This window comes from Vanessa atalanta, chromosome 22 (assembly GCF_905147765.1).
Source record: "Vanessa atalanta chromosome 22, ilVanAtal1.2, whole genome shotgun sequence".
Lineage (NCBI taxonomy): Eukaryota > Metazoa > Arthropoda > Insecta > Lepidoptera > Nymphalidae > Vanessa > Vanessa atalanta.
The window spans coordinates 451,134-595,312 of record NC_061892.1 but is presented as its reverse complement, the minus strand read 5'-3'; the positions used below and the strand labels follow the sequence as shown (position 1 = coordinate 595,312).

The 144,179-nt window shown below is 33.2% G+C and overlaps 6 protein-coding genes across 14 annotated transcripts in view; 3 read left to right on the top strand and 3 right to left on the bottom strand.

Moving 5' to 3' along the window:
• LOC125072726 overlaps positions 1–2,599 on the bottom strand; it is a 5,248-nt gene extending 2,649 nt beyond the window's left edge. Inside the window, exon 1 of the mRNA XM_047683404.1 lies at positions 2,304–2,599. Coding sequence (XP_047539360.1) covers positions 2,304–2,570 — 267 coding nt within the window. The 5' untranslated portion in view covers positions 2,571–2,599. The remainder of the gene's footprint in view (positions 1–2,303) is intronic.
• Positions 2,600–27,161: 24,562 nt separating this feature from the next.
• Positions 27,162–77,860, top strand: LOC125072683 (insulin gene enhancer protein ISL-1). 2 transcript variants are annotated; one of them, XM_047683347.1, is made up of 9 exons: positions 27,162–27,581; positions 62,713–62,902; positions 69,701–69,831; positions 70,183–70,250; positions 70,801–70,903; positions 74,779–74,896; positions 75,385–75,547; positions 76,033–76,183; positions 76,767–77,860. In XM_047683347.1, exons 1-9 carry the CDS (start codon positions 27,479–27,481, stop codon positions 76,871–76,873), a joined length of 1,134 nt encoding a protein of 377 aa, XP_047539303.1. In that variant the 5' UTR covers positions 27,162–27,478; the 3' UTR covers positions 76,874–77,860. The 2 variants fall into 2 exon arrangements, with proteins under 2 accessions (XP_047539303.1, XP_047539302.1); XM_047683346.1 differs by having other exon boundaries at positions 76,033–76,230; positions 76,788–77,860.
• Positions 77,861–78,702: 842 nt separating this feature from the next.
• LOC125072662 (endoplasmic reticulum metallopeptidase 1-like) lies at positions 78,703–94,925 on the top strand. Of its 6 annotated transcripts, none has more exons than XM_047683319.1 (19): positions 78,703–78,943; positions 79,778–79,849; positions 81,320–81,436; positions 82,015–82,195; positions 82,640–82,801; positions 84,404–84,531; positions 85,618–85,716; positions 86,140–86,284; positions 87,399–87,550; positions 88,146–88,290; positions 88,527–88,647; positions 88,896–88,998; positions 89,234–89,421; positions 89,539–89,720; positions 90,386–90,513; positions 91,311–91,564; positions 93,089–93,201; positions 93,590–93,771; positions 94,250–94,925. In XM_047683319.1, the coding sequence occupies exons 1-19, from the start codon at positions 78,935–78,937 to the stop codon at positions 94,415–94,417; spliced, it is 2,649 nt and encodes an 882-aa protein (XP_047539275.1). In that variant the 5' UTR covers positions 78,703–78,934; the 3' UTR covers positions 94,418–94,925. The 6 variants fall into 6 exon arrangements, 5 of the variants coding, with proteins under 5 accessions (XP_047539275.1, XP_047539276.1, XP_047539274.1 ...); XM_047683320.1 differs by having other exon boundaries at positions 89,229–89,421; positions 90,386–90,517; positions 91,311–91,549; XM_047683318.1 differs by having other exon boundaries at positions 89,229–89,421; positions 90,386–90,517.
• Positions 94,926–95,254: 329 nt separating this feature from the next.
• On the bottom strand, positions 95,255–118,974 carry LOC125072617 (titin-like). 3 transcript variants are annotated; one of them, XM_047683249.1, is made up of 19 exons: positions 118,913–118,974; positions 118,518–118,710; positions 117,975–118,115; positions 115,430–115,487; positions 115,171–115,221; positions 114,820–114,926; positions 113,912–114,443; positions 112,846–112,917; positions 111,292–111,391; positions 110,784–110,903; positions 110,490–110,565; positions 110,281–110,414; positions 109,866–110,098; positions 108,726–108,924; positions 108,432–108,562; positions 107,988–108,067; positions 107,196–107,267; positions 106,577–106,828; positions 95,255–98,491 (listed from the first exon to the last, which is right to left on the bottom strand). In XM_047683249.1, the coding sequence occupies exons 1-19, from the start codon at positions 118,921–118,923 to the stop codon at positions 98,360–98,362; spliced, it is 2,694 nt and encodes an 897-aa protein (XP_047539205.1). In that variant the 5' UTR covers positions 118,924–118,974; the 3' UTR covers positions 95,255–98,359. The 3 variants fall into 3 exon arrangements, with proteins under 3 accessions (XP_047539205.1, XP_047539207.1, XP_047539206.1); XM_047683251.1 differs by lacking the exon at positions 107,196–107,267; XM_047683250.1 differs by lacking the exon at positions 112,846–112,917.
• Positions 118,975–119,255: 281 nt separating this feature from the next.
• Positions 119,256–123,433, top strand: LOC125072691 (zinc finger protein 652-like). Its single transcript, XM_047683358.1, has 6 exons — positions 119,256–119,999; positions 120,298–120,568; positions 121,260–121,378; positions 121,791–121,918; positions 122,516–122,603; positions 123,325–123,433. The coding sequence occupies exons 1-6, from the start codon at positions 119,417–119,419 to the stop codon at positions 123,369–123,371; spliced, it is 1,236 nt and encodes a 411-aa protein (XP_047539314.1). The 5' UTR covers positions 119,256–119,416; the 3' UTR covers positions 123,372–123,433.
• A 12,034-nt stretch (positions 123,434–135,467) lies between these two features.
• On the bottom strand, positions 135,468–143,251 carry LOC125072685 (ELAV-like protein 2). Its single transcript, XM_047683351.1, has 2 exons — positions 142,149–143,251; positions 135,468–135,933 (listed from the first exon to the last, which is right to left on the bottom strand). Exons 1-2 carry the CDS (start codon positions 143,172–143,174, stop codon positions 135,853–135,855), a joined length of 1,107 nt encoding a protein of 368 aa, XP_047539307.1. The 5' UTR covers positions 143,175–143,251; the 3' UTR covers positions 135,468–135,852.
• Between the last annotated feature and the right edge of the window lie 928 nt (positions 143,252–144,179).

Here is a 144,179-nt window from a genome sequence, read left to right as displayed (position 1 = left end):
ACTTCGGATCATAAATCGCGAGAGTGGGTTCATTAGTTAAATATTCAATAATTTCCTGTCGCGCCTGTTCTTGATCGACTCCCCAGATAAACGGTACATCTTTTTTAGTTATTCTAGCAATGCAAGCTGTTTTCAATGCAAACCCAGGAATGTATTTGCGAAAATAACTAGCTAATCCTAAAAACTGACGTACTTGTTTGACATTTTTTGGAATGGGAGCTTCTACAAGTGCTTGAACCTTCAGAGCGCTCGGTTGTACCTGACCCTGACTAATTGTACGGCCTAAATACTCAATTTTTGTTGATAGAAAGGAACACTTTCGTAAATTTATGGAAAATCCGGCTTGTGTTAAAGTATTCAGTACGTTACATAAAGTGATAAATCCCTCCTTAATTGTGTTACTCAAAATCAAAATATCATCGATATAGACTAAGACTTTACCAGATTCGATGTGATGACGAAGTGTGTTAGAAATTATGCGCTGATATACAATCGGGGCATTGGTTAAACCGAAAGGCATCCTAAGATATTCATAATGTCCTTCCGGTGTTACGAACCCCGTAAATCGAATAGACTGTTCCTCCATCGGGATCTGGTGAAATCCTGTAGCCATGTCCAAACTGGTAAAGTACTTGTGATGACCAAGACGATCAATATGATCATCGATCAAAGGCAAAGGGAATCGTTCCTTGACAGTGAGCTCGTTCAGTTTGCGAAAATCAACGCACATACGATGCGTACCATCTTTTTTTGTTACTAAAAGAATAGGACTCGCATAGTCAGATTGCGATTCCCTTATAATCCCTTTGTCGAGTAAATCCCTGACAATTACCCGCACGCGCAAAACCTCCGCCTGAGAAAGACGGTAAGGTCGATAATTTACTGGCTCCTGACTTTTGAGCTTAATGGACATAGTACCTGTTTTGACAGTTGAAGTTGCAGTTCCCGTTATAAAATATCCAGAAAACTTACGAATAACTTCGTGCAAATGTTGTAAATTCTCATCAATAAGTTCGGTCTTTAAGGGTATATGTCTATCAGACTCAATCGTAAGCACATCAGTCACCTCATTGGAAACATGTTTTAAATATTGACGATCACACGTACGAACGTAGGTTACTCCTTCACGGTTAAGTACATCAGTACCTATAATTACAGGACTGTTCATAAGTTCTGATGAAACTACGAATAATTCTACCTCTAATGCAATTTCATCAAATTCAATCGGTAAAGTGACATATTGAGTGGTTTCTATTTCTTGTCCTCCTATACCTCTTAAAACACGAAAACATGGTTTCCGAACACAATCAAAATGTTTCAGTAAAGACAAGGAAATTAAAGAAATAGTAGAACCGCTGTCAATTAAAATGTCTACTGGTACACCACATATAACTGCTACTACTACATCATTATCGCGTGTATCTTTTTTTTCCTTACAGAAGTTAACATTGTCCCTATTTCGTGTTTCTGACTTCAATTTAGCAAAACAAGTATCAACGCGATGACCAGACTTTTTGCAAAAAGAACAGGGCTCAGTTATCGTAACAGATTTTGAATTAGAACTATTCCCATTAAACGAAGAACCTAGTTGACCTGACCGACCCACTTTGACTTTCTTTTTACAAAAAGCCTGCCTATGTCCTGCATGGCCACAAGAAAAACATCTACCATCAACAAATTGACGTTTTCTATTATTAGTGTTACCACTATTAATTTTAACAAAATCATTTCTATTATGCGACACGGAAGCTACCACATCGCGTTTAGAGAAATCAGGTTTCACATATATAGAAAAGAATTCTACCAAATCATTAGGCATCAATTTCGCGTTAGTCGCTGCAGCGCGTATCTGTGGATCTGTGACACCACGAATAATCACTTAATCCCCGAACGATTCGGAGACGAAGTAACGAACGACGTGCATAATCTGCATAGGTGGGATAATTATTTGAATCCGTATTCATGACATCAAATAAAATATTTGCAGCATCGGGTTTTTTTGGACATAATGGCTTAAATTCTCTCTTAAAATTACTCCAACTACGATCTGTTGTAACCCACTCATTAAGCCATAATCTAGCGTCACCTTTAAGACAATTCCCTATACGAGGGAGGCATTCATTATCACTCCATTTGTTAATAGCTATCGCGCGATCTACCTCACCGCACCAAACATCAATGTCATGAACACTGGGATCAAAGTTAGAAATATAAAATGAATGATTTACCAAAGTATTTATAGAACGAAATGCATCTACAATTCGCTCAGTGGTGGTCATTTCTGCATCAGTGATACCACTCACAGATTGAGTCCTCGAGGAAGACCCTGCGCCTGCCCCTTCCACATTCTTTGTCACCTGCGGCGTCCGTGTGCCAAGGTCCGAAGGTACCCGTGTAGTCGCGGCTTCCGACGTTGGCGATTGTTGCACATTATTACCTTCTAATTTATTTAGACGTTCAAGAATCAAATCCATCTGACGTCTAACATTACTAGAGGACTTGTCACGATGCCGGCCATGTCGACTTCGTCCTCTTTCTCGGCTACGTCTTTCACGCTTTTGGTCAGACATTATTAACAAAATACTAACAACGTTAGTATAACCATATAACATAAAATCTGAAATCAAAAAATCAAAGTAATCATCACGCCTTTAAAGATAAAAAATTTAAAAACGTTAAATTCAAAAAAATTTATGAAGGCTATGAGCGTCCATGCGTGAGAAATATAAGAAAATGTCAGAAGGCGAGTCGGATAGGGCATAAACCCAATCCCACTTCTGATATAATCTATCATTCATCAAAATATTGAAAAAATATACACAAGTACTCGTTAGCTAACAAAGTTATATTTATATTCTAGAAAATGACAAAAACATTAAGGACTATTCAATTCTATCTCTTATGTCAACTAAATATGGCCGCCTCGCCGCCTGCGTGTCATATATTTTCTTATGCCACGTCGTCTGTCCGGTGACGTCACTTCCCAAGCCACGTCACTCAGTATTCGTTCAACAATATTATATTTAACTCTACTATGTACCCCTACCTTAAGGTTGCGTGGAAGAAATCGCTGTTTTAGCGATAAGCCTCTTGTGCTTCTTTCTTAAATATGATTTATGTATGTGTTTATTGGTGTACAATAAAGGCAATTTGGATTTGATTTGAAATTTGAAATAGAGTATAAGTATTTATCATTCTAATATTAATTTGATCGGAACGAAACTGCGACAGTCGTGTCTCTAGACAGTCTGTATTTAACTTAAGGTTATTTAGCTTTCCAAATTATAAACATGCAAGAACAGTAGGTACACATTTTACATTTGACTAAAAGTTTATACATTAACGTGTCAAAGTATAACTAAACAGTCTAAATATCGTATAAACATCAGTAAAACCGCAAAACATCAATCTCTCCGCCGGAACTGGGAGCGGAACGATTTATCATCAAAAAACCGCCTAAAAGCCGTCATTGCGAACACCGGAAGTTCCCGCCATTCCAAAAGCAGTATGGCGGCGCGTGTCGATTTTGTCACGGATCGCAAATAAACTAAAGATGAATAACTAAAAACTTTTATTTAGTCAAGTATCTTAATAGATAAAAATACAAAACGATTAAAATAAAAAAATAATACTTTATATTCGTTAAAGCCTTTTAAGCTGGATTGATATTGGTAACGATTTTTTCTTTTGAATTTAAATTCCGAGCCGGATATACTTCTACTTTAAAGGGAATATGAGACTGGAAAAAAGAGTGAGACTGGGAAAACCTTGTTGTTGTTGGAGTTGTTGATGTATGTGCTTATTCGTATAAAGTATATTAGCTTATTATTTAGATATAGTTGGGACTGTACATTGTAACGAATTTTAAATATAAAGCTACTTATATAGATTGATTATAATCAACGCCAAAATATATATTGATAGGTGGATGTAGCTTTATCAAAAAAATAAGTTACAATGCATACATTTGATAAAGACCAAAGTGAACCATAAACGTCAAAGTCAGCGTGTTAAATCTGTTCATTCTTTTTTAAGAAAAGAGTTCGTGTTCATTCCACTCGGCTGTTTTACGAGTTTATATATATGACCTAAATTATAATTTTTATATTTGCCGTGTGTTACCGCATTTTATTTCTCATATTATATGACAAAAAAAGGAAAAGAGAGCACTAGTGCTTCTTGGACCAAATCATAAAACAGTCAGAGAAAAAGACTTGAATTTAGAGGCCTGGTTGGAATAGCGTCAATTAAGGGAGGCCTTTACATATTTATTTATTTTTATTTGATATATATATCAAGTATAGGTATATAAAAGAAAATATAATCTAATTTAGTATATATATAGATGTATATATCTGAATCTACTATTAAACCTAATTCCCAAAGCTACGTAACTGTTCGCGTTATATCAGCGATTATATCAAACAAAGACAAATTGCTCCAATTATGGACTGCAATTTCAACTTCCGAATGCGTTTCTGTTGACAATATGGATAATTATACAATGGCCACCAATATGTCACTTTTATTATCTTCGATATCCAAAGTGTTATCGAGAGAAATACAAAAATAAACCCTATTCGCCGAGAAATAAGAACGAAATTTCAAATATAAAATCTAAGGACAACCCTTGAAGGCAGAGCGGATACGAATAGACGCCGTCGGACAATTTAAAAAGTTAAACTTTCTACAGACCTCTGTGATAAGCGAAATAATACTCTAATATTAAACAATAGAGTTGTAAATTTGATGCCTTGATATTTACTGTAATCCTACATAATCTATAGTAGAAGAAGCGACTTTATATTCAATGTAATTGAAAAATGAACTCTATATTCTAGACTTTAAGGTATGATACGTATTAATAGAGGTTTTTAGGGTTATTTCGTAAAAGGATGGCAAAGAAAACAATAGTATCCATTTGAAGGCACGCGGCAGCACGCGGCGCGCACACGCCGACATGGCGTCGACTTTTGACAGTCATTACAATGTTTTGTGTTGATTAGATTAATGTGCGGTCTTTCGATTTCCAGGGAAGAATTTTATTTTATAATTATGGAGGTTATTTTTAAATAAAACTCCATGATTTAAATATCAAGCGTTACGAATAAGGTAACGATATAAATATTTGTATGTCAAGGAAATAACATTTTTTTTTTCTTTACTAACTAAACATGCTATCCTTTTTTATCTTTATTAATTTATTTAATTCACGAGTCTCCAACAAAAGATACAAACTAAATACATATTCTTAAAATTAAACAATATAATGTTACAAGTTGTTTGCTCCTTCAATTATAGGAGACCACAGCATGCACCAAATAATAATTTAAATACCATTAAGATAAAAAGTGAAAAATAGTGGAAAAAATATACGTTACAGCAAAAAACAAATATAAATTATTAACTTAAAATTAAGAATAGCATATTCATTAAACTTTCTTTTTCAGTTAGGTTAAAAGTTTAGTTAGACACACTCTGAATTTGGACAAAATGTAACGATGAATATCGTGGTTTAGAAATATAAAAATAATAAACAAGAAATTAGGTCGCACTATAAAAAAAATAGATATCAATGCAGATAAAACTGATTGGTGCAAAACATGTAGTCGATAATTATAAAAAAAATCACAATGTGTCGATATTTAGCTATGCAGTAATGATACAAATGCTTGCTTAGTGTAGTGGCTAGCTTGCATATTTTGTAAAAAAAGTCTCAGTAGCATCAAAATCTCGTGTTGGTTTTACCGTTCAATCGTATCATTAGAGTGAGGGAATAGATTAGACTTGGTGATAGGTATTTGTGCTCGTAGATACCACTCATTCATCAGATATTCTACCGTAGTGTTGTGCTCCAATTTGAAGGGTGAGTGAGTCAGATTGATTACAGGTATATGGTTAATGGTGGTGGTAACCACTTAACATCAGGTGGCCTATTGCACATGAATGCACATTTGAACAGTCCTAGTGCTCACAGTTTCACTTGAGAATGACTCACGTATACGAATTACCCTCTAATTAGAATATTTTATGCGTAATTATAAAATTAAAAATGACCTAATTAACGCAGCTTATTTACGACGACATATTTTAAAATCGTTGAACTTTGATATGTGTCTTGTCTAACCGTCTTTATTTCCCTACGGAGATTGAAGCGAGACAAATTAGATAAGGGATAGAAAAAAAAAATGAAAAAAAAAAATGTGAACCGTAACTCCTGGGCAGCTGTGAAAAATAAATTCTGCGACACGTGCCGAGTGGGATGGCGCCGTTGGGAGTTCGTAACATAATATTTGACTTTCAAGGAAATAAAACAAAAATTTGTTCGAAAGACATTTTTTTTAATAAAATTAGGTTAAAGGAGAATTAGACTAACGTTTAGATTTATCGGTAATTTATCCGGTGGCCCGGTGTTGTGCAAGTCATTCATTCAGTCAGTCAGTCATTCAATTTCAAATTCAAAAACACATATCTTGTATTCTTCTACCAAGTAGCAAAACTTAGTATTCTTGAGTTCCGGTGAGTAAGGCAGTGTAACTACAGGCACAAGGGACTGAGATATTATGCACAGGCATTTCTTATTGGCGATGTAAATAATAGCAAAAAAATCTTAAGGCGCTAATGTCTATTGGCGGTGATGACCGCTTCTCATCTGATGGCTCATTTGCCCATTCGCCTATCCATGCTGTAAAATATATATATATTAATATATATTTGACATTATTTATATAGCTATTACTGTATTGTGATGATATTTTTTTTGGATATAGTTTTATGTTCGATACTTTTAGAAGAAATATCATATTATTACATTGAGAAAATAAATGAGCCCACTCAGTTCACATCGTTGCTTATAAATCGCTCGAACGAAAATATCAATATCCATTTGTCATCGCGGGAAATATTGCTTCCGACCGAGTCAACTCAAACGTATGCATCACAAAAAGTCCGCGACCTAGACATCACCCTTGCGGCACACCCCATCACATTAACGCGAGTTTTAATCAAAAAATCATGGGTGTGAAATCCAAACATGGGGTTCGAAACTTTCCCATATCGATAATGAAGCGACGTGTATAGTTTGGTAAAAAAAAAAAAAACATTTTTTTCTACGCATTGTGCGTTTGCTTTTTAATCAGAAGACAATCAGGGAAAATTTGTGTCAATAATTACACGGGAAGCGTGATTTTCGGACGATACACCGATGACTTTAGCGATTAGTTCGTTGAGGGTGATTTTTTTAATGGAAATGCACACGGCGGCGGCGCAGCGCTTGCATTACCAATGTTTACATTAATCAGGGTTTTATTTGTATTCTCAGATAATTTTTATGGTTGATTTGATAAACATCGAAAATATTTTTATTGTCCCGTCGGCTGTATAGATATATTAACATCTAGTTTCTTATATAGTATATTTGTTTGTAAAAAATAGACGATCTTAAAACATCGAACCATTAGAATTAATAGTTAAAATTTATTAGAAAAAAAAAAACATTTGTTTTCATAGCAACCGTTTGTAATCCGAAGAAAGAATTCATTAAATCATTTTAACAAAAAAGTGTTATACACCATTGGAGTTAATATACACAGGTATGAGGTTGATGCGTTTAAGTAATGTCGAAACTGTCAGAGTAATCAGAGGTTTTGTTGCTAAACAGATTTGATAAGCAACAAATCTACATCCTTATGTCATGGACAGACAGCTCAAGATGGTTCAGCTAGATTTTTGTCAGTAAAAGCTTCTGTATAAGCTGTTGATGCTCCTAGAACGGGTGTCATATACACCGTAAAAATTATCAGATTACTTGAAGTTAATCGTCGCTGTTTAGGACGTTGTGATAATTCGCTGGGACTAGAAGGCTTTCTATAATCTTGGTACTAAGTATTGGAGGGCCCCATAGGCGAATTGACCATCGGGATACTTTGACGTACCCTAAATGTATTCCGGTGCAATTAGCACCGGTCAGTCCCACACAGAAAAAAAGGCATTGTGAAGTTACCTAGTATCCTTTTTTACTATTTTATAGTCGATTATTATAATTGAAACGGAATTTTTTTTTTCTCAATAGACGGGCTATGTAAAGCAATAATATGGCCAACTGGCAATTTTACTCAGACAACGTAAATCTTTTTTCTGAATCGTGTACAGGGTCATTAAGACGTGATCTCTGATGTAGCTCAAAGTAAAATGTGTTATACATAATGAAGTGTAATTTAATAAAGTGCATCAAACGCAACGTCGGGATCAATGAGGCGCGTCAACTTACCCGGGGCTTTTGCACCCCATATGTTCTACCGATTTTAGTATACTTTGATCATGACTTCTTGATACTTTGTCAAGTACCTAAAATATATGGCTTTTTTTAAAGGTTTTATAGAATAAATAAATTTTCTTAACAACAAGATACTAATCTTTTAGATAAATTGAAATCTTTTGAATAAAGCTAGTTGATTAATTAAAGAAAACTATAGCTACAGGAAATATTTAAACATGATTATACTGCACTATAATGGAATATTTTTATAATCTGTAATTTTGTTATATAAGATCAAGTTACTAACATTCAAACTGTCTCAGATAAGTACAATATAAAAATACTTTACCATATATGAAATTGTCGAAGTAGAATAATAAAATAATGTCAAGTACCAAGTGATCTCGGTCCAACTCCACTTCATCAACTAAAACTGAGTGATTTTGATAGACATGTAAAAAAGATTATATTCTATAGCACTGAATAATTATAAAAATGCGCGAATATAATTCTATAAATATGCCTTTTGAATATTGTGCATTTTAATTATTCAATAACGTTTAAATTAGGGGGAGTTTTATTATTATATTCGATAGTATTGTTTAGACATAATAAAATTGAAATCAAGTTTATATTTTTAATATAACAAAAACTAAAATCAAAACATACTTTAATAGAGAAGGCTCATATATAATAATTTTGTAACGTTATTTTAAAGGTTCATGCTCGTTTTTTGCATTAATATACATATAAGGAGACGTCTTATTTCATTGCCTTAATGTGAATAACTATATACACACATTAGCAGCCTGTAAATTTCCCACTGCTGGGCTAAGGCCTCCTCTCCTTTTGAGGAGAAGGTTTGGAGCATATTCCACCACGCTGCCCCAATGCGGGTTGGTGGAATAGGCATATCTAATCGCATGTCTAATAAATTAGACACATGCAGGCTTCCTCACGATGTTTTCCTTCACCGCCGAGCACATTAAGCACGTGAAAATTCAGTGGTGCCTGCCTGGGTTTGAACCTGAATGCACGCGTTCTAACCACGGGGCCATCTCGGCTCGGCAATAAAACTTATACTAAAGTTTTTAACGCATTAACGCATTACGGATTACAATTATAGAATACATGATAAATGTACAAGAAATACATGATCAAGTTGGACAACGTCTGTCGATGCTTTTGTTTGTATTAAGATATAATATCAAATAATACTAATCAAATGGAATACAGTGTATCGCTAAGCATATCTATTAGAGTACCTACTATTGTCTGCATTACTGTTCTACCTAGTCTACTATAATAATAATAATAGTATTAAGTTTCAGTTTAAAGAACGTAAGTATCGTAACTTCATAAGACGAGCTACCAAAATCAAAATATACTTTATCAAGTAGGCTTTCACCGGTTCCGAATTTAGATTCTATCGAGAAGAACCGGCAAGATTCACAGTAGTTACTCTTTTAACACATTTAAAATACAAAATTATGTTTGTTAAATACAATTATGTATGTATATAATATATCCTGCCTGGAAGTCATTTTTTTATCATCTATATAATCTTGTAATCTTTTGTTTTTCTTATTTATTCAACAATTGACAGATTGATCTCCCGAATATTTCTGACATAAATAATAACTCATCGTTGAGTTGATAAACATGAGGTACAAAAAGTGCAAAATCACACGTGAAATATATTCTATTTTAGTTTGTCGGTAAAAAGCAAGTAAAACGTTGATATGAATTGATATAAATGATCTAAAAACCGTTCGTCATTCTTCGAAAGGGTGGGGTCTCATAATAGCAACGCTTTCGTGTATATAATGATATGTTTTTTAATAATATGAATATAAATGATTTTTTATAAATTGTGCTAATGTTTTTTTAATTATATTTATTAAAAGTTTTCTTTAAACATATTTAAAAATATTTAAAAATTACTGATAAATTAAACTAAAATATATTTTATTAACTCAAAGACATTCATGTCTACTTTTATTAACCACATCTACAATTAAAAATTATTATTATTTGAAACAAATTTTATGGTTTCAAATAAAGATACTTATTATATTTATTATTTCATTGAGGTATATATAAAACATATGTCTTAGGAAGATCACAAGATCAAATCTGGACGTGTGAGTGGTCTTCCTACTTGGCCCAATGGTCAAGCTGGGTAAGGGGCTCGAGGTTGCCCTTATCCGGGCAACTCCTCCCCGGTAGCCTCAGCTGCCGCGTCAGTTTGTTTTGACCCGTAGGGTCAGGGCCAATTCGCCCCAGTGGTGGGTCTGTACTGATGTACACGTTAATAAATGTGTTTATTGTTACTTCCGAATACTAGATGGCGTTATATCAAATCGTTGACATGTCTACATCGCGATGGCAAAATTCGCTAGTTGTTTTATATAGCACAATGGAAAGATATAGATAATTGTATTGTCATTAACATTAGTGTTATGCACTATCCTTAGGTTTGAGTGAGCCAGTTGTTCGACTGATGCCGAGAAACGAGAACAAATCACTTACAGTAGAACCTAGATTAAGCGAACTAATTGGGACCGAAGACTAGTTCGGATAATCGAATTGTGGGTGCTCTGGGACAAGATCAAACAAAACCAACTACTTTTCACATAAAAACAGTAGAGTTAAACAAAATTTGACTCGCATTATAAAATATAAAACGTAATATTAAACTATTTTGATATAATTTTTTGTCAATTCTAAATTGATGAACGGCTAGATAAGAACTGCCTACTGACGTAATTCACAAGCTATTAATGTCGTATAGGACTTTATTTATTTAAGTCACAAACGAAATACACACGAATACATGAAACTTGTATATATAGGGTATGCAAATACAGGCTAAGTGGTGTCTCAATTACAGTGAAACGACATTTTATTACAATTCAAGTGACCACAACTCAACACATAAAATGGAAACTATGAATACATAGATTTACAAAAATACGTGTATGTGTAATATACATATTATTATATTATGTTACATTACTAATATGTGAAGTAAAGTAGCTTGTAAATGTCCCACCGCTGGGCTAAAGCTCGAGGAGATAGCTTTTTCCACCACCCTGCCCCAATGCCGACAGAATTTCATTGAAATTAAACACACGGTCTCACGATGTTTTTCTTCATTGCCGAGCACAAGATGAATTATAAAAACAAATTAAACACATGAACATTCAGGGGTGCTTGCTTGAGTTTGAACCCGCAATCATAGGTTATGATGCACTCGTTATAACAACTGAGTCATCTCGGGTCTCCTCTAATATGTGAATGAATTAAATGTGAATCTAGAATACTTATAGCTCCTAATGTGCTTTCTTTAAGAAAATGGAAGGCATTTGGCCAGCAGTGGGGTATTAACTTAATTTTTCTTTCTTTTAAAAGAAGGAAAATCGTCGATGTCCATGAGTTCCTTATAAGTTATACTATTTTCAAATTGTTGGTATATTTTAGTTTTAGTTTGACATATTTTAAATTGACACCGCAATATGAACATGGTTATTTTTATTTCATATATAAAAGTAGTTATTATTACCGATAATAACGGTAATAATTATTAAAAAATAATAATATACAGCTTACGTAAAAAACGATGGATTAACGTCTGTATCGTGAAATCAGTTTTAGTAGTTCTCGGTAGAGTTATTATGAATTATTAAAACACACAATTCCAAGTAACATAAACGGAACTACACGACCACAACGTTACAAGAGAAATAATGAATGTTATTTAATATATAATATGCGTCTTTTTTATGATATAGGTATATAGGTAGGCGGATGAGCAAATGGGCTACCTGGAGGTAAGTGGTCACCAACTCCCATAGACAATAACGCTGTAATTATATTAAACACAAGATGACGTGACTTCGTGAGCGTTTAAATTTAACTAAAAGTTGTTGTTGTAGCCTAAGTTACTCCGTAGTACATCAGCTATCCAGCCAGCCAGCCAGTGAAAGTACCGTCAAAATCGGTCCTGCCGTTCCAGAGATTAGCCGGAACAAAGAGACATACGGACAGACAAAAATTGAAAATAAAAATGTTATTTTGTTACATGTACCGTGTATACATACACTCCAATTTTATTATATGTATAGACTAGCTGTTGCCCGAGGCTTTGCTCGCGTGGAATTTAACTATAAACAATTTTACAGACTAATTTAAATTATTAATTAATTAAGACCTCTTTATACAACACATTTGTGGTTCGACTTTCGTGGGCTAGACCCACCAGATTGCTCGTTGAGCTCACTCTCGAACCGTATTTAGAAAGTCCATGCGAAAGTCTTCTCTTAGGTCTACTCCGGCCATTTATAAGATTACATCGCCAATGCGCCACCAACCTTGGGAACTAAGATGTTATGTCTCTTGTAACAATAAATCACAGTTCAAACCGGAACACGACAATACTGAGTACTGTTTGGAGGTAGAAAACATACTCAGCCAGGCTTGAACAAAGCCTGAATGGGCCACTTGACGGTAAGTGGTTATGCCCATGGTCACTGGTAATGCAAATTTAAACGGATTGCATCATCAGTGCACCACCAACCTTGGGAAAGATAAAACATATATACTTATTGTTTTGTTCCGGTTTGAAGTGAGAGTTAGTGTCTTTACAAGCGCAAGGGACATAACATCTTCGTTCCCAAGGTCGGCGTATTAGTGTTGATATTTCCTTGGCGGTATAGTATGTGATGATTTGATAGTACCTAGTACCTACCCATACGGGCTTTCGCTAAGCCCTACACCAAGTAAAGAATTACATAAAGGATATATAAGCTTCATTGTGTACATTGATGAACAGGAGTAGCTATAGTTTTAGACGGTTCTTATTGATAGAATCTAGGGTGGTAGTTGTAAATATCGTGTAAGATGACGTTTCAAGGAATACATTTTATGACTAGTTCCGTGAAGAATATTTATAAGACAAAATTAAGATTAATGTCTAACGTAAATATATCGCAAATTAAAATTGACTCACCCGACCTCGAATTCACTTACTAACAAGTCGGTGACATCTAAAATACTATCGCAGGTATCCGAAAATAAAAACAGGTATTCAGAGGACAGGACAAAAATTTATATCTGCGATAACAAAGTCGCCACACGGAATGTGGTCCGTCTCTGTATTGAGGTGCCGTTGAATTATACCAATTCAAACAGTTGTTATTAGTGTCGTTATGGCTTAGTGGGTTTTAATAGCGGTCGCAGATTCAAATTCAAAAAAACAAATAAGCTTTTTAACAAAATATTTTATTTATTTTTTATCATAAGGTATAACTGTAATAATTAACTAACGTAATTTTATATTTTTAAATGTTGAAAAAGAGTAACTACTGATATTCTTGCCGGTTCTTCTCGGTAGAATCTGCATTCCGAACCGGTAGTAGCTTCACTAAATATAGTTTGTAAAATGGCGATTTAAAAGTTCTTGTAAAAGCCTTCTTGAATAAATTGCGTTGCACTAGAATTATAAACACAAATTAAACAAAAACTCGACTAATAATAATTGAAAAATTTGTGCGGAAATAGTCGATCTTTTGGAATATATAATACATATAGATATAATAAATACATAATTTATAAGTACACTATTGAATCACCTGAAGCCTATGACTTCAGCCTAGGAGATCAGGTGCAGGGCCTGATGCTGCAAACTGTTAACTTGTCAATTCCAGGTTGCTAATGCAAATCTCTGGTCAGAAGATTCAATGACTTCATTAGACTAACCTGAGGCTTGAACCCAGTCTCTGGGAATCTTGAGATTTGTTATCTAACTACTGGACATACAAGCTATATCGGAAAGTTTATATATATACTCTTTTAGTAAAATAGTAAATGTTTCATGAGGTTTATACTAAGCTGTAGCTAATCTTTTTTTACATAGATTGGCAATGTTGACGTTTAGAATTTTAGTTTGGAAAATCATTATAAAATCGAATGAAAAATCAATTTAATCTTTTTATGATAATTTTAAATTTTACAAAAAATCGATTTCGATAGCAATTTCGAAACAATTAAAAAAAAAAATCTATTTCTTAAACATACGTATAATCACTAGCGTCAATTATTAGGTACAAGTAAATCGAAGGCAACAGCAACAAAGTATTTTAGTACAAACGTTCATTTTAATAAAAAAATAAAATATGTTGGAAACATTTTTTGGAACATTTTGCTAATTTTGCAGACAGATTTTTTTTTATTCATACATGTTTGATCAATTGGCGTTGTTGTCAATTTCGTTCTATGTTTGTTTTATATGTTGTAAACGCAAAAACACCATATGCCCCCCATAAAACAAGCTTTTACGTGTGTTATCTGTTGACATTCGAATTACTGTACGCGATAACACTATCCTACCGACTTACACGGTAATGCTTTGAATTCGATTCAAGTGCTTTTATTGACTGGATATCTATATGTATAATAAAACTATAATCCTGTCTGTATGTTACATAAACTTAGGTTATTTTCTATTAACATTTTTATATACGATAAGTATCTTTATTTGCTTCAGACCCGTCTTGTTGGTGATAATATTGAATAAATAAATGAATATTACTGATAATAAACGTGGATTTGATACTTATTGATTCAAGGCAGGACATACATTTTTTAATTCTACTTTATGGACATAAGCTTTGTAACATGGTAACAAAGAGTTCAGGCCGGTTCTTCTCGATAAAATTTACTTTCTGAACCGATGGTAGGTTTTGGTTACCGAATTGAAGACGAAAGCAACGTAACTATGGTAATAAATTACCAAAAAAAATCAGGAAAGTTCTGTACAACTAATAATACAACGATTGCAATTTAAAATTATGAAGATGTTCATCATATGGGTCTAATAATACTCGTAAAATATGAGTTCCATAAATTGCCAAAATGGCGCTGCTCTAGCTAGAGAATATAACCAACATTAATATTAATTGCGTTTATTAATTGGCGTTTATAAATATGATAAATGATTTTAACGGATGTCAAGCATTCTTTCTAATCCTGTCACTTCGAGTTAGCGCGTTCTTTCAAATTTCATACATTTTGAGGAACACTTTTTATACACGAAGTACGTTCACTTACCGCAATATAAATATAAATGAAATAGTATTTTTTACACCATGAGAGTGTCAATCAGAAATATATTAAGGTATTCATAATAAATGTTTAACGAATTAATTATGATAAAAGAAAAGTGTCCTTAAACTTATTTAAATAAGAACGTTTTCGTAAGAACAAACTCAAAACTCAGCGCAGAAAAAGATTATGATAAGTCAGAAAGTGTCAAGCGACATTGACTATTATATAACAACTAGTTGTCATCCGCGGTTCACTTGTAGGGGTTAGTCGTGAAGTGTTAGGCATAGAAAATTAACAAAATAACTTGGTGGGAGAGTTTTGTGTTAGCCAGTCTAGGTAAGTACCACCCAGTCATCAGATATTCGACCACCAAATAGCAGAAGGTACTAAGTATTATTGTGTGTGATTCGAAGGGTGAGTGAGCCAGTGTAAGTACAGGCACAAGGGACATAACATCTTAGTTTACAACGTTGGTGGCGCATTGGCGATGTAAGGAATGGGTGAACAATATCTATATACCATAAAAAAGTAGCCCATGACCATTTATGGGGCTCTAGTTTGCTTCATACCAAATTGCATCAAAGCTTCAGTATTTTGTGCGTGAAAGAGTAACAGACAGACTTACTTTCACATTTGTAATAGTAGTATAGATAGTAACAGACAAATAAACAAGCATTCTAAATTCAAATTTTAACTAAAAAAAATTAAGTAGCCGACTTTAAGTTAACGGGATGTAGGAAAAAGGACAATTAAAAGGATTTTCCAAATTTTCCAAAACTTCTTTTTTGATCTTGGTTAAAATAGTATATCATCGTAAATCGGTTTTCAACATTTACTGGTGAGATACGAAGTGAAAATATAATAGAATACCTGATAGAATATTTTAACAGTTAAGAATCACTTGGTCTTGCTCAGATTATTCTAATGTAAAGAAAATCAATTCTATCAAATTTCTTTAATGATAATAACCTAATTTATTGTCGTAATTAATAAATAACTCCGTGAGAACGTTTGTATGTCTGTTGCGTTATCTCCTAAACTCGAGATTTCTACAAGGCCTCGTTTGTCCATCTCGAGTGCAAGTTATCGGTGGCAGATGTTTTATAAATATTACATAACAGCTTCCTTATATTAGAGATGGATGGTGCAGTGGGTATGCTTATGAGCATCCATACGGATCGTGGATTCAAATACGACGAAAGATATATTTTTTTATAAATCATTCTTATGTAGTTTATTATTATCGAGTAATATGGATTTTTAGATAAAACGGATCCTGGCTGAAGGTCGTTTATCACAGATCCTATATTTTTTTCAAGTCCCATAAAAACGTATAAGGCCATAAAAAAAGAAAATAGGGGCTGCTTAAAGGCTTGGAGCTTATTCCACCACACTGCTTTAATTTAAGTTGAATAAATATCTAAGCGAATTACATCCGACACATGATTATTTATTTTACCGAATACAACAAAATAAATTATAAACACAATTTAATCACATGAAAATTAATTCATTCACCGTATTTGAACCCGCACCCTTCGGTTATGATCTACAATTTCTATCTACTAAACATCTCGGTTCAACATAGATAATATTTTAAAACACATATATTAAACTTTAATAAAGTTTATAGGTAAAATTTTATTACAAAGTAATAAAAACACATTTAAAAATATTCATTGAACATAATACAGATTAAAAAAAACGCTTTTAAACAACCAATAGACAAAGTAGCATTCCAGAGCAGTCCATTTAACGTAAAAAAAGTTAATCCTTCACACACCAGCGACCTCTGATCCTATTCAGAACACGTACACAATAAGCGTCGAGAACCCCTAATGTTGGCAGATTAGCACATGCCGACAGACGAACCGAGATTTTATATAAAGACTAACAAATAACCGCAGTTATTCCCGTGTATTGCAGTGATTTTATACAGTTATTTTTAGTATATTAATTGTTTCTTAATGCTGTTGCTAAAATACATAGGTATAAATCTGAGAAATTAGATTACCTTCAACTTTGTAAAATGACTTGAAATTTAAAGACCGTAATTTTGAATTACGTTGATATATTGACTTGGTGCAAGTCCACCTGTGTAGACATCACCACTACACTCTACCGCTAAACAGCAATAATTAGTATTGTTATATTCCTGTTTGAAAGTTGAGTGAGCCAGCATAACTACAGGCACAAGGGTCATAACATCTTAGTTCCCATGGTTGGTGGCGTATTGACTATAGGAAAGGAGCGCCAATGTCTATGGGCGGGGGTGACCGCTGATTATTAGGTGGCCAATTTTCTCATTCGCCAACCTACATAAAGAAAAAAAACATAATTGACAAGAACATCACATATGGCATATGCAGGCCCGCAAGAATTACTTTCATGTTATCATATTATTTTATTACAGTTAAGATCGATTTCGCTTCATTTAGATTAAAAAACAAAATCACTTTTTATCGGGCCAAGCGGGGTTTGAACCCTGGACCTCGGGATCTGCGCCCCTATATCTAGCCACAAAGCTAAGAATAAACAAAGGATATGAACCGTTTTTATCTTCATATAAACGCTTACATATGAAAAACCTCAGAGTCCTCACACCAGTCCCGAGTCCTTAGCCTTTTACACAAGAACATTACTACAGTTTTTTTTTAATTTCACAATTAATGTCAATAACAATGTTTACAATAAATTGTCCAAACTGCAAATGGGCATCGCTGTAACACGACACCGTGCCAGGATCGGATTTATTTAATCCCATCACCGTGCACCGTGAAATCCTCTCCGAGGGGATTTCTTTGTGTTTTTTGTCACCGTGGGCTACTGTTTTGAAACTAGCTGCTGTGTATTTTTTTACTTCAAAATGTTTTTACGTCAAATTATATGCAAGTGCCATTTAAAAAAAAGATATTGTTATGTAAACATTATTTTGTCTTAGGAAATTTCATATACCTACCACAAGTGTGATGACATCTTAGTTAAGCTTGGTGGTTACATTGAGGATGTAGCGGATGGTGGTGACCACTTACCATGGAAAATAAGTGCTTGCTGGATTGGATTTGAGTAAGCTAACGTCAGGTAAGATCAGTGTTCTGATCACAAATAAAAAAACTATAATTTTTTTTTATTATAATACGATTTTAATAATATAAAAGTTCGGGCATCCTTTTAAGATTAAGACAGACCAAGCTCTAAAAAAAACGTATTAGTCTATCATATCCACACATCTTAAAACCGATATTGTACAAAGAAACGGCGCCAAGCGGAGTGTTAAACGCGTTCTATTTTGACAAAGGAGGTTTCTGTATAATCTCTGGCCTTTTTTAATCTGTGATTTTTTTTTCAGTGAGTTACTCTGCCTTTTATATAAAAGGCCTCTTTGACAGATACATTTTGTGAATTTTATTTAAAATAAAGATTAATTTTGTCAATTAATTTATTTTACAATTTTGAATTTTTAAAAATTTTGCGCCTTTTTATACCATTATTTTATCTGTTGTGATATGCTATCAATATGAAGTTATCTTTGTATATTTACGTAATAATTATAAAGCGAATGTTATGTCTAAACGATGAATTAAAAAAAATATGTAATAAATTTAATTTATTGCTTTAAAATAAAATGTTTCATAATATTAATTTTCCATTAGTTTTAATTTTCCAGTAAAAATAAGCCAAGTCGGTATTTAGGCCTTTTAAAATTTATGCCAATCTGTTGCTACGTGAATGGAGGAAAAATTAAAATACAAAGTTTTGCATTTATAATTTGAATAAGGAATTAGAATCGAATAGTTTTTTCGTCGAATAATAAATTAAAAAAAAATATATCTGAGGCCTTTATGATGTTGCTTGTTTAGATCAACTATAAACATATCTAGATAGAGTGCAGTACTACAAAATAACTAAACCAAACGGACCAACTTTATGATCTTGGTGTACATGACAGCTACGCTTGACACTCGATAAACGTCATACTTTACTTACTTACTTACTTTACTAGTGTGCGTGTATTTAGTGGCCAACAGTTGCCAAACATTTGGCCACTATTCTATCTAGACAAATAAAAATTATCAAAGGTTCTTCCTTCTTGCGACCGTTTGATTTCAAAATAATAATGTTGACATTATTTTAAGTTATTGTAGAATTTTCACCATTACTATGAAGTCTCGCACCGGCCTCGCACTTGCCCACTGCTGTACAAAGAAATTTTCTCCTCTCAAGAAAATGATCGTGGCTTGTTTCATCATGCTTTTCTAGACATTACTATATTTCCTTTTAATTAGGGGGCGTAAGGAATGATAAAATATCATGGGTCAGGAACAGGAACGAAGCTGGGACTTTTATATCAATCTGCAGTTTCTTAACCAATGGCTTATTAAAACTTGCGTGTTTTAATATCTACACGACAGAAGCGTTAATATGAACGTTCTGAAAAGATTATTTTGTACTTAACACGTCTTTAATATACGTGTGGGTACGAATAGCATTCCATCTCATTCGCACATTAAGCTTGTACATTACGACTGACGTGAGCCGTCTTACCGTCGAAGCTTTGTCGGCGAAGTGTCACAGAGTGAAGTTTTTTCTTTTGACACGAATTTCAGCCATTTTGTTCGTCGCTTTGTTGTATGATTTTGGAAACGTGTCGACTGAAGATTTTTTTCTTCAACAATTGTATGATATTGTATAAGAATACTTTGTTGAACGGGATGCTTAGAGACTTTAGAGTGTTCTTTTTATTTTTTTATAGTGTTTAAGATTTAATAGGTTAGTAGTAGGATCTACGACTGACGTAAATATATTCTATATAGTATATATATATATATATCTATATATATATATATACATTAATCCTGAGTGCTATATAGATCATATTAATAGCATATGTTATGGTATAAATTATATTAACATATATGATATTAAAAATATATATATAAAATAAATAGCACCCGTGTGAAGCTGGGGCCTGTCGTTTGTGTATTATAATCTTTTTGGCTTGTTAAATTAAATTAAAATGTTTAGCTTACTATCGTATCATATCAGTGTATCTCTAGAAAAGTATAAAGCAAGCAAGGATAACGTTTATTTTTTGTATTTATTACAACTGATCGATATTTATAAAAAGACGTATCGTAGTACTTTAATTTGTTTTTTCCAATTTCAGATAAATAATTCCTGAAAATTCCAGCTTCAGATAGGTGAAGTGGGTTATGCAGGAATTTTACTCATTATAACCTCTGCGATAGTCCACGGAAAGTTTTCCACAAACGCAACTGATGCATCTCCCGAACCGTGCGCGTACATTACTCCCACTGACACACCAAACCACACGCAACACACAGCCTTAGAAAAGCTAACTACTAGAACTAGAGCAACAAAGCTGTTATTTAAATGTATACCTATATGAGGCAAAATAGTTAGATATCAAGTAAGTAAATTACATACTTAAGTTTAACGTATAAGTACATAATGCTTAATTGTTTGTGGTCGAATTTCGATCACTGTTTTCAAACATTAGTAATTTTTATAACGTATCAAAACTAATAAGGAATTAATTTTATGTTGACGATTGATGGCTTTTTATGTTGACGGATGGGAAAATTTGCCAATAGATGGTAAATGATCTCCACCGGCCATAGAGGTTGGCTCTGTGAGAAATATTAACCAAACGTTACATCGCCAATGCACCGCCAACCTTGGGAGTTATACATATATTCAATCCGGTAACAATACTATACAAAAGTAGATACTTATGGGTGTCAACTTGAATCCTAACTAATAAAATAAATGTGAAAGTTAGTTTTCTTGTTACGTTGATACGTCTTAAGTACAGAAACAATCATTATGAAATTACAGCACGCTCTACAGTACAGTACATACTTGACACACCGCCCCCCCACCCCTCTCTCACGTAGACTAAGCCGCGGGTGGGAGCTAGTAAAGGATATTTAGATTTCGAGTTCGTATGTCATTATGAATTGTCGTGAGTAAGCACAGTGTTCTTTCCAATGTTCTAATAAAGACCTTTAAAAGCCCAAAACTGTTTGTCCTTACTAATTGACAAGAGTATCACGATCGCTCGCATTTAAACGATACAGATATTTACAGTTAAATTAGAACTTTTACGTAAACTGTACTGCGTTCAGTCCATTTGTTAAACAATGTAAGTAGTTATTGTAAGAAGGTTGTTAGTTAGTACTGTGTTCTCAGAACGAATGTAAGTGAATGATTATTTGAATGGTTTAATTAGCCATTGCTTTTAATCTTATTCTGTGGTAAACAAGAATATACTCATTTTTTTATCTTTATGACGTCACATGAATGAAATAATGAGTAAATGGTTTTAGATATACGGACTTTTTATTTTTTATGTCTACGAACTTAATGTGTCTTGCGTGGTGTATGTGTTTTTGCTTTGTTTTACATTTTCACTCAAGAAATTAAAAACATGATAAGACCGAAAATTGAAAATAAGTACTACTTAGTAAAGAATATATTGGCTTTTAAACAAAAACCTTCTTTATCATTCACACGTTTCTAAACCCACGGCTACACATCGCGGAGTCAATTGTACATGTACAATACATATCTTGAAAGGTTCTAATCAAATTACCTCCATGTTGTTAGGTAACTAGATCGACGAAAGTTTAAACAATAGACGGATAGAGTTATTTCCACAAAAACATACCGACACCAGTGCCTTTAAAAAGTTAATTAATTAGGTAATTATACAAAGTAACATATATACATTTTTTTCAAGATTATAATTGTCTGTTTGTTTAAAATGTACATAGATTCTAAAAAGATAGGAATCATTCGAAAGATACTCCATTAATAATTCAACCATACGTAGGTACTTACATTTGATTTAAAATAGACAAACTCGCAAATAGGCGGTCTGGTGGTAAGTAGTCATCACTTAAATGTTCTACTGTAAATATTCTTACACTGGCTCACGATGGCCCTTTAATCCAGAAAACAATACTACTATTATATTAAGTACCTACTGCTGCTTTTTTATGATTTACTCGTCCACCTACCGAAGGTGGACGAGCAAATGACCTACCTGATAGTAACTGGTCACCGCCGCCAAATATTAACCATTCCTTAAGCACAATTAGTTACACTGGCTCACCCACTGGAACACAACAATACTGAGTACTGCTGTTTGGCGGTAGAATTTCAGATGAGTGGGTCGTACCTACCCAGGCGGGCTTCACAAATCCCTACCACGAAATAACATAGATTTTCTGAAAAAGCAACAAGTGACCTTATAATTACAAGTATGAAAACGTTAAGGTCACACACACACACACGTCGCATAGCTGACTACTTACCGCTAGGCGGTACAATTGCTTTCCCCTATTTTATTTTACATCTAAGCGAAGGAACATACCTAAATAGAATTGTCTCAAATAGATATCGAATTTGGAACTGTTGCAGTTCTGCAACTGAACCAATAGTCATTTATCCTTTACTACTAGGTCAAAACAAATGAGGTAGCCGAATCAATAAGTCGGTTTTATTCCCGGTTTCCGGTCCGGTTCTACCCTCGCTTCCGTCCGGTACTGTCCGGGGGTCATGAGATTAATTCCTTTGTTTTCGAGACAATGGATAGACTGTCTTGTTAATGATTTTATTCCAAGTCATAAATCCAGAGATAATTTCACATACCAGTGTCTGACGAAGGTTCTAGACCTTGCGACATTATTCGGTGCATATATAATTTGAAGTGTTCAGGACAATTATCTGAATATTATATATTTTAATGTTTGTAAGTATGGTTATTTGTATGAAGGTACTTTACGTGCGGTTATAGTATAGTTAAAAAATGACTATAAATTTATAAAACTTAAACACTTTTATCTATCTGTTGATAACTTGTAAAAGTTTATTGTAATATAATTAATTTGTTTTCATTAGAGTATATTAACAAGATATTTAAAAAAATATATATAAGGCAAATCAATAATTATATTTAAAATGAAAATACCACAATATAACCAATTAGGTAGGTATCCTATATACCAGCGCTTTTATACCATTATGATAAACTATTTATAAAAAGCCTTAGGTAGATATTTATCGTATATTTATTAATTTTACAAATATATTACAAAAAAATCTTCTATACAATAATGACACATAATTACCTTCATAAACAACGTACCATTCAAGAATTTATCTCTAACTTTTTACTAAACTTAAGCAACCTAGCGAAAATCCCTATCAGTGACATTCCGACATGTGCGATCTTTTTAAGGGCTCTTACAACTTCCTTCCTAATTAATATCAATCAATTTTAGCTTCTATTGCGTTAAAATAAGAACTATTTTCTACTTTTTTTTTTAATTCATACATCTGCTTAGATAAGTTTATTATCTGTGCGTTATTTTATCTATCGTCTAATGACGTGGCGGGTGACATTTGGCGCCGATTTTTTTCTTTTTTTTTTTGCAAACCTCACACAAAGTTGACAACGTGATCAGAGTTATATTAATGATTCATTCTTTGAAAAGAAAGTAAGTAAAACATCGTACATAACAATAAAAATTCTGTGCAATCTGAAGTCAGTGTTTAGATTTGCGCCTCGGAAAGCACGTAAAGCGGTCGGTCTTTAACTTCATCGTTTTCTGATCGTAATTATGAGAGCAAGGAAAATTGGGCATCGATAGGGGGACGGGCAAATGGGACATCTGATGTTTGGTGATCACCAACATTAACATGATGAAATTTTAATCGTTTTTTACATAACCAATGCGCCACTGACCTTGTTGCTCCCAAGATGTATGTCCCTTGTGCCTGTAGTTAGACTGGCACTCTCATCCTTCAAACTGGAACACAACTATACTAAGAATACTAAAACACAACAATACTATAACTGCTAGGCGCTAGAATATATTTATGACGAGCTTGCACAACGCCCAACCAACTGATAGATGGCGATGAATTTTACTTTTAAAGTATCATTCAAAAAGTGAATAAATGGGGACGTTACTGTCAAATACCCTATTACGCTGAACGTAATATTTTTTTATAGGTATCCAAGTCAATTTAATTACGGAAACAATTTTTACGCTAATGATAACAAAACATTAAAACGTGAAAATCGGCATCATTTTGAGTATAATTAACTAAAATACTTACTGTTAAACTATTGTGTCGGCTGGTGTGAATATCGAAAATGTATCTGGTGTATTTTTAGCATTTAAAAATATGATAATATTTGCGTCAATCAACATTTTGGTTGTATTATATACATAGTAGGTACAAACAACCTTATGTAGGTTACTTACATAAAAGTACCCCTATGTACGTATATGTAGCCAAAAAAAGTAATCTAATTTCTCAACAAAATGTGTAAATTTGTAAAACAAATTACAAAAGCCGAGATGACCCAGTGGTTATAACGAGTGCATTTGTAACGACCACCACAGAATTTACAATTTGTGTTTATAATTAATCTCGTGCTTGACGATGGAGGAAAACAACGTGAGGATATTTGTATGTGTCTAATTCCAATGAATTTCGGCCCCATGTGTAACCACCAACTCGTTTTGGAGCAACATGAGGAGGCTTAAGCCCAACAGTGGGACAATAACAGTCTCTACTACAAAAACTAGTTCATGAAATTCAAAAGTTTTCGCATTAATCGACAAGATACAACTTCTTTCTAAACGGTTTCATAATATTAGCTAAGTACATAAATATATACCTATTAGGTACATATTGATACAAACAGTTAAAAAAAAAACTTTTGCCAACGATTTTTAACCCATACACTACCTACATTTGAAATATTTTTATCCGTTCATGTACCATATTATAAAAAATGTACGATATGATTTCATTTTTATTTGTTTTTCAATACATATAATATAAACGAGTAATAATCCGATACGTTTGTTATATGTAGATATCAAGGCATGTTTTTATTACTATCTGTGTAACTATGCGTAATTATGTTTAATTTTTTTAACGAAAAATTGTAAATAAGGTCTTATTGATTTATTTTCAACTACATTTTTATTGTACCGGTATGTACCGATTTATATATATAGACACTTATTCACTTACGAAGGCGCGCCCCTCCACTATTAATTATGATCGTTGTGCATTAGTACGAGTGAGTGATGCTCGTGTCTACAAGTCTTAGTGTGCGTAACGACTAAGAGTAAGGTCAGCAAAAAAAATACAAATTAAATTCTAGTTTTTTAATTTATTTCGTTTAAAATTAATTTGTTTTATTATTAATGATAAACTTGGGTATAACCATTTTTATTGAAATTGGTATATTTAAAACTAAAAAATACTTTGTACTTACCTACGGAGATGTACCTACGATAAAGTAGGTCAATATATGCACAGAAAATAATCCGTACATACATTTTTTTGTTACGACAGACTAAATTAAATTGATACTAAAAAACAAAATCCACGATAGGTATCTACTAGTACCTATAATTAATTTAAAATCTTATATTTAAGAAGATAGGTACCTACCTAATACAAAATTTTTCGAATTCACTTAATTTTTTTCTTAATATTTTTCAGATGTTTTGTTGTAATAACATCAATTTTAATATTAACGTACAAAACAAGTCGTAATGTTAATAAAAACAAATAACTATCTATTAAATAACTTATTAAAAATAATTCAATATTAAGTAGTAATTGTAAGTAGGTAATAAAATTAGTAAGTACCTACCTTTATAAGCAAGTATATAGGTACAGATTAAAACCACCCATGCCTAAACGAAATTTGGATAAAAATACAACAACGAACCGATTCGACTCAATTTGTTACTTCGTTTTATAATATTTATTCTATTACTAAAATCGTATCTACCCATTGCAAGCGTTAAGACGGTCTTGACGTTATCAATGCCCTTTTTCATAATTTCCCAGAACACATTAATTTTTAAAAAATATAATAATAGGTACTCGTAAGTAGTTAGGTAGGTATATGCCTACATATGTCGTAAGTATTTAAACACGCGACCGTATAGGTAATTAGGTACCTTTGTGTTATTAAGCCCTTTCTTTGTAACTCTATCTCCGAATTTAGCTCTACCAGTTATCAGGTGATCACTTTAAACACGAAAATACTGATAATGTAAATAATTGGTTTCTTTTTTTAATTTTGAATTTTCATCGAGTAACTTGAATTCATCGAGTAAATTGAAGAAAGCATGAATATTCAACGATGCCTGCTATTTAGTTTAAAAATTAAATAAATAAAAAAACAGGCTTTATAACAAGGTGGTTTAAAATTGAACGTTAATATTTCTTTTATTTAAGCATGTATAATAAATTTACTTGCCACGATAACAAATTTATTAAAAAGAAAAAAAAAACGCAAATTTAAATTACGATCACGTTTAATGCGCGTTTTAGATAAATAAACAAATGTACAATTACAAAACATTCATCCACCGAACACGAACAACACGTTTAAAAAAACTCTAAAGATTAACACGACTAGATTAACACGGTAAGAAAAAAGAGACCACGGATCAAAACCATAAATCATGCTCATTATATTCGAACAGGATTATTTTTTACCGAAGAAAATGTTCAAAAAAGCATCAAAAGGCTATAAGGGGGGCGCCATTTTGTGAGGGCACCGTCGATTAGGGCGGGAAAATGGGAAGCTAGCGACGTATCGCGAGCCGACGTTACAAAAGGCGTTCTAAAATTTGACCAATCCCGACGAAGGGCACTCTGCTCATGCGCTTTGGCGTCGATCCATAGAATTATAGATATAATACGGCAGTGTGGGCTTGGCCTCTGCCGTGACGAGATGTGTGTGTGCTGGCACAGACAGTTTTTTTTGTAAAAAAAATTATGCCGAAGTGCCTAATGACCGAGTGCGTTTTTCTTTGACATATTTTAGTGTAATTTTTATTTGTGATAGAACATATGTGTTACGTTTCGAACTGGTTTAGGTGTTGTTAAGAAATCTCTATTTTTAATTAATTTTAACAACAAATAAAATAACAAAACGAAAAAAAAAACTTGCTTCTCAAAACGTCAGTCGATTAACCCTAGAACGCGCACGGCTCGGTCGTGGAGCGTGATACATCACGGGGACAGTGACCATCATCAGTGATGGTGATGGCCAGCGGCGGTGGCGGGCTGGTGCAGTCCCCGCCAGACATGTTGCACCATCACACCATCATGGACACGTCGTCTCACGTCGAAATGATGCCCAGTAAGTTGACTCTATATTTTTTTATCCTGGTCTATAGATACCTTTAGGAAGGTACATATATATGTATATAGGTATGTACTATTTAAAAAAAATCTTCAGGTAGGTAGGGAGATTTATCATGCTTAGGAATACTTAATACCTATTATGATCTTAAATATCAATGACAAAGATGAATGCTATGTAGCAATAGATATAAAAATAACAAGTCATTGTTTCAATGACTTGGTGAATCAATTAAAAAAAAAAAGCAATCTAGAAATTGCTATAATAATGTAAGCGACAAACTTATTACATCTAGAATCATACTACTGAATGAATTAAGTGAATAAAATTTTAATTGGGATATAAACTATTAAAAATTAGTATATTTTTTTTATTTATAATACTTTCAGTCCAATCAAAATATGACATTGTTTCAATAGACTAATAGAAAAACTAAAGAAGAAAAAGAGATACAATGTCACTATATTTTGATTAAGCACATTTAAATCTTTAATTTTCCAGTTTAATTAATAATAAAACCTTCTACAAAAATATACTTTATTCAAATAGGATCTTACAAGCAATTTTAAATCTATATTTTACAAAAAAAATTAAGAATAGAGAAAATCTTAGATATTTTTATGAAAAATCCAATATATTATATTGGTTTTATCTATTTATATTCACTACTATTTTAAATAATAATGTAGATACCTATTTTTAAATATAATGATTAAGTTAATAGGATTTTTAAGTTGTACCATTGAATAATTTCAAATTTGGAACTCTACTTAAAAAAAAATATGTTGGATGGAATAGTAAAATTTCATAAAGTGATTAATTATGATAAAATTGAAACAAGATTACAATATTGATGTATTACTTTATAAAGATGTATTTAGTAATTTAAAAAAAAGTACTAAAGCCTATTTTATAATTAAATACATATATTTGTAAAATATAATAATAATTTCAATATTTTAAATAATACTGCTTTATAGATTAGCGTAAGAATCGCATATTGCGCTTTTGCTCGTGAGATTAAAAAAAAAAAACAATTTTGTCTACATTCGATGACCGACATTATCTACTTATGTTAAAATATAAAGACATTATATTATTTTTGAGATAAACTGTTTCAAGTTTAACAAATGTTGGTTATTCGAGGCGCAAATAAAAAAATATAGTAGATATATTAAATAAATTATTCATTACACAATGTTATTCAACATAATAAGCTATTTATTTTAATCAGTGAAAATAAAATTATAGGATTATTTTTTATTATTTCAAATATATAGTTTTAAATATTTACTTATATACCAACCTAGTTTTTTTATTTTTTTAATAAGTAATATTTTATTTTTCTAAAAATAAGTATATAAAAATGATTATATAAAAAAACCACACACACTCTAGAACATTCTAAACTTATTTTAGTATCTTAATCTTAAATAAAACGTATAATTTAATCATATCATCCAAAATTTAACCAATAAATGCGAAAGGGGAGGTCTTGATTGATTTATAAATCGCGGGGAGGAATCAACCCCGGCGTTATTTTTGCTAATGCAAGCGAGACCGACCATTAGAGGGTTGGGAGATTTATAGTAGTCACTTTGATGTTGGGTTGAAATCGAGCAGACGGGAAATAATCCATTGCTGAACCGTACAGGATTCAAACCACCAGGTACCGCGATATGGGGTTACTTGTTTCCCAAGCCTTGAGCATGTTAAAATTGGGCGAGGTTTTAATCTACGATACTCTTTTAATTGTTGTTGGGAGTACATTGTTGGGATGGTTTCCTTCCGATGTTATATATGTAAAGAACTTGTGTAGATCAACACTTCAATTTGAACCTAGCATTATGTAAGACCTAAATGATTCTTGGTCATCTCAGCATAAACATAAAAAAAAAAAACATACTTAAATTTATTTTTAATCTGTACTCCACAGCACTTTTGAATAAGATTAGTTAAAATTTGAATTTAACAACGGTTCAGAATGAAGATTGTATCGTGAACAACCGAGAATAAACTCAGTAGTTACTCTTTTCCAACAGATTAATTACGTAGGTTATGTTTTCTTGTGTATTCATATATTTTACTGGTAGAACCCTGGCTATGTTTTAAATAGTCATGGCAATCGTCTGAACGGTTAAGAACGTGCGCCATTACCCAAAAATTTATTACATCGTGGGAAGTATTACGCCTTTTTATAAGATATATGTATCGGAATACATTTCTAACAATATAAATATTGATATTTTGAAATTCTTACAAAGATATCTAAGATTCATCTATTTAAAATAACATAAGGAGCTATTAATTAATTTTGTCTATCAACATATTAATATCTCATATTATATTAGTTTTATTATTGATAAAGATTTATTTATAAAGAGAATGACAACATATAAATATAATTTATACCAGTACTAAGGAATAATGTAAATTTCTATCAGTTAAAAAACAATTTAGAAGTAGTTTATTAGTTAATACATGCAAATAAACAAATTTTACCTCTTTACAATATTTGTATAGAATAAAAAACTTCGATTTAGTTTTCGTTGTTTTTACAAGTATCCTTAATAATGTCATTGTATTTAAATGTATCTATGTAATTTAAAAAATAATATAACCGAGTTGTTAGACGATTCTTTTATACCAAAAATATTTAATTAAATAAAACTATAAATAAAATATTTATGAGTTCTTTATATTAATAAATCTTCTTTATTATAATTAATAAATAAAAAGGACATATAAATATATGTCCTTTTTATTTGATGCATGTGTTAAAACTATTATAATTTAATAAACTAGATTCCATTGTGCATAGACACCATATTGTATGTACCAAAAACCAGTTTAAAATTCATTCATATAAATAAGTGAAATTAAATAAGGGTATTGATAAAAGCAACTTACTTGATGGTAGGGCTTTGTGCAAGCCTGGGTAGGTAGCACTCAAGTTAGCAATACTTAGTATTATTGTGTTCCGGTTTGAAGGGTAAGAGAGTGTAGGCACAAGGGATGTAACATTTCAGTTCCCAAGGTTGGTGATGCATTGGTGGTTGTTATGGCCAATGTCCATGGGCAGTGATCACTTACCTACATGTAACGCTCTATTATTTTACAAAAACATGAATCTCATAAAATTTTATATAACAAAGTGTATCTACTTATGTTACAATTATTATATACTAAAACCTTCTTCGTAAAAAGCTGTCTCTTCTAGTATTAGTTTTATGTATATCGGTGTAGCATTTTTTTAGTTGTTATTAAAATTACAAATAAACGTCTTCATTTGTTGGTATAGGTGGAGAGATATGGTAATTCGAAATATGACTTAAAATCTAAAGTTACAAGCCTCAAAGGTATGCTATAACAAAAATGCACAAAGACAAACATACGCTTGCCTTTAGCGAGGTTTATTGTACGCACTAAGTAGCAGGACAAACACACAGCTTAACGGCTATTTTTAGATTTAACTCGTTTGAAGACTTGCATAGTATTGACTCGTGCTTATAGAAAAACTATCTACAGAATGTTTTATTTAATCTGAGCTCATTATTATTCATCTATGCGTATTTATTTTTGGCTGTTTTTTTTTTAATAATACATATTACAATTTTTCCGAATATTATATTCAAATTATGTACAAAATTATAGAAAATAGGTAGACTAGGATAAATATTTTACGCTGTTTTATTTATTCGACTAAAAGTTAAATGAGATATTACAAAAATACAAAAGACTGTATAAAGCAATACATGCGGCACATTAATTTAAAAAAAGCAAACTAAATTTTTTAAAGCTAATCAAGCTTTATTAATTTTAGGCATATTCATTTGATTTTCAATCCGTTCTATGTCTTCTTATCGACTATGTGATAGATTAAAAACCATCCGGATAAAATTGTAGTTTTACTTTTGACTACATTTTTAACTAAATAAATGTCAACCTCTTGTAAATATAATTTAAATAAATAATAAAGAACTAATAAAGTATAACAAGTAATTAAACACAATAATTTGCGGTATTTAAGATTTATAGTGTAACATACAAACAAACAATTCGAACTTCTGTGCTTTATAGATTAAAAATATATCTAGTGAAATCATTTTAAGTAAATACCAAATTATTCATCCTGATTGGTATTTTTTATGGTATAAAAAGGTATCCGTACGTTTATCTGTTCTGCCCTATACCTGGTCCTCATAAAGCGAGACCACCAGGGCAAGTTTTATTGGTGCGAAGTCGGTAGCGTTCGCACCTTCCTCCTAAACATTTGCCTCGGCCGCCGACACAAAAAATACTACGGGAAAATGTATACGTTGTTTGTGATTGAAATTTACTTATTTAAAAAAAATATTTGTAGTTTAATTTCTTAACGTATTATAATATATTTAATTTGAAACAGAGTATTGTATTTATTTAATTTAAATTGTTTATATGTAATGGACTTCTTGATATTAAAAAAAAAAAAAAACAAAAAATCTTGTATAAATATTTCTTTGATAAGTTTGTAAATAAAATGCAAATAATATCAATGCAATATTTATTAGCATATTGTTAAATTATTTACTTCAAAATTAGACCTGGCCAGCCGTCATAGCGTTTCCTGATCTTCTAGTTAAGATTTCGTTACTAAGTTAAAACTATATTGTAATAATTTACATGACAGACATAATTTGACTATTAAATGACATGCTGGTATATGTTTATTTTTTGGGACAAAAAATATCTCATGTGGTAGTCCAGAATATCTATCTGTGTGCCAGATTGCATTTGAATCCGCTTAGCCGTTTTAGCGTGATTAAGAAACAAACATCCATCCATCGAAATTGTCGCAAGTAAAATTTACAAACCTCACTAACGGCGTGTTTCTAGTTTTATTTAGTTAAATTTTTTCTCTCTTTCTGACATTATAGATTTGAAATTCGCAAGAGGGAAACAGATGACTTCTTAAGCTCAATAAATAATATTTAATATTTTATCGAAAAATTTACTTTTTTATCCATAACTTACAGTAAATATTTTCTCTATTATATTTTCAATTGTAATAATAATTAGTTGTTATAAAAGTCAATATATCGGAATGTAAACGTGTCTGTGTTAATGGTAAGTCACGTGTCGGTATCTATGATCAACGCATTACTAATTTACGCCTTTAGCCGGAAATCACTTCGGTCTCCGTCTATGCGGACCCATTTTTTTTTAATAACCAAGGAGTTCGAGATTCGAATAGATTAGAAAAAGTGAATTTTATATTTAGAAGATATGTTTGAGCTACTTGTTTAAATTTATAACTTAAAAATATTTATGCAATATAGAAGCATAACTTATTGTCAAGTGAAAAAATAATCTATCACCGCTTCGTTAAGAAACACCTCAGACCTGAGAAGAATCGGCGAAAGAAACTCAGCGTGTCTTTTTTGTTTCAACGGTTTTATTAATAATGCAATTTTTAATATTTCCGTTTGAAACGGCCTGTAGTCAGACATTTCGTTATACTTTCCAAGGCGTATATTTTCACGTAAGAAATAATTTGTTTTATAATATCCTCTTGTGCGTATATGTGTCAGGATTTCCTTGAAAGAACCGTCAAGAAACTCGGTACCTATTTGCTCACTCTTCTTTATAAGCAATTTAAACAAATAGAAATAAAAATTAAGTTCCATGTTCTATTTATTAATTTATATATTTTTCACAGAATTTTAAGATACATACCTATAATAAGTTATCAGCTTCATTTCATTCTAATATTGTTTTATTTTATTATTATTATTTAGAATGAATAAGTAATCTGTTCCACGAATACATTTAAATATATTGGTAATAAAATATATTATTGTTATAACTTGTAAAAATAATCAAATTAATAATAATGCGTAATTCCTTCATCAAATTTTCAATAATGTTTACTGTCGACAATTGAACAAGACTATTATAAATTGAAATAAAACTAGTTTTTTAACGGATTTAATCGCGTATATTAATTATTTTATTTTAACATCCCGAGTCTGTCTGCCCGTGACCACGAACACTGCAAAGTGCTCGAAACGTCGGGATGTTAAAATAAAATAATTAATATACGCGATTAAATCCGTTAAAAAACTAGTTTTATTTCAATGTGTAATAATCGCGAAAATCTAAGACAACACTATTATAAATTGCCGCAGGTATGGCCGCTACAGATAACTCCAGACAATCACACTGTTTTCAAATCTATCTTGTATCTCAACGAAGACCGTTGCGCGTGACGCAGACTACGTTCAGGGGATTAGGTAACGTTTTAGAATGAAAATCGTTTCATTATTAAAAATTGTAGATAAACCGAGACGACTCAGTGGTAACAGGTAAATTTTAACCGAAGATGACGGGTTCAAACCCGAGGTAACTCCACCGAGTTTTAAATGCATAATTTGTGTTTGTAAATAATTTCGTGTTCAAATTGAAAAACCGTAAGGAAACCTGCATGAGTGGTTGGGCAATGTGTGCTTCAGATTATAATAGCGTGTTATACTCATAAAGTGGGATTATACCGACAGTCACATGTAAATGATTACCTATAATGCACATGTTGTATAAATAAATATATATGTGTATAGACATACACACACAAACATAATATCTTTACAAGCTTCTAAATATAAGCGTGAGTTAAATCTTACAGCTTCCCAAATGTGACACACTCGTAATATTTAGTACCTCTATGAATTTCATAAAATATCTATAATATCATATCGATGTATATCCGTATGTATAGGTAGTATTCATACCAGTGGATGTAAAGTTAATTTGAGTTCTCTAGCTTGGGACTATCCGCGTGCATCGTCAACACGACACACGGGTTCGTGAAAGCAGGACAAACAAACGAACTCATCACTTTCACACTTCTAAACTTGGAAATAATACATGGTGTTCGAAAAATAAACATTTATTTATTTTCATTACTATTTAAAGAGTAACTTTACACTCAGAACATAATAATATAATCTACAAATATTTAAAAGAGCTTAACTGCATATTTTGATTATAATAGTACCTAAATGTTGACGAATGTTGGCTTTCTATGTTGACGGACAGGCAAATGGGGCAACCTGATGGTAATATTAAGCATTACATTGCCAATGCGCCACCAACCTTGAGAGCTAATGTTATGTCCCTTGTGCCTGTAGTCACACCCTTAAAACCGGAATACAATAAAACTAAGTATTGCTGCTTGGCGGTAGAATATATAAGTGTGGTACCCGTCCAGACGGTCTGGCACAAAACCCTACGACCAAAAAATTAGGAACATGCATTTATTATTTAACGTACTTATGTTTTATCTATCTATCTGAAAATCAAGCTAAGAAAGTAGTTTGACTTTAAGGGGGGTTTCTCTCCTTTATTTTGCTTTGTATGAATTTTAAGGCTTCACAACATGAGTAAAATAGATAGCCTTACTATAAATACATTCAGCCTCATTGTACACGATAGGAAGCTACCTACTTACGCTCAATAATTTCGAGTGTGAATCCATTAAAAAATGCTGGTAGGCCATGGGGTATCGAGGGGGGCTAATGCGAACATATGTTTCGGAGATACGTTATCTAGTACAAACATACACTACGGTAGTAAAACGCTAAGTAAACGCGAAATTATCTCAACGCTGTAAAACATACACCTGTAGTCGCTCGCATATGTTGCATATATTTTATTTTCTATTTGTTTTTTGTTCTGATACACATATTGGGGTTCTGCGTACAGTTTTATGAAACGGACACAAAAATATAATATCTATATATACATATAAATATACTTAAATAAATGTTAAGTGTGGATACTTATTAATATTAACGAATTAAAATCTTACATTATTAGTTTCCTTTACTTCTTCTCAAAGGCGAGAGGAAACCTTGGCCCAACAGTGGGAACATTTAGAAGCGGTTTCTTTATTTTATATTATTCGTTTTAATTCAACAATTCTAATAATTATTTACAAAAATATAATTATGCTTTCTTTATGTCTATATAGCACACGTTGTATCTACAAACTTCTCAATTAGTAAGTTCGGATTGCTACAAATAATTTTTAGTAACATTTTAGTAACCATACTCAGGATAAAAGTTTTTCGAAACTGTCCATCGGGATCAAACGTCTTAAAAATTCAAACATCTTACTTAGTAACTTTCGGTGACTACGAATAATTACTTATAACATTTTTAGTAACCAAACCCAGTTTAAGAATCTCTTGAAACTGTGCCAACAGGATCAAAAACCTGAAAAATAACCATGAGACCAATAAAGCAATCAATTAATAATAGTGCACCTAGAACCACCCTTTCTTATTAACTATTCGTTCTTAACCAAATATAATGGAAAGGGTTCTCAGTGACTTTCCCTTTCAATAAAAAAATATATTTAAATAATTAAATTTTACCTTTTTAATATATTTTTAATCTATTTCAACTGCTTCATGCATTGTTGAATGTTATTTCAACTTGAACTTGAGTTAACTTCGGGATAAACAACATTTATTAACCGATTTTAAAATATAAAGGTTCTCTTTTCTGTACCGAAAGTACAAGAGTATTCATTTATTTATTGAGTCTACCTATAATTAGTAATAAATCGTGAGACGTTTTTATATAGGCGCATTAAGCTTATACCAGCAGATATAATACTTTTCAGAGAAGTCTTAAGTATATAACACTATTTTATAAGTAATTATAGTAGTACCTACTTCAAATTTCGACAATTTACCTCACAAGCATAAAAACTAACTTAGGAATAACATTCCGGAATTGAACCTGCAATCATAAATGAAGATCCATGTATTCCATCCACTGATCCGTCTGATCAGTAGTTAATAAAATATCTTAAATAATTTCGATAAAACTAAAGTATTCGTATTCGGTATCATCTTCAAAGCGACTCCAATATTAAAATCTCATTCTATCCACAAACGCCTACGTACATTGTCTTAACACGTGACAATAATAAAAAAAAATATATCAACCGTATCCCATACGACATAAGGATCAATTTATAACAACAAACGACACTGTCCGTCGAACCGGAACTAGTAAGATCTTTATCAGTCCTTAAAATTGCTGGAACATGAGGCGCCGGAGATTTTGATCTAATTAAGCGAGAAATGAATGTTATTCGGTTTAAATATCCGACTGGCCCGGCGGTAGGGAATTGGACATTTTAATGTATATTATAAACATTTGACTCGTAATTAATAATTTACTGACCTGTTTCAAATCAAATTAAAACAATTTTATTCAAGTAAACTTCACAATGAAGCGTTATTGTATCGTCAATATTTAAACACTACCACCGTTTCGGAAAGCAGCCTCCAGCGAGAAGAAACGGCAAGAAACTCGCACAGTTGCTTTGCTTTTAAAATAAACAGATTTACAAAGCTATTTTTCACAATTAGTGTCCTGTGACGGAACCCGAGCTTAAATCCAGGCGTTTTTTTCTTAAAAGTTAAATATCTAGTTGCAGTTTTAGTTCAAAAATCGAACAAAGACAAGTGTCTTGGTAGTCAAAATAAATAAAGTTTTTAAAATTATATTCTCTCGACCGATTTCAGCCTCGGCGTGCATTTGCGAGAGTTTTGTGCGCAGGACACGAAGTGTACGAGTTTGCGTGCTCGTTTTCCTCACTCTCAAAAACCGATGGGACGGCAAATCCGACCGGAAAGTGTGAACTCTTTACGTGTGACGCTGGACCAATGACTTTACTTTTGGTTTTTAAACTAGTGACAGTAATTCCACAAGGGACTTAACGTCTTAGTTTCTACGGTGGGTTGCACTTCTTTATGGTCGGTATTGATCACTTACTAATTACTGATGTATTTGCACGTGTGCATTTCTATGTGAGTGAGTTTCATATAGCAAGTTCTAAGAATTCAGTTTTCTGTTTTCATGTTATAAGGATAATCGTTACTTTATATTATCGATTAAATATTTTGTTATTGTGTACACAGTTGCAAACATTAAGAAGAGTTTTGTATCATGTTAATATTATATTCTTTATTATATAAATAGAAATAAATTAAACAAAAAATAAATTACACTTTGTTGTTACAATTAATGTAATGTTACATTTAGTTGAATACATTTATGAACCGAGTTAAGTTACAAATCTTAATAAATATTCAATGTTTCAATGAAACCAGAACATTCGTTTTCAACAAGTAATTGCAACAGATTAGATCGAGTGCGTTGTATTGAACTTGTTCGTTATATTATGTAAATTATTTGATTTATGAACGAATTTACTAGATAACATAATTAAATAATACGAACTATTCAAAATACAACTAACCGCAGTCATTTATGGGGTAAATATTTTAAAATTTTGATCGGTTGGTATCTTAACTTATACGTGATTGACTTACAATGCGAGAGAGACCGTTAATTTTTTTGTTTATTAATCTTTCACGTCTTGACAATTATTAAACAATCAACATGAAAAAATAAAAGTTCGAATACACCGTCTTAGACGTACAGAGAAGCAGTCGGAAACTCGTTTAATATTATTATTGAAATACGGTCAAATATTATCAATAAATAAACAAACGGAATATCTTTAACAAAATTGAAGTACCTACGCAAAAATCATTGAATTATTTATGTACTTAATTTAATTAGCGCAAAACTAATCTAACCTAACTACGTAGGTACATATACTTACTTTTTCACTACAAAAGTATGATTCAAATGTGTTTGAAAAACAATACTTTAATAAAGTATAATATAAATTCAAATTTGGTACTAAGTTACTGATGTTGTAAACGCGACAGTTTGTATTCTTTTAAACTTTTGTAACACAATTATGTTCCAAACTAGATGTACCAATATTATAAAACTAAAGAGTTCGTTTATTTGGTTGAACGCGGTACTCTCAGGAGCTACTGGTCTGTTTTAATAAAATCTTTCTTTCGTATATCTGTAATATAGCCGAGCGCAGTCGGGAGAAGCAACTACTGCATTGTAAATAAGGAGATAGAAAAAGAAATATATACGAACGCAGGGTGAAATACAAACGGATACTAGTAATATCTAGTATAAAATACAAGAAAAATCTATCTGATCACCTACTTTTTGAAGTCTTAATAAACAAGACACGCTTTCCAATAGCACTATGGCATTGCACCTAGTGTAGGCATGACGCCGGCGCTTTGAACGATCTTTGAAGCAAGCGCCGGCTCTTATATCACCAGATGGGTGGACCAATTTTTTTAAGTTATTTCGATTTGATAACGGACCCTTTCAAAATTAGACTATTCTATTGTTATTAATAATCTATCAAACTAACAAAAAAGACGTAATATATCAAATCAAATCCAAATAAGGGTACTTTATTTAAGTAGGCTTTTACAAGCACTTTTGAATCGTCATTTAACAAACTATATTAAGTAAAGCTACCACCGGTTCGGAATGTAGATTCTATCGAAAAGAACCGGCAACAAACTCAATAGTTACTCTTTTTCAACATTTTATATTTACTAAGTCCACATAAGACTTAATGAAATCAGAATCGCATAAGAACAAAAAACTTAACAAACTTAATGTAACTGGATTGTGTATGAAGAGTTTTCACACAGCAAGCGTGTAAGAAATTCTTACCTCAACGACAAAATATCGTAAACTAGTTTAAACCGGTTTTAAACATTTATCAGAAAACGAAAATCATGTATTTCATAGTTAATAATAATACTTAAAATAGAACTAAACGCTGATAGTAACGCTTTAACATACAAGCCGATGTACTGACGTTCAGACGATAGCTATCAACGAGACCGGTAATAATCAACATCTATATATAGATATGATAGATAAAGCGTCTTTAGCTCAATGGTTAACGAGCATGGAGATGAGACAGTCGCAGGTTCGATCCTGAGAACTTGTTTTAGACCCAGTCGTAACTACCAGACCAGTATAAACAGGAAGATATCGTGTAACGCGTCCGTTCATGAAATGCTTAAAATATTAAACAAAGTATTACTCTCAAATTCATTTATTATTCCATTTTACCGAAAGACCGAAAAGAAACTCAATTATTAGATTTTTTATTAATAATATAAAAACACATATAAATTTACAATTACAAGACATTTGAGTTTTTTTTTTGTGCAATTATAATTATATACTAGACCGACTTCCGTACTTTTATTTAATGGAGCAAGAAAACAAAAGTTTTCAATAATTAACTTTCGCTCCATTTATTACGAAAAAATGGAAATGGAAATTAAAATAAATGGAATCGGTGGCGCATAGGTGATGTAAGGAATGGCAGCGCCTTTGTCTATGGGCGGTGGTGACCACTTACCATCAGGTGGCCCATATGCTCTTCCGCCAACCAATGCCATAAAAAAAACTGAGTTATTTTCAAGAGAAAATAATAAAACATCTTTATATCAGGAGAATAATTGTCAATGGAATATTTTAAAATAAAATTAGACAAAATCACAATAATAATGTAGATGTATTTAATAAGTTTAAAGTTTCAAATTTAGATTAAATATCTATATTTAGAATTCTCTTTACGGTTACAAAGGATTCGCTTGATATTTTCAGTTTTATCTCACACATAGCGACTTCAACAAAATTGTGATTTAAATTCAGAACAGACAATGCCGCGGGCTCATGATATAAAACCTTCTTTATCAGCTGCGTAAATTCTGTCAATTACGAGGTTGGATTTTCGCTTCGAAACAAAAAAAAAAGTCACCCCGCCTCGCTACCACTGGCGCCGGACTGAGATAAGGCCGGGTTTCGAAATCTTTTGTTTTTTTTTTTAAATCTTATAGGTCTTTTATGGGGACACTCGATAAAGGGCGAGATTTTTTTTTAACCCGTTCAGTTTAGTGGGCTGGGATTATTAATCTATATATTTTACTATTGGTGATATAGTGTTATGGGAAAATAAGTATGACTCAAGAAATAAAGAAACATAAATTGTATACGAATACTTCGTTTATGAGATATGTCTAGAAATACAAGGTAACATTTTAAGTATTTACTCTAAAAAAAAAATCATATTTTTGTAGCTTTAGATAGTTCTTTAGATATTTCTTTACCTGGCTGTAAAATCTCAGACGGGTAATGTTTTTCGATTTGTATGTACGTGTATTTCATTTGCTCGCTTCGACTTTAGAACCGATTTGTTAGGTTTTGACATGAGTTTTAAGTCTATCGAGTATTTGTCACAATAACCTTTATTAAATTACTAATAAAAAAAGACGATCAAACCTTATAAGTGAGGTATCTAAATTAAGGTATTTAATGTCTAAGAAATATATTTTTTATAAAATATTAATAATTAATACTCATTTTTACATTAGTATGATATTTTAACATATATGTATGTCCAAAAGTATCTTACTTGTTAGCTTATTTTAAACATTTGCAGTTGTTATTTTATATACAGATTTATACATTTAAATATACTTATTCATTTATTATTCTATATTACAGTAATAATTCATCTCCTGAATAGTATTTATTATCATAATAAATAATAACATAAGTAGTTAAAATTTTAAAAATAAAACAAAAACGTACGAATTATGATCTAAGGTGCGTAATGACGAAGCAATAACTAATAAATACTTGAAAATATTTTACCAATCACCCAAATCTATCATAATTTACCGCAAACAACGCCCACTTTGACAGCTGTCAAATTAAACTGACAACTCCATAGCCTCGTGTGACGTCTATTTTACAACAATAGCCTTTTTTCTCAGAGATTTTGACGATCGCAATTTTTTTTTTCATGACCGTGACGTGTCGACAAAATATTTGTTATTTTTTTTTTAACATTGATAAGGTTGGCGCCGTAGGGATTAGTTCTGTTGTTTTTAAACTTTCTTTTTTATTATGTAACATAAATAAGTCGAATATTATTCCTTACTTATAAAGGTAAATTGTTAATTTAAATTTATATGTTGAATTGAGTAATTATATTTAAGATAAGAGTATTGCATCAATATAAGATAAAATAAACAAACTTGAATATTAATAATGTGAAATTGAATAGCTCTCAATAATACTATTTACAAATGCCTATTTCCTAAGAGAAGAACTAACTTACCTCACAGCTCCTTCGATGTACTCGTACTTAGGTACTAGCACTGATTTAAACTAACGACTCACAATTCAAATCAAAAAGAACCTAATACATTCTTCTGTGTTTGTTCATTGATCATCAATAATTTATATATATTTTAATGAGCCATCTATTTGGTAATTGGCTCTGTAAGAGATATGGACTATTCGTCAATGCTTGGCAACTTTGAGCTCTAGTTTTTATTTGTAAATAAACAAAGTCAAACCGAATATATCGATAAACATAATATAATATAAAGTACATTTATATTACGAATACATTAATTAAATAAATGTATAAATAAGTCGTGGGCTATTTTTCGCTGTCTGTACAAACTAAATCTTTTAAAGGAATTCCATATAGGTACTAAGTAGTCTCCTATATATTTGTTCACAATAGTGATTTAGATGTTGGAAATAAATAATTCATTAACTAGAATAATTTAAAATGTTATTTTATTCTTGCAATAATTAAAATTCCTATCATATTATGAATTAAATTAAATATATCAAAATATTGTTCACATTATAAAAGATGGAATGATGATAGTGTTCACAAATCGTTAAGAGTTATTTATTTGATTTTTATTCATAAACAAATATATATAAAAATATAAATAATATATTTTATTCAAATAGTATTCAAATGTCATTTCTCTAGTCTATGGATATCAGTTATAAGACAAAGTAGCAGCTCGGAAATGTCCCAACGGTGGGCCATATTTTTATAATTAATAATTGATAGGCCGACTAGCGAGTGACCTACATGATAATTAGTAATCATTTGGTGGTAGGACTTTACCGCTCACTCATCAGATATTCTACCGCCAAATAACAGTACTCAAAATTGTTGTGTTCCGTTTTGAAGGTTGGATGAGCCAGTGTAATTACAGGCGCAAGGGACATGACATCTTAGTTTCCAAGGTTGGTGGCGCATTTGTGTGTAAATGGAATTATTAATATTTCTTACAGACCACTTACCATCAGGTGGCCCATTTGCTCGGCCGTCTACCGATATCATACAAAAAATACTGCTATCGACACTGTCCATAGACACTGTGAGGTGTCTTATATTTCTTATTTCTTTCATAGACAATTCGCCAACGACCTTGGGATCTAAGATGTTATGACACCTTTGCTTATAGTTACATTGTCTTACTTACGCTTCAAGCCGGAACACAATAATACTGCTTGCTGTATTGTGGGTAGAATACGTGATACAGGTACCTAACACTAGCTCACACTAAGAACTATCAAGTAAAATTATTATATTAAAACGCAGGTATGGTAACAGCTTATCTGTTTTATAGGAACTGATAATTACGTTTCGAAATGAAGAAATGTTTTGAATAAATTCACTAAAGAAAGACTCAAATTCCTAAACATTGTGACACAGAGTACGCCATTATTTGATTTAGGCCTTATTTTTTGTGAACTTGAAATTTGAGTTGAATCCGTAAAAACAATAGCTCGGTGACAATTTGGAAACGCTTATCTAGAACGAGCAATTAAAAATTGAACCTTAGTACCAATCAAAAGAGCTTAATTTCGAAAAAATCATTCGTTAATAAAAAAAAACTAGGCGCCACACTTTTGTCGCCAGCTCTGATATCCGGTGTGTGAAAGAGAATTTTGTTTTTTTTTTTACGTCTCCCGTAGGTCAGTGACCATAGTCGATATATTGTCTGTACTCGCCCTAATGATTTATAGGTCGGTGACGGTGGCGACACTACGATCTCTTGTTTTTTTTATTTCGGAAGTCCAACACATGTTGCCATACTTATTAAAGGTATTGGTTTTCGAGAGTTTTTAAGAGGATCGAAAGAGGTTTTTTTGTCACGAGATCTTATTACGGATTCGTAATCTTAGTAAAAAAAATCTAATCATAATTGACATTACTTAAAAAATAATGAAGTGCTTGAAGTTAGTGTTACAATTTAAAAAAGTTGATAACATAGTAAATTCCTACTAACTACTTACTTGTTTTGTATATTTTTAAATTGATTTAACGTTATTATATTATTAAAGATTTTATCTTGATATTTTGCAGAGGTTCATCAAATCTATTTACTGATTTGCAAATAAAACTAATACAGATGAACAGACAGGTTTCATTTTCATATATATATTGAACTTAAAAAAATATGAAAAATATTGTAAAACTTCTGTTTTAACTCCTATTTCTGACTATGTTAAATACTGCTTCTAGTTCTAAACGAATTTCCAATCTAGAACACTACCAACTACGCATAAATAGTAGTATGATTATACACAAAGACAGAGACAAAGGTATAATGAATGAAGGCATTATGATGTTTCGATAAGACGATCCGACACGACCAGAGATCAGGCGCAGGACCAACAGCTGAGTCGGATTAAGGCAAAGACAACCTGAGCTACAGCTTGGGGCTTCCAAATTTTTAAATCCGGACTACGTATTTACGTATTTGCTTACTTTCCAAAGTACGAGAGTGTAACACGTTCAATTTTTAATTTCAACTTGTCACTGAGAATATCTTAACAAAGAATCTTACGTTTTATTGGTTCGATCTCGGTTTTGAGTGTAATACCTAATCTCAAGCTCTTAAAGTATGACAAAAGACATAATCTCATCGTGACCTCAGTTAAAGAAATTCAAATTTAAAGTATGTCACTTCAATTCCATCACGTAAGCCTATCATTTACTGTCAAACAATAAAACGTAAAACCATTAATTAACTAATAAATAAATATTTATGTTTGCTTAAAACGAATTCTCTCACACTTCCAGTTAGACCAGCTTAGTCATTGTTTATACTAATACAAGCTGTTCCGTGCAGCTTCAATCGCGTTTAAATAGCTTTATAATAATAAAAACCCCTTATTTATGTGTTGACTGGGCCACAGATGAATAAACTCTTTCGAGGCAATTTCACGAGTTTACGGTTGTTGAGGAACATGACACTTGACAGTGTCGATCCAGTATTATAAAATAAAATCACTTGAATAATGCTTCTTGTCGTGAGATTGTCTTAATCTTTTTACTACGAGTAACTGTCAAATTTCTTAGACTACAATAATGTCAAGTTTCAATGTTGCCATTTCTATTTTTTTAATTACTAAAATTCATTCGTGACATGTATTTTATTTTCCTTATTTATAATTGTATGAGAATATTATAAACTTTTGACGAATAGAAATTACTAAAAGTTTATTCAAAAAAATAAAATAGTCCATGATATTCTATTCTTTAAATCTTTGATAATTATTAATTATAAACTATACCACAGGAGTCAGTCCAGTCACGTCAAAGTGACACTTATTTTTTTGTTTTAAAGAAAAAAGGTTAAAACTTTTACAGCCTATGAGTTCGTTACTTTTTTTTAATAATCTTTGAGCCATCCTTCACATTGTCATAAATCCTTTACAGTAGCTCGCATGTGTCAGTTTTTTTTTATTTTGGTATTAAGGTGAGTGTACATTTGGTACATATTTTACCACATTTTTAATCCTTTCACAGTGGTTAAATTATTCATAAAATGGCTGTCAATTATATTTCTTGTTTAGAAAACATGCTCTTTGAAATTAAAGTCGTTTCAACTGTTCTTTATTAACATTAGAAAAATGTACTAATAATTTAAAAGTTGTATTAATGAACAAACGAATACGATTCTTTATCAAAATAGACATTAACATGTTCAGAAATCCTTTGCTGTAAATTAAATATATTAAAAGTTCAAGTGTATCCCAACCTTTAGTAATTCCTGCTCAGCCTCATAATCCGACGTGTAAAGTACTCAAATTGAAAAAACACAAAAACACATACCATACACCGTAACTTAACCTTTATTTATGAAGTAGGTCAGACCATATTAGCATGCATATATTTTGCACTGATTTGCATAACAAGTTGATTTCAATGAACGACAAGTAATTTTTAACTAAGGCTTATAATAATTACTAGCAGCATCCGCGCTTATTCGATTAGACTTTAGATATGACCATCGAAAATTAAAAGTTTCATCAAAATCGTTTAATTATTAGTTAGTTATATATCGATTTTTTTTTTAAATAATGTTTATAATTCTGGGACACCAACTAATATAGCAGTTTTAATAGTAGTGTTATTGATCATTAGTTAGTAGGTTGTATAATTGGCTTAAGTATACTATAAGGAAATAGAGTAACAACTGTGTGTATTACCGCTTTTTCTCGGCAGATTAATATACATATAAACTTACACATTCAATTGGTCCCTGTAATATGACGATTCAAAAGTGCTCGGAAGAACCTACAATTTGATTTATTATAATGAGTTTTATTATTAATTTTATAATCTATCTAGTAATCTTTGGACCAGATCTACCGTATAATACTATGTAGTGTACCTTCCTCATCTTACTTTGTTATAGGTCTATGACAAAGGAAAATTTATTTAGTTCCAAAAAACAGTTTCTTAATTTACGATATCGATGATATACAAAACGAAACTATTTAACTTAATAGTATATAAAAGACCTTATTTCCTTTTCCAAACATTAAAATTTGTGTCGTCTATAAACCTTCAAGTTGAATTGCCTTTTTGTTAAATTTATGATCATTCGAATGAGTTATTCTTAATTAAGTCAATTAATTAATAGATAATATATTATTGTAATAAAGTTAATATATTTTTGTAATTAATGACATCCAGCATAGTACAAAACTAGACGAGTTTTTGACCGCACGTTTTTTTCGTCGCTAACGCACACGGATACACGTACCCAAGGACAGTGAGGTGAGCACGTCGTACGCTTTGCGTTAAAATACCTAATACCTTATTCTTTCGTCAGCTTGCGTGAGTAACTTGTCAGCTTACCGCAGATAGCTGCTGTGGATTGGAGGATTTATTATATAGATCTGGGATTCCCAAATGTTTTCTTATATTACGCTTTCTCGGACTATATAAGTATGTTTAAACTCCCATTTTCATAAAGTTTCTTAGAAGGTTGCAACACTATAAGCCCAAATTACAATCATTTCCCAATCATGGCTGATCTTAGGAGGTGCTCCTTTAGTTAAAACTACTTTGTTTATGTACTTAATATTTTATTAAAATGTTAGCATAACTAAAACAGGAATCACGCACTGTTTTCTATGAATTATCTTCTTCTACGTTAAGAAGCGCGGTTAACGAGACACAGTTATTCAATTCTGTACGTTGAACAGAAACGTATCTCTTAACAGGTTTTGTGACATTATTATTGGTGACGTCATTTTTTCAGAAAACTAAACTTACAATATCGTGGGCGTAAATATTGGGTATTGTTAACACGTTCAAGGGGGCAACCTTCTGTATTTTTTAAGACAAAAACTTTCCGGTACATATAAGAAGGGTTTTAACTTTATTAAAAATGACTTTGCAAAGCAAATATTATACTATAACGTTTCCATTCATAATATCGATCTGGAAGATTCATTCCAGGATTACAGGACTTCGCCCACCAGGGCGCCAATTCGACTAACGATTTGACAGTTTATCGCAATAGAATCGATTTAATAATCGTTAGCGTTCAACAGTTTTGCTATTCTACAAACACGACGATCCGGTTACGGTTCGGTCGAAGTTGGATCGGAATATCGTATCGCAACCGATATAAATAAGTATAATCGGTCAGTTACGGGTAAGCTGACATTAATTTTTGCGAGGAATAATCGAAGTTGGATCGAAATGGAATCGGGAACCTAACATTACCGTTATACGTTAGTGGAATTGCCCCTGGTTGGAGTTCAATTTTAAAAATCTATTAATAATCATTAGTACTATATTTATTATTATTGTTTATTATATTATTATTTATAATTATTTAATTATAATGTATGTAATTGAAAAGTATACATTTCCTACCATTTGTAAAATATTCGACACGAGTATATCAATCTTGATTAAGTAAGCTGGCTGTCTCTAAAATATCTTAATCAATAATCTTGTGCGCTTCATTCTATATTTTTTTGATTTAAAATGATTTAAAATCAATTAAAACAACTTTACTTTAAAGCTTAAACTTTTTAAGTAAAAAATTTCATTTCGAATATTAAGTGTATTTAATTTAGTTTATTAATCGATCCTTTTTTATACCTAAGTATATATAAATAAATGAACATAAAACGAGGTATGTAAGTAGGTACTTTACGTGGGTAGAGGTATTAAATTGAACCTGTTTCTTCATGATAGATATGAAACATAGTTATACCTACATACAAACATAGATATAAACATGAAGTGATGGTTCAAATGCTTGACCTATAAATATAATTAAAAAAAAAAAAACTTTTTTTAAATAAGTATCTTGTGAAACCTACCTCCATGTCTACAGACTATATCACGGATGCTTGTAATATAAAATCTCACTGAATACCAATTCATAACCTAAGGAGACAACAATAAGCCCTGACTCACCGTGAGAATAAAAAGCTACAAGTCATTAGGCTTTATCATACCAATAATATCTACATTATACCTCGCTACCGGACTCTGAGTGACCAGTAAACTGGCGACATTCATAAGCGATATGCAACTGCACGAGCGGTGGCATTACTATCATAATCCATATCAAAATTATTTATTTAAGTACAATTGAGTATTTTTGAATTGAATTCTAAACAGATACATTAATTATAGCAATGAAATAGGAACACGTAATTTCTTCAAAGCAGATTCAACGCATTGTCTATTCTTACCTTTCTTATATAGAAATAATCTAATGGAATAAACTTCTAGAAACTGAGTATAAATCCAAGGCCAAGTCTCAAGAATTGACCAGTCACGCAGCAGATATTATAATGCTTAACTCCCTATTTACCTCACTCTTATAATCTGACGGGCAATGCGACCCGTTCTGAAAAAAAAAAAATATATGTCAAAGAATAAACTGCTTCGCGTACTCTAAATTCAATGACTGTAACACCAATTTCTTACATACAGAAAGTTTTCTCTAGAATAATTTGACAGAAAACCTAATTGCATTTTTATTAGTACAACTCCCGATTGGATCAAATTTAAATTTTAAAAAGTTACCATATATAGCATCTGATTTGGAGGTTCGATGCATTTCGTACGATACAACTATATTTGGGATACGTTTAAAAAATCACACAATGGTCAACATCTAATGGCCCAACATCAAGGCCGCTAGATCGAGATAAAATCTCCTTTCTGCCTCAATTTGACATCTAAATTCACATATCGAACGCCATCTTGAAATTTAAAATAAAATAAAAAAAAGATGGCGTCCCTGAGTGTCATACGATCGGAGATTAGACCGAGAAAACGATGAACTTATAACTGATTTTCTCACTAGTTACGATTCAAAAAATATTTAAAACTTTTACTAATGTGTAAAAGTGTGTGTATATATGTATCTATTTAAAAAAAAGGGGACGACTACTACTTTATAACGATTGATACGTTACCAATTATATTCCGATCCAACTTCGATCAAACCGCAACAGAATAGGAAAACAGCAGAACGACAACGATTCAATTTCGATTCGATTCGATGAGATGCGATCAAATGACATTTTGTTCGTAGAATTGGCATTCAGGTTCATTACAATATTGTACCGTCACGCAGCTGGGCTTATGAATTCCGCTTGGGTAGAAGATTTGCAGCTTATTCCGCAAAGCTGCTTTATTGCTGGTTGGTTGCTGAAGTGCAGCCGACATATTTCCTCATGATGTATTCCTCAACGTCGGAGCACGACATAAACAAACTATGAATATGAAAAGCCAATGGTGGTATTTGGTTTTAATAAAAAACTGTGACCAGTCAACTTATCTAATATTATAAATGAGAAGTAAATTTGTGTATTTGTTACGCTTTCGTGTCTTAACTACTCAACTAAACACTATGAAAAATTGTATACAAGTTGTCAGGAGACAGAAATAGACATAGGGTATCTAAGACAAATACGCCCCAAAGGCGAACGAAGCTGCGGGCGTAAAATATAATTTAAAAATGTTTCAAATGTAAAGCTTATGGAAAAAAAATAGTTCTTAACATTACAAAGTGTACTTACAATTATGTAAAAATTAAAACATGTACGTACATTAGTTATACCACTAGCCTTTATTATGATAATTCTAAGCCCAGTTGTGGGATTTACGGGCACTATAGACTTTACTAAGTCGCATTAAAAAAAAATCGAAAGCTATCCGATCCTATAAATAATTCCATCGACATATATAAATAAAAACAAAATACACTACAACCTTTTTGCAATTAAAATATACACTTCCGCGACGACATGCCTGAGCCTCGGTCACTAACTAAAAAAGAAAAAAAGAGTTAGTTTTTTTACCGCAGTACGTAAACACGGTATGCCGGCGCCCTTTGGCGGTACGAAAAAGGAGCTGAGTGGACGTACGGACAACTCTACATTTCTATATGTGTATATGGGATATTGGAGTTCCGTAAAGGTTGATTTAAGCATATATGGATTTTCGAATAAATTTGTATGAAGAGTTGCAAACGAAACTTTAAAAAAATAATCATAAATCTTAAACTTAACTTACTTAAACAAACAAACTTAACTTAAACAAAGGAAGTATATAAAAAAAAATATTACCAAACGAAAACATGTAAAGACAATAAAAAAAAAAAACAATAACAGCCTCTTTAAAAAATCTTTAATTTAAAATAGATTTTGACATATGTCAAATTACTACTATAACTACCAGACTACTAAACCAATATACATAAAACTTCTAACAGAAGAAGCAGCGTGTTATCATTCGCATATAGTACATATAGTATTATCATTCGCAGTTTCGCGATCCCGATTATCGAGGTTTATCAGAAGGGGCAATAAGATGGAGATTGGAACATGCAGTCGGACCTACAGCTTTAATTAATTATACATATTAAACAATCGTTTATACAAAGATATTGTTCGTTAAAGGTAAAAACATTTCATTTCAACAAAAAAAAAATTCTGATCTACAATAAAACAGTATAAGTAATAAAACTGGAAACAATAAGACGGACTATGATAAAAATTATCGCTCACTAGGAATCTCTTACAGACAGTCTTATATGGGTTTGAATAAAGGTTATGTATGTACATAAATTTAAGATTGGTGTGTTATATACAAAACAAATAATTTGATTTACACCTTCCGTAATTTTTATAATAATTTAATACTTTAAATACTTTAAAGATTTGCTTCAATTTTATTACTTTTTTAAGCTCGTACGTATTTTAAATAAAATTAAAATTATTTTTATATGAAATGTCATTGGTAATAATAAAAATGTAAAACATATGTTATCGTAAAAAAATATAAAATTGAGTACTTTAATTAATAAAATTATAAAATCTTTTTATTTCCAGAAGTTTCTGAGACTGAGGAAATCACAATGAAAAAAAAAAACAATTTACAAAGCGTAACTAAGTTATAAATTACAACTATTTAATGTCACATAGACAGACGTGCAAAAGGGGTTCAATAATTGTAATTAAGCACACTCCGTAATCATTGGCACTGCAATAAATATACTACTGGCCATAACTAAGATGTTATGCCTGATTCAAAAACGAACATAGCAATACAAATTACTATTTAGCAAAAGAATAAATATTATTATTTTTTACTTGGTGGTAGGGCTCTCTGCAACCCCGTCTGGGTAGGTACCTCCCACTCATCAGATATTCTACCGCCAAACATCAATACTCAGTATTGTTGTGTTCCGGTTTGAAGGGTGAGTGAGCACAAGGGACATAGCGTCTAGGTTCCCAAGGTTGGTGGCGCATTGGTGATGTAAGGAATTGTTAATATTTCTTACAGCGCCATTTTCTATGGGCGGTGGTGACCCCTTACCATCAGGTGGCCCATTTGCTCGTCCAAGGAAACTCTTGTAAAATTCGCAAAGAACATACTATTTTGAAAAGCAACAATTCACCTAGACTTAAACAAACACTAACTACTTAATTCCTAACGTGTTAATACTCGTCAAACACCGGTCCAGCTTCGTACAATAAGGTATTTTTCGACCAAACCCTATCTCTGTGTATTTATTCTATCTATTATAACTCGTGTAGGGTGACAGTAATGTTGACGCCACTGATAGGATAGACCCATTTTTACTAGTGATGGCGATATTGATTGTGATTAAGCTGGTACGCGTTGTAATTAAATAAGATAAATTAAAATGTCCATTGTGCCTCGAGTTCATCCACTTGTTGAAAGACGAATATCTTTCAAACCGTAACACAACAATCATACCAAATCAAAATATACTTTATTCAAGTAAGCTTTTACAAGCACTTTAGAATCGTAATTTAACAAACTATTTAAAGTATAGCTACCACCGGTCCGGAATGTAGATTCTACCAAGACAAACCGGCAAGAAACTCAATTGTATACTAAGTATTGCTGCTTTGCGATAGAATAGATGATGCGCCACGTTACGTATACGTTTAGAATTCAAAATAATCATAAAATAATAAAAAATAACTAACGATGACATATGCTTATGAAGAACCCTAAATGAAATTGTATTATAGATATATCAACAAGTCGGTACAATATATTATATTTTTGCAGCAGTCTCACCTAAATAATGACTTATTGATAAGAACTGACATAAGAGTTAAATTAATTTGGATGAAGAAATTTCAATTTCGAATGGAATTCGTGATCATGTTTAAGTTATCACAAAGTATAGCTCTTCAAAATTTAAATACATGTTCAAAAAAATGTCCTAAATATTTTTTACAAAATGGCTGCCCCATTCCTTTGGCCCTTTACTGATGCCGCGGTAGTAGTCGCTAATTCAAACCCGCGTCCTTTACAAACATTTTTAAACCAACAAGACTTTCCATACGGGTTATTATTCCGTACCTTACAACGACTTACTGATTCAATATTATTGTGTTTGTTCATATCTTTCACAGGATTTACGCCCTTAAATGCAGTGTAACGTGAAATGTAATTGTTTACCAAGTCATTAAGCCACAGTACCACTGTTTTATGCGTGATTTGAAGGTTATTAAGACGTTAATTTCAGACTAAACTGGACAGACTAATCGTTTAATTGTGTTTCTGTAACTCTATTAGATAATATATGACATTTGATAAAATCATATCTAGGGGGTTTTGCTAATTTACAAGATAAGATTGTATAATTATCATTAATTAGTCTTTAGTATTGTTTATCTTTTAATCTATACTCATATATTGAAGCGAAATACCACTTTTTTTTAATTGATGAATCATCGCGAGATCTCCAAAAATATATGTCCGGTAGACTTGAAATTTTGCATAGGTACACCTCTCGCGACGCAGACGCTCACTATGAGAGGATTTATAATTAATAAAAGGATTAATGAAAGGACTAATATCAACTTCAAGTTAGAGGTATGAATTTTACAATTAGTATACAATATATGTATTAGTTACTGCTAGGCTCTCCCGCATATATACTCTTACGTAGCCTAGTGTCGTACTCTTAAATATAACTACTAGAACAAATCAAAAATATAAAGATGATCATGTGATCATCTTTATATCTTTGATTTTCTTAGGATAAATATGCAGACGGACTCTAGTATACAAAATAATACAATACACAATTCTATAGATAATATTCTATAGATATTTATGTTAGAGATTAAAAAAATAGTGTAGCTTATGTATTAAATATTTATGTGGTATTTAAAAGCTTTTTTAAATATATCACGATTTTGATGCGTGTCTTAAAGGATATATTTTTAAACGAATTTAATGACAATTCATAAGCCTAAGCTATAGTAAACTGAAACTTTAAGTATATTTTTTCGCAATCACAAAACAATAGGAGATGCCCTAAGACAGAAAGCAATGTCTATTCCAACTTCTTATATAAAGATTTTTGGAAAAGTTGATATTGGTGCTATATATCATGAAATTATATATCATGGAATTACTAGCCCTCAAAAAAACATTCAATATAGATATGTAAGACTCTATTAAAAATAAACTCTCATAGCCCGGATTGTAACTCATGACTGTTGGTTAAAATCCACTTATCTTATCCACTGGGCCATCTCCACTCATTTAATAGACTGCTACTATACTCCTGATCCGTATGCAATATTATCTTCAACGTATAACTTACACAAACAGACAAATCTACTTTCTTACGATATATTCAGTATCAGAAGTGTAGAGTACCATCGCTACCCCGATGGTAATCGTGGAGATAGCGCGCCGCCTTTGTTGTGCCGACTCGGATTATTGACTGTAGGGCTGTCAATTTGAATTTCGAGAATTTTATTTAATCTGTGCATTATATTTTAATTAGGCTTCTATTTTTAAATTTAATTTTAGCAATGTGTGTGTGAATTAATAATTGAATTACAGATATTTCAATCAGAGAAACATAATGATATTTATAAAGACAGATTAAATTTAATGCATTTGGGAATGAATTCAAAGTTACCTAAAGTAATATTATGATTTTTATATCATATTTGAAATCTTCAAATAAATATATGTACGTTGAACTATTGACATTATATGATAAGGATATAATAAATAAGAGTATGTTTCTTTGTTTTAAACCAGCTTATATAACGTGTGTTGGAGGCCTCCTAAAACTTTTTTTGCAAAAATAATAGCCGACGCGATTCCTTTTCGGTTCCATCAGAAAACTTCACGTACGTGCCAATAACAGTTAAAGATACCGGTCTTTTAAGCTTCTATAAATGACGCGACATACAAAGCTTGTGAGGTAATGGGGAAAGCCCGATGCCCCACCACTGGCAACTACAACAAAGATTCAAATTAATGGGATGAACGATGCGTGAACGCGTAGACTACGCGAAAAAACTACTACCATTGTTTAAATGAGATTTCAACGTCTGTTTTTCAATTAAATAGTGATTACAGATTTTTTTATACAATAATAATGTGTTAAGTTAATTTTATTCAGTTATTTATTACTTTTCTTTTATTTAACCATTTATGTTCACAATTAAGATTAAAAAAAAATATTTCTTTGTTTAAATTATATTATATTTTGTTGTAATAATTAGGTTTAACAGTGTAACTATTTAATTACATTATTTTAATTTATTTAGTTCATTATATATGTCAGCGTAAAGTATCGTTAAAGTAAAAAATATTGTTCCAAAAAATAAAATATATCCTGTATCTCAATCCACGATATAATAGACTTTTTTACCAGACCTTCGACTATGAAGAAACAAACGTCTTAAAAAATGGCTTTAATAATATTAGGTTTTTTAAAATGGTAGACGAAATAATAGTTGTCTTCGTTGGTAAGTGACCACCATTACTCGAAATATAAACCTTAAATATCTTCAATGCCCTGGTACAGTGCTGGAATTATTAGTGATTGGTATTTATACTTACACAAATAACTATCATTGGTTACTTTATAATATCATAATAAATATCCACCAATCAAATTTAATTAAATTTCATGAAAATTGCCCGCGTAAAATAAATTTCGTATTTATTATAAACCATTCCCCACCCCTATATACCCAGATCCAAAGATCGGCGTCGGCGCAACTCATTATTGACACAATAAATTCTAACGCACGCGTTTTTAAAACCAGCTCCACACACGTTTGTTTGTTACGTGTGTGGGTTAGATGTGTTCACACAGGTTTAACTAAATTACTATCACACAACAATTATATGACAATATATTTTTTTGTTTTCATATGATTAAAAGTTACGCGCTCACTGTCTCATGGATGTTTTAGAACGACACTATAGACGGCCCTCTATTCTTCTTGCCGTTTGTTTCTACTACCTTGTAATATATTTTTATAAACTCTAAGGCCTTAACAATATATTAATAAAAAATCGAAAAAGTTACTGTACAAAAACGACCGCGTGGAATGGCGGCAAAAATACAAAAATTTTTCTAAAATGCTAATCCTTGATTATTATTTTTTCGGATTATTTCTGTTGACTACTGGCCTGAATAGATTTGACGAGTAGCAAGTCGAGTACCGATATTCAAGCTCAAATGTCGGGAGTCCACTTGAGAGCTGCGTGCTGTTCTCCTAACCATCTTGAGGTCGACTAGCCTATTGAGCGTGATATACGACTACGACAATGAGCGTCAAAAACATACCTAATCTTACTAATATTATCAATGCGTATGGATATTTGTTACTCAACCGCGTCAGAACAGCTATAAGGATATGAACAGAGCCGTCTCAAGCAATACTGGGGCCCTTGGGTACCCATGATTTTGGGGCCTTTTTGCTAGATATTTTTTGGTTTAATTTGGTAAATTGTTGGTTCTTCGGGGCCCTCTCAGGATGGAGGCCCTGGGCACGTGCCCCATATATAGTAAAGACGGTAATAAATATGAATTAAACTTGGACCTGAGATAGATTATAGTGTGGGATAGCATATAGGATACCTTTTAATCCTTTATTACTCAACCACCCTGGAACGGCTGAAAGGATATGAATTAAACTTGGACCAAAAATAGATAGTCTGGAGTAGCATATAGGGTACCCTTTACAGTTAATACCCAGAGCACAAGCGTTCGAATCCACAGACGGAAACTAGTTAATCATAATTTTTTTATTGTATTTTGTTTTCACGTCTTCGATAACGTCCACGGCTCTAAGCTTTTAACATTTTGTTTGAAATAAGTTTGTACTACAATCTACTTATTTTGTATAATGTATGTGGAAACCCAGAGACGAGTACGACTTGTTCTATAATATAAAAACGCAATTTCGGTCGTTAACTTATTACTTAGGAGGACCAATTATCCAACAAAAACCGCTACCCATTTTAAATATTGATACCGATGTAATAGTTAGGCATGAGTTATTAATTTGTAAAGTTTATACGTGAAATACAACTTACCTATAGTTGTAAGGTTAAATATGACGATATAAGATTATTTTGTGTTGTAAACCTTTATGCGTAAATAAATAAATTATAAGTATTTTTATGGACACGATGATCGGATTTTTCGTAAACAAGATCGCTGTTTAACAACACCCAAGTTATTTTAGTTTTTTAATTAATAATATTCGTACTTTTAATTGAACGAAGATGGCACAGATGATAATATGTGTATCTTAAATGAGAATTGTAAGTTGAAATCCAGAAAAACACCAAAAACTGGTGACGGTGAACACCTTCGCAAAATGTTTACAACAATATCTTGTAGGACTGTAAATATTCACAGTAATATAGATAATATTTTGTAGGTAACGGTTACAATAATTGTATACACGAGGAGGAAAGAGTAAACCTTAGTACCGTTCCTAGGACACGCTATTCGTTTCTATTATATGTGTCCACATTTATTTTTTACTTGGCCTATTAGAAAATTTAGAGCTTATGTAAAAAATCATTGATAAATAAAGCATATTACTCTATACAAGATTATATTAAAAATAAAAAGGTGTAGACTTGATGATTTGTAAACAGATTGTATAAAAAAATAATCGTACTTTACTGTCATATTATATAATTAAAATGTTGGAACAGAGTAACCACTGAGTTTCAGTAACATGACGTTTCGAAGGTGTTTTTATGAGCCTACTTGAATAAAAAATATTTTTGGATCTTGAATTCGCTCGTATTATATTATAAAAACGAAAAAAAAAAGATATTTCTAACAGTATCAGTATCTAAATTCATATATGTAATGTACTTATGTTAATATTATACAAAAGAAATAAAAAAATTGTCAATGACCGCAACTCGTCGTCAGAATATCATTATAAGAAATCAGCCGAGTATTTAGAAAAAACTTTGAATTAGAGTCATATTAATGTTTAAGTGTTATTATGACGTCACATCCGGTTCGTACGTGTGATGTTCATATACACGTGTGACTCAGTTGAGCGCGAAAACTATAAAAATTAACACCACATCATGAATGAGATTTAACCATTGATGAATACCGTTATCAGCTATTACAATACATCGGTATAAAGGTCGTTTTTCATTAGAACATAACAGGTTCGATTCTGACCCTTAAAGGTTCCAACTACAACCATAACGTTACGCTTAATCGTAGGAAATATAATTGTTAGTATTCTGTACCTACTAGATTCTGCTCGCGGCTTCACTAGCGTGTAAGGGGAAAGGAGCGTCTACCTATATTCATTACCCCTGACAAAGTTCATAGACAAAACACAAACTTCCAACCCCCGTTTTAACCCTTCAGTAAAATCCGTTCTTAGCGGATGTCTACACCCTATAAGGAACCTACCAAAATTCAAGTTTGTAGGTGTTATAGTTTCAGAGATTTCGTGATTAATCACTGAGTAGTATTTCGCTTTTATATGTAATTATGTATATATATTTAGATTAAGATAATGACATCAATGTGTAGGTATTTTTCTTCTCCAATCAACTCTATCTCTTGTCTTCTTCTTACCCATTTCTTTCTTACGTGTAATCCATCACACAGTTCTTCTATCTCCTCGGGTTCACATTCACATCTATGAAGTTACCCATGGAAACGCGTGGTATTTGTCAACTGTAATATATTTATTTTTATTTTCCGACTCACATCTTACAATGTAATTGTTTATTACTAAGTTTGACATTAAAAACTATCATTAACTATTTTATGTACAAAATAACTGTTAAACTAAAGCTACTGCCACACTAAAGTATAATAAAAAATCGAGTCGTTAAATGAAGCAAGTCTAATTAAAATCGTAAAATTCATTACATCATTAACAAAGTCCTTTCGGCGTCTACAAAGTTAATGATTCTGTCATTAATTGGATGTTTAAGTTGATTGTTTTTATTTTGACATCTCCAATGGATAGATTATTTTTGTAATATTCTGTATGATGTTTGTTTATCTAAATCTATTGGCCGTATCTGCTTACGTTAGTCAAATGAGTTTTTTTTTATGCTATTTATAATCGAAAATGCAAATTAAATAAAATATATATATAAAAGTAACAGCCTGTAAAATTCCCACTGCTGGACTAAAGCCTCCTCTTCCTTTGAGAAGAAGCTTTGGAGCTTAAACCACCACGCTTCTCCCATATCAACACACTGGATGTAGCGGAATTGCATTGACAAAAAATTAGGAGTAATTTTACAATACAGCTGTTAGGCGAAGGCTTCCTGCTGTTGCTGAATATGTTTGGAACGTATTTGACCAAGCTGCTCCAAAGTCCTCGGTTAATATCCCGAAATAAGGCTATATAAAGTTACTGAGCTTTTCTGTCGTCTCGGCAGCTGACCGGAGTTTCGAAGTTAGCAGATTCACTACCATACATAGTAAATAACATAAGTCGTTGGTCTTGCGCGTGGATGTCCCGTCTCATCGGATTAAGTGAGGAATATTGTGTGTGTGTGTGTTTGTTTGTGTGTGTGTGTGTGTGTGTGTGTGTAAGAGCACATTACGATTTATGTGTACTAATAAATGAGAAGACATTTTTTTATAATGCCGTACTAAAAAGTATCTACCAGTCACAATATTCATGAAAGTTTTGTCGGTATGCAGCGCGTTCCGAAGAAGATTTACGTACATTACTACAAACTAATTACATACATACATAGGTAAATAGAAGTTGCGTTTCCCAGATTCGCTTTAATTTCATGTTTTTTTTTTTATATATAATGCGTTTGAGAATGTATTAAGCTTGTTCTCAAAATTGATATGAAAGAATTTAATAATTTGAGACAATTATTTAGCGCCACTTTTCGAAACTCAAGAAATGAACCTAACTCACTCCCACTATTTAGGTAAATCTGTCTTCGCTGATCATTTTACTAAGATTAACAATTTATACTTGTTGACTTCCAGGCAGGATGTATTATATACAAAGGTATATAATTGTATTTAACTAACATGACTTTGTATTTTTAAATGCTGAAAAAGAGTAACTAGGTACTTAGTTTTTTATTGGTTCTTCTCGGTAGAATCTGCATTCCGAAACGGTGGTGGTTTCACTTATGGTTAGTTAAATGACGATTCAAAAGTGCTATTAAAAGCCTACTTACGAATAAGTATATTTTGATGTTTTTATACAAAGACAGACTGACGTCACTTTTGTTAAAAAATTTTTCGTTAGTGGACAAAATTCGACGCTGATTTTAATTTTTTTAATTAAAAAAATCAAGTCCAATCAAAGTAGTTTTTATTCAAGTAAGCTCTTAAAAGCAAAAGCAGCTTTTAAATCATCTTGTTACAGCATGCATTACATGTAAAGCTACAGGTGAGAGGACGAACTCAGTTACTCTTTTTCAACATTTCAATTTAAAGAGTTTATGTAAATATAAAGTACCTACTTACTACTTAAAGCCGAAGAAAGACACAGTGGCGTGCAAGGAGAGGCCTAGGTCCAACAGTAGACGAATATGGGCCTATGATGATAATAATGTTGATGAAAGTACTTACAACTAAATTTATGTATAGCCTATCTGGATATCAACGAATACAACTAAGTGCACGCTTTTTGTCACTAATATAATCTTGTATTGAATAATATGCCTTATTTATCAATGTTTGATTGAGATTTAAATTTAATATGCCAAGTTAAAAACACTTTAATACTAATAGAAAGAAAAAAAATCAGTTGATAAATTGAGGAGAAAAAAATTGAGTTGCTTTAAAAAAAATAACATGTTTATATAACATGTTTTTTGTTCTACTTCATAATTATCCTTTCTCCAATTGCTTGTTTGAGCAATTATTCACATAAAAATCCAGACCGTCTGTGAGATCATAAACTTTAACACACCGCAACTCAAATATTACTTTGAATTTGTTGAAATATTAATTAGTTTCCCCAATTAAAATCGCGGAAGCATTCACGATCATAAAACAGCTTTTAAAATCTTAAAACAATCCATCAAAGCGTAATAAAGTGCAATTAATTAAACAATTATTAATAATGTTAAAATAAAGAGTATAATTTTTAAGTGTATCTTTCTCGGAAACGTCGACTGAGAGACGAAATTTACCGTTCGTTATTTCAAAATTAACTTTTAACTAACGATTTTAATTTTATTGCTTTAATAATTTGAGCTTTTTAAATTCTCAAAATTATTACGTAAGTTTTGTTATTTACTCCTAGCTTATAAAATCTAACGAATTGGTCTGGTAGTTAGTTTATACGGCTATAAGTAAGTATAGAGATTTCAGCTAGACAATATATACATTAAAAGTTATACTAAGATTGAAATTGTTTATAATACCGTGCTTAAGAAAACACGTACCTATATTCTGCATCTGAACTCTCTCCGGTCGAGTCACAATTGCCGATTATGGAAGGAATAATTTCATGATTTATTCGTATAATTCAATACTTTTTATTTCATTCTAATTTTGAAATGAGGTAGGTACCTACCTATATCTTAGGCAGGTAGGTACCTGATTTGTATGATAGGTTTATTAAATATTAATTCGGATGTAGGTAAATATATTTCTGTGATATGAGTTATAGTCAAAACGGAAAAACATTTTGCTCTATTGAATTAGTCCAATTTTTTCAATCCCAACAATTCAGTGACATTTTATACCATTGGCGGAATATTTTGCGCACAATTAACAAACATACACGCTCAAAATAAACAAAAAAGAAATGTCACCGAGAAGGAAAAGAAACCATAGTAAAAAAGTATCTATAAAACAATCTTAACAATTTTAACAGCCATACATTCCTTATAAACGTATTGTTTTAATAAAAAATTGTTAATGTTTACTCGAATTTAAAGATAAAACGCTCGCTGATGACATAGACAACGTATAACACGGAATTATGAATAAGTTATCTGTGCCCGAATCAATATCTGATGGGCGTGGTCTGTTTGGACCACACCCACTAATGTCTCCATCGTTTCGTCTCTTTCCCGCGTTTAAAAATTTAAACGTCGTGTTTGCGCTAGCCTTTATGTATCGCCAAAGTAATTAGTTAATGCCGGCCGTTATGTTTCTCTAGTGATTAGAAAAATAGAATTATATAATCTAAACTATAACTGGTTATATCGTTATCGAAACGTGAGTGAAATCAATGTTTTTATTTGTATACGCTTATCTTATGAATTAATGTACGTTGTTATTTTTTTATCTATTATTTTATTAGTAGTAATATAATTGTCTTTGGGTTTGAGGGTAAGATGATACAGAGCATCATTTCCTAAGCCTAGTTTTCTGGTAAAGGAGGTCATTTATGTGATCGAACTCTTTAAATAAAGAGTAAAAAAATAATAGTCTTGCTAATCCAGACTTGAATTATTTGTCATAAGTTTAGTCCGAACGGAATTTGAAATAGAAAGTATTTGTTTGCTTAAGATTTGTTTGATTTTAGAAAACCTTACAAAACAGTGGGCATTGGACAGTTTCGGAGTGTCGATTAGTAGGGGAGCTTTAAAAGGCTGGAATGGTTGAATGGGGTCTCTAGCTAAAAGCATTAAATCTCTCCTGTAGGTAATAATAACAAAAGCAGGCTATGTTGTGACTGAAGTAACTATGGTCCAAATAAAAATTCAAAACATTTTCATAAACAGAATTTCGAAGGAAAAATGTCGAAAAAGAAAACTCCGCTCATTTTCACCGTTTCTTAGTAGCTGATTTGTAATTTAGATTTAGAAGAAATTGTAATTTTGCATTTAATTAATCAAAGTCTTGATTGCAACTATATTATTAAATAGATAGATAGAATAGAATAGATACACTACTAGAATCGTAAGGATTTAGAAAAGGAATGAGTACCAAGTTCAAGACAGTTCAAGCAATACATGTAATGTCTGCGTTAGGTAATTTTACCGCTATGTTACTAATAAAATTCATCGGATTAATTCCAATAAATCATTAATCATTACTATACGGTTTAAATTTCGAGCTTGACTACATAAGATGATGCTGTACCTACTATGCTAGGAAAAATGTCTTAAAAAATATCCACAAAGAATATATAGGTCCTACCTAGTCATAAATCTATAGGTATACCTAAGTAGGTATAAGTATTATCGAAACAAAAATAAAAGAATTCAAAATTATTAAAATAAAAACACTTATTAATTTATCTTTGATATTTACAGAGAAACTCCGCCTGTCCCTCTGCGTGGGATGCGGCGGCCAAATCCACGACCAGTACATACTGCGCGTGGCGCCCGACTTGGAATGGCACGCCGCGTGCCTCAAGTGCCAGGAATGCCGGCAGTTCCTAGACGAATCTTGCACGTGCTTCGTGCGAGACGGAAAGACGTATTGCAAACGAGATTACACTAGGTAAGTGTTGTGACTGGCTGCCCTTGGTTCCAATCTAGACACCAACGTAGCACCAACGTGATATCAAGATTAACATCAATACTGTGAGCCAATGTTTTTACAAGCATAAGGACTATATCATCTTAGATCCCAAGATTGGCTGCGCATGGACAATGAAATGAATGGTTTATACAATGTCAATCAAGGGGATAAATGCATGAAGGAAATAAATAATAACACTATTCAACTCCCGACGTCTCCTTTTGTCTGCTGTCTTGCCTGTTATTCACGATAAAGAAGATGAAGATTATCATTCGAATCGATGACATTATTTAGCTTTTAAAATACCCAAAACTTGTCTATACGACTTATAAACGTTATTTTATGGATTAAAACCCTACTAAAATTAAGAACTTATTAACTCACGTGCAAGTAATAGATAATTAGAAGTATTAGGCAGTAGTAAGGTGGTGCAAGCCCTCGTGCCCAGTTGCGTGATATATTTAGTATGTGCTGCAGACGGCATTGCAATACTTACTGTAAGATTATACGCTAACGAATAAACAACTTACAATAACTAAAGCCACATTATATCATCTTTCAAAAACACAAACAATCAAAGACAGACAAGCATTAATGCTTATATTACTTGAACTGTATCGCAACCCGTGACCTTTTATCGAAAGCCAGTCACGATGACTACCACAATCAAGTGTGAAGATATGTTAAATCTCTTATCCGTTGAATGCGATGGGATGCTAGATTTTGAATTTATATCAAGAAGATGATTTATAAGTTCTTTTATTCATTCATTCGTTTGAATTGTCAATTAACTCTCGGTACATTTCGAACAAACAATCATTTTATTATATTCATTACAAAGACTAAATCATCCTTATATTTTTAAAAATTAATTTTTAATAAATAATACCAAGCAACAACAAATAATCATACCGACTATCCTAGTGTGAAAATAAATCTGTAAAATACAAGTAGGTAAAATTTAATTTTGCCGCTCGGATATCTATACGGCGGCTAGTATAGTTTTCAGACTAGACCTTGAGACGCAATGCAAATAAATCAATTAAAACCGATAATCATATTTTAATAACGTTTTTTTGTTTATATCGGTCTCTCATACCTACTCACAAACTTGAAACTAACTATAAGAGTATAATATTTACTTTATAATTATATTTATAGTCCGGCTTACATTTCAAAAGCTCCCCTCTATATTTAGTCTATGGTACAAAATAAACCCTAAAGTCGTTTAAAAAAAAATTCATAACATGTCAATCATAATTCATCTCGGCGCCACTTTTTAAACACAGACAAAATCTAAAGATGAATTCACTAAAATAACTTGGCTGTTTACCTTTTCACCCTTCTATCTCGCGGCTAAAATATAGAATTACACATCAGCAAACAAAACTTTACACGGCTTCGTTCTTGCTATCCCCGTCAACTTTTTTCTTTAGGTAATAAAGAATAAATTCGTATGACAAACCTTTAAAAATAATTTGGATGAAACACGAATTGTCTTTGCCGCTTTGAACGGTGATGTGCCGAGAAAAACAAACCAGCATTATGTATTTTGGCGCCAAAACAAACGTCAGTTTGACAGCACGGCGGGCGGCGGGAACCCGATATGTCTATGGTTCGTTTCCGTTCGCCGGAAGATCGATTACTTTTTTCAGTCTAATGCATTATTTGTTTTTATATTTCTATGTTAATTTACGTGTTTTCCCATGACTCGATCGTTGTAGGTGTGATTGTTTAAATTGAGTTTTATCTATGATCATATTTGATTTCACTACTTATATGATGGCTGATTGAACATTTATTTAAATCACTATTGAACTTCCTAATAAATAGTTTTCTATATACTTACTACCAAATATGTTACAATAGTTTTTGAAACTTTAGATAACTTTTAAAACATAAAACCTTTTTTGTAAGTATGTATGTAACCAAGTCATTGCTATGAACATATGATTCTCAAAAAAAAAATAATGCAGTCGATATAAAAAGTAAAAATAAACATAGAAATATAACAAAACGGACACGCTTGTTTACATATAAAATTACAAACCAAACATCCTTACATTATATCTATTAATATTTTTAATTAAATAAGTCCGGAAACACGCAGAGGAAGGACATATCAATTAATGACTAATCCAAAAACAAGTTTACTTTTAATATAAACAAAAAAACGGACTATATTCCGGTATTTTAAGCCGAATTTTTAATGAGCAATTGGACTTAAACCCACTACTTTAGCCTATCTATAAAAAATTACAGTAATGTTTATTTTCAAGAAGAAGTGATATTACGTATTTATACCGCTATTATAAGAAGGGAAAATGACAGTAGGAACTTTCAATAAAATATATTTACATTTAAAGCCAACTTCAGAAATAAGGAGTTTAATTTATCATAATCTTAAGTTCTTTGTTGTAAACAAAGTGTAACCAGAAAAAAAAAATCTGTGAGAAATTGTCAGTAGCAACCCGCTATGTTTTTTAAGTGGTGCTCGAACTCTTTACAATGGTGTCGGATTGCGATACCCTAAGAAATATAAAACTGGATCACTAGATTAGGTGTTTTTATGTAAATTCATGTGGACTATAAATCAACTGTGCATTTAGCCATCGGTATAAAATAATGCTTATTCAATACGTGTATGACGTTTCACAGTACAGTGCCAAGAGTCATGTCAGTGTGACTTCATTGCCTCATAAAACAAATCATAGACAACACAGCCCTAAATCTGGACGACCTCACGCCCCGCAATTAGCGAAAGATGAGACAGCACGTGCGTCTCCCGTTACTGTGTATAAACAAACGGAAATTTTGAAACGAACGCACACTTAGAGATACCTATACATACATTCAATAATATCCATGGTTATATAATTTGAAGAAAACAACAAGGATTTTCATTCCTTACGATAGTTTTCTATATGCTCCTTAAATTAAATACAGTCTCTGTTATTTATGTAATTACTCGTATGTATATATACGTACCTATGTACATAAAATTCACGTCTTGTCCATAGTCTAAATTTAAATCGGTTAAAACTGCGAACGCATAAGTTTATATAATAATTAATAATATTATATACGAAAATCGTCTCCAAAATGATCCGTATCTTCTGGTATAAACGTAATGTATTTAATTGGTATAGTACATTTTTAATTACGAATTAAAAAAAAAGTCACATTTATAATTATCTACAAATATTATAATTGCGAAAGTTTGCCACAGACCGAACTGATCCGAATGAAATTTTGCACAGGGATAGATTATAAGTAGTTCCCGAAATGGGTACCCACTACTTGCGTTTCGCTTTCTTTTACCTACCCAAAGCACATGTAACTTGGATAATGATAATAAGAAATTACAAATATGGCGGTCATTCGATTTTTAAAAGTAAAAAAATACGTTTGAAAGTATAAAAAACAAACAAACTGTGTCGAAGACAGCTCTGTCTGTCGAGCATGTAGGTAAGTTATCATGGAAAATTAGAAATTCATCGTTTCCCTATAACATTTCCTTACAAAATAACTTTTTACTGGCCGGACTCGGGGCTTGGACCTCAAAAAGACATCCAGTATCAAAGAATCGATGCTAATTATTATAAAACAAAAAGACAAAGTAAATCATAAAGGATGATTTTTTTAAAAATTAGTAGCTTTTATATTTAGCGGGGTAATATTGGTGTTAAATACGGGCGAGTAAAATAGGCAATATCACTCGCGTTACGTTTGACATCTCGTGTGTGGTCGATGTTTTCACAGCTGCCTGTCAATCATTCGAACGGTGAACAGATGTTGAAATCTCTAGATGGCGTTTGCGAATTTATCATCGGAGGAAATATGTAAACTAAACGAATTTAACTGTTTTTTTAGCTTAGTATTTACTTATATAAAAAAACATACTTTTTTTTTGCTGGGTAATATAAACTACCCACCCGATGGAAAGTGGTCACCATCCCTAATAAACATTAGTGCCGTAAGAAATATTAACCATTCCTTAAAACACCAATGAGCCACCCACCTTGGGAACTAAGATCTTGTGACCCTTCAAACTCCTGTGGATGGATCACACGGTCTAATCTAACCTCTTCCTATTCTATAATAAAGGCGTCGCCAGCCATACTAAAGTGTGTCACATCCCTTATGCCAGTAATAGAACTGGCTCACCCGTTGACGTTCATACGAAATATTGAAGAATCACGTGGTTCGTGGTACTCAGGTGGTCCTACATTATTATTTGCGTTCTCGGACTGGCAAATGTGCTGCCTATTGGTAAGTGGTCCCAAATGACATTGGTACTGTGAGAAATTTTTGCCTCGACCGTCCACAGTCGGTAATATTCGGTTAGTTCAATAACGAAATTCTTTTATATATAGTCTGTAATGAAAATAACACTAAATTTTCCAGTATTGATATATTTACAGAATCAGTTGCTAAATTCAGGAAATTTAGCAACTGTTAGAACCATAAAGCCTAGATCTTTTATTTGTTTTTTTCAAATTTGCCTTTTTTTCATAGGTTTGTTTTTTCTTATTATTATTATATTAGATATTATAATTAATTTTGTTCTGCTCTTATTATGTTTTTAGTTATAAGTGGAAGCTTTACTAGTATATGTGCTAATTTTTATGCTATAGCTTTAAGAATGACTTGTACTGTTTGTTTCCCTAATAAAGTAAAAATAAAAAATAAAATAAAAACGACTGTATAGGAATACATATTCAAAATGTTGCAATATATTAATATTCAGTCCATGTATGGCCCATCCATTGTATGGCCCATCCAAAAGTGCTCAAAAATGCCAACCTGAATAAATAGATTATAAATAGGTAATATATATTAGATTTGACCCTATTAAAAAAACGCTAAAGCCTTTCTTAGACACAAAGGACTTTACTTTGAACCGTGCGTTGACAGACAAACTATCAGTATCACTATATCTCTGCTTTTATATTCATATATAGGTAGAGATAATTTTAGGTTCTTAGGGAAGATTTCATATAGACATTTATTTATTTATTTGAAAATTAATTAAACTTAATATAATTAATATAATATAATTTAATATAATTTCATATAGACATTTGTTTATTTATTGTTTCATTTTCACATAAGGTGTGTTTACCGGTCTTTGTTCGATAACAAAAATTTTAAGTAACCCTTTACTTTCCCTTAGGGATAGGATACTTAGGGATTCTCACCCCTTTGAAAAGACACCCCTTAAAGATGTAACTAAAGAATAATAGTCTGGGTAACATTTAATTTCATTTACAATGTACTTTTTAAGGTATATAATTACAAAGTGCTCTATAGCTCTATATTATTACTTGAGAATAAAATTTTATAAGAGTATAATTTTGTTAATAAATCAAAGATCGATTTTGTTACGCTAATTTAGTTCTTAGATATTATTAATTATCATGATTATTGCATTAAATATCGCTTGAAGCACTCTCTTAAATTATTTTGTATTTTTATTACATTAAAAACTCGATAGTTGCTCCTCATGGTTACTCGCGTTAAGCGTTACCGCTCCCCCCCATAGGGATCATATCGAGGTGTTATAGTATAAATTTTCTTAATAAATGGATTATCAAATAAAGAAAATCTTCACCGTTATAATATTGTATCTAATTCTTCTGTACGTGAGTTTATCACTAAACTCCTCATAACAAAAGGCTGTACCGATTTTGAGGAGGTCTCTGGTTGATTTAGCTTGATTTAGACTTACCTACCGTAGGTTGCGCTGCAGTCGGGTTGTTGTAAAAATAATTATATTTCACCTGTAGGAAGTTGAGATGAGCAGCGAGTGTTAGTACAGATACAAATTTGTAATAAATAAAATATCAAAGCTTAGAATTAAACAAAAAACTGTAGAAAATACACAAAACAAAAAAGCAAATTAAAACCTCTTTACAAAATAAAAATAACGAAATATATAACCTGTTCACGGTATCTGTAACGCGAAAATCGTAAAACCCTAACCGTAAACTTATTTCTAGGGGTATTGACCGGCACTTAGTAAAGGCACCCTCGCAATCTCGCTAAAAGCATCGCGTATACCGCTACGTGTAGCTTTATAGCGTTCTATAGACAAGTACATGCCTTGTATAGTGTATACGTTTCATTGTGTTGATTAGAAGTATTTATACAAGTATCGACGTTTTATTTTTCGAAATGAAAATTTGTATTCAAAGAGGAATTTGAGTTTCTATATGTAATGTTTTAATGAAACGATTTTGATGTAAAAACGTTTTAACTTATGTTTCGGGTGTTGTATACATGTATTTCATTTTAGGAAAACAATGATCACGTTTGTAAGAATCAACTGAAAACTGTTGAAAGTCTAGACGACGTATTAACAATACAATCTATATACATATATATATACCTACTGTAAGTAGACACCACCAGACAATGGCTGAGTAACAAAAACTTTGAATTAGTTTATATACAATGTATACATTTATATTTGTATTTACCAAATTCAGAATCGTTAAAATTTACAAAATTATAGTAGACCTCCTACCTGTTTGGAATATTGAGTCTACCGAGGAGAACGGGTATAGGTATATACTAAAAAACAAATCTATGACATTGAACTCACCTCAAAACATGAAAAGATATAACACAAGCCCAAATGAAAATAAAAAGGTTTCACCGACGAACCACCTCCCTCCGAACAATTTACGTTCATTTTCCATCCACTGAACTCCATCCAAAAATAATTTTCTATCATACAACACCTTTATTAATAATATGTAAATTTGTCGACAGGTTATTCGGTACGAAATGCGACAAGTGCGGCGCATCATTTAGTAAAAACGATTTCGTGATGCGAGCGAAGACGAAGATATATCACATCGACTGTTTCAGATGTTGCGCGTGCGCAAGACAACTAATACCAGGTAATTATGTCTTATATTTGCGGTAGTTACACGTTGTGTTGAGCCCTTATGTGATATTAGCAGCCTGTAAATTTCTCACTGCTCGGCTAAGGCCTCCTCTCCATGTGAGGAGAAGGTTGTTGTTATGTGATATATGATCGTTTTATTCTCATTGTACATAGCATAGTTGTTATTATTCTTATCAGCAAAAATAATAATGGATAACTCGCAATCGCGATAATATTAATTTGATAATCGCTTTCGTTGTTCCGTTTTAACGTCTAGCGAGTGTATAAATCGATTTATACGTGTGACTATTATGTGCTTAATATAATATATTTAAATCAGTTACATTTTAATGTTTTGTTGCAGGCGATGAGTTCGCGTTACGAGAAGGCGGTGCTTTATATTGTAGGGAAGATCACGATGTCTTAGAGAAAGTATGTATCTTTTGTTAATAAATAATTAAATATTTTTTTCACCTTTGTTATATACAGTTACTTTATATATAAACAATACATTCATTAAATTCATGCATGTCACGTCATTGGTCTAAATTTAAAGCGTGTAACTGGGAAGTGCAGCAATAATATATGGTAACATTTTAAACTAAAACCTCCTCCGAAACTGAGTCTTACAGTATAGTTTTATGTCTGTTGGTTTAGTAGATTTTCAGTTCTATATTTACAAATAAATAAATAGTCTTTTCGTTATTTAGTGTAGATTAAACATCGACTAAGATAAGCGTTCTAGTAATTATTTCATAATTTTATCAGTCTTTTGTTTTTTTTTATTAATAATAGAATTTGACTATTTAAATTTTATTATTTATGAAATAATAGTTTAGTTTATCTTCTAAGTATTAAAAATGAGACAGTTTGTATGTTTGGATATTAGTTTCTCGTTATTATATTCGATATTATATTTCATACTCTTTGCTTTACTATCAACATATTATTATATCAATATATAATTATACAATTCCAACAGAGTGCAAACACGAGCAGCAACAGCGGTAACGCGGAAAGCAACAACAATACAACACTTAGCAACAATAATTCACACCATCCCCATGAGCTGGGCTCTATGTCAGGTAAGAATACGAATCTTCGGACTTATAAAATACTTTATTGCACAAAACAGTATATATATTCCACGAAATAGGGGCTTAATGCTAAAAATAATCTCTCTACTAGCAAGATTTTCGTTATATATGCAAAAAAATAACCGAAAAACTGTTAACAAAAATGCATATAAATCAAAACATTGCTCGTTACTTCAAGAACTATAGATAATATTGACGACTCTCTATTATATTCTTAATAATATTCTAACAGGCCAAACTTGGAAGTGAGAAGTAACACTTCTATACATTGGCAAGCTCGTATATCAGTATTATAAAGAGGTAAAATTTGTTTGTCTGTAGCGAATTATCTCCGGAACTAATGATTCAATTTTAAATAGCTATTCAATGGTAGAAAGCTACATAACTCCCGAGTCAACATCTTAGTTTTAAAGGCTGGTGGTGCATTGGTGATTAAGGAATAGTTAATTTCTTATATCATTATATATTTGGGGTGGTGACCACTAACGATTTGTCCGTCCGCCTACCTATATCATAAAAAAAAAACTATATCAAGTAGCATGCTACATATACAAAGTAAAGTAAGTATTGAGTAACTAATAGAAAACTAGCATGCTATTTTTAATGCTATAATGCTAATTTATAATATCCTTAACGATTACAATTTTAACTAGAAATATATAATGACAGTTACGCCCATCTATCTCTATGTGGAATCTGTGTATCGATATAAAATCAGTCGGATGTTGTTTTCATTATCAACAACACGCATAATGAGGGATAAGTCGCTATCGTAATAACATCGCCGCGATAATCGCTTTGATTGAACTGATTTAACGTACAGCGAGCGGAAAAAATTGTTCAATATATATTTTTTTCGTATAATAAAACATAAAAATATATATATTAAATTCAATAAGTTGTATGTACTTTTGAATCGTGGTCATTCAGCATAATATTCAATGTTAAGGTACCGTTGGCATAAAACTTAGTAGTTAACTTTTTTTGGGTTAAATCAGCGACAATTCATCTACAATTAATAATATATATTCTCAATAAAAGACAAAGAACTTAATCGAGTTGTGAGTAACTCCACGCTTTTTATCATCTCTACATAGTATAAAAAAGTCGCTTCCAGCCCTCTACACCCTTAGATCTCTTAAGTTACGCAACGGATTTTAATGGAGTTTTAATAAACAGAGTGAATCAAGACTTATACGTGCATATACTTCTTCCTAAAAGTTGTATACAGACTAATTATTATTATAACCATGTGAGGCCGGGACGGGTATAAATAATCCTTACTGATATTATAAAGGCGAAAGTTTGTATGTATGTTTGTTACTCTTTCACGCAAAAACTACTGAATAGATTTTAATGAAACTTTACAATGGTATAGCTTATACATCAGAATAACACATAGGCTGTAATATATAAAGATATTGTTTGAATAATACCAATACCGAAGCCGCGGAGACTATTCCTCTATAAATAAATATTAATATTTTAACATAATTAAGTTACTTGATCAATGTAAATTCTTGGCAGTTGGAAGGTTTGTAGGTTAAAAAACATAGTGTATTTTTTTAAATATTATATTGATTGGGAATTTTGGTATTCAATCATATTAAAATGACTGGACGGAATCTTATCGACTGTTTCCTAGGATTATGATACGAGCATGATACTTTAATTAATAAAATTAAATACTTATTACCAATACTGAATATACAAGACACCCGAGCAAGTAACAGCTAGTTAAATAATAAAAAAAAAAACTAAACGTGCTTAAATAATTAAAAGAGGCAAATAGGTACATAATTATTGTACTGCACAAAACACTTTCGGAAAAAATAAAAGTCACGGCATATACAAAAGTTAGCATCAAATCTGCTGTTTGTTTGATAGGTATTATGTACTTATAAATTAAAAAATAATACAATAATATATTTTTTTAAAGTCGGTTAATGTCATTAAAACTTAAACGTAGCAATTTATCAAAACATTTTCATATCAGTACCTGTTCTGTTCACTGTACGTTATCTCACTTTGATGTTAGCCGACAAAGCCGCCGCCGCCTTTAATTCGCCGCGTGAAAATTCGAGTGTCTTTTATCTAGTAATTATATTGTGCGACCTAAATTTGACCTTCAATGCCCTATTAGGTACATATACAAAAGCCATAGTTAAGGATTTATATCAGACAACCATTGCTGCTTTACGATTTCGCTTCTGTTATTTTACGAAAGTAGTTGACAAATCGTTCTACATTCAAATTTGAATTTCATTATCATATCATTATTAAAACTAATTTTAAAATCGGACGTGATTATTTTTTATAATAAATATTGAATCTATGATCCTGCCATTCTGCTATAATAATTAATTAGCCACGCAATAATTATGAATTGAACTTAATCTTTAAAACGCTGCACAGATATTTTTTTTTTTATACAAATACTTTATACATAACCTATATTCAACAAAATTATCAATTATCTTATTTAAAAAAAATATATAATTTTTACTACATTTTTTTCGTAACGAATGTTCTAAAAACTTAGCTAAGTACGTGTACGTACTTTTCATTCATTATTACAGTTTAATACTTGACATCTCCCTGCACAATTCACAAATAACCCTTTATGAATTTGTAAACAGGCGTCATACGGAATGTCTAATTAAGCATGTCCAATTGTCCAGTGACTTAGCTTAGGTGTGAAGTAGGCTTAAGTGTAATTAGACACCCGTGCTCAGTGGGGTTGCCAGCGTTTGTTTTGTCCCGAAATATAGGGGATATGTAATTTATATAAAATATATTTTTCATATTCATATTTTGTTTGTATTTAATACAAAATAAATTAAATATTATCTAATTATATCAATTAATTAATAGTTATTAGTATAAAAGTATTAAAATGTAGATACTTTCATTTAGATGTGATAGTCAACTTTATTTATAGTAATGATATATTATGTCCCTAGTTAATCACCTTTGATTCAATAATATTTTCGCTGTGATTAGCTATTGCTATAAGTAATAATTCAAACCCTATAAGACTTATTATTATTTATTATAAAATAGTTAAAAAAATATATTATAATTCTCATCTCCAATCATTGATTACGTTTAATTTGTATTTTGTTAAATGTTAAATAGTGATATTTGATATTATATTGTATCTACTGTTGGTTGGCCTAGTGAAAATAAAATAAAAGACTAGTGGTATAGTTCTTTATTGTTTTATATGACCAGTGACCATCCGTGGCACGTGCCATATATTAATGAACAAAATTAGACGACATAGATGTAATCGATATCATATCATTTTCATCTTAGTACTCAAGAATAATATAGCTTTCTATTAGTAATATTTGTTTAGAATTGGATAATTAGTTCCGGAGTTTATCCCTTACATGCAATTAAACATCTTTATATTACTAATAAGTGGAGATGACATCATCGAATTATAATACGTAAGACGTACTATATCATTTAAAGGTAATCTTTTAAACGAAAAGTTAACAATTATTAGCATATTACATTCTAGAGAATAAATAAAACTTTACATAAACTTTGTATTTTTCATCGTTATGAATTATCATTTCAGATAACTAAAGGTGATCATTAACATCTTAGGTAGGTAGTTGATTAATATACCCAGTACGATGTTACATCAATCATACCGATATCTGATTTGCCTTTATGTTTTCAATTTTTTGCGAATGTCCGATGACAATCTCCTTGTAGGAACAGGTAATCTATTTAATAAAGCGATTCGAGAGTATATTACAACCTTTTGGCGATAAAAATTGACGTTGCTAAAAGTTATTTTTAACACGGTTGAAGAATAGTCGTTATTTTATTATGTACTGTTGTTTCAGATTCGGGCAGTGAATCAGGTTCTCATAAGAGTGGTCGGGCGCGACCAGGAGCTGCCGCTGACGGAAAACCGACTCGAGTACGCACCGTACTAAACGAAAAACAGTTACACACACTTAGGTAATTAATCTTTACAATAATAATAAAGTTTTTAAATAATATTATAAACATAAGAATTTGGAAACCTTATAGTTTGTAAGTATATTCATTTGATACATCGTCAAATATTTGCACCGACATGTTTATTATTAATATACAATTATGTTATTCAAATTAATTATTCCGAAATTCTAATTAAGCTACATATTATGTCATTTAATTTGTATGCACAGCTTTGAGGTGATTAAGCTTAGAGAATATTACAATTACAAAATAATTTAACTTTTGATACTATCGTTTTGTATTTGTCGGTACATTGAAAACTTAAATGTAACGATAAAATAACAAAATGAAAGCTATTTTTATTTTAATAACTACTTGAAATGATTATTTAATAAAATACGGTTTGTATTAATTTAATAAAATTGTTTATCTTAAAACCGTAATTTTGTTATCAACAATATTATATCGTAAACTAACACTAACTAATAGTAACTCTTATTTCGCAGAACTTGTTACGCTGCGAATCCGAGACCCGATGCTTTAATGAAGGAACAGCTGGTCGAAATGACTGGTCTCAGTCCGAGGGTCATCAGGGTGTGGTTCCAGAACAAACGATGCAAAGATAAGAAGAAGACGATACAATTGAAAATGCAAATGCAACAAGAGAAGGTGATAGTCTGAATAAATGATTATATTTTGTTATGTAATTGAATCCTGAGTAGAATTTCATCTTTGGGATTACATTGAATACAATTATTATGATTTTTAGTGATTTTTAAGAAGTTAAATGTTAAATAGTCTGATGATAAATGATATCCTACTCTAACATAGGAGTCGAGAGAGACTTAACTCTCCTTATCAATATAAGTCTCTCCACGCACATAAACAAATTTGGTCGTAATCATACATATTTACTACTATGAGTATAATGGAAATAAATTATGTATCTACATGCTAAAAATATTTTTTCGCGCATTCTCACTCCTTATCAAATAAACATTATACAATAAAATACACAGCGTATATTCTTATATAATGTATACAAGTAAACCACACCCGAGTCTCTCGTAATAAGAGTCTCTCGGGCCACTCGTAGCGAAGTGGACATAAGTAATTGTCAACCCACAAGGTATGATATTAACGGTGCGGTACAGGAAGGCCGCCGCCTGGGCTACATGTCCATGGGTGTGCCGCTAGTGGCGGGGTCGCCGGTGCGGCACGAGGCGGGCTCGCTGGCGCTGGAGGTGACGGCGTACCAGCCCCCGTGGAAGGCGCTGTCCGACTTCGCGCTGCACGCCGACCTCGACCGCGCGCCGCAGCACAGCGCCGCCTTCCAGCAGCTCGTCAACCAGGTCACTTGATAGCTCTGCCTTGTATCTTAATACACCGTGTTCATTATTGACCCAACCAACCGACTTGGTGATCGGTGACCACCCCATCATCGTTTAAAGCAGTCTCACGGCGTTAACACTAGAGCTAATACTAGAAGTCTAGAAAACTATTCCTGTTCTAAGCACACGCGACCCAGACGAAATGTGGAAAATAGGGATATTGTCAAAAAAATAATGTTGACCAACCTGCTTTGACCAACCAATCTTTCAGCTAAATTTGTAGGAGTCTGTTTTAAGCCGATGTCACATATTTTGTATTACTTAATTCTGTACATACATGTAACGCATAAAGCCGGTCTCCACTAATTTCCTGCAATATCGAAGACCGGACGGCAAATACTTTAGTTTTATTTTTCTGAAATAACGTTTCATATTTTAATATGACAAGTTATTTCAGAAAATTAGAAAACAAATTAAAAGACAGTTTTCCTTTCCAATATCATAATCAAAAATTATTATAGAACTGCAAGATATGAAGTATTATCTTTATTTAAGAAAACAAATATTTTTATTTCCAGATGCACGGTTACGACATACCCTCACTCCCGCCTCCACGGCCTGCTCACGGCGGGGAAGACAACTACGTCACTTACCTGGAAAGTGACGACAGCCTACCACCATCTCCCTAGTGCCGTCTCTCCTAACCCCCTTCTATGGAGGGAGACAGATAAAGACATTTCTAAATTGGACATCAAGCGAATACGCAGCCTCGACGCGGTAGCCGCGAACGATATAGTGCTGTCTAAGATTCTCGAGTAGAGAAGGATAGATATAGACTTTTCTTACTGTCAAAATAAATTAGCAACAATTCTCGACATATTATTATAATATTAAAAAAAAGTGATATGTGATTTAATTAAATCCCTCGATATCGCCTTACGTTAAACTTATAAGTATTTCTGAAGTACTTCATTATCAAGTATTATTGAAAAGCCTGAAAGATTTTTTTATATTTAAGTAATCGAAGTCACATTTTTAAATAAGATCACATTTTTGAAAAGTAAAAACCGTAATCATTTCGTGACATACATATAATATATCAACACCCCATGTGTGTTACTTTATTCGTAAATAAGGGTTTTTGCTATTTAAAAACTGAGTTTAAAATTGTGATGTTACATGGGTCAGTGCAAAATATTGTAATATATAGTATAAGTGGACTTGCCAGGTTTATTCTGTAATATTGATTGTAGTTTGAAAGCAAACATCACGGTTATAACGTTAATTTCTTGTCAAAATCTTAATTTGTACAAAATAAGATTTTCACTTTGATCTTTGTAAACGACTTGTTTACAAATTCTAAGCTATTTTTAAGTTACATTTTCAATTTAAATGCTTATGGATCGTACTTAAATCATATTTTACTTAGCATTATTTACTGTTAACAATTATGTGATGTTTACCACTAGTTTTATAATAACTTAAATGTATTTACTTTTTATTTAATATCACCTTTTATTCACTGTGAAGATCTGTTAGTATTGTATATAAATTTTGTGTAAATAAAGTGTATAAAACTTAGATATAATATACATTTACCTGCGAACTATTGAATAAGCGTATTTTAAATAGAATAAGTACTTATTGCTAATGCACAAACCAAAACCCTTTAAAATATTCATATTGCAATAAAAAATTAAAAAAAAAATTAATAAAGTATTTAATTTTTTCAAACAGTACAGTAATACCTAATGAGATTGACGTATTTGTAAAATATTGTGACTTATTTTAATAATGAAAGAAAAGGTCATTTTTTTATATTTTCGTAAACTAAAAGGGTGGTGTTATACTAATCTTTGATAGAGATTACCAGATGTTTAATTTATTCTGTAGTTAAAACTATACACTTCTTAGATTGTGAGCATAATATTAATAAAACATTGAGTACCTAAATATATAAGGCTATTATTGCTTCCCTTTCCTTCTAAATTTTAATATTTTTCCCGTATTTAAAGCTAATTATTACGAAAAAAATCATTACGTCATAGTATTTTAATAAGATACTTTATAAGAATCGATTAACACTCACGATTAAAATAATCCAATAATTTATTTAGTACGTTGACTGTCGTATTCTGGGAATTGAAGTATTTAGTGTATAAGAAAGATTTGCATTTTCAAGTCCTCAATATGACAGTATCGCCGACAACCTCTTTTGATTAAATTTAAAGGTGTAATACAAAATATATGTTTAAAAATGATATGAAATAAAAATGTTTTAAAGGCTTATTTTAAACTGTTGATTTATTTACATAAAATCTTTGCTTTATTATGTTACTCTAAGCAAAAACAACAATAGTATAACACTTTAGGTGAAGTCGATGTGTAGATGATGGCAATATTATCTATTTTGACATTGCCATATTAGAAATGATATTTGATAACATGAGCCAATATAAAAGTTAAAGTCGAGTGTATTGTTTACTATTAGTGTTTACAGTTTACCTTCAAGTTTCATTTCAGGTGACAGATGTGTCAATAAAAAATTTTAAAAATTTTCTTGACTATTACGATCTTCGATGTAAATAACTAAATAGTGATATTTAATTCTACAAGCGATATCTGACAAAGTGTGACAGGATTCAAGTAATAACTATTTTTAGTAATACTTTTTTAATGTGTTACCTACCGGTATCCGGTATCATCAAAACATTTATCTAAAGAAATGTCATCCGTAAGTAAATATACAAGATTTACCTTTTAAATATAAAGTTATCATAGCAAGACTGATATAGTGACTTTAACATTAGTTAATTTTCCAACTGGGACTTAGTTTCCTTATTTAATAAAACTTTAAAAAGTCGATGTTTATATAACACATATTATTTGAGTATTCCTCAATACAAAGAAAAATAAATTATTTTGTTGAAATTGAAATTATTAATGATATCCTTGAATGTAATTGAATAATAACTGCTGATAACAGAATATCCCCCTGTCATAATAATAAGTACTTGCAAGTTTTTCCATGTATACTCTTTTCTATCATATTATAAGTGTTTTGTAAATTCTGATCTTGACTCTACAAGTATATTCGACTACAAGTTCATATTAAGTTTGATTTGTTGATTGGCAAATGAGATTTAGTTGGGAATTAACATAGTACTGATTAATATGATAGAAAATATTGTTTATGAAAGATGTTTGTAAATATTATCCAATTAGCAGATTTCAATAATCAAAAACCTAACAATATTTAGTCAAAGTAATTTTTTTAAATGATATACACCTTATTAATTTTAAGAAATCTAATCTTTTTTTTTCATTTTAAATGACCCAGAGGCGATCATCTCATTTCCAATGGGTGCAATCAACTAAAAAGTCACATTCTTTTAAATTTTACATCTGGGATTTTGTTGTAAAAAATGTCTACATTTTCCTAACCAAAGGATTTACTAACCCTGTGTAGTTGGGTAACCTAAACTATAAGTATTTGTTGTACCTCATGTTAACAGTGTACGTTAATTCTAGGAAAATCATTTTTGTTTTTGTTTTTTATTACTTACAGAAGAACCGGCAAACTTTTGCTGGTCTTCCAACCATCGAGGCGAATGATCATGACGAAAAATCTTCACAACGGGTTATTATCCTATTCATTATTTCACACAATAACAATGCACGTTTCATTTATTGTTTTCTGAATACCAATTTAACAACAGATCATTCATAATATATATATATATAAAAAGTTATTGGTTTTATGTATAAATGTTGTATGTGGAGTGATTAGTTCAATGATGCCGTGTCTGTGTTTATTTATACTCGCTATACAATGGTACAAATTATAAGGGCATAAGTGCTTCTACATTTTGTGTTAATATTCTTCATGCAGCATCGCCTTTCAATATCATCAAATTCATACATCATCATTAGAGTACCTAATACATTATATTGATAATGTGCTTGGAAAAATTACAAATAAAAAAAAAGACAAAATTAGTAGAATTGTCTATGTATGAATCTCATTATCAATGTATTACATTACATTAGCAGCCTGTAAATTTCTCACTGCTGGGCTAAGGCTTCCTCTCCCTTTGAGGAGAAGGTTTACAGTAGAGATGAAACGGATATCCGGTAACTATTCGGTATCCAGCCTATCCGGCGGCCATAATACTATCCGGCCGAATACCGGATAGCTACTATTCGAATACCGGATAGACATCCGGCTGAATAAAAAAAACTGGATAAAAGAAATAGTATTTTATTTTATTGGTAATTCAAAAGCATTTTAATAATTACTTAATTATGTTTTTATACAAGAATTTAACAGCTTCTTTTATATACAATGATTGTATATTAAGGAGATTATTCATATTTATGATATTTCAAGTGGACTGATGTTGTAACTGAGATGATAAACTGGCAATAGTATAGAGTTGTCTTCAGAAATATTAGGAAAGTATTGCACAATAATTAATTTACCTTGTAGTTTCATCACATCTGATAGAAAAACATTATTGTATAATTATGTTCGGTATATTTTTCCTTATATTTTTCATATCATTTTATTGTTGAAAAAGTTCTCGATAATACTTCATTAAAGTGGATTACGTTACTTGTATTAGATGTTGAATATAGATAAAAATTATATGTAGCAGCCAATTGATTAAATTAGCAAATCAATGATATGCCTAGCCGCTTTATTAAACGGTGCCGTTCGAACAGCCTAAATATCATCAGCCAATCCAAAGCAAACCAAAGCCAATCTTCAAAGAAAAGTTGTTATCAACAATTCCAATCACCAATCGAGGTTTGAGTAGCATGACTGAATAAGTTTAAAAACCTCCTCAAAAGTCCAGCATTGAGAATTTTACAGGCAGTTTACAAAGAAAAAATAGTTTAGTACGTTTTTTGTCGCCCTTGTTTATTTTTTTAGTTTTGTAGTTATTTAAGAGCTTTAGTTTTATCAGTTAAAAAAAATAGTAAAAAAAAAGTTCCAAACGTTAATATACTCACCAAAAATGTGATTATGCTCGAATTTCGACCACTAGCAACACTCATTGTCTATGTATATAAAAGTAATATGAAAGATCATCTGTTTCCATTTTAGGTTCCTGGACCATATATATTATTATTTTTTGGTTTCTACTTGCTTCTTACATATACAATTATAGTTATTGAAGATGCTATGCCAACAGTTATCCGTGAAAGAGACATCGCAAATGATGTAAGTTTTTTTTTTAATTTACTACAGCAATGATAGCATCCATGTAGCTTTTCTTATGGCAAGTTATCCGACTGTCTTGTTGATCTTGTGGCTAATTAATAAGGCCGCAGATCCCGAGTCAAAACCCCAGTAAAAACTCAGTAGCTGTCCAGTATCTCGAGAAGCATGTAAAGCCGTTAGTCCTGCGCCTGAACCCTTTCAGGTCGTATCGGATATTTCATTATATTGGTTTATGAGAGTCGGATAATAGATATTACATCGGTGTCTGCACACACAGATGCACTATAATATGTTTCTAGTCTATTGTAGATTCATAATATTCAGTATTATTGTGTTTGAAGTGTGAGCGATCCAGTGTAACTACGGGAACAAGGGACATGACATCTTAGTTTCCAATATTGGTGGCGCATACAAAATGTAGAGGAAGATTAAAATTTATCAATAAAAATATACGATTTAAGTTTTTTTGTTGTTATTCATTAACATGATAAATCAAAAGTGCTTAGGTGCCTACTGGATGTAGTGTGTGACCATAATCTTATCCCTAGTATTTCTGAATGGGCCTCAACTCATTCCAGGATTCGAATACGTTTAGCGAAGAAACCGCAAAGGTTTACCTCAATCGCATACTCGGAGGCCAGCCCAGGGTCGCGGGGACTTTGTTTCACTTGATAAAAACTAGGGATATGAAAGATATCGTTGATGAAATTGCTAACAAAGCAAACATACCCGTGAGAACGGATTGGCAGTTTGTTTCTGGTGAGTAGGACTGACAGGTTTACCGACATTTCATTTCTATAGTAAATAAATGTGTCTGTAAATATCCCACTGCTGGGCTGCATCTTCTCCTTTGAAGATCATTCCTTATTTGACTTCTTAACGAAGATTGTGGTTCTATGTTCCGGTTTGATGGGTTAGTGAGCCGGTGTAACAAGGTCAACAAAATCTTTAGGAAACCTGCAATAGTTGGTTGAAATTCTATCTGGATGGATCCATCGATCCGCATTAGAGCAACTTGATTGAGCCCAGCATATGTATATTTGCAGGCGGTTACCTAAAATTGCTTTCAACAATATGACAGCGCCTTAGACTCCTGTATCTGCTTTGGATACAAATTTGTCCACAACGTCCCGGCTTAAAAGTCCATATAATTCTAAATATTATTTTAAAGAAGGGTTTACAATGTTTTGAAATGTATTATAGGTGATTACTGGTTAGCGTCCAGCTCCTCCCATGTGAACTGTTACCAGAACGTTTCGAACGTCATAGCGGTGTTGGAAGGTGAGAGCGGCTTCCATCCCAACGGTACCATCGGGACGTCGTTGTTGGTCAACTGTCATTACGACTCGGTACCCTTTGCTATTGGTAAGGACTTCTATATGTGTTATTTGATTATTTTTATGATTACAAGGTTTTATGGCAAAATGTCTAATTAGCATACTATATAATTTTTGAAAGTTATTTAAAGCAGAGCGTAGTTTTAATCAATGTCAGCCTAAGGGGCTCTCCGTTAGTTTAATGTTTTGAATAAAATATACAAGACAAATTTATGCGTAATTAAATTAAAATCAATCTGTGAATTTTCACAACACACATAGACAACTAATATTTTTTATATATTTACATATTTTTTTTACAGGGCATTTATTTCATTTCTAGATTAATCTTTTTAATTTTATAAAAATGCAAATATTTGTATAAAAGTAATTATTTATGATTATTTTATTTAGTTCCACAAAAAAGTTAAACTAATTGCTGTCGAATCGAAACCGTGCTGTTCGTCAAACTGCCACAAAGCAAGTCGATGCAATGTATACATATATTTTGAAAGCATTCAACTATTGTATTGGAAATTTTCTTTCTGCTTAATAAATTACGATCAAAAGGTCTTAAAAGACTTAATTAAAGTTGGGTATTAAATAATATCAAATTAATTCGTAATCACAAATCGTAAACATAAAGCGTTTTATATCATTAGTAGACGCGATTTTATTAGGAGTGCCTCAAGGATCGGATTTTGGTTCTCTGTTATTCATTGTTTTTATTAACGAATTCATAATTAAATTATATTATTATTCCTTAAATACAAGATTATAAGCGGTCATTAGAGTAGTAGCATAGTACACTTCGGCACTGGAAGAACATTACTCACACTATCCATACGCGCCAGCCATTGGAACTGGATATGTCTGTAAATATGCTAGCTTCTTCAAATCAAATCCGATACAGCTAAAAATATAGTTATATCCTGTACAAGATAGCTTGATCTTTTTGACAGATGTAAATTTTGCAATGACGAACATATTATTTTATTAATGATTTTAAAAATTGTAAAATTAATTTAAAAAAAAACGTATAATACAAAAGTTCCTAAAGATTCAAGCGTTATCCGAAAATTTTAAGATTTTTTCTATTATATATTATTGCTTCGAAGTAAAATTTAAACAGAAACACTGAAAATAATAGACGCTTGTACAATGTTATATGGGTCGGACAATAGGGACGCGATTAACAGGCAGTAACTGCTACAAATATCGATTACAAAAATCCTTATTAAAGATCATTGTTAAGTTATTGTTACGAACGGGGGTCCTTTTGGGTCTCTTTAGCTGGAATAACTCATTTTAGAAAAATAAGTTTAAAAAAAATTGAATTCTAATTTAAATTACGCATTCCATCTTTCCATCGACTGTTATATATGGTATATTTTCTGTTTTTCATCACTAGCCCGTCTGTCAAAAAGATCTAGCTAACTTGAACAGGGTATAAGTGGTACAGCAACTCATGTGAGAGTACCACCCAACCAAACGTGCAAAGACTCGCAACTAATAAAACATAAACTGGTTCTAGAAGACCATTACGACATAAATAATGTCCCATTAATGGTATCGATAATAAGCCTCACATCTCGTTAACCGATTGGCTAGTTTATTTAATTAATGCTGACACTAAAACACACTGATCCAGGTGCGTCGGACAATGGCGTGTTCTGTGCCGTGATGGCGGAAACATTGTCCAAGTTATCTCGGAGGAAAGAAAAACTGAAACATAACATAATCTTTCTCTTCAACGGCGCTGAAGAAAGTGCCCTCATGGTGAGTGAAACTGATTACTAATATTAAGTGTTATTGTTATATAATTATTTTATTTAAGTGTTTACATCATTTACGTTTGTAGTGTCTATATCTCAAGTACTAGTCCTTACTAGTAACTTACTATGATTTGGGTCCTAACCTGTTATAGATTAAACCCTTTGCATGTAACATAATAAATATTTATTTTTTATTTTATTATCTCAACAGTAGACTATTCTCTTCTTGACTTACTTGGTAAGTGGGGCTTACCACCCACTCATCGGGTATTCTACCGCCAAATAGCATTTCTTAGCATTATTATGTTCCGATTTGAAGGGTGGTGAGTCAGTGTAACTACAGGCCCAAGAGACATAACATCTTAGTTCCCAAAGTTGGTGTGATGCGCCACCAACTGGTGCCAATGTCTATGGGCGATGCTCTTGCCATTAGGTGGTCCATATGACCATCTGCATAACTATTACATAAAAAGATATCGCGTTTAAGAATGGCTGACGTGGGGCAATAGCTTCATTATAATCACTTCGACCGTCGTTTGTGAGACCCACCATCTTCTTATCAAAGCTAGTCATAGTTAGTCTATTTAGATATGAAAACTTTTATGTCATACACAGTAACAGCCTGTTAATTTCCCACTGTTGGGCTTATGGTGCCTCTCCCTTTGAGGAGAAGTTTTGGAGCATATTACACCATGCTGCTCCAATGCGGGTTTGTTTGGATCCACGCGTGGAAGAATTTCGTTGGATTTAGACACACGCAGGTTTCCTTGCGATGTTTTCCCTCACCGCCGAGCACGAGATGAGTTATAAACTCAAATTAAGCAAACGAAAATTCAGTAGTGCTACTTTACTACTACTACTATACTGCTACTACTGCTACTTTACTGCTACTTTAGTGTAATATTTAAACGTAATTCTAAATGGGTTCGTCAGCCCAAATCAATGTTGCCAGTGACTGGACTATCAGTCAATCTCGCGTGGTGGAATGAGCTACAAAAGATGACCTGAAAAATAGAGGTTGTGATTGCCTATGGGACTGTTACTGTTATCCGATTAATAAAACTTGTACATAATAGCAAAACGTTTACAGGGGAGTCACGGGTTCCTCAGTCACCCGTGGGCGAAGGGCGTTACGAACGTTGTCAATTTAGATTCAGCCGGAATGAACGGAAAGCCGAGCGTTTTCCAGGTGAGTCGAACTTGAATGAATTACAATCACTGTATCAACAATACCAATTTTTCTTTTCGCCTTTACATAAAGATCTAAATTATTTAAAAAAAAATCACAACTTTTTTGTCAAATTCCACCTAGGGAATGATAAAAATACTTGGTGTATGACTGGAGAGATACACATTTAATCTCCAGTGATGTAATCTCCAGTGAAGTATAATCATTTCTGTTTGTTGTTCTAGCATCAATACGACAAATGATTATGGTGTAGTTCGAAGTGAGAAAGATTTAACAATGTTGTTTTCAAAGTTCGTGCAAACACAGCTTAAAAATGGCTTCGATTTCTGACAATGTCAATGTTGACAGGTTATCCCATTTATGATAACCCATTTGCCTACATTTTTTATCATATACTTAAAATATTGGTCGCAATTCATCCAGGTAACGGATCCGAGGGTGCTGAAGGCCTACAAGAGGACTTGCTCGAAACCGAACGCGCAAGGCTTGGGGGAGGTTTTGTTCGCTTCGGGGGTCATACCCTCGGATACTGACTTCAGGATTTTCAGAGATTTCGGGAACATACATGGTGAGTGTAACGCAACTCACTGTTGCATCACAATATTTTTACGACAATGCTTTGTATATTCAGAGTAACATTAATCACTTTGATATCGTAACCGTAAAGCGTTTTATAGCATCAGTAGACGCGATTTTTTTAAGGAGTGCCTCAAGGATCGGATTTTGGTCCTCTGTTTTTCATTGTTTTTACTAACGAATTCATAGTTAAATTTAATTATTATTCCTTGAATATTATTATTAAAATAAAATTGACGTCATTTTATTTCATATATATATAATACGTAATGACGTAAACGATTACAAGTCATAAATCCTTTTTGGTGCAAGGAATTCGTTCCTATAATAACAATCGGCAGATATATTTAACTTTGCCGATTCATAAATTCTAATCTCTTGTTAAAAACATTAATAAATAAAGCATATTATTCAACACAAGATTATATAGATGATAAAAAAGCGTGGAGTTAATGCTTGTTGACTTCCAGGCTGGATATATTATATGTCGCATCCTCCGCACGTTCGGGCTCAGGTCGCTCCTCTTCCATTACTCTGTGCTTCAATTCCACCGTTATCGGACTTCCCAATATTTTATTTTTTCCACGACCAACAAAATCTGTAATAACAAATGAATGAATGACAGCCCCATCAAAAAATGCAGTGTTGCCGTTTCCCAAAATCGATTCCATCCAATTCCCCTTGACATCAACACCGAGGCATAGTTCTTGATCGTATTAACAAATGGCGTTGCTCGTTCCTCGACATATATATATACTAATTTTCTTGCCAGTCCTTGTCGATAGAATCTACATTCCGAACCGGTGGTAACCTTACTGAATGTAGCCTACCCGAATAAAGTATATTTTGATTATTACTATAGTGTTGTATATTTAATGTTTATATGTAGAATATCTGATGAGTGGTTGGTACCTACAAAAATGGGCTTGCACAGAGCCCTACCACCAAGTAATCATTATTATAAATTTGAGGAAAACAAATAATATGTTTCGAACATTTGTCCTGTTATTATTTTATTTTTTCAATTGGTAACACTAAAGTTAATATCAAAAATAGGTTGACAAAGATCTTAGTGATACAATGTTATTTTTACTGCATTATTTCAGGTATAGACATAGCCTTCATAAAGGGCGGTAACGTCTACCACACCCGCAACGACAGACCGGAGCTTATACAGGATGGAGTCATCCAGAACGCTGGCAACATGCTGCTGAGCCTCGTGAGGGAACTGGCTGACAGCGAGGAGTTGGAGAATAAGGTTGGCAAATATCAATAAAATGTATTTTATTTAAATAGGCCCTTAGAATCATCAAGGGACCGCATCGGAATGTAGACTTTTGCAAGAAGAACTAGCTAGACACTCGATTGTGTCTTCTTATCGAGTCAGATATAATAATAGAACTAATCGTAACGGTCTAGTAGTCAGCACATGTGCATGTCAATCAAAGCCAACTCGGTGTAGGGCTTTGTACAAGCCCGTCTCGGCAGCTACTTCCCACTCATTGTATACTTTATGCATGCGTTGTGAAGACTGAGTGAGCCAAGTTTGTTTGGTGCTGCAAGATAACATGGTTAGGGAAATTTCATGTGTCGGGTTATATTGTACCGCATGGGTATCAGTAAGCTAGGGAAGCGCCGTGTATCTGTTGGACGCGGATGGTCTTCTGCGAGGGTGTCGCAAAAGCTGCGAGAGTGAGGAGAGAGCCTCGAACCCGCCCCGAGTTCCTCTCACCTAGCACTGGGATATTTGCAGCCCGATTGTTCTTTCATATTTTTACTGCTTTCATTAAATTATGCTCAAAATGTGCCCTGAACAAATTCTTAAGAATGTGCTAAATTTGTTAAAATTCCAGGAGTCGAAATCCACTGTGGTCTACTACGACTATATGGGACTGTTCATGGTGACGTACTCCAGGACTACCGGCCTCGTCGTCGATATACTCATCGGTCTGCTGGGTCTATCCAGTGTGGTGTACTTCCTGTGGCTGTTTGGACTCCGTGAGTTTTTTCATCACCATTATCTCATCTTTTGATTTAATATTACTATGATAACTTAAACGTCCTCTGAACTGAGCACATTAGAATAATCACAAATTATTTATCGTCTTTATACATATACAGTCGTGTTATATATTCTTATACCTTTTCCGAAACGTGCTATATCTTGTGAAATAGGTTTTATGTAAAAATTTTTTTTTTTTAATATAGATAATTTTGAAATCAATAAATTTCAGGACGATCTTCTGTAATCGAACTGCTGTGGTCAGTCCTCGGTCGCATAGTGTGTGTGCTGTTCGGTCTCGCGGTGGTCGCTCTGAATACCGTCGTGATGGTCGCCACAACCACACAGATGAGGTGTGACCTTGACATGTACCGTTATAAATTAATTCGCCCGAATTCTCTAATTTATAGCTTTGTTTCTACTGTCACAAGACACTATTTTGCTTATAAGGATCATTTCAATGCTTTAGTGGTTAAACAAACGGACAGAGTTACATTATTCGTCTAGTATATATTGTTAATATTAATATTAACAATGTCCAATGTCTATTAATGATAACTAAAATTCATATTATTCACCTTCATGATTTCTGTAATTTTAGATATCTCTCCGAGCAGTGGTTGGTGGTACCGCTCTACATAGGACCGTTTGTTATAGCGATGACCGTCGCGTCACACGCCTTCGACTCCTGGAGAGCGAGGAAGGTGAATACAATTTAAAGTCACTATAATATTGTAATAAGATTTTATTTCTATAAGGTTTATACAAAATATCAGTCGTCAGTATCGTTTTATTTTAAATGGAAAACATATATGAATTGGTTTTAAGGAGCTATATTATTATCAGTCCGTCCGGTATTTGAATCTAGCACCGCGGAAGCTTATATGTCAGTCGATGTATATGACCCGCGACTCAACTCCCCCCCCCCCCCCAGCGCAGCGCGAGCCGCTCGTGGCGCGCGTCGCGCGCGCAGGCGGCGTCCCGCGCGGTGCTGGCGGCCGCGCTGCTGCTGCAGTGCGCGTTCCCGCAGCTCACCAACGTGCGGTACGTGGTCGCCGCGCCGCTGCTGCCCATGGCGCTCGGCGGGTTCGTGTCGCTGACGGTCGTCGGCTACCGGAGGTTGGCGGGTGAGTGAGGGAGCACTCCTCCTTCGATAGTTCTCGTAGATTTAGTCTCTCCTGTATCGATGAAAAAAGATTGAGGAGCGTCCGCCGAAATAATAGCCCCCGAGTGCGTCGCCGCAGGCTGGCAGCACTTGATGCTGGAGGTGGTCCTGCTGCTGCCGGCGACCTCGCTGTGCGTGTCGCTGGCGGCCCGCCTGCTGTCGCTGCTGGTGCCCATCATGGGCCGCTCGGGCTCCGACGCCCCCGACTACACGGTGGCGGCCGTCACCGTGGCGCTCGCCTCGCTGGCCGTGGCCACTGTCGTGAGACGCTTTTGCTTTTTGTTCTAAAACTTAATGAACGTTACGCGTTAACGTCATACAAGTGGGGTTTTAATAATAATACTGATGTCGCGTTGACCGATTTCATTGAAGCGCCCAATCTCAGGTGAGCTGGACAGCCACGCGGGACATATTATAACGTAGTTCGGTGCGTAAATACAGGTGAACTCTCTATTCCTTTACTCTCATAATCCGATGTGACGGCAAACATACATTCACGCAGGACCAACGGCTTTACTTGCTCTGGTTTTTTTTAAAACAAGTCGATATCTCGATTATTATTCTATTTAACTTGTTACTTACTTACTTGGTGGTAGGGCTCTGTGCAAGCCTATCTGGGTAGGTACTAGTCACTCATCAGACATTTCACCGGCAAACACCAGTACTCGCTATTGTTGTGTTCCGATTTGAAGGGTGGGTGAGCCAGTGTAAATACAGGCACAAGGGACATAACATCTTAGTTCACGAGGTCGGTGGCGCATTTGATTATAAGAGATGTCATTGTGTATGGGCGGTGGTGACCACTTACCATCAAGTGGCCCATTTGCTCGTCCCGCTGCCGATAAGAAAGAGACGTAAAAATGACGACGTCGATCCCCTCCCCCCCGGCGCCTGGTGGGTGTCCGCTAACGGCGAGTGTGTGTCAGTCGGGAGTGGAGCTGCTGTTCGGCGGGCGCGTGTGTGTGTCGCTGCTGTTTGCGAGTTTGCTGAGTGTGTGTGCGGCGTTCGCTCCGCTCAGTCCGTACCGCGGGTACACCACGCAGAGACATTTCTGGTATGTAAGTATCGTGAGGAACTATTATATTTATTATAAATAATTAGTTTTTTTTTACTTAGGTTAACTACAATTACAATATTCCCATGTTAGAAGGGAATGCACAATAATTAATGACTTAGATTTACGTATTCCATGCGATATCCTAATAGGTCAGCTGTATTGAGCGCTATTAGTAGTTATTTAATGTCTTTATTTGTAATACAACACGACTTGCACTTAACTACTTGTATCTACTTTAACTTTACTTCTTAAGTTCCTATAAAGGATTCAAGTCCATAATGAATATCATAGAATATCATTTGTTGTTTGTTTGGGTTTCGTCCTCTGGTGGTTGGAATCGACTTCACTGCCTTTAATATCGCATACAAAGTTCCGGTAACAAATTCGCCGTCGTTCAAACTACTCTTTTTTTTTACATGAATCCATATTGTATCCGTGTTGTGATGTCCTATCAATTCAAGACTTTTGTTTATTCGTCTTTAGACCTGGTATTGGAATTGCCTATTTGAATATTCCGCCTGATTGTTTGAGTAGAAAGTAAAATCATCAAATATTAAGCATTTGCGTAGTAACTAGAGCGTATGGTGAGTGAGCCAGTGTAATTACAGTCACGAGATGTTTGCTCACCTTTCATATTCAACGACTATAATGAATGCCTTAACTTCTAATAGACCTTTTGTTTTTGGATAGTCACAGTTTGACAGATCACCACTAAGACCGTTTAATTGATTATTGAAATAAATTGTTTTCGTTATAGAATAAGTAATTGTAGTCTATAATTTCATTCTTTCCAGCACTCACAAATAACAACGTACGACGCGAACCTAACGGCCAGAGAGACCGTGACGGGCGTCCTGGTCAGCAAACTCGACGCGCACTCCGCGCAGGCGGCGCTGCGGGCCCTCAGGGGGAGCGCCCTGTACGGAGCCGGCGGGGGGGGCGCTTTTCAGATCACCGACAGCGATTTGATCGTGTATTCGGCGGATAAATGTGAAAAATATATTTATTGCGATTTGCCGCTCTACAAACCGCGGTTCGACAGATTTATGTAATTTCTGTTTGACTAACCTTTACTGTTGCGTGGTAGTTTGTTTCGAATATTTGAGAAATATTGTTACTAGCCCGACTCACCCAGGGTACCACAGCAATATTATTGTGTTCCGGTTTGAAGGGTGAGTGAGCCAGTGTAACTACAGGCACGACGGACGTGACATCTCAGTGCCTCTCAGTGTATTTTAAACTGCAGTGGAATAAGTTGTTGGATTTAGTTGATGACCGAGCAGTTGAGTATTTTTACTGGCAACTAACCCTGGGGGGTGCCCTGGCAACGAAACTAACGTCAGCCAACAGGGTTGCCATTTATCAGAATATTATTTAGTACTCCTCGTTGTATATTTGAATACATTAAACGATACATTTTATTTATTCACTATAGGCGTGACTACAATCGTAGCTGACGGTAAGTACAGAGGTCACGCGCGCGTCGATACGTGTGCGTCCCGCACGTCACGTATTGGAACGTATTAGTCATTGGCGTCTCATTGGGAAACTTCAACAAAAATTAACAACGTAAAGTTAAAACAGGACATTAGAATTTTATGAAAATAAAACTAACCTAAATTAAATATTTTAGACATTATTATTATTAGTAAAAAATTCAATGTTATCCTAGACGGAAGCTTCCTTTCCTCTCGTGAGGTTTGAAGGTTGTTGCAACACGGTAATCCAATACGTTAGTCGTTCATCGAAGGCTAAATTAACTGAAGCTTCAAATATATCCTTAAATAATAGATTTTGACATAAGATTGCGTTTTATAGTTTTACAAGAACATTTATTCGTGAATGTCAAATCACTAGTCTGGGTTTAAAGTGTTTGAAGCTGAATTGCAAGAACTTCTACTGTAATATTATACACGAAACCTCCGAAACGTCATTTTTTCAGTTAGGCATTACAAAAAAAGGTTTTTAAGATATCTTTCTTTGTGATGTATTTTTTTCTGTGCCGTCTCCTTACTGGATCGTGTCGGGGAGTGCTTGCTGTGTGTGATGTCGCTTCACTAACTACCGATTAAATGTGCATTCGTTGCAAAATGCGGCCTCCTAGATATTACAAAATTCTATCTCTGCTATTAATTGCGAGAAAAATAAATATATTAGTTTCTTGACCGTTCTTGATGGATTGCAGAACTATAATAATTCAAAATATCAGCCACAGAGACAAATTAAAAATTAGTAAATTCGTTCGTTACTGTTTCTGCTATGTTGCGGAAACTTTGAATCGATTTAATGAATACATTTATAACTGCGTTTAAAAAAAATTTTATTGAATATAGAAGCATTATTCTTACTAATTCATTTAATCGTTATCACATTAAACACACAAGCAAATTATAAATTGCATTGTTGCAATTGCTGACTATAAACTAAAAAAGCACGTGGATTGAATCACTAACATTTAGATTGAAAACCGACTTCGTTTCTACTTCTGGTAACGTTTCATCAACAACCTTGAAAAAATGCTTGGTCTTGATTTTCACATTTTTATAAAAGTGTTATACTTTTTTGTTTTTAGGAAAGGCAGTTTATTCATAAAAATGGGCCCGCCCGCGGAGTACGAACATTCCTTGACGTTGGCGAACAGGACCTGCGACGCCGACTCCTGCGCTTTGAGCTTCATTATGCGCGGTAAGAGCTTACACACACGCGCTACAAAGCTAACCTGGGGACAGGGGTGTCTGCAGGCGTTAGTGCTCACTGCTCTGCCAGTTGGGGTAACATCTTGTATATTATATTATTTGCTGTTTACGATAAAACATTTAGCAATAATACTTTGACTTGAAAGCTGAGCACACTTACTGGTTTTGTGAATATATGTTTTACCGCCAAACAGCAATACTAAAGACGACTATGACGATGACATATATGGATAAATTAATATTACAGCACCAAAGTCTATGGGCGGTGGTACCCACTAACCATCCGTTGACCCATTTGACCGTCCGCCATATTGTTTGAATAAAAGGAGGGGGTGCTGGCAACACAGCCCGCTAAGTATCCCGCGTGTTCCCCGCAGGCCCCGCCTACAACACGTTGAGCGTGTGGCCGCGGCCCGCCACGCCGCTGCGCGGCTGGTCGCTGGGCTCCCCCCTGCGGGCGACGGTGTCGCACGAGGGCCGGCCGCTGTTCGTCATCACACACTGCACGGCCACCTACAGCGAGGTGTTCCAGCCTCTGGAGTTCACATTGACGTTCTCGGTGCGTGTGTTTCGGTTTCTAGTAGACCTACAGCTCTCTCTGTTTTTGTCAAAAAAATCCTTATCCCAGTAGGCTCATAAAAGCAATTTTGAATCGTCGTGTTAGTGTTGAATTATATGTAAAGCTACTACCGGTTAAGGAAGTAGATTCTGCTGAGAAGAACCGCAAAGAAATTCAGTAGCTACACTTTTCCACAATTTTAATTACAGGGAATGTCAGTATTTTTTTATACATCCTGCCTAGAAATCAAATACTAAGGCCACGCTTTTTTATCTTTAATGTAATCTTGTTTTGACTGCAAGCAATCAATGCAAGCAATGTTTTTCTGACATGAGCTTCAATTTCTTTAACAGTTGTCACTCGAATTCTCTAGAATAATCTATATCCGTTAATTTGCCCCGGTGGGTTTGTCGGTTCTTCTCGGTAGCATCCGCGTTCATAGCGACGGCGCAATGATGGCGTGTTTACGTGCCTGCAGGTTCCGCGGGACTTCCAGTCAGACATCCTCGCGGACATCTCCCACCACGCCCACAGAGTGTATCACCCGCAATACTTCACCACAGATTACAAGAAGTTGCTCGGCGTTATGCCGGAATATTTTAATATTGCGACATATTTATCTTTTAGGACCAACTATGTATTTTAATATTATTACCGAGTTCATTTCAATAGATAATCTATAATAAGATAATCTATTTGGGTTAAGGAAATTAAAAATGGAGGTAGCAACGATTATTCCGGTTTACATAATTTGTTCTTGCTTATAATAATAAATATTAAACACGTTAAGTTGTCATGGGCTTTTTCTCTCTTAAATTAATGGTGTGTTCGGTGGGGAAGGAAAATTTCGACAGAAAGGGTCGAATGAAAATTGGCCACATGTGTATCCAACAACCCTACTGTGACCAAGCGAATGGCCAGCAGAAGGACATTGATGGGTTGTGATTATAATAGTTATTATAAGACTGGATCATAATTAGGATTTTTGTTTCAATTATGTATTTAAATTGAAATTTTTGTTTGTGTTTTGATCTCTACATTTTTTAAACGTCAAACTAAATATAACTCTTTAGAACAACCGATAAGAGCTTTGAACAAATGTTTGATTTATTGTATACAATAACCACAATTAAAATTATTTACATAACTTTAAATCAGAAGAATTTTGTTTAATTTTTTTCAGATTGTTATTATTTCTGTAATATATATATATATATTTGTGTTAATAATATTATTAATTCGTGTTAAATAAATGTATAAGGGTTGTTCAAATAAAAATACCAAAAAAAATTCAAGAGGTTTTATTTTAAAGTCAGTCTTCATATATAGCAGTGCTTAGAATATTATACCATTTACATATAATATTATAAACATTGATTTTATAAACTTAATTAATTACTGATAATGACTTAAATATATTTACAAGAATTGTCATTGGAAATATTTATTCATATTTTATACGAATAAAATAAATCAAGCCTTAATGATATAATTGAAACACAATGTAAATGTTCAATTTCGATTATTTTATTTGAGATCGACTCACTCAGGTTACAAAATAATAAACTTTTTTTAACTATTCATATTTTATTTGTCACAAGGTATGATAATAAGAAACCTAAAATTCTTAAGACTTATGTAAACTATCACTCGTTTAAAACTTCTGCAGGAACTAAACACGAAATGTAAAAATTAACAAATGTTTTGATGTTATTTAATGTGACATATAATGTAGGAGTTGAGAATCTACTTAAAGCTAATTGCACATTCAAATTACCAGGAACGGATTTAGGTCTTTGTTCATTTGGCGCCCTTTGTGTTTCGTGAAAGTATAGATATAGTTTATTTTTATAATTAAATTTACATAAAATAATTCATCCCTTAATTAGTTATCTTAAGACTGTACAAGCAAAATAATACGCATTCAAATTTAGTTCTGGTAAGGATCAAAACTTATAAATTTCATTACGGTCGCCTCAAAAAGCCCCAAGTCCGTAACTGGCATTCACTGTGTGTTGCGGACAGTACTGGATACCTTAGTGTTTACGAGAAAAATGTTAACAAATGAAAACGTGCTCGTGCATTTTAACGCAAATAAAAGTAAGTCTTAACACAAATACTTATCAAACAATTTGTCAAATTTATGTTAATCCATAAAAAAAAAATACATACACTCAGTGTAAAATTTCTTTGATTTCGTTTTAAATGACACTCAAATTTAAATTTATATACAAATATCAGCCCCCCCCCCCAAACATACAAACGTATAGTTACAAGTAATGACATCTTTCGAATGTATATGCTTATGTAATCTTTCATCTCACACTGATAATAGGAAGAGAAATTTGTGTAACTATTCAGCCGCTAGACAAAGTTTTTAGTAAAGTAGTAAGAATACAATGAGGACCTTATACGTGTGTGTATGCCTGTATGCATTGTATATGTTAAAAAGTACAAAAAACCGAATACAAGTACATATACTATTGAAGTGAAAGAAGGTCTTGTTAGAAATGCAGTACTTATAATACTATTCACAGTTTTTCCTCTGCCGTTCACATGGTATTTATTATAAAACGAGAATTTTTTAAAATACAAAATATACAGTAACACAACTCTTTGCACGGTTTAAAATTAAACATGAATTTTACATATTTCGTTTGCCAGTAATTGTGCTGCTTCATAATTAACATTTATTATTATTAACATTTTTAAAAAAAAACTAAGATTTCAACGGTATACTCGTATAATGTTGAAATACTATGTCAGATGACCGGCTAGTATACATATATGTATTATGTACCAATGTATAACAAATTATACATGATGAATTTTTTCTATTATGTTTTTGAGACGCGTTTTGTTTCGTTGAGATTATACAATAATATTTGTAATTTACACCAGGAGGTATACAATTTTTTAATATACATATTCAGTAATATGCAGAGGATTTTTTCTGTTCGCTTAAAATATATATTGAGATACGTTTAAATTTAATTTAAAATCATACCACCATGACTATACTTGGTCAAAATATTTTTTCATAGCTCAAATAAATCACAACATTAATATTAAAAATGTCTGTAACCCAACCATGACATAAGCGACGGATACATATTTAGTGTACAAAAAGTCAATGTAAAATATACACTTTTATAATAAAACAATTACACAAATACGTAAAGTAAATTAAAAGTATGTCGCGAATTACTAAAATTTTTTTACATTATGAGGAACCCACAACAACATCAACAAAACATAATCAAATCGTTCTATTGTTAAACAGAAAACTATAAAATACTTATTTACTAGAACTTTCTTAATATTGTATACAGAATACAAAAATTTATATAGTCAGTCACAAATAGTGACTTCCACAAATGCAAAATGGCAACGCTTCGGATCAAATAAGTTAAACGTTTCAAAATTATTTTCAATTGGAAAAATCAATATGAATTATCAAATTTTACATGTGATCGAACTAAGTGTTTATAATAGATTTAATAAATGTTCGCCTTCGATCAGTAATCTCTCGATAAATAAAGTGAAACCGAAACATTTTCACCGATATATTACTCAAGTCATAAAAAAGAAACAACGGAGTCCGTTTAAAACGACTTAAGTGCATCTGTTTTGTACGAGTATTGACCAAATAATTTAGTGACTATAAAATTTAATTATTCTGCTGTCGGTACTATTGGTAATGACGAGTAATAAAAAAAATTTAAAATGTTAAGTCGGCTAATAGTTTATTCTAAGACATTATTTAAGCAATTAACTATAAACTTATTTTATGAAAAAATTAAAAATGTCAAATCGTTGTAAACGGATACCATATATTCGGTTACATAAATGTATGTATGTTTATTAATATTGTAATTTCTCATAATTACAATAAAGAAAAATAAATTAAATTCTTGCCGTTCAAAAATGTTGTAATGTCTTTTTAGTGTTTATACAAATTCGTTAGGAAATATTTTCACTTAACCAAAAACTATGCATTTCTGTTTTTACGCATTGATATCTTCAGCATTTTTTCATACAAGTATAAACAAATATTTAATAATAATAATTATACATGGTTTGTATTTATATATCTATAAAGTATATTTTCATTAGAAGAAAATAAAATGTTAATGGCAATTACCGTTTACAAAGTCGTGCGGAATTATTTATAAAGCTACGGTCACACCTGAGTGGCTGAAGGTACTCTATACATCAGTCAAATTAAAATCAAATTTTGAGTAGCGTAAGATAAACTTTTAAAAGGTTGGTCATATAGAAGGCGTATTGTCACATACACTTGTGTTATTAACTGGTTTTTAAAGGTCCATTAACAAGAGTCTATGGAATTATTTAGCGAAAACTAATTTATTTCTTACGAACTTTATAAGTTAAAAAAATATTTCGAGATTGTAATAATATACCTATTTTATTATTAGGATGACACCTATGACTCAATAGACCTACATATTGCAACGCCTTTTACTTACAGATTAAAAACAGTAACGATATCACAATTAGCAGGTGTGGCAGTGGCTTATGAAATATTTGAATGTTAAACAATAATCAGTTAACTTAAATATGTATTCTATTGTAAAGTAACAGTCAAACGACTGGCAGCGACCATCTTGTTGTTGAATTTCTTCTTAAAATTCTCAGCCGCGAGACCCGTTTTGAATATTATAATAGCGCTGCGTTCCTCTTTATCCAAACTTAAGCTCTGCAACATTAATCCTTTGGTTTTGACTGCTGGCTCTCAGACTATATTAACTTATACATAATAATAATACATTTATATCATTTAGAGGAAATAGGAACAATATTATTTATACAATAATATATAGAAATACAATTATTATATTTTATATGATCAATTGACATTCAGTAAATAAGGATATCTCTCTGAACCATGCTTCCACCACATAACAATGTTTTATTCACCTCTGTACAAACATTGTACATAATAAGTTCAGTATCAGTGATACTTTGCGACCAATTTTACTACACACTGTTTTATGAACATAACGTCGCCAGTTTTAGAACTACCCTCGTCATAACATGGTTTATTAAAATATAAGCCACAAGATATGTATACTTTAGTTAATATTATTAGAATATTATCTTGAGCCTTTATAGTACAATACTGGTTCCTTATTCTGGAAACGAGAACAATTCTTAGAATTTGCTTGCAAACAGTTTACAGACTCGAACATAGAATGTTTCCTCCGTCCTCTATTACAAAAAATCAACATCATCAGATCAAAATGAATAAAAAATGTCGTACAAAAAACAACTTCTTTAAACAATTATTAATTAGGACAAAATTCAATTAAAACGCGACTATCTACAGTACAATATAATTTACATTAATATTTTTCCTACTTCTTCTAAAATATAAAAATAATGTAAAAAAAAAAAATATATATTAAAAAAATATGAATTATTTTTGTATAAAATTAAAAAATCAACCACATTTATACTAAAAGACTAAATTTTTATAATTACAATTTCTTTACATACAATAGTATGTCAGAATTGAACATATTATCATTCAATATCCAGCAGAAAAGCACAAAATTTCAACATATATACTTTTGTACAGATCATTCAAACTACACTTATTATAATGTTATTTATAAATTAGGTGTAAATATGGATTATTTTTTATAAACAAACGTTTTGTTGATGCGATTTCTTTATGTCTTAAATGTGTTACAACAGCATAGTGTAAATAAAGATTATCATTAAAATTTAACAAGTAGACCAACCATTCCGTAATGTTTTCTTCGATCTGTCTGTTTATTTCAATTGAAGGGAGAAAATTCAACCGAACATTAATATTTTATCTTATTGTCCTTTATTTAACGTGTATGTATACATTGTACTGTATTGTAACGAAAATTTGGCGCACGTTACATGATTACATTCATTTAAAATAAATTCGAGAACATTTTATCTAACATAAATTATTGGATGTCATATGTCAATTGACTCAAAGTCAATTAAGTAAGTGTTAGTTTTTAAAATTACCGCTAAGTTTGATATTTGAAATAAAAATGTACTTTTTATGCATTACGCATTCCTGAACTAATTGTAATTTATTATCTTTATATTATCTTTGAGATGATCTTTGACATTTGTCTAAGGTTTGAAATGTGACTTTGTGCAAAATGTCATGTGCATTCCTAACCTCACGACTAATCTTCTCTCAGTTAGTGAGCTGATTAGAAACGGAAACAAAGTGGCTTTTGGAGAAAATATTTGTAAAATATATAACAAGCACAATATACTTGTTGCCAAAGCACACTTGGTAAATGGAGTGTACAAGTTGGACATCAAACCAGAATATTTATTGGCAGGTGCAACAATGCTAGGAGACAGTTTGTTATGGCATAGAAGGTTGGGCCATATAAACAGTAAAGATCTGAACAGCATGAAAAATGGCGCTGTAGAAGGAATTACCTACCCTGATAAAGCTGAAATTGATAAATCCCAGTGTATCATGTTGTGAAGGGAAGTTAACAAGATTGCCTTTCTCGCACAGAGGTTCCAGGAGAGACAGTGTGTTGGAGGTTGTACATGCGGATATTTGTGGTCCCATGGAGACAGTATCAATTGGCAAGTCAAGGTATTTTCTCCTGTTTATAGACGATTACAGCAGAATGTCATTTATATATTTTCTGAAGTCTAAGAACGAAGTGATAACAAATTTTAAAGAGTTTAAAGTTATGGCCGAAAAGCAAACAGGAAAGTTTATTAAGGTACTGAGAACAGACAACGGCGGAGAATTTTGTTCTTCAGAATTTGAAAGTTTTTTGAATAAAGCCGGGATTGTGCATCAAAAAACAAATCCCTACACGCCAGAACAGAATGGCATGTGTGAAAGATTAAACAGAACTGTGGTGGAAAGAGCTCGATGTCTTCTTTTTGATGCTAAAATGGAAAAGAAATTTTGGGCAGAAGCAGTAAATACTGCAGTTTATCTGCGGAACCGAACTATAGCGTCAGGCTTAAAAAAGACACCTTATGAGCTCTGGACTGGAAAAAGGCCAAATCTTAGCCACCTTCGCGTCTTTGGAAGCCCTGCAATGGTTCATATTCCTAAAATAAAGAGAACCAAGTGGGACAAGAAGGCAGACAAGCACATTCTTCTTGGATATGCAGAGAATACCAAGGGATACAACAACATACAACTTGGTAACAAAAAGCATTACCACCAGCAGAGATGTTGTTATCATGGAGTCTTGTCAAAACTCAGACATGGTACAAGCTGTGGTGGAGGAGAAAGAAGTAATAGCTAGTGAAGAAGAAGGGAAACAAGATCAGAGTTTAATTGACCATACAGACTATACGTACATGCCAAGTGAGCAGGATACTTCATGCACTACAAGTTCTGACGAATTCTATGATTCTATGTTAGAAAATACAAATGTTGAACCAGGTGAAAACTTAAGTAGAGAAAATCGTGTTAGAAGACCACCAGAACGGTATGGTTACAGTCATGTATGCGTGACAAATATTAATGATGAAGGAAATTTAAACTACAATGATATTTTGAATGGAGATGAACGTGAACAGTGGTGTAAGGCAATGGAAGACGAGTTGCAGTCATTCAAAGACTTGAGAGCTTGTGGACAGACCTACTGATGTGCGTGTGGTGCAGTGCAAGTGAGTGTATAAGAAAAAGTTAAATAGTGACAACACAGTGCGGTATAGGGCTAGATTAGTCGCCAAAGGTTTTACCCAAAAGGAGGGAATTGATTATACAGAAACTTTTTCATCTGTTCTCAAATACTCTACTCTGAAATTGTTATTTGCTATTAGTGTTAAGTTAGATTTAGATATCACTCATTTAGATGTGACAACAGCCTTTCTAAATGGAGATCTTGAGGAAATTGTATACATGCAATTGCCTAAATTCTTAAAATGTGAAAATGAATGTAAAGTTTTAAAATTGAAAAAGGCTATTTACGGATTGCAGCAATCTGCACGTGCATGGTACAAGAAAGTTGATAATTGCTTACAGGAGTTAAAATATAAAAACTCTGTTCATGAACCATGTTTATTTGTTAAGTCATCAGGAACTATAAAAACATTTGTTGCTTTATTTGTCGATGATTTTTTTATTTTTCCAAATTATAATGAAGAGGTTGTTCACCTAAAAAGTGAACTAAGTACCAGATTTAAGTTGAAAGATTTAGGTAGATTAAGACAGTGTCTGGGTATGAATGTGACAATAGAAAAAGGTAAGATATGTATTGATCAGAAAAAGTTTATAGAAAAATTATTATATAAGTTTAATATGGAAAATTGTAAAACTGTGGAGACTCCAATGGAGGTAAATTTAAAGCTAGAAAAAGGTAATAATATAATTAGTAAATATCCTTATCAACAACTCATAGGTAGCCTAATGTATCTTTCAGTTCTTACAAGGCCAGATATATCATATTGTGTAAGTTACTTAAGTCAGTTCAATAATTGTAATAATGAAATCCACTGGAAACATGCAAAAAGAGTTTTAAGATACTTGGGTTCTACAAAGTCTTATGGCTTGATGTATGTAAAAAATAATTTAGATTTAGGTCCTATACAGGATATTATTTTGAATATTCAGGGTGTGTTGTTTCTCATGAATGTCGAAAACAGCAAACAGTGGCACTATTCAGCACTGAAGCTGAGTATATGGCCATCTGTGAGGCTAGTAAAGAAGCAATCTTCCTAAAAAAACTATTATCTGAACTTATTAATAGAGAAAATGTGCCAGTGCTTTTGTATAATGACAACCAAAGTGCACAAAAGTTAACAAAAAACTCTTTGTATCATAGGAGAACCAAACATATAGATGTTAAGTTTCACTATATTAGAGAGGCAGTAGAAAATAACCTTGTTAAGATTGCATACTTAAATACTTCAGAAATGCCAGCTGATATATTTACAAAAAGTTTATGTAAAATAAAACATAATAATTTCATGCAAAAAATAGGTGTAGTAAAATAGTATTAGAATAAACATAATATGTTTCTATTTACAATATGTTATTGTTTTTGATTATTTCAATAAGAGGTGATATTGATATAAGTATTGAAATAATAAATAAATGTTACTTGTAGCGCCATCTAGTTTTTGTATGTGTACTAATATGTCAATAGTTTTTAAAGTATTAAACAGTCTGTAAAAAGCTACGCAGTGTGTATTAATAGAAACTAGGATTAAATACAGGAGATTACAAAACAAACTGAACGAGATGCTAGTCTATAAACCCTGAAGCAAAGAACACTATTTAAGCAAAGAGACACTAGGTTTATTAGACGAAAGAAGAACACACACACACACATTAGCCCGCATTCGTCCACTGCTGGACATAGGCCTCTCCAAATGCACGCCATTGTGGTCTTTCTTCGGCAACTCGCATCCAGCTCCTGCCAGCCGTCTTGCGCAAATCGTCACTCGTCACGCGGTCTCCACTCTAGAACACGTTTTCCCCAACGGTTATCGGTTCTACGACAAATATGGCCAGCCCACTGCCACTTCAGCTTACTAATCCGGTGGGCTATGTCGATGACCTTGGTGACGGATCACCTCATTTCTGATGCGATCCCTCAGAGATACTCCGAGCATAGCCCTTTCCATAGCACGCTGAGCGACTTTAACCCGGTGGACCAGCTTTGTCGTGAGTGTCCACGTTTCGGCTCCGTATGTCATGACGGGTAGGACGCACTGGTTGAAGACTTTCGTCTTAAGGCACTGTGGGATCGACGATGTGAAGATTCGTCGTAACTTCCCAAATGCTGCCCAACCTAGCTGAATTCTTCTATTCAACTCATCCTCAAAGTTGTTTCTACCTAATCGCAATGTCTGCCCGAGGTAGACATATTTTTGAACAACTTCGAGGACGGTACCGTGTATCGCAATCGGTTCCGGTAGAACATGTTCATTGAACATGACCTTGGTTTTATCCAAGTTCATCCGTAGGCCGATGCGCATAGAAGAATCAGCCAGCTCATTCAGCATCTGTTGTAGGTCCTGCAGCGTTTCTGCCATGATGACGATGTCATCTGCGAATCTCAAGTTAGAGATGTACTCGCCATTGATGTTGATGCCACGCCCTTTCCAGTTCAGCGTCTTGAACATGTCCTCCATTGCATTAGTGAACAATTTGATATTAGTGTTCTTCTTTACAAAACTCAGTAAGGAAATTAAAGAGAATATGAGGAAAGACCGAAGGAAAAAAGAAATAGTTTTGGAAGAAAATATAATAAGATCAGGAGGAAGAAAAAAGCCTCGAACAACAAAGGGTCCAGATCAACTATATATAGAAGTACTTAAGAGTATATACAAACCTAGCAAGGCCAGTATTCAACTAGAATCATCAGGAGAATCATTTCCTATCAAAAAGTGCGTACGCCAAGGCGACCCTCTCTCTCCAACACTATTTAGCGGCATTCTCGAGCACATCTTTAGACACATCTTTAAATTGGGACCAGTCTGTTAGGTCTGAACATTAATGGAGCTCGCCTAAGCCACCTAATATTTGCCGATGATCTGGTGCTTCTTGAAGAGAGTCCAGCATCAATACAACAAATGATGCAGAGCCTAGCAAATACAAGTAGAGAAGTTGGTCTGGAAATCAATGCCAGCAAAACAAAATTTATGACAAACTCAAGGGAAATAGACGTTATGGTAGATGGCAACAAGATTGAATTTGACAAGGAATATATTTGTAAGCTTTGTGATTACATTCGAGTGTTGGCAGTTGAGTCGAAGGAGGCCGTCTCAGTAAAAAACCATATAATATTTTTTAATGACATAAGAAGTGTCAATTAATTTAAAATATTCATTTTAAACTTAGTGATAAACGTTTTTTTTTATTAATTAGTATTTTAGTTCAGTTAAGAGTGGAAAGGACAATTCCAGTTCTCTTTAAGGAAGAAATAAAGCATGAACATTGCAATTGTCGATTCTCTATTTTTTAGGTTTGTATTTTAGTTAGCCATTTGTATTGTAAAATTTATTTGTTATTAACAAAATTAAACTCTATTTTTTAGATGAATCAAATTGTTTAATGCTTGAAAAACCCATGACCTTATATATTTACTTAGGACATATAATACCCCCCCCCCCTTCAGATGAAATGACAAAAGGAAATAACCAGGCGAATAGCCCAATAATGGAGTAAATACTGGTCACTGAAGGAAATAGTGAAAAGTAAGGTTCTGCGCAATCACATAAAAAAGAAAAAATTAGAGACCTGAATTCTATCAGTTCTTACTTACTGCTGTGAAACTTGGACAACACTACACCACAGAGAAAGCCTGGAAAAATGTCAACGTGCAACGGATGAAGCATGCTAGTGTTAAAAATCAAAGAGAGAGTCAGGAACATAAGAACAAGAATAAAACTTACAGATATTTTAACAGGATAGACGCTCAGAAATGGAAACTGGCTGGACACATGCTACACCACCCCATTAACAAATAGAGTAGGCAAGTCACCCTCTGGCAACCAAGAGACGGCAAAATAACGAGACCCCTACGGTCGTCAAGTCAGTAGATGGGAAGATGATTTGAAACAGACAGCGGGACTATTCTGGATGAGAGTCGCAAGGGCAGGACCCATTATAAGGGATTGGAAGAGGCCTATGCCAAAAGGCACATCGAACGCAAGGACCTCTTGTAACCCCATGTTTAGGAATAAAAGGCTATTATTATTAATAAATTTTATAATAATAGTCATAGTATAGACTAGATAAAAAATGTGGACCTACACAAGTAGGTCATTCAAAATGATGATGTGTTGTAAATTAATTAAATATTATTCATATTAACAAACAATTTTGTAATATTGTGGCCATTGTTCGTAGTAATATTGTAATATGTAGCAGAGCTATCAGCAAATTACATGTATTTTTATTTACTTCAATAAAATTGTTGGCGACTCTGTATGGCTTTTTATTATTTTTAATATAACAATTTATATAAAATTTATGTTTTATTAAAGCCGTTTAATATTTATTAAGTGGTATGAAAATATTGTTAGTCACGCAATATTTATATTAGGCCTTATAAAGGCGTATATGAATTGAGCAAGTATGGTTGGTCTCAAAAAAAATCACAGTAAAAATATAAAAAAATCGCAATATTCATTAATAATGTCTTATTACTAATATAATTATACAATACGTATGATAGATACATAAATAAAATCACAGTTCTTATCACAGATAACATATTTTGAGGATGAAAAAGCTTAACCTAAACAATGGATAAGTTATAATTAAGCTAAAACTAGGTGTAGAAAAAAATATTTGTGGGTCGTCGACGAGTGGGCAGGGTCGGTTTGCTTTGATGATTGAAAAACATTCTTTCTGGATAAATTATTAAATTCTTCTAATAGACAATATATAAATATGTCATAGGGCGCGGCAAAGTCGGTATATTTAAAGTAAATTTGAATACAAATTGTAATTAGATGTTACACACATTTATAGCATCTAGTAAGCGACGCCTCTGCAAATAAATTTCGTAATTCTTTTATCGAAAACGAAATATGATTATCGAGTTAAATTTTATAGCATAATGCTTAGAATTGCTTTTTTTTGTGTCCCTATGATATTTTTTGTTACTATTTTTATAAAATTTTAATCCCATGTGATCTATATATTTTTAAGGAACTACCATCGATATTTCAACGTGCTCCTCGACTAAAAATGTACCGCTTTTTAAAAGGAGGGTAAACGACCTCAAGTCCGTCGCTACGGACCGGCAGCCAGCAAAGCGCCCCGCCCCGCACTGCACACTCTCGTTACCTGCGACTCGGCGGCGAGCGTGCGCAGCCGCGTGTCCGTGATGCCGGGCGGCAGGTTGCGCACGAGCACGGCGGGCGCGGCGGGCGCGGCGGGCGCGGGGGGCGCGGCGGGGGCGGCGGGGGGCGCGATGGCGGTGCGCACGGCGCGGCTGAAGATGCAGGGCGTGGGCTGCGAGGGGTCGGCGTCGATGCGCGCGAACACCGACTTGTCGGGCGCCGCGCGGAGCACCACGCGCCGCGCCGAGCGCCCGCTCTGCGGGGGGCGGCTCGTTACTCCCACGCTCCACGCCGGACGTGCCGAGATTATCCGGCGGGACGGCAGATCCGACACGACCGGGGCGTTAGAGGACCGACGTGCGCACGGCACGGAGGTACCTTCCGACTTCCAGACCTCAGGCTATTGCTGAGAATTTTTCGTCAGAAAAACTCGGGCCAACCGTGGGATTCGAACCCAGAACCTCGGGATCTGTGGCCTTATAAGTGAGGCAGTCGAAATTACGAGGTGCCCCCTTAGTCGCAGGATTTCTACGTGAGTGGAATTAAATGAAAATGACAACTCTACAGTGTGAGCTACCTAGGCTAAGCGAGTGGCATCGTGATACATTATCTAATCTACTTACATCTTTTTTGTCAAATGTAATCTTTTGCCTCGACTTAATAGTAATGGAGTTGACTTCCACTTTCGATTTTTCCTAAAATGAAGAAAATTTTATGAGATTACGGTTTGCGTAAAGTATGAAGTAGACGATAAAAATATCTAAGCCTAAATATAAAACAACGCAATTGATGCTATCCTGGGAAAATCCAAGTCTTGAAAAACTTATTTGCGTTGATATCATTTTATGGTAATGATATCAAAACGGTCACTGCTCGGTCCACTGTGAGATTGAGACTGAATATCATTAATTAATTGTAATCATGTGTTTTGAGTTTTGTATACAAAACAAAATCTATCCAAATATCACGGCCTTGACAATCACCCTGCGACTTATAACCTAATCTAACTAGATATTAGAACTGATATATTGTATAAGTTAAAAGAAATACTTTACACGGGTTGCCCTAAGATAAATGTTGAGATATATTTAAAATATTTATATAAGTTTTCGAACAAATTAAAAAAAAAAACATATGTTAACCGTTTTTTTTTCTATAGTGGAAAAATATACAAATACAGACATTTTATTTGCATTATATATATTTATATAGTCCATTTCAACCACAACAGGACAAAGACAAACAACATTTGACATTAAATTGACGTGATATCATTGGTCGAGAGCTTGAATATAAATTGTCTATGATATTCATTATGGATTTTCATGGTTTGTTTATCTTTATTCCTCCTTCGATTGAAATAGACTAAATATACATATATTGCAATATTCCTAGCATACGTGTGGATGTATCACCTTGTCGGTTTTAGTGTCAGCTTTCACAGCGTGGCTCGTTTTATTTGATCCCAAGCCAACTCGGCGAACTGGCGATTTATCTGCAACGATAATAAAATTAACGATGTTTACATTTATTATAATTGTAAACATAAGACAATCACACTGAGTTTGGAATAATTATTGGAATGTTTATGATATTATTATCGTTCTATTATCTATTATTATCGTTATATAATGCAGGTGACGGTTTCGCATTTCTCAACAACAACAAGTAACACGTGTTCACTCAAATACAAGTGAGCGCACTTGAGTTTGAGTTGTTATGTTACTCACTCCTAAAATCCTTTAAATTCCTAACTGCTACGGAGAATTTATTTAAAAATTAATAAAACTAACAAAATTTTCGAGAATTTTGCTGTAATTGTGTATAGTGATTATATACGTAAATGTAGACGAGTGTACCTTTCTTTTTTTTATCTTCGTTGTTGTCGTTGAAAGTTATCTTCTGTCTGGGTTTCTTGGGTTCTGCAACTTTGGGCGGTAGTTTCGAGCGGAGGTCGACTTGCTTCTCAACAGTTTTGGGTACGTCATCCCTAAAAAAACAAATTTAATATTGATACATTATGTGCATATATGACGTGTCGATTAAAACGACTGTCTTTATCAGATCTAATTTGTGCTCGACTTTTCATAACTTCGTAAAAAGCGCCAAAGCCGACTCGACCACGTGCGCCTGAGAAACGGAAGGGCACGAACTTGCTGGCCTTCTCCTTGAAGCGGCCGGAGTCGTCGTCGTCGGAGAGGATGTCGTCGATGTCGTCGAGGATGAGGTCGAGGTCGTCGTCGCTGTCGAGCGCGGCGGGGCCGGCGGGGGCGGCGGGGGCGGCGCGCGCGGGGGGCGGCAGCGGGGGCGTGGCGCCGCGCTCGGGCGACGGCGGCGGCGGCGTCAGCGTCTCTGCGAGGTGGTGAAGCATTACTTTAAGTACCATCTATGTTACGCGCAATATTTTAACACAACGCTCTTATTATGATATTAGTAAGCCGAGTGAACAAAAATATAGTTTTTGGGGTTCCCTACAAAAAAGCGTAAGACAGAACCCGCAGTCCGTCTGTCACCGGAAACTAGGATAGTTAGACAGTTGGAATTTTCACAGATGATATATTTCTGTTGCCGCTTTAACAATAAATACTAAAATACAGAATAAAATAAATATTCAAGGTACGGAACCTTTCGTGCACGTATCCGACTCACACTTGGCCGGGTTTTTTTAAATTACATAGGCATATTTTTTTATTATTGTATATTTCGTTTTGTTTTATTAAACTTTGCAATACATAGTGGTGTGCTACTAAGCCGAATCGTCGGAATTTTCGAGGAATAAAATATTGGCTTTCCCGGAAAGTTCCAATTTCGAAACGCGATACGACAACGCGGAGGTGGTAGCTCAAGTTAACCCTCAATTGAATTAAGACGTTTATTCGTATAGATAGAATCTATAAAATAGAAGCAATTACAATATCAAGTACCACTCGTTTACCAAACAAACTTAAACTAACTTTACAACAGATTATAAATATGAACTGTAGCATATATTTATGACACACCAACGGCGAAGCCCGGCTTCACACGGTTTTGCACGGCTGTAAATGTATATATTTTTCAGATTAGTATATGAAATGAAGTTTCAATGAAGAAAAAAGGTATTCTATAACTTCTTTACCATAGACTATATCTACTAAATTCTTTCTAAAACTAACCCTTAATTTCAGCCAAGTTCGTACATATAACGTCTTTTATAATAGTAATTTTAAATGTATTCTTCAGTGATTACAGTTAATATATGTAGGAAAGATTACACTCTATTGATTATGTTTAATACTTTTTCTATCGCTCACCACAAGTAGAATTAGCTTCAGCGCTCTCCACGACCTTGATAGGAGACCTATCTCTCTTTTCTTTCTTTTCTTCCACCACCTCCGTCTCCTTCTCCCTCTCCGGTGTCTTTCGCGTCGTATCCGGCTTCACTTGCTGAGTATCGTTTGCATATACGGTGCTCTGTTTAACGTCCTTTACATCCGTCTGCTTTATTTCTTCCTTCGGAACTTCCTTGTCCAGATGATCTTTATCCCTGTAACGACAGTCGGTCAGTTAATTAGGAACTGTATCGTTTTCCTAGAGTTGGCTCAGTTTCTTACGGTACGGAAAGACGACGGGAGGTGGTCATCATCGCTCAAAAGCATCGGCGCCGTAAGAAACATTAACCGTTCCCTAGGATACGACCTAATGCCTCGGGCGCTAAGTGCGACGGACCTGGCGGGCTCGCGCGGCGCGGCGGCGGCGGCGGAGGCGGCGGCGGCGTTCTTGCGGCGGCGCAGCTCCTTGGCGCGCAGCACGCGCTCGCGCAGCGACTCCTGCTCGCGCACGCGCCGCCGGTACTCGCTCTCCTGCGGGCACACGACGGGCTCACTCGCGCGCCGGCCCGTGGGCCGCGGGGGCCGGGGGCCGGGGGCCGCACTCACCTCGTCGCAGGGCCGCGGGCGGCGCTCGGGGCTGCGGCGCGGGGACGGCGAGCGCGGCGGCGACGGCGAGCGCATCCTGCGACACGGACACGGACACGCTGTGAGACGCGAGCGATGCTCGAATTCGTATGACCCATCGCGAGTCAAATGTTTGCCAATTATTGCCAATTACTGTAGTTAAATAAACTACTTCTACGTCTTTCGACTTTACTTTTAACTTTTAGTTTTGTTTTAGAATTACTCTCGTAGATATTTCGATGACCGAGCTCCACTAATCGAACATGAGGTGCGTACCGTCTCCGCAGACCGGCTCTGTTGGCGTTGATGAACTCCTCCTGTTTCCGGAGCAGCTCGCGATCCTCGCAGCTGCGTGCGAGATCGTTCTCTATCTCTATCGTCGTGTTCTCGATGTATCTGAAACGAGTGCGATCTATGGGTTAACTTTCAAAATGTGTATTGAGACATTATTTATATAAAAAATAAAGACTAAAGCGATTATTAAAAACATTATTCTTTTTATAAGGACTATAGTAGACCGACGACTCTGAACACACATGTCTTCTGTTACTTATACAAAATTAAAAATTATTTATAATATTGATTTTCTTAATGGTTTTCGTATTAGTCAGGCGGAGCACATGGATATAATCGTACATAAATGTTGTGCTCAGCGGTAAAGAAGTGCATCGCGCCAGTGGTTACAACATTAGTATAAACAAATGTCTCGTTATAATGGAATGGATTTGGCGTGCGGTAGACGTGTGCGTGTGCGCGTGTGTGCGCGTGCGTGCGCGTGCGTCACCTCTGCGGCTCGGCGCGGTGGCGGCGCTGCGCGCGCGCGAGGGCGCTGCGCTGCTCGGCGATGAACCGCTCCGCCGCGTCGTCGATGTCCTTGATGGGGCCTGCGGGCGGACGGGTCAGTGCTACTATTGGAATATACTCGGCGCGCTAGTTCCTATCTTACCCATTCTGGGGTAGGACGTGGAATTTTGTATTTGTTTTTAGTCTGTTAATGACCCTAAAGAAACTAATAAAGATTCTCTCTTAAAGGAGGTATTTTTATAAATTTAAATGGAACCAATTAGAAGGTAAAAAGTATACTCGAAAAAACTGATGGAGTTCTGAGGTACCGAACATAAAAAATACAACAAAATGAAGACCTTCTTTTTTTTGAACTTTTGTTTTGAAGAAGAAGATCTTCATTTACGTTATAAATCAAAGTAATAAAAATAATATATTCAAGTATTCTTACGGATAGTTTTAATTAATTTAAGCACATTTAGAACGATAAAACAACATACTATTTAATCATCTCAGCTTACTGATAATAAAACACTAAACTAGAAAACATCTTAATAAATCATCTAACTTCTATTTACTTGAACTTAAACATGCAAAATAATATCACAGGCATTATTTCATGTAAATTATTGAATTAAAAAATATCAAAACTACTTCTAAATTAAGAGCAAACTCACTATAAAAAATAAAAGGTGCAAAAGATTATGTATAAATTGTTTTCAATAGTTTATCAAACAAATATAAAAAAAAAAATCAAATAACTGTAAATTAAAACATTAAATCATATAATAACCTATCTAAATGTTATTAATGAATAAAAGAAAATGAAATTAAATGCAACATCTCCGAGTTGATGTACACAAAAAGTAACTATATTTTGTATTCAAAGACTAACAGACCTAACTTCGTTCGTAAAGACCCGGCGGGAGGACTTTAGTTTTTTGTTTTAGAAACGTCAAAGAAATTGTGAATTGATGAGATATAGCTTATAAGGTCATAGAGAAGAATTATTGATCTACCTACACGTAACAGGCTCTGTTATTTGCATTAAACCTTAACGATCTTTAATAGAGCTAAGTCGGGACTATAAGTAGCCATTAAATAATACTTATTTATATCTACTAGTGTTAGCCCAGTGGTCGAAATTCTCCAATAATCGTTATTGTAAATTGTAGGAGAAAATATATGTAAATATGAACGTTTCAAAACTTTTTTTTTTAAATTTTATTTCCTTTGTTTTATCTCAATAACACTAAAGCTCATCAATAGCTGCCAAAAAAAGTAATAATCTGATAACAAACAGGAGAAAGCGGTGCTGAACTGTATTGTCTTTGTCTATATAGATATAAAATTAGGATTTATATTTTACTCGTAACTCTTTCTCACTGTTTATCCACCGGGAATCCCCCAAAAATATAAAGATCTCATTTTAATCATAGAAACGCTTAATAAACGCGAAAATAGTGCATGATAATAAAAAGCAGAGAAGCGGACTTTATTACAAGGTGTTAGGGTACAAAATCACACGTGCATACAAAACGTAACGAACTGTTACCGAATTTGCTCTCCAGAGTGGGACTGAGAGGCGGGCTTTTTTGTATTCTCGTCGGAACGTATCGTGGGAGCCCTATGACGGAAAATACTATTGAATTATATTGTTCTGCTGTTGGCTTGGGTAACTCTGAGTCTTGGTCGAACTTTGTGGGTAGAATAATTTCAAAATCGAAAATTATGTCGCGCTCAATAAGGTAGAATGAGTTTTGCTACTGCCTATTTAATGAAATCAGAAAAAACCTTTTTTTTTAATAAAGAGCCTTATCATTGTGAGGTTTATTTAATAATAAAAAAATTATAACTTGGTCAACACCAGTACCGTTCGTACGTTTTTTTTATTCCTTACACACTTAAAAAAAAAGTTCGACGTGATTTCTTTCAAAGTTACCCAAAGTTGTTGATAAGCTTGCGTGATGCCATTTAAGAGCATTTTTGTTGCTTTATAAATTAACAATTTTGGTATAATAACATCGGTATACTATATAAGTTATAAGATCACCATTCAATTGAATTATTTTTACAACAAATCAACCGGCTATATTAAAGCCGACTTGACCCAGTAGAGAGAACACGTCCTTGAGCTTATAATTGGGCCGTGTTTATACAGTTCATAGCAGTTGTAGTGTTTATTAAATCTTAACAGCTTTTTTTAGTACTTCTGTGCCTTGGTACATCTCTACAGAACACAGTCCAATTCGTCTTGGGACGTGAAGCAAAATATACTGAGGCTCATTTATATGGGTGATATGACATTACGTCGGATGTGTATATAAGGTCGGTATTTGAACATACACTTAACTTTAAATATAAAAAGAAACCCATGACTGTTTAAGGTCGTACGTAATAGTAGATAATTTCGTTTGTTTCAGAGTACTTTCATTATATAATTCATTTGTGACTTGATCTTATAACTTTTATACCAGATGCAATATATTTAATTGTATTATTGCTTTTAAAGTATAACCCGAATCCAAATAAAAAATATTGTATGCAATAAGTTGAAATGTTTTCTTTGATGGATTGGATGAACTTATGATACACGTACTATGTAAATATGTAACGCTTACCTTCGACAGGCGGTTGGAAATTCCCTTTAAAGTGAGGATTGATCAAAACTTTCTTCCCAGCTAACCCGCCAGGGGGTAAGTTCGGTAGGTTCGGGGGCAAAACCGGCAACATTCTCACTTCTGGTTCCCTACCCTTGGGCAGGTTCACCGTCATCACGGGCAAAGGTTGTCTTATGACTTGGGGCATATTATTAGGCATCATGTCTCTGGGACCGAATTGTCTTGGATTGTAAGGACGCTGGTAGAACATTGGACGTTCGAAGTTGGGTCGAATGTTTGGACCAAAGTTTGGCCTCTCGTCATTCCTGAACTGGAATCTTTGGAAGTTTTGATTGTAAGGTTGGTTCTCAATTTGTGGATTCGAAGGTTGGATCATTTCTTGGGGTGGAAGGGGTCGCTCGGGGGATAATTCTCGATCCATTTGGGGTAAATCCGGACGATGTTCTGGTATATCTGGTCTGATTGGTGGTTGGTTTGGGATCTGTGGTCGAATGTGTGGCGGAGGGAAAGATGGGCGCTGACCGAAGTTCCCCTGGAAGAAATAAAAAATGATATTAAGGATTGAACAAAAAAAAGGCGATCCAAATGAGAAAATAAAAATTGTTGTTCAACAACAATGTTAGTATTCAAAATAATTTATTTCGTTCTTTCGAGTCTTTTTGAAATGGATGTCGCAATAGGATTTTAACAATATTCAACTGACTATATAGGATGTGGACTGAGTTACACTCTCGTATCCTCCATACCACACCTCGCTCGAGTCGCAACGCACTGTGGCAACGAAACATTAAAGAGTGTGCGCTCACACGGTGTTTATCTAGAGCGAGAGATGGTTGGAAGAGGATGGACTTTTATTCATTCTCGTTCCCAATTCAAATAACAAAAATATATTAAAATTAAAGTCTCACCCTGAACGTGTTATTCCGCCTGTAGGGATGGTTCTGTCGGTAGTGGGGGTTTCTCCACGAGCTGCGACCGCGACCATTGTATGAATTTCGCGGTACGAACACTTTATCTGTTGAATTTTAATAAAATATTAGAGAAATTATTTAAATATAATCTGTACCAAAAGTACATGCAAAATCTCACTATCTCACAATAAATCCTTTTTTTTATTGTAAATATCACGACAGAGAACATTTATTTAGTAAGGACTTTTACTTTTGATGTAAGAACCCACACATTTTTTTATCTAGGGCCTATATTACATATATTTATAAATTTATATTTAATCTATAGGAGTCTTAGAGAGCACTCACCGAGCGAGTCGGGAATGTTCCGCGCGCGCGGGGAGCGCTGGCTGGCGGGCTCTGAAACAACACACGGACCTGTACCAAATTACTATTCGTTTATATTACTTTTCTTAAGCATGTTGTCGATCTACGACAATATAAAACTTAACATTACATGACATGTAATACACCTTCTAAACATATTAAGGTTAATGACGATATAATTTCATGCAAAAGCGCATCTGTTTAGAGTTAAATATTGAATAGGATATATGTCGTCTCTTACTCGGTGCAGGGGCCATCTCCGACGGTACGATTTGTGGTGACTCCGCAGGGGCGGCCGGCTGTAAGCAAATTGATTTGATCTACTAGTCAAATTATTTTAGTATACTAAGGTCTAATTTCACCAAACTATGTTTGTTAAATCTTAATCAGTAATTTACTAATGAGTTGTTAATAATTAACGGGCTGTTATATCATTAAATGTCCCAGGAACAAAATTTAACAAGCCGTTATTAAACAGAACATTTAACTGAATGGCTTGTAAGTTACTCACTCTTATTTTAAGCAACCAAATTGAAATGCTTATTTGTGACATGTCATTTAGACGAAGTTCGGTAATATTTTATCTAGTCGTATAATACGTCATTTGTTGTGCTGCGCGACCAATTTCAAAAATCGTTAGCTCCGAGTGATTTCAATGAAATGTTAACTACTTTTGATTTAAACCGATTGAAACGTCAAATAATTATAACATGGTAATATTTATTTTTGAGCTGAGGTTATGCAGCATTATTTTGTGCTCTTTGATTGTGTTTGTGGTGTGCTTCTTATTGAATATAAATAACTATGTCAAAGAAAACACGCGGACCGAATTTTTCGTCAAATGAAAAGGAAATCCTTGTTCATTTAGTTACAACTTACAAGGATCTAATTGAAAATAAGAAAACGGACGCAGTAACTACTGCGATCAAAAATGAAGGATGGAAGAAACTAGCGGAAGAATTTAACTGTTTGAGTTCATTCTATGTTCGAAACGTAGAACAATTAAAAACCTGTTGGGATAATATTAAACGCACTACGCGAAAAGACAAAGCTGCGACGAAAAAAAATAATTTATTAACTGGTAGGTTCTGACATTGTTTTTTGTTAATAAAATATGAAGTAGTACTATGCAATGAGTACTAATTACTGGTTTTCTTTCCAGGAGGAGGGAGGTCCGATATTCCACGATTATATTAAGTAATCTAAATTTTCTAAAACATTATTTTCGAAAATAAAATTGTACGCAGCGTCCATCTTGAGTTTAATTGTCTGTTACGGTCTAACGGACGTCTACAGCGGTGATTAAATTTAACGGCTTGTTATAACAAATAAACACGCGTTAACTCGTGGTGGGACACTCGATAACTTTAACAGTCCGTTAACTGACTTAACAATACGTTAAATATTTAACAGGGTATGGTGAAACTGGACCTAAATTTCATTAATATTGATTTGTTAAATTAGGGGTAGATATTTTTGTTACCAGAATAATAAATCATACAATTTGGCAATTTTGCTATGACATTTTTTTTGTGTTAAATATGGGATAGACGCCTGCAAATAAGCATAGTGAGTTTATATAATTTAAAATGTGAACAATATCACAATAATAATACAATAATAGTATATAGTGCTGTTTAGCAGTAATACTACTTATCTTTTAATACAAACTGCTTGCAACACTTTATATGAATAAATTAGATTTTGTTGTGACTCTTCAATTACGAAATAGACTCAAGAGTAACAATGTTGCTCCTGCCAATGAATTCAGTATTTCTCAAAGGCAACATATTCAAGTTGCAAAAGCTATGGACGTTTTAGCTAAAGTGACAGAAAAATAAACACTGGAAGGAGTTTCAAAATACTCAAAAAAGTATTAACTACTAACTATCTTTTTAATATATAATGTTTAATATGTTAATTTTATATTAGAAAGTTGGGATAGATGGATAAACATCCATTATTATTCATCGAGCTAGAATGGATCACAATAGTGACGAGCAGCAGTTTGTATTACTTTCCATCAAACAACCATGATTGTTTTACGAAAAAAAGCGTGTCGAAACCTGTCGTGTCATGAATCACATACTATGGGATTAAGGGTCATACATTGGTGGGAATATTATACAAAGGTTTTGGATTAACAAAACTCGTTAATTAGAGGTACACTTTCTTGATAGTTGAGAATTTGTTATAAAGAGGTTGTTCACAATATAAAGGAATATTTTACATTGAGTCTTATTGACAATTCAAGGGATTATGAAGAATTTATTAAATCGAGGAAGTTGTTATATTGAGGTATATTATATTAAGGTTGCACTTTATATTCTTGTTACTTCTGGAAATGGTTTATTAAAATATTATTTAACTTAGAAAGCCAATGGAAGCTATATATGTAGCCAAATGAGTTCTCACAAGGAAATTGAAGTGTCCCAGATTTAGGAGATTAACAAATAACTTGCAACCACAATACAATATTTTTTTTTAAAGAAATAATCAGTTCGAGCAATAACATCATAGAAACAGCTAGAACACTATAATAGCCAAGACTTTCACTGCACAAGGGACCGCCTTTTACATTATAATTAACAAAATATTTGCATATAAGACATTCAAATTAAGAACAAACTTATTGTTATAAATTATTTATTTTTTTTTATTATGTATATACATATTTCATTTCAATATATATTCCTTGTATGTTTTATACTGAAGATATCTATAACACCAATAATTATATTTTCAGTCACATGTATTATGTTGCTAAATAAGTAAATTTTACTTACAATGGCTGGTGGTACTGCATGTTCTTGCTCATATGGTTCATTGAATGGTGCATATGTTGTGTGCTCCGTTTGTGGCATGTTCGGTACTTCCACTACTATGTTTGGTACAACACATTCTGGCTCTGGTGTGTATGGCACGGGCTGATCAGACAAAGTACAATTAATGACAGTATTATTAATGTTAGTTTTAAAATACTACCTTAGTTTTGTTTAAATTAAATTAAAAAGTATATATATTAAAAATTTTCAAATTAGGTATTTGTTTTTATTACCTTTTCTATATTATATTTGTTGTGAAATAAAGTGTAAATAACTATAATGAATATTATCTATCAAATAAGATTATTTTATTTTTACGAACGGGATTACTTAAATGGTGTTACGAGGCAAAGTTATATCACTTAAATAATTAGCAAACCAAATGTTTCATTTTCCTTGTAAGCTGTTTTCAAAGTTGATAGTTTTTTTTTTATAATTCCTTGAAATTAAAACAACTAATTATAACAAACATGTGATATTTTTGAGGATATACATAAACGGTACCTGAGTATATTCAATGCTTTGTCTAGTAGGTACTGTGTCCACTGATTCACTGTATGAAGAGTTGTTCGAACTGGGGACATTTTGTGATGGACCACTGTCATAATCATCAGCGAGAAGCTGCTCCTCTTCTTCATTGCCGAGGTTATAATCTGCGAGACTGTGGTCCCCTAAATCATCGCCGAGTAAGTCCTCGCTGCGAAGAAAACAATTTCTTATAGATATAGGCACATGCACGTAATTTCTTGGTAACTTAATTGTAAATAAAACACTTGTTCTCGTGTATTAGATTTCAATATACAAACAGTCGTCTATATTGTATTAGTAATAATTCTATATATAAAGATAAATTGGTCGTTTAGTAAGTTAAATTATTAAAATAATAAAAATACACTAACTTGTCCGACATGTTGACAAAAATACTTGCGTTCTAATTTGTTGCACAGATACAGAATTCATTTTGATACTCAACTCAACACAGTTTCTTGTCTATACGAGAACACCTCTGTGCCAAAATTATACCTTTTTTGTTTATTAGAAATGTTATGCATTTTAATGAAAATTATGGTATATAAATAAAATAATAAGCCATTTTAATTGTTATGAACGATAATATGTAATAACGGGCTAGTTTTTTTTCATTTATTTTTATTGAGATTAATTATTATTAGTCTGTATTCTGTAATTATAATTTGTCAAAGTAAAAACGACTTTATAGTGTCAATAAGTCAAACAGCATGTCAACTGTCAAGTAACAAAGTCCACTCAACGTTGTGTTTGATCATTAATTATTTAATAGTTTGAAACATTGAATCAAAGAGTTAAAAATACAGGGTAATACAATCAGGACAGGACATACATGTAAAAGTACTATATTCTAAGCAAAAAATAGTTCTGAAAATATGACCGAGGACGAAGACTGTGAGATTGAATTTTTAGATGAGGATGCAGATATTGTTCAACAATGCGTTCAGAATGTTGATAATGAAACCGATATTAAGCCAGCTTTAATGGAGACTACACTGCTTGTTGAAAGGGTTCCTAACGAGAAACCAACTAGGAAAAGACGAAAGAAAGAAGAAGATTCGGATTATGATCCTACAGAGGATTTACCAACACGAAGTAGAAAAAAAAAACTCCAACAATATCCGCGGCAAAGTGCTACTCGCGGACGTCGATTCGAATCATCATATGTACATAAAACCGATGGAAGAAGTGAACGTAAATATAGAAAGTTGGATTCAAAGGCAGTTTTTGTTAATAGAAAATTACTTAACATTAAAATACCTGATTATGACGATCCCCTGTGTCTGCCGGTCCGAGCTATGAAAAAAGATGAATGGGATGCAAGGAAACTAAAGAATTGGAATAATCTATGTTTAGAACACTTTAAACATTACGACAACCCTCTAAGAGCGGAGAAAGAACAGACTGTATCATCGAAAAGAACAATTGTGTTAAGAAATATACACAACAAAATGACAGGTACCACCCACTTGCACATGTTCCACTATTAAACATCAATTCTTAATATTTTTGTCACCGGGTTTGATGAGTGAGTAAGCCAGAGTAACTACTGAAGCAACATCTTAGCTTCCATGATAGTGTAATAATTATGTAAGCGATGATTAATATTTCTTACAGTACCAATGTCTAAGGTTGTTTGACCACTTACCATCAAGATGCCAGTAAGCCTACCTACATTACAATTAAAAAAAAAAAAATTATCATAGTCTTTAAATTGTATATATACTTTATAAAATTAACATGTCTGTCTTTTCAGGTAAAGTAGAAACAACAATGTACAGTAAAATATGCGTTGAAAACAAAAATGAAGATAAAAGATCAGAAGTTGTGCAGTCTGTTCTACCAAAATACAGAGAAAAGAAAGTACTGAATACATTCAGATTATCTGATCAAAAAAAGCGTAGGTCATTTCATCACAAGGATGAAGTTTTATTAACCAAAGAGGTCAACAAGGAAGTTGAGACCTTAGTTGTATATAAGCCTGAAGAAAAATTATCATTAGTTTACAAAATGTTTGAAAAGAAAAGGTTGGTTAATAATATTAGCACACATTTTTTTTATCATCACTTTGGGATTCTTATAGCCTATTCCAATCAAAGTAGTAGTTAACATTAATGAACCTCTGCTATATTATGCACTAAAACAGTTCTCGAATACACCTTTATTTATAAAGCAACACTATTATTAAATATATCCGGTAATTTTACCTTCAATGTTACAATATCAACTTTGCAGACATTAAAAATACCTGTTTTTTGAGAATATATAATAGATTATTCAAGGTCTAGACCGTTGACATTGCAATAATATACAATTCAATGTAAAATTAGAGAAATGGCAATTTTTATATATATATAATACTATATATATCACTTTTGATGAAATTTAGTATAAAGCAAGGTTGAATTCCAAGGACATAGGGATTTTTTTATTGCGTAACACTTGATGACCAACTGTGTAGATGACTACTACTAACATATATATTATCCACATGGTCACAAAGCTTGAAAGACTCACAAGATGTCAATTTCTCGATATTCTTAAAAAGCTAATATTTTAATTTAAGTTATTTATAAATAATTTTTTTCTTATTTTTCTAATAACATATCAATTGGCCTAACGCCCATTGGCGGCTTGACGTTGTTTACTGGGTGTTACACTCTGTATATTTGCTTAGATTAAATAGAAGCTCTCTAATACATATAAAAATACTTCCAGTGACAATGTTAAAGACATGGATGAAGAGAATAAGAAGTATTTGAAAGAGGTGGCCAGTTGTAAGACCTGTGCGCCTTGCTACCAGACCTCTTGGAGGGGATTTAAGAAGAATGACAAAAGTGAGATTGTATTATAGTCTATTTGGTATTATTGGTGTAGTAAGCATCAGTCTACCTGTAGCTGAACTAAAGCTATACTGCTATTTATAAAACAGATATTACATATTTACACGTTTTACCCTCAAACAGGACAAACAAACATTCTTGTTTGAATTTCTAGAGCTCATTCGCTGAGCATAAGCACAAGGATCATAACATTTTAGATCCTATTCTTGGTTACGCTTAGATAGTAAAACAGTGTAGTAGAAACTTGAAGTAAACACTTCTTATGGAAGAAATGTCTACTAGTAAAAGGCACAAGTAGATGACCCATTTCAGTGTCTGCCTTCCTAAAATTAATTTTATAATATCACATTTTATATTTATATATAGATTTTCAAAACTAAAATATTTTGACTACTTGATTTTGCAGGAAACATTAGGTGCCAAGTCTGCATGCGTCCTTGTATAAGTGTCTACAACCTGCTGGCCCACCTGAAGAGCCACTCGGAAGCAGACGTCCGATCCAGCAAGCGAGCGATTGCTAGGAGTCTGGCATCTGTATGTAAAATAACTAGTCGTAATTTTTAAATTGCTATGTCATTGTGGTTTAAACATTAGTTTGTTATAAGGTTATCCTAATTTTAATACTGATCATTTGAGGTAATCCAACTTATTTACTAATCATTTAAAAATTAATGAAACAGAAACAAATAAAAAATTAAGTCTTTTTATTTTTCTATAATTTTATTATAAATAAATAAGAAATGTATTTATATTTATATATTTGTCTGATGAATATAACATTATTGTCGACGTAATAAGTTAAAAAACGTAATTCGTTTTGGAAATTTTGCAATTACAAAACTTGATTAAGAGCAATAATCTTCATTACTTAAGAGGAAATCTTATCATAAAATAACTTTTAAATCCTACTTTTATTTCTAAACTAAGGTTTTATATTAAACTCTGCTGATTTGAAACTACATTATTTTCAAATAATTCGAATTTTTCTTAACTCTCATATAGAAGTAGAGTAGAGTATGTTATAGAAGATTTGGAAGAGTGAAGATGACACTTTTCCAAATATGTCTCTTAAGGCTTTATAGGTATATTTTTTCATCGGCATAGATTAATTTTTCGTATTATTTTTTCCAGGTAGTTGAATATCATTACAAGTGCAGAATATGTCAGGAACAATTCTTGAGTATTAAGGAGTTGAGGCAGCACGTCAATACGCATAAAGGTACATTTATTTGCATAATAAATATGGGGCAGTGGTCGAAATACAATCAAAATGATCATTAGTCAAGAAAACATAAATGAATTTGCATGTTTTATTGTTTTTCTACTCTTATTTCTAAAATATTTTCATTAATAAAACGAATTCTCGATAATATTACTATTAATACATTGTATATGAATACCAAATAAGAAAAACACACTTAAGGCAAGGACACTTTTATCTGTGACAGACATAAAAAAACACAAAGGCTCGTTATATTATTATAGCTACTAAACAAAATAAAAAGGAAAATCGGCTGCGAAACAGAGGAGAAATTCTTTGTCTGTCTCTTTATATGTAGATAATTTTGGAAGCTCATCAAGAGCCTCATCCGTCCAGCTCGGAAAGAGACCTGTTGCAGAGAGTTGTAATGAGTCTGGCTTTAGTTTGCATAAATAACTTGTGTGTGTACTGTACATATGTAAAGTTTATTACTTGTCAAAATTGGTCCTTCGAGCCGGATTTTGTTTTACATAGCATTGCTGCCTTTGTCTATGAGCGATGGTAACTACTTACCATGAGGTTGTTCATTTAATCGATTGTTCAGCTACTTGCAAAAAAAAAAACAAATATTTTCGAAACCCAACGCGTGTTAGGATAGGATAGGTTAAAATAACTAATGTGCTGTACATTAGTGATTTTAACATTTCGGATCAATTTTAACATTGCGTTTCTTTTTCAGGTACAGAACCATTTAAGTGTGAAGTCGGAAACCATCATACTACTTAATAAGAAATAACATGTAACATTAATGAATAAAATATATTTTAGTAAACCATTTTAATTAGATACTTTATTATTTTTCTTAATATTAAGAAACCTCTACAACTCGAACAAGAAAAATATTCGACCTCTTTGTCTTGCACTTATTAATATTTGATTCTGCTGCACGTACCACTTGTTGATTTTAAATTAATAATCTTTATAGTTCGAAAGAAAATATAAATAAGGAATATTACTGACACACATTAACTCTCTAAGAAGTATTTTTTACGTATTTATAAGAGTGCAATATAAAAGAGGACCAATTTTCCAGAAATTATTTCCTTATATGTCAGTCTATTTTGTCTTGCCATCTTGGTTGACAATAACTTTAGTTAAGTTAATTAATCATTATTATTCCTCCTGTAACTCAAAATAAGGGAGGATGTAATCGAAGTTTCTTTAAGTCGACCATTAACCTCAACAACTTTTCTAAGTCGAAGTCGATTTTTTCTTTTTTCGAAGTTACTATACTAAAAATAATGATGTCGATGTCTTCCTGACCGATTTCAGCGTCGTTGATCGTTCTCAAAGAAGACTGGAAGAGATAATTGTTGGAAATATAGCAAATCATTAAAAAATTAAGAAAGTTGTCTATGCCTAAATCTCATTGTCTTTCGATTAGTATTTATTATATTTGACAGTACTTAAGTTGTGTATGAGTAGGATATGCAGGGAATTCTGTTATAACAATTAGTATATTGTGAATAAATAGTTAAGCAAGACTTTTACATAATTAGAGCTAAAAATACTATGTTATAGTACACTCTATCCTTCGCTCTCTTCATTCGATGAGACGGAATATCTGAAACGAACGAGAGGCGCAAAAAAGCAGGTTTACATGCTTTCAGAGTCAAGGCTACTTACGGTGAAAATGTTTCGACAAATAACAAGTAATAGCCTGATTCGGGTTATGAACCTATGATGAGAATGAACTTATGGTATGCAGCGTAGTTGGAACTAGAGGGAGCAACTTGATGGAACGCGTTAATACCTGGTAGAGAAAAATGAAATTACTAAATACTTATTTTTTTTTTATGTCATAGGTAAGTGGTCACCACCGACCATAGATAATGGCGCTGTAAGAAATATGTATTTACCATTCCTTACATCACCAATGCACCAACCTTGGGAACTAAGAAATGTCTGTTTTATGTCCCTTGCGCCTGTAGTTACACTGGCTTACTCACCCTTCAAATCGGAACACAGCAAAGTACTGCTGTTTGGTGGTAAAATATCTGATGCTTGGGTGGTAACTACCCAGACAGGCTTGTCAAAGTCCTACCACCAAGTAAATTTATAAAATCCATTTAATTAACGCGTAAACGTTAATGTTTAGATACTTCGAGAATAACAATATTTTATAGTTCTCTTCACCTCTGCAGCACAGGCGACGAACAGCGCCCCTGGGTTATTTATAACAGCGGCAAGCGCCAAATACTATCTGTAAGTTATTTTATAAAAGAGACAGTAATTAATAATAATTAATAGCATTCTGTTTAGTCTTAAATGAAAAAAAAACAATTGTCTATATTTAATATTTAAATAAAGAAACTACGTTTTGATTGTGATTTATTTGATTTGAATTCATTCCTTTTGGAGTCTTAGTATTAATGTTGCGATAGCAACCTAATCAAAATCAAAATATACTTTATTCAAGTGGGCACAAGCACTTTTGAATCGTCATTGAAAAAACTATATTAAGTGAAGCTACCACTGGTTTGGAATGTAGAATTTACCGAGAAGAACCGGCAAGAAACTCAGTAGTTACCCTTTTCAACATTTTACAAAAATACAAAGTCATGTTAATTAAATACAATTTATATATGTATATGTGTAATAATATAATAATCCATAAAGCAATTCGAAGCTTCTATGTATTTTATTATTATTCAGTCCACGTCTTCTAACCATTCGTCCCTTAATTGGGCTTAATTTTGACATGTTATTCTGCTTACTAATAAATAATATTTAATAATATCTGATATATTTCTTGCCACCATTCCATGCGGTCAAGACTTATAAAGTAATTATTTTGAATTCATATTTGTATATATTTATGCACTTAATGTTATCAATTCTTATGTTAATAAATGTATATATTATATTTATAAATCGCACATAATAGCGGTTTTCAGATTTTATATTTCCTTTATACCTACCAGCTGACCCACCGTATAGAATATCCTATTTTTTCAATTTTACGAGCAACTATTCTTATTTTGTCTTTCCTTAAAAATTAAATTCAGAATTTATTATTCAAACAAATAAAAAAAAAATCTCAGCTCAGTTCTCAAGTGATGCTCTTACCAAAGCATAGCATTTAAGCCTTTAAGGCACTAAGTACACGCACGCATAGTAAAGTAGTATGATGTTGGGCGCACTAGCATACACCACACTACGCACGCACATCAAGACAATAAAGTTAGCTCTTTGGATTTTTTTTCGCAGTACCTGCTACACTCTATCTAAATATGTATAAATAATCGAAGGTATTTGTGTTATATGCCAATAAATTAGGTACCTACTTAAAACTTCAAAAAGGTTTTGTAATAATGTGTCGGTTAATTTATTTATTTACTATATAAAAATAATATAGAATAAATTATAAAGAATAATACGAATTATTATTGTCATGGCAATGAGTTAAATAATGTAAAAAAAAAAACGTTAATTGACAGGACGAGGTCGTTGACATTGGAATTATTTGGACTAGATCGCATAATAGGATTAAGGAAATTTGCGGTCAATCGGAAAAAATAACAATGGCGGAATAATGCTACATACACACAATATGAGTGGTCACTTTTGCCCCCATTGACGCTGTTAGAAATATCAGCCATGATCAATGTAATTTTACTTTGCTACTTGATTTGATTGATAGTTTTTTTTTTAATAAGGTAAGGCAAACGTAAAGGCCGCACCTACAAAAGGAATATTTTAATTGTACTTAATATTATATGTATGTATAATTTAAATTGTATGATTTTATTATTATATATATTTTTTAATTATTATACTTTCATTTTCTTGAAATAAAATATATAAATAAATGACATTGAGAAAATTTCAATTTACAATAATGCTGTCGACATTATTGTATTCCATGTTGGTGTTTTATAAATAAAATTTGAAGCAACTTACCTTCAAACAATACATGTCCAGACGAATTTCGGCTGCATCTATTAATTATTTCTTTCTATTAAAACTCCAGCGACCCTTATCGCAGATATGATGTATGCAAGGGTGGTATTGATTTTTCACCCTCCCGTTCATTTTGATTACGACCTTCATAGATATATCGACTCTTTATTAGAAGGAGAAAGAGATACACTCGGTTGTGTACTGTGTATAGTAGAATTTAGAAAGGATAAAATACAACGGGTTACTTTTTTATAAATTGGTCATATTACAATAAAAAGTAGTTAAGTATTTATGCTTATGTAATAATTTTGAATCTGGCTGTGTGAATACAAGACGACATACAATACAAGATGGCGCATTGGATATTATTGAATAAATTATTTATTAAAATAATAAAAAAAATAAAATCTCTATAATTACATCAAAAAGAAAAACAAACAAATCTATACGGACGATTTATCATATGGACGCGAAGCGAATACATAAAGAAGAAAGGAACACTTTTTTCCGCAAAACAAAACAATTTTATCTCTATCTTCACGTAAAAACCTTTTTTTTCTGTACTTAGGAGTAAAGTAAATAGTAATAAATGCTGTGTGCCTATAAAAATATCTCTATTACGCTACTAAGTCAAGTTGCACCATGTTAGATTAATTACGGATATTGTTGTCAACAACGACAACAGAGTCAGTAATTACTCTACATAAAAGTAAAAAGTTTTGTGCTAAAGCCTCTTCTTTTGAGGAGAAGGATTGGAGCTTATTCCACCGCGCTTGTAAATTGGGGGTTGGTGGATACCGGAGTATGGCAGCATTCCGGTGAAATTAAATATATGCAGGTTTCCTCGCGCACGCATGTTTTCCTTCACCGCCGCACGAAATGAATTATAAACACAAATATGTACTCTACATAGTAGATAATGATTGTTACAATGTCAGCAATATTGATATTAAAGTAAAGATTTGCGGAAAGCTGAAAACACTTAAATTGTCCATTTTATCAGTTGAAAAGCATCTTAAAAAATATAAAAAAAAATCAACTTGAACTTATATTTTTCCTCATGGTTAAAAAAAATGGACAGTCAGTGGTCACTGCGCTTCAATACTTCAAAGTCAGTTACACGCATCTATGTATATGAAAAATGTTTGGATGGTACCGTGTTAGTATTCAACAACGCTTCATTGTGAAGTTTACTTGAATAAAACACTTTTGATTTGATTTGATGTCAAGTGGTATTTTCGATCTAAGATTCTTTGCTCTGAATGAACACTACAGTCTAATTTTTTACTTGTACCGTTCCAACTGCAACAGCGATACAAAATGATGTTAAGCGATACAATTATTGACGAGTACCGACCAAGTCCATTATGTACGTAGAATCATACCACCGGTATAAACTTACCTCTATTTTTGTTGAATGTTTACATGCCGGTCTTTAAGATATAAGTAGAGTGTTCTTGAACATTCCCAGTTCGTATTCGTTCTGAAGAACCGCCGGCGAAAAAGAAATGATTATAATAGCTAAGGAAAGCTATTACAAATTCAATGCAAACAGACGTTTGTAACTATAATAATATGTGCATATAATTACAACGTGCTTTTTGATTTGAATATATTTAAAAACCTAAAATCCAGTTTTTGTTCAACAACTGCCACTGGACCTTCATTAGCTCAACTTTTTTAGGATTCCGTTGATAATACCGCTGTGGTATTAGTATTAGGTTTAGACTTGAAAGTATAATAGACAGACAGAAATAGTTACTTTCGCTATTAATATCGAGTACTCAGTAGGATTGATGGTAAGATATTCCACAATAGATACACACCGGTTCTGTAACCAATGTAATATGGTGCTTATTTTTATATTTGCACTGTCAATGCGCCGCCAATCATGGGAACTTTGATTTTTATGATTTGTGATTGTAATTACACTGGCTCAATCTCCATTTAAATTAGAGCGTGTCACTAAAAGGTGCTAACGTACGTCGGTATTTTTTTTTGAGTAGATTGCTCCTTAAATCATATAGACAACCAGCTTAATCCTAATTTATTAAACATCAAAATTGTCAGAAATTAACTTATTTGAAAAAATAAACAACTATTTTTGACATATCGTGTAATTTGCCTACGGAACCCATTCCCTGTATTACCTTACAAACTTGGCCGAATTCAACTTTTAAGAGCATGTTTTGCATGCCGTTCCCTGTCATAATTAAGTTGCAACCCCTTTTAATTTCATAATTAAAGTCCTCCCCTATTTGCGATTGGTAATTGAATATTTTACTATGGTAACCCTTGCTGTCTTTTTAAATCGATATTGCTAAAGAGTGAAGTCCATTACAATCAAATTTATACAGAGTAAAAATGTACATTTGAACATTTTAGATTTCTTGAATTGGATGAAGCATAAATAACATGGGTACTGTTGAGAATTAATCAAATACTTATTTGAATCAAAATACAGAATACATTATAATTCTGTAGCTTTTATATCTATTTTTTTTCTTGTTTTGATTAATATAATAGTAATGTTGTAATAAATATAATGAAATAATTTGAAAGAACATTTTTATTACAAGCTTTAATATACAAAATTTCTTATCTATGCTGTTGAGCGTTAGGCGTTTATCGGGACCCAATGACAACGACATGATTCTACCCAGTAGAATCATGTCATTATTATAATTTGTAGAATAAGAGGAACTGGTTCAAATTCTTGTTTCTAAACAGATATTATTAGTTAAAAAAAGCTTGTCAAATTTTGAAAGAAAATAAACGAAATTATTTTTATGCATTATCCGTCCGTTCTTATTATTCAATAAATTTGGAATATATATAAATAAATGACATGTTTCTATCTTTCTTTTGTCTTTCTTGACCCTCAAAGAACAACGCCAACAGCGTCAGGGTCAAATCTCACAAATATTAGTTCATAAATATGCTTCCTTAATTTTGGGAATAAGTAAAAATCACTAGGGGTTAAGACCGGCCAATATTTAGTGGTCAAGTATATCTTGTCAGCGCGACGTGTAGCGTAGAGCGCAAAGGTATTAAATACTATTAAACCTCTTTGGAAGTACGCAGCTTCCGATCGCTGAGCAGCGTTATGATAAAGATTTTAATTTTAATTTTATGTGTTCCCAGTATAACTGCGTTTGTCAGGCTTTGTGCAAGAACGTAGGTTTCCCATTCACCAAATATATATGGTATTTTTGTGTTCCGCTTAGAAGGGTGAGTGATCTAGTGTAACTACAGGCACAAAGGACACAAATCTTAGTTCTCAAGTTTAGTGGCTTATTGATGATGTAATGCGAAAGTATATACGAATGGTGAATATTTTTTTAAGTGGCAATGTTTACTGTCTAAGTGGTTAAGTAATGATGGTTAGAAGTCACTATTGTCCATAGATGTTAGCGCTGTAAGAAATGCCATATACCAAAACTATTGAACGATTTTGATATTAGCGTCGACAGGATGCTCCTTTAAACAATACATATTATAACATAGTAATAAACATATGGCTCAACATATATTACATTTTTCACGCACATATTCTCCCTAAGATTTCTACCCTTAAAATAGATAATAGACGAATCACCCCCGAATGAGCGGCCATTGACCCTGGGGACAGTAAGTACAACGACCCTATATCAGATATATCCGCGGAAATGAGATCGTGCGATAATAACGCACGTCTGAGGGTTGCATTGTGTTTGTAACAATGTAGCGTACGTGACAAACTGACAAGTCACAAGTCATATCGATATCACAATTGACTCGAAAATATGTTTACATACAAATCAAACCAAATCAATATATTCTATGTTTAATTAAACTAAAAAAATAACACGTTTGTATCGTCATACAGTATTTTACTTAAATGTAAAGCCACCACCGGTTCGGAAAGTAGATTCTTCCAAGAAGAACCGGCAAGAAACTCAGTCGTTACTCTGTTGTATCTTTTTGAATTACAGATTTTAAATTAATAAAGTAAAAATTTCCAATTTACTTCGTGGAAATCAGTAAATACTGAGTCTACACTTTTTATCGTCAATATATCCTTGTCCAACATTTTAAGTTATCTTACCATAAAAGATGGACTCTCAAGTAGAGCTATTATGTTAAAACAAACATCAGACTCATCTCAGAACACGAGCTTGAAATATCAGGAAGTGATATTAGTCCTCAAGGAGTGCTTGTAACATTATAGTTTAGCAACAAAAGCGAATATAAATTCCCGGTACTGAGTGTGCTTAACAATTTGTTAATACGTCAACAATTTAGTTATCAATTAAGGACGCGTCGTTCCGCACTACCGGAAAGTAGAAGTCGCTCTTTACTTTGTTGCTTTACTTTAAGGTTCCACGAGCTCCATCAGTCTTTTGTTTTAATAATAGTGCAGATGTTCTGAATCTGAGATCTGAGATCTGAATATGCGACATATAATATAATTATCATAATAATTACAAGGATACGCGTAAAAAAGCGCATCAAGCTGTGCCCGTTTACAATATTTCAGGAGTGAAACACCGAGTGAGTTACGGAATAGCAGCTAAACAACAACACATTCTAAGCAAACTTTGATTTAAGTAGGCTATGATTATGAATTGACATTTTAGAAGATTAATTATAATTTTTAAGTGGCCCAGAGGTAGTAGATTGATTGGGGATTCGGTTTACGTTTTCATGGGCGTAATAATTATTAATCTCGTGCTCGGTGTTTAGAGAAAACATCGCGAGGAAGCCTGCATGTGACATTTCGGCACATACATCTTCTTTTCAAAAGGAGGGAGGATATAGATTTTTTATTTACTTTTATGCAAAGTTTGCACAACAATAGTCAAAACATTCCCGAGCGACAGACGGAATTGTCGTTCTGTTCGACTTGTTATTGTACACATAAATACGTCAATAATTAATTTGCGAGGGTAACCGAAGGGTGCTGTCTCGTAGGGGATGCTTTAGGGTGGTGTTCGATACCATTGCTGAATTGTGTAGGGGTGTTCGAGTGAATGTGATTTTTCCATTTAGAGCATTCTTTATTAGTTGAAATACTACTTTTTATTTAGTTTTTGTAACATAAGTATGGGATATGGGAGGTGGAAAATGTAAACTTTGATCAGCGTTTCGGGAACTGGAGATAAGATATACATTGTATTTGTAATATAATTTACTTTTGTTTCTTAATAAACTTTATGAGTATTTTTTAATTAAACTTTTTTCTTATCAATAAGTATGATTTATATTATAATAACAGCACAGTAGTCAGTGTTTGTAAGTATGATAATTTACACTGTAGATAATTAAGAAATATTTCCGGCAAATTTATTCGTCAAGGATAAGTACGAGGCCAAAGTTAGATTCAAAGTTCCCTAGTTATACAAGATTTAACTCGCAATGTTTGTTACATAATATCAAATGAATCTGGGACAATCCATTTTCATGATAAGCGTGACTTGATTCTATACCCAAGATTGACTCCAGATAATGGAACTCCTTATAATAATAGACACGAAATTCTGTTTTTAAAAATGATTTTATTTTCCTATTAATTAATGTAGATAGAAGTTTAGATGATCGATAGAACAAGTGTATCTGAGCCGATTATTCCGCTCGTACCCGTTTCAAATCCGGGTTCGAACCGGGCAAACACTGAATTGTCATCTGCTTAATTCGTGATTTAATACAAAATTAATCTTGTTAGCTCCGGGAAAGGTCTAAGTATTATAAATATAAAAATGTTTGTTAATATGTGTTAGTCTAGTGTGAGGTTGGACTGCAACGCATATTTAGTTTTCCGCCTTCTATGGCCTCACTTTTACTAACAAGAGGCCCGCGACCAGAATTTCTAATATATTTTATTATTATACTAATTAAACATAAAGATATACATATCATTAAAAATTAAGGAAACCTAAAACTAGCTTACATAAATTCCACTTAAAAAATTTATAAGGCACAGTTGTTGAACACGTTAAAATCACGTTATGTTTAAATATCTACAAATGTACTTCGCTATATAAATGAATTATAACTTTTATTGAATTAATGCTATTATTATCTTCAAAAATTAAGATTACTTAATTCATTGAGTGTCATCCCTACCATTTTTAAGTAGGGATTCATTTTAAAAGAAACATTATCACTGCTCGTTATTTGTACCGAAAATCCTGAAGATTGTCTGGTTTTGTCTGGAAGAGATGGCTAGTTAGCCATAAGTCCGCCCATTGTACAACACTCTTAATCAACATTTATTTTTGGTTTATTTATTGTACTAATTTTGTTTTACTTTTTTTTTCTGTGTGTTTCGTGTTGTTTGTGGTGTACAATGAAGTATATTTAATATTTTATAAGATTAGGGTTCTTATTTCTATCTTGACAAAGGATGGTACCGTACAATGGTGCCCTGAATTTTAGTTCCAGTTTCATCCGTTATAAAAATATTTTGTATCTTTTTTAATAGCCTACATATTAGAGGTGGAAGTGGTACAGGCAAACAGACGTAGTGACTTTCGTATTTATAATAATAGTATAGCTAATGGTTTTATGATGTAACATTTTTATAAATGTAGTCGTAGAACGAAGAGGTATTTCATATCTACGAATGAGGCAGTGTGTTGCAGAGAACCCTCATTAAATTAAAACCTATTTAATTATTATTATGGGTAAAATGAAATACCGAAGTTTTCATGGCATATTTGTATTGTATGAGCTTTGTTTTTGAACATTTTTCGCTTATATCAAAATGTTTATGCAATAAAGAACTTATAGAAGCAATATAATTGTTTATTATTTGTTAAAACACTACAAACGGTTCGTAGAAAAAGGCCTCAGATCTAAGAAGGACAACCAAAATTATACACATTTTAACAGAACCCTTGCAACAAAATATAGGTATATCAATAGCTTTCCCGCCCCGACTTGGTTCGGGTGTAATAACAACTTTATTTATTTTCCAACCGCAGCGTCACCGGGTAAGCCCAACCGCTTAGAAGGAGTTCCGGGCAATTCACCTTAAGATTTTCCTATTCTACTAACACAGAGATCGATCGAAGTTCGGATCGGAATGTAATTACTACTTGGAGGTAGGGTTTTGTGCAAGCACGTCTGGGTAGGGACCACCCACTCATCAGAAATTCTACCGCCAAACAGCAGGTTTGTGGTTTGTGTTCCGGTTTGAAGGGTGAGTGAGCCAGTGTAACTACAAGCACAAGGAACATAACATCTTAGTTTCCAAGGTTGGTGGTGCGATGTGAGGAATAGTTAATATTTCTTATAGCGCCATTGTCTATGGATGGTGGTAACCACTTACCAGGTGGCCTATTCATCGTCCGCTGACCTATATCATAAAAAAAAAATCAGATTGTATCGTAGAATAATACGTATATATGCGTAATAACGTATATAAATTAGTAGTACTTGCCTACAAATATAATAAAAAAACATACCTATACATTAACGAAACTCATTTTTTTTTATTATTTGACTCTTTATATATTTATTGGTTTCCCTTCTAATACCACCCTGAATAAAGAGGTGCCCATAATGACTGGATTAATGTAGCATCTCCAACTGGGATATGTCCACTACCTATCATCGGTGAACACAAGATTCAAAAGTCAGTAGCTGATGAAACTCTCGATTTTTCGTTATATTCACTTGTATTCTCTTTAGATAATTTTGATATATTTTTCGTGAAATTGTACAAATCGCCTAATAAATAGACGAAGTACCTACCTGAAGGCTCGGGCGAGAAGTCGTTTGTCGTCTTGGGTTCTTCTGACTGAGTAGTTTCTTTCCGAATCGGTGGTAGAATTTTGATAATTAATAAAAAAGTGTAATACTTCTATGTTGAGTACAGATATATGAATTTGGATTTAAACTGTCTCCTGATGTCCGTTCTATTTTTGATATTTCGTATATTATTTTCTAGAATTCACAATATTGCCATTATGGAAAATATAAAACGATTATTTGCCAATTAAAAATTACTGGATCGACTTTAATGAAACTCATTGAATTGATATATTACATAGAGGTTAGTTTAATAACAAAAGTTGAATATATCTAGACACAACTTGAAATTACTAAACAATTTTTGATGTAACATATCACAATATATTTGAAGTCTTTGTAATTGTCATTGCATTTGTAAATAAAAAAAAAAAATAACTTTTTTTAAATATATTATATTAATAATTTAATTTTTAATAGACTTTTTTATTCGTCCCTTTCACGCGCACACAGTGATTTGCTAAGATGAAAAGAGAATGAAATATAAATGATATTAATGTTGGCTGTAAGATTTGACATTTTAATCATATTTTCTTTTATAATGTAATGTAAGTCTACATTATACGTTTATTGTAAAATTTTCACTGGTTCGGAATGTACCAGGAAGAAATTAAATAGGTATATTTAATAAACTAATTAAATGAAATGACTAATAATTAATTAGTTGTTAAAATTATGTTATATTAAATAAAAATTATATATGTGTGAATATATAAATGAACTAAATAAAGTTTTTTTTTTAATCTTTTGGCAGATATTGCTACACGATCCTTTGACCTGAAAACACATTTGGAAAAATGTATAATACGATATTTAAAAATTAAAAAAAAAATAAATCGATTGTATAGTTTTTGAAATGAGTAGTAACATACAAAAAATAACGTCTAAGGAATGTCAGGGATGAGGGGGATAAATGAAAAAAATTAAAATTTCGGGTTTTTTATATATTTAGAACAAGAAATGTATAGTTACAACCATTGAGGATATTAAATATCATATTGTAAAAACTATTGTATAAAGTGAAGAGAATGTGACAATTTTTCATTATTTTTTTTTTATTCAATTATAATTAATTCCAATAAATTAATAATTATAGACACATAAATTACGTGAAAATATTAATTAATGAATAAATTACTTAAAACAGCCAAGTCACCACTACAGATGTAAATATTTGGTTAATAATGTCTTATTTTAGGAATGAGTACTTTAAAAAATATCTAGACCGAACTTTAAATAAAGTACGGTTCGATGCGATTTTCCAAAACGCAATATCATTATCTAATATCGACCCGGTAGGGCTCCACTACGAGTTTGGAAAACCACAGACTTACAAAATATAGCGAACAACATTTATTCTACTAGGCTCCGCACAGGACCTTAATCGGTCGTGACAGACAAGGACGGAGCTACGAGAGCGACGGAGAGGTCCTTATGTACGCCCGTATAGCTCCATCCCTCTCGCGCGCTCTCTTAACGCGACTACTGAGTAAGGTCATGTACGAAGCCCCTAAGATGACACTAAAACTGACTTCACTCGGAACTTTTCAGTTTTTTTTAACGGGAAATAACGGTTGCATGACCCAGTTACCTGAAAACACATATTTTAAAAAATAGGTCATTCGATATTTCATATTTGCTTTAAATTAACGCTAAATTAAACATTTATGCTAAATTGTACTTCATTGCATTTGTATTATGGCTCATTATAATTTAACGAGCCGTGGTTACGACTGGCGATTATTCCCATTACCGTGTTTCCCCGTTAAAAATTCAACTTCCGTCACTGTGCAACGGCATCAGCTATTATATCGTTAGCGCCTTTTTACCTATCGTGTAAACCTGAGCACTTGTGCAATTCATACTCTCGTAGTTCCGTACATATTATATAAGCAATTTGAATTTTTATCGAAATAACATCGATATAATAATAATAATAATAAATGAGCTATCTAAAGACGCCTAAATTAACCTAATCGTACAATTGTTTTATAGCTCAAATACAATTCAATGACAAAGTCACGTGATGTTATTGCACATTCTTTTCGGCACAGATTATAGTGGACAGATGTGTTCGATACACAGAGAACACGATATATAAAAAGATCGCTAAGTAGTTCAGGTTTAGCCTCAATCTTACTCTCACTACTATCTTGTGCAAATAAAACGTCTTCACAAAAGCTATACTGAAGAAGAGGTAATTGTTTAAACAGACACAAGAATATAGAAATACCTATCTCTTAGGTACGAGGCAACGCAACCGCGAACCGTGCACGCGATTATGGATACAATAGAAATTATTTTAATAACTATTATCGCGCGCGCGGATCGCCCTACGTCACAGTACAACAACTAAATCTGTTAGTACGACCAACACAGATACCTACGTCTTAAGTTTAATTAAGAAATAGACGAAATCAAACGCCTTCGAAATATCTCTTTAAATATATGTACGGGAAGTTATTTTTTATTATTTTTTTTTATTTTCACGCGTTTTATAAAATACGTTCTGTATCAAATGAAAGTCAGCGGGATTTAGGATATCGGCTGACTGATAATTTAATTAATTATATATATGATTGCTTTTTAGTTTAAATTTGGAGTTTTGGTAAAATACTTACACAATACTATGAGACTTAAATTTTTATCTTACGTTGCATTTCTCTAATTATTCGCTAGCCTTAAACAAATTGGAAGTTGGAGTTCATAACACCATTTGCAACCTTCGGATATTTAAGGGCGTATGAGAGAACTACTTTTTTATTATGTATCACATACTACGCTGCTTAACGTGTCTGTTCCCATCGCGCCGGAATATACGTTACGAGATATTACACTATTGACGTCCGGAATAAGGATTAGGCCTCGGTTTGATTGTTCAACGTGAAACAGGGAACCAGGGAAGATGAACGATGCGACGTTAACGGTGTTCCTTCGTTGTGTGTTCGAAATGGGAACGAACCGTTTAGCAGAAGAGGAATCAACACCGAAAATAACCTAATAAATAGACAGTGAAATTGATATTACATGATATTACTTTTTTTTTTAATTTAAATTCGAAACTATTTCGGTTAACCCGAAGCTGCTCCGTTGCCTGTTTATTTACATATTTATTGCAATCGTCTGTTTAACCGAAAGCTAAAATCGAAAATTACGTTCAGAAATCGAGTACTTTTATTTATTATCAATTTTTAATTTAGACATTATAACCTTTTCCGTTTCGGCTTCTATTTTCACTGTCTATAATGATGTCTGCGATTACATACGGCACCGATTTGTTATTTGTGAATAGGTAATCGATACAGGGTGTTCTGAAAGGTGATATATCTCAAGGCTATAGAATTTTTTTTAATAGAATCTATTTAAATCTCTTCTTTGTTTCTGCAATTGGCTCGGTTTAAAAAACGCTGTCGTATGTTCTCACAATGATAATGAACATGCGATAGGGAGGCGAGAGTTCGCTTAGGGAGCGGCTATATTTTGTAAAACTATCGAAAGGAGTACGCTAAGCTAACTACTAGAGAAACAGTTCCAAAAGGCAAGGAAGTACGTAATGAGCAAACGTATGTTTTATTATTTATTTATTTTTCAATAATTTTACAACAACATAGTCTCCCCAGCGAAAAGAGTAGGTGTTGTGCAATGCAATTATTCAACTAGCATTTCGACATATGAAGTAATAGTAACACATTTAGTCGATGTCTTGAATAGTCTGCGGTGTTCAAAAGATTTCAATTTATCGACGTTGAACTGCAGTTGCGTCGCAACACTAAATGCGACTTTGAATTTTGAGCATTTTACTAGATTTGAGCATCCAGCGTGGACACAACTGAAAATTGAAATATTTTTACGCGCAGACGTTAAACTTACGTATTATTTCCTATGGAAGATTTCATTTCTTCAATTTGTGTCTTAACTATGGGAATAGCGTACGACTCGGCCATTTATTTTGTGTTTTGTGCTTATGCCCGAGACTAAGGCCATTCCTTATCACCTATACCACGAATAAGCTTACTGGATGGAAAACGCTGTTAGCTTTTTCCATTCATATTTTTATTTGGACAGTCAACGGTCACGCTATATCATCGGATAAGTCAATTGATTTACTTATTAAATATGGGCCATTAACCTTTTGCTTGTACGCGTGATTGAATGATTTCCATACACAGAACGACGAGTAGAAATGGCATCTGAGTGTAACGGAACGAGTCGAGCGCTCGCGCCCGCCGCGTGCACCCTGTCTACTAACAGATGACAGCTGTCAAATTTGGAAACTAGCGCACGCTCACATCTCATTTCTACCGAATATTACAAAAATACTCTATCATTCTGTGATTCCACTTAACACGATACTTTATTAATTAAGATCATTCGCCACGTGTATTTTTATTTTTATTTTGCTAATTTCACAGCCTCAATGTCAATTAGCCTATGCGTATTACAGTATTGTTTCTGGATTGCCAATAATTAAGTTTATTTTTAATATTAGTTTTTTTTTAAATTTCTTAAAAAATGCATCAAAACACCATTCAAAAAGTAGCAGTTATGCTATTGATAATAGGTTGAATATCCCTTGTCTCATGTCGGATTTCATTACACGACGATACCCACAACGCTATTGGCATAGTTTTGTAGATACATGTGAATTTAGAGCATTGATGACTACCGATTTCGGAACGTAGTTTTCTTGGCCTCGTCAAACCAAATGGTGTTCTATAATGTTTTATTGCTTTCAAAACAGCCTTTATAATTTTTTAACTTATGTCGATTCGAGACAGCAGTCGATAGTCATAAACGCCTCAATCACAGAGTAATCAGTAGAATGTTTTGCAAGCCGGCCGCTTACATCTATGAAGATATGAATTACAGTATATTTAAAATACATATAAAAATATTAAGTTAATTATATTGTAGCGTACCTACTCGTGTGTGGTTAAAAATTCACAATTTTATTTTATTATTGCTTTTTCAGTTTTTTTTTTTTTATATTTATTCTAGAAACAGGCTCGCGCCCTCTACCTATTGAGCACTATTATTAATTTAACATTAATATTATTTTTTTATTAATTATGTCCGAAAGAAGAGAGGGAACGCACAAAACATTCTACTAATATTAGCACTAAGAGGTTACTCGATCACCTACCATAACCTTAACCAACTTAACGTTTCGCTCCAAAATATTTTGTGTTTCACATTTACATTTATTTATTATCTAAAAAGTCGTTGAGTTTTCATTACAATACTTTGGTGTTATTGTTTCGATTCAAACGTACATCTTTTACACGAATATGCAAAAATAATACGTAAGTAATCGTTATAGAACTAAGTATTCAAAATATTACCAAACAAACATTAGATACGGATGAAACGAATATTCCCTTTAAACACTAAATCGATTAATCGCCCGATATATTTTCCCTAATAAATAAATCAATTTGGGTCACCTCCTTTACCCCACGAATTCAATAATACAAATTATATTAAATAAGTTAAATGCACACCTAATATAAATAGACGTGAGATACAACTAATTGCACATACACTAAATTAATGAAAGTTAATCTAAGAACAAATATTGTTGAAATAATTATCATTATAGTAATTTGTTAACATCGATTCGACTCAGACAAACATCAAATAATTATCCGTTAGCACGGCTGACTAGTACGAATATAGATACTGAGTCGAAACATCACAACACAACAACTATTTTAACCTAAAAGACGACTACGATCGAATAAATATTGTTAGTTTGCAAAACTTGTGCATCACGCCGACCACTCCGACCACTCATGTGGCTCGTCACGACCGTACGAACCTTTATATCAATAAATAAATCAAACATTTAAATAAACCCACGCGTCATTCCGTCGATATGATTTTATATTTATACATATAAAAAAATTACGACAATCCAACGATTGTTTTTTAATATCGCGACTAATGACGCATGGTGTTAGGTAACTCACAATTCATCTAAATTAAATACAATACACCTAATAATAAAACATATTATCACTAAATCGGATGTCAAGCATATCTCAAGCTGGATCAAAGAAAGCGATTTTTTTTTTAATTTTTCGTTAAATATATAAAGTAATCGAAACCGTGGCTCGCTCGGGTAAACGAGTTTACAATAAATAGTAAACAGACGCGGCACGTAGTAACCCACACGACATTAAGTCTACCAACGCCTCTTCGAGTCATTTGTTTAATATATTTTTATTAAATTACTGACTATCAGTTATTGCACGTTTTACATTTATAATAAATATATAAATACTTGTAAATTTAAATCTTCATCTTTGGTAATTATGAGTACCTATTTATTAATATCTGAAATGTTACAAAACTGTTTTTACATATATTAAGTATATATTTTTTTTTACAAAAATCGTTAGGGTCGTTAGGACGGCACGATAGTATATCTATTCAATTTCGATGTTTTTTCGGGTTGAAGTTTCTGTGTTCGGTGGCGTATCTGACACGAGAGCTCTATTTTTTATATATTTTTTTAAACATTTTTTTCTCTATTTACAAATTTTCATTTAAACTAAGACAATTAAAGCCTACTTCGAATAGACGCAGGGTCGCATCCATACATTATTAATATAACAGGTACCGATCATAATATGTTTAGACATCGATTTTTACGAAACGACATCGTTAGACTACTATGCACCATTGTTCCGCGAACGGACCATTCTCGTCACCCGTGTGACCGGCTTGAGTATCCGTCTCGCTCTTGCGCGGGCGGCACGGAGGGGTGGCCTCCGCTTCGCCCGGGCCCGCGAGACCTGAATCGATTTCGCATCCTCTTTGATTGCGCGTGCCATCCGACACCGCCCTTAAGCGTAATCCGATTTCTAGTCACCTCAAAATGTCTCTCAAAAACTAACCTACCTACGCTCTCCGTGGTCACGCGGCCGACGCTGCCCCGCGCCCACGACGGTGCCGTCGCTGCGAGCGTACCGTCGTCGACCGCCGTACCACCCTCAAGTTTTCATTTCCCGAGATCTTTCAAGATTTATTTTTTTAAAATTTTATCAAAACCTATCACAGTTTTTGATTAGTTTCATTCTTAATTAGATTAATATATGATTAAAATATAAGTATAGATAATATATATTTCCAATCATTAACAATAACTATTTTATTTGCGCCGATCGCCTCCCGCGGAGGCCTGGCCGGTCTACTATACGTTACAGTGAGCGACAGACGAATACATTTGGCAAACATTATCGATTTGAGCCGAGCCGGCCGCTGTCCATAAGATACGATCGCCTATGTGAGAATAGCGTTAGGCTATTATTGCTAATTACTTTATTTATAATCGATAACTATTTCTCGATAACCACAACCTTTCATAAGCGATGATTGCCATATGTTATTGACTATTAATATGTATGGTTGCTGTTAGAGCATTTGATGCCTCGTCTTAACATATTATTGCGCGCTCCGTCTCCCTGCCCGGCGTCGCCATTTCATCCGGACATGCGCAATCACTTTCCGCCATTTTGATTTCCGTAACACTTAACCCAGTTGCCTGGGGGAAAATGGCGGGCGCCGAACAAAGAGGTACAATGAGCAAATCGATTAAATATACAATTAATGTACAAAATGCCCCTGCGGGCGGTCTAGTCGGGAAGACAGTCTGATCAGGTCCTTTGTCTGGGCGGCGATGTCCTCCGCCAGTATTAAAGAGTAGTATGTATGGGTGCGCGCCTGCTGTGCCGTCCTAGCGTCCAGCTAGGCCGTATCCGGGACGACTTAGATCGTTTTGATCTTGTTCGTCTTAAAACTGACCTGCAGCACTCTGTTCCCGAGCGTGTAGCCGTTGAGGGACTGAATAGCGACGACGGCCTCGTCGTAGTTAGTCATCGTTATAAATCCGTACCCTTTGCATTTGTTAGTCTGCAGGTCGCGGATCACTTTAACGCTCTGGACGGCGCCGAACGGTCCGAACAGCTGCCATAGGACGTTCTCCTCAGTCTCGGGGGCTAGGTTGTAAACAAAGATGCACCACTCGGAGCCGACGGCGCCCGGCAATACGCCGCCGAGTAGCTCGCCCGCCAGCGGGCTGTAGCGCTGTAGACCTTTATTGATAGCGAGTAGGGACTTGCCTGAGCTGAATCTCCCGAGGGGTGCTGGGAAGCGCAGCGCTGCCGGTAAGTAGGCGGCGAGAGGCGCCAGCGCCTTGCCGTTGTTGCTTGGGTTGTTTGCGAACTTCACTGTGATCGGCTCCGTCGCTCCCTTAGGTACTGTTCCGTTCAATTCTTGAATAGCTCTCTCAGCTTCCACTCTCTGATCGAAGCGGATGAATCCTACTCCCTTTGACAGGCCCTGCTCTCCTCCAGTGAACGGTCTTCCTCCGGAATTTTCACAAAGGATGCGCGATGTGATGATGCGGCCGTACGGACTGAACAATCTCTCCAGCTCGGTCTGTGTCATCGTTTTCGGTAGGCCGGAGACGTATAGGTTCGCTCCTTTGATGGCCTCGCTACTGGGTCTGGCGTACGATACCTTGATGGTTTTGTTCTGAAGGCGCAGTCCATTGAGAGTCGCGATAGCCTTCTCCGCGTCCTCGGGGCGGTGGTAGTTGACGAAGGCGTAGCCTAGGCTCTGTCCTCCGCCGTGCAGCGCATGATTCAGTGCATCAGGGAAGGCCGCCCCCTTATTGCGTATTAACTTGCAGGACTCCACCTCGCCGATGCTCGAGAAGAGGCTCCGAATCTCTTCCTGGGTCATACTCTGCGGCAGGTAGTTTATGATGAGGTTGGTCTTGGACTCCTCGCCGGAGCCGTTTTGTTGTTCACCGTCGCCCTTCGACATGGTGGCTTAAATCATAAAAGGAAAGAACGAAAGGGAAACAAAACGCGGTAAAAATAAAACACGGCACGTCCGTAACGGCGGCCCGCGAGAACGATTATGAGAGGGTCGTTCGTGGGGTGCGCGCATGTCCCGTACTATCGATCCCACCTTACATAACCCGGTTCGTTCACCCCTCCCGGTTGGTATAGTGTCCGAAAAAACCAGATACAAGTCGGGATCGATCCCGTCCCGGGAGCTAGCTCGTAACTCGGGTACCGTTTACGTTTCTCGAGCGAATTTCGACCCTAAAGACTGAGGACAAAGGAATTACCGCCCTCGCCCATCCCCGGCGACCTAAAAAGCCCGGTTCTTGATATTTCAGTAATAAAATGTGACCCTAAAGATTTCTGGAGCGCTTTGAAGTGTTAGTATTTATTACAATTGAGATAACGAATTGTTTCTCGTGATAATCGGTAAAGTCATTTGGCAATATTTTCTGTTAATTGTTTCTGAGTATAACTCACAAAATATATATGAATAGATTTCAGGAAATGAACATAAAGCAATATATTATTATTCTTAAAAAGAGTTAGGTATTTTTGAAATGTTATTATATTATTTTAATATACATACCTACAGTGAATACTTTATTAGACAAGTAAAGTATGCTATTTTCATGGTTTCTAAAAATATCAAGTAATTACAATCGATATAAACGAAATTAATAATTTCTTCGTGTCTATGACGTACAAGGGAGGTTGTCTTCAGTTTTAATAATCAATGAAGTGACGCTTACATGAAAACTTAATGGCCTAAATAGTCTCTATGTTCAACTTCTTGCCACAAATGCAATCATGGGCGTAAATCGCCAATGGTTGTCAAATAGTTATGTTTATGTTTTGAGTCATATTTTATATTCCTATATTTCATTAGATAAGTGTAGTTATATTAGCTCAAAGCAAGAAAACAATAAAAGTAAATGCTTAATCAGCGGTATGTAAGTTATTGTGTCATTTCATGGTTTGT

Excerpts from the sequence above, each read along its gene's own strand:
- LOC125072683 (XM_047683346.1), top strand. The coding sequence starts at position 27,479 with ATGGTGATGGCCAGCGGCGGTGGCGGGCTGGTGCAGTCCCCGCCAGAC. Across the intron at positions 70,251-70,800 it reads ATCACGATGTCTTAGAGAAA|AGTGCAAACACGAGCAGCAA; the intron begins GTATGTATCTTT and ends CAATTCCAACAG. Across the intron at positions 75,548-76,032 it reads TGCAAATGCAACAAGAGAAG|GAAGGCCGCCGCCTGGGCTA; the intron begins GTGATAGTCTGA and ends GGTGCGGTACAG.
- LOC125072662 (XM_047683318.1), top strand. Across the intron at positions 91,565-93,088 it reads CCGCGGTTCGACAGATTTAT|GAAAGGCAGTTTATTCATAA; the intron begins GTAATTTCTGTT and ends TTTTGTTTTTAG. Across the intron at positions 93,202-93,589 it reads TTTGAGCTTCATTATGCGCG|GCCCCGCCTACAACACGTTG; the intron begins GTAAGAGCTTAC and ends TGTTCCCCGCAG.
- LOC125072617 (XM_047683249.1), bottom strand. Across the intron at positions 108,925-109,865 it reads TGAAGCTAATTCTACTTGTG|AGACGCTGACGCCGCCGCCG; the intron begins GTGAGCGATAGA and ends ACCACCTCGCAG. Across the intron at positions 98,492-106,576 it reads CGCTCGCCGCCGAGTCGCAG|AGCTTAAGTTTGGATAAAGA; the intron begins GTAACGAGAGTG and ends TTAATGTTGCAG.
- LOC125072691 (XM_047683358.1), top strand. The coding sequence starts at position 119,417 with ATGACCGAGGACGAAGACTGTGAGATTGAATTTTTAGATGAGGATGCA. Across the intron at positions 120,569-121,259 it reads AAAATGTTTGAAAAGAAAAG|TGACAATGTTAAAGACATGG; the intron begins GTTGGTTAATAA and ends AAATACTTCCAG. Across the intron at positions 122,604-123,324 it reads GCACGTCAATACGCATAAAG|GTACAGAACCATTTAAGTGT; the intron begins GTACATTTATTT and ends TTTCTTTTTCAG.
- LOC125072685 (XM_047683351.1), bottom strand. The coding sequence starts at position 143,174 with ATGTCGAAGGGCGACGGTGAACAACAAAACGGCTCCGGCGAGGAGTCC. Across the intron at positions 135,934-142,148 it reads TCGGGAACAGAGTGCTGCAG|GTAACTGGGTCATGCAACCG; the intron begins GTCAGTTTTAAG and ends ATGTGTTTTCAG.